The 117,141-nt window shown below is 42.0% G+C and overlaps 5 protein-coding genes and 1 long non-coding RNA gene across 15 annotated transcripts; 4 read left to right on the top strand and 2 right to left on the bottom strand.

The window, feature by feature from the left end:
• Nucleotides 1-21,020: 21,020 nt before the first annotated feature.
• Nucleotides 21,021-27,495, top strand: TEX30 (testis expressed 30). The gene is made up of 5 exons (XM_068395226.1): nucleotides 21,021-21,076; nucleotides 22,957-23,187; nucleotides 24,208-24,259; nucleotides 25,782-25,987; nucleotides 27,164-27,495. Exons 1-5 carry the CDS (start codon nucleotides 21,059-21,061, stop codon nucleotides 27,335-27,337), a joined length of 681 nt encoding a protein of 226 aa, XP_068251327.1. The 5' UTR covers nucleotides 21,021-21,058; the 3' UTR covers nucleotides 27,338-27,495.
• A 1,870-nt stretch (nucleotides 27,496-29,365) lies between these two features.
• Nucleotides 29,366-41,218, bottom strand: POGLUT2 (protein O-glucosyltransferase 2). Its single transcript, XM_068424935.1, has 10 exons — nucleotides 40,827-41,218; nucleotides 38,753-38,958; nucleotides 38,140-38,345; nucleotides 37,302-37,379; nucleotides 33,277-33,449; nucleotides 31,974-32,211; nucleotides 30,926-31,135; nucleotides 30,477-30,566; nucleotides 29,840-29,944; nucleotides 29,366-29,629 (listed from the first exon to the last, which is right to left on the bottom strand). The coding sequence occupies exons 1-10, from the start codon at nucleotides 41,003-41,005 to the stop codon at nucleotides 29,612-29,614; spliced, it is 1,503 nt and encodes a 500-aa protein (XP_068281036.1). The 5' UTR covers nucleotides 41,006-41,218; the 3' UTR covers nucleotides 29,366-29,611.
• Nucleotides 41,219-45,896: 4,678 nt separating this feature from the next.
• BIVM (basic, immunoglobulin-like variable motif containing) lies at nucleotides 45,897-61,535 on the top strand. 9 transcript variants are annotated; one of them, XM_068395413.1, is made up of 12 exons: nucleotides 45,940-45,972; nucleotides 46,751-46,816; nucleotides 47,287-47,889; nucleotides 49,184-49,310; nucleotides 50,219-50,314; nucleotides 50,406-50,510; nucleotides 52,359-52,453; nucleotides 53,727-53,859; nucleotides 56,089-56,160; nucleotides 57,031-57,114; nucleotides 59,066-59,162; nucleotides 60,081-61,535. In XM_068395413.1, the coding sequence occupies exons 3-12, from the start codon at nucleotides 47,400-47,402 to the stop codon at nucleotides 60,369-60,371; spliced, it is 1,590 nt and encodes a 529-aa protein (XP_068251514.1). In that variant the 5' UTR covers nucleotides 45,940-45,972; nucleotides 46,751-46,816; nucleotides 47,287-47,399; the 3' UTR covers nucleotides 60,372-61,535. The 9 variants fall into 9 exon arrangements, with proteins under 9 accessions (XP_068251517.1, XP_068251514.1, XP_068251512.1 ...); XM_068395411.1 differs by lacking the exon at nucleotides 45,940-45,972 and adding an exon at nucleotides 45,980-46,284; XM_068395412.1 differs by lacking the exon at nucleotides 45,940-45,972 and adding an exon at nucleotides 45,980-46,284 and having other exon boundaries at nucleotides 46,746-46,816.
• A 1,155-nt stretch (nucleotides 61,536-62,690) lies between these two features.
• On the top strand, nucleotides 62,691-78,847 carry ERCC5 (ERCC excision repair 5, endonuclease). The gene is made up of 16 exons (XM_068395408.1): nucleotides 62,691-62,788; nucleotides 63,193-63,297; nucleotides 63,917-64,092; nucleotides 64,966-65,081; nucleotides 65,177-65,266; nucleotides 66,097-66,157; nucleotides 67,093-67,236; nucleotides 68,167-68,374; nucleotides 68,650-69,591; nucleotides 70,005-70,237; nucleotides 70,626-70,745; nucleotides 72,358-72,571; nucleotides 74,258-74,402; nucleotides 75,216-75,418; nucleotides 76,333-76,415; nucleotides 78,188-78,847. The coding sequence occupies exons 2-16, from the start codon at nucleotides 63,210-63,212 to the stop codon at nucleotides 78,749-78,751; spliced, it is 3,387 nt and encodes a 1,128-aa protein (XP_068251509.1). The 5' UTR covers nucleotides 62,691-62,788; nucleotides 63,193-63,209; the 3' UTR covers nucleotides 78,752-78,847.
• On the bottom strand, nucleotides 78,463-84,656 carry LOC137660529 (uncharacterized). The gene is made up of 2 exons (XR_011047690.1): nucleotides 84,095-84,656; nucleotides 78,463-78,677 (listed from the first exon to the last, which is right to left on the bottom strand). It is a non-coding gene; the product is annotated as an uncharacterized lncRNA (long non-coding RNA).
• LOC137660528 (protein-lysine methyltransferase METTL21E-like) lies at nucleotides 80,644-110,026 on the top strand. Of its 2 annotated transcripts, XM_068395419.1 has the most exons (6): nucleotides 80,644-80,808; nucleotides 82,499-82,583; nucleotides 101,759-101,916; nucleotides 104,427-104,544; nucleotides 105,442-105,773; nucleotides 106,438-110,026. In XM_068395419.1, the coding sequence occupies exons 2-6, from the start codon at nucleotides 82,514-82,516 to the stop codon at nucleotides 106,483-106,485; spliced, it is 726 nt and encodes a 241-aa protein (XP_068251520.1). In that variant the 5' UTR covers nucleotides 80,644-80,808; nucleotides 82,499-82,513; the 3' UTR covers nucleotides 106,486-110,026. The 2 variants fall into 2 exon arrangements, with proteins under 2 accessions (XP_068251520.1, XP_068251519.1); XM_068395418.1 differs by lacking the exon at nucleotides 106,438-110,026 and having other exon boundaries at nucleotides 80,645-80,808; nucleotides 105,442-106,384.
• The last annotated feature ends 7,115 nt before the right edge of the window (nucleotides 110,027-117,141 follow it).

Raw genomic sequence — 117,141 nt, 5'->3', positions numbered from 1 at the left:
TCCAGACTCGTGCCTGGGGCTCTGGGAGCATCCATACCCTTACGCTGTCCGTGAATAAACTTTTCTGTCCCCGTCCTCTTTCTACCAACTGAAGGGGAAGGGAGTCCTTTACAAGAATCTCACTATAGCTATAGAAGTTTCTGAAACACCAAATGAAGGAAATTTTTTTTTTTTTGTCTAAAGGAGTTTCTAATTCTTTCTTCCCCAACCAGTGACAACTTGTGAATCGGTTCAACTGAGTCAAGCACCAGGGAAAGGCAATTTGCTGTCCTGGAAAGCCTGCACATACGCAGGGTGTTTCTCTGCTTTTAGCCTCTTGGTTTGCTCTAAAACTGCTCTTTTTGAAAAAAATCATGCTTCTGAATTTTGATGCCAAGGAATCCCTTGGATTATACACAGTGAGCTGAGTTTGAAAACTGGTTAAGGGGGAGCAGAATTTATCCCCTCAAGTTAAATGATTATTTTAGTGAGAGAGAAGATAAGTTCGCATTTGTCCGCAAATATAAAAATGCTCTAGATGTTTATTGCCTGTCCCTGTGCAAACTGTTAATTTAAAGCTTCCATTTTTGAAACAGCTGTGATGGGGTTCGGGGATCTCAAATAACAGGTTTACTCAAACCCGTCTGAGTTTAGGTGTCATCTTTGCTCTCCTGTGCTTCTCACGTGGTTGTGTCTGGAGCTGACAATGGAAACCTTTCATCATCTCGGCACCACGGTTTCCTTTTATCCCCACTACTCCTCGCCTGACACGAAACATGCAACATGGCATTAGGTGTTTATTGGAAGGGAGTTTGTTATCCTTACATCACTGAGATAAAATAAGAGATTGGAATGACGTGAATTGCTGTCTCACAATAGAAAGACATGCTCACAAGCAAGAGTATTTAAGAGTACTTAAATGCAAAGACAATTCTGTATATTTGCCAAGTGAATCACTTTGCAAAGTCAGAGAAGACACCGTAAACAATTAAGTAGGGTGAGACATTCAAGATCTCCTCCTTTGCCTGGGGCTGATCCCTGTTAATTTCTTTAATTTAGCCCCTCCTGTCACAGCTCCAGTGCAGGTCAAGATTTCTCTCTCTCTCTGCCCTCTCTACACCTTTACTGCTGTGCACAGCGGCACAGCAAAGTTTGTTCTCACCCAAAAAGGCGGGCAGACAAAGCCTGTGTAAGCCAATGATAAATGTTACCTGAATTATTCAGACAGACGGTGCCTCTCTGCAAAGTCTGTGCTGATACCAAAAAACAATTTCAAACCACTGAATACTGAGGTAAAATTCACAAATCTCTCCTGAGGACTGCAGTAAAAATACAAAAACCCAGCAGCGCAGGTGTTGTGGAGTGTCCTGGTTGGCATCCCGTTGCTGCACCAAAAAGATCATGGGCTTCCTCTGTCTTGCGTCATGTCTGCCAGCCCCGTGCAGATGTCTCATCTGCTCTGGAGTTTCAAATGGCAGGAGGAGCCAACATTAAGGGAACTGAAGACCATCCGTGATGGTAGGGCATCTGAATCATCCTTCAGGCTCCCTTGACTGCACAAACCAGATCTCAGTGTAGCCAGCCGGTCTAGGGAAGTGATCGTCCCTCTCTACTCGGCACTGGTGAGGCCGCACCTTGAATACTGTGTCCAGTTCTGGGCCCCGCACTTCAAGAAAGATGTTGAGGTGTTGGAGCGAGTCCAGAGGAGGGCGACCAAGCTGGTGAAGGGTCTGGAGGGTCTGACCTACGAGGAATGGCTGAGGGAGCTGGGGTTGTTTAGCCTGGAGAAGAGGAGGCTCAGAGGTGACCTTAGTGAGTCAGCCTCTTCTCCCAGGCAACTAGTGATAGGACAAGAGGACATAGCCTCAAGTTTCGTGAGGGGAGGTTCATGTTGGACATTAGGAATAATTTCTTTACAGAAAGGGTTATTAGACATTGGAATGGGCTGCCCAGGGAGGTGGTGGAGTCACCATCTCTGGATGTGTTTAAAAAAAGACTGGACATGGCACTTAGTGTCATGGTCTAGTTGACATGGTGGTGTCAGGGCAATGGTTGGACTCGATGATCCCAGAGGTCTCTTCCAACCTGGTTGATTCTGTGATTCTGTGATTCTGCTGATCATAGTAGGAGCCAAGATACTAAATTTAAAGAGAAGATACAAGCCTGAGTCCCCAAAATAGCTATCTTACTGACAAAATCACAAAATTTGAGACACTGAAAGCCCCTTTTTATCTGCAGTTACATGATTTATGGGTGCAACTGTCTCTGTACCACCCTTCTCTTACCTGCCAAAACAGCAGTCCAGCTTACAGGCTCATGGTTATTTTTAAGTCAGTTTTTCACAGTCCCTCCTGTTGTAACTGTACCCCTGGTATGAAGAGGCTTGAGCATCCCCTATTACCTAGAGAAGGGTGCCACAGACACCTTCAACTAGGCATTCAGCAGCAAAGTATGACATGAGGCAAGGGGTAGACCTCAACTTAGGTCTTCCCCTTGCAAGGTGAAATAGATGGGAAAGCGTCTCTTTGGGAAATCCACCAGGTCTTGTGCTTGGACAAAAGCATTTGGATTTGATTAATTGTAACTATGGCCAGCAGCTGATGAGATAGAGATTCTACCATGGAAACAGAGCTATGGGGTAGATTTCAGCAGAGCCAAGTGGCATGTTTTTTTTTTTTTCCCAAACTGCATCAGTCTGAAGACCGGACATGAATGTACTCACTCCTCAAACCTGGAATGAGATCCTGCAAACCGAGTTATATCCAGCAAAGTTTTATAGACTCAGAATTATCTCCAGCATCTGTGCAGGAAACATGAGAAAGGACATTCTCTCTCCGTGATTTAAGATGTTGCTAATGAGGGTAAGGTTGCCTCCACCACCTCTTGTCAACTCCTCCATTCACATTCAAGCTATTCCATCATTTCAAGCCCTCCCCTTCCAACACTGAACTGCGAAGGGCTCTTTTCTGAGGGCTACCATCTAACGGGTCCCATGTGCTGTCGTACACATGTAAAAGCAAGAAGACTTGTCTAAGAGCATTCCCCGTGGCACCTGCCGCTCTTCTTCTGTAGAAAGCCGTATCACCGGTTTGTGTGTTGTCTGACTAGAAAAACATTTCTCAAACATTTCTCTGCTGCTCGACTGATGGGAGAATTTGGGACCAGTTAGTCATTGCTTTAGTTCTTGGTGATAAAATGCATCTTCAAAGAGCAATGCTGGCATGACTATTTCGAGCATCATAGCACAGCTCTTTTCTGTCAGCTGCTATCCGGGACCAGGATAGCAATTGCCAAAGCCACCAGAGTCAACTGGAAGTAGCCAAAGCAGCGTAAAATCCCTTAAAAAAAATAGTACTTACAATTTTTTTTAAATGACTGACAAAACAAATATAGCCTCAGTTGAATGGGACAATTTCTGCAAACATACTGCTTCACTCAGAGTCTTAAAGGTTTACTTTTGCACTTCTAATTTAACAGCTGGCTATGCTGCTCTGAATAGGAGAAGACCTGCTTCTATGCTCAGATGCTCCTTTAATAAGGAACTTTGATTTGTTGGTTTTAAATTACAGTTCACGAAACGTCAAAATTCTTACCCGCTACTAAGAAATACGTAATAAACAACAGAAGAAAACCATGCACAGAGCTAAGCTTGCTGTGTGTAATATTTATCTTTTCGTTTAAATTCACCAGTGAGTAATAGTGACCTCTTATTTAGGAGAATGCCTTGCCAGTGTTTCCTAATCACTCTTCCTAGCAGTAACAGCTATCCTGTATGGTCCAGCAAACTGTAAGTCAATCCTCAGGTTCAGTGCAAGGCAATATCCTGAAAGAAAAATGACTTTGGCAGTTTGTGATCAGCAACTTGAATTACAGCCTTGGTACTCCAAGCATCACACCGTTTCATTTAAGGAGCATGACCACATGTTTGCAAAGCGAGGACTCGTTTTTTATTTCATTGCAGAAGCCAAATTAGAAATCATAAAGATAGCATGATAGCAACAGCCTGCCCCATCCAGAGGAGGAAGAATCAGAAACTAACTGTTAAGTATAAGAGGGATATAATAATATATATATGTATAGTGTTTTATATGATATCTATAATACCAATTATAACATTGGGCTGATGATTGTTTAATAAAAGACCTTCTGTGCTGGTTCCATTGCTTCGATCCCTGAATACAAATGTGGTATTCATTTTTTTCCATTGTGAGTACCAATTCTTACCAATTTATCAGAAACATTTAAGACTGGTGTCCCCTGTCTCCAGAAAGGTCCCTTTGATATAATATGGGCTCTGCAGCATTGCTGAAAGGTGGGACAGAAGAGCAGCAAATGCCAGGGCCTGCCTCGCTTTGTGTCCCCGTTGGTGTTATGAAGGACGAGGCTATGACCCTGCAGGCTCTGCCCTTGCTGCCAGATCTGACCTTGGCTGAGCATGTGGCATCAACCCGAATGGTGCCCAGCACATCCAGGGAGAACCTGCTCCAGTTATTAATCGAGAGGAACAATGACAGAAGCCAAACACAAAGCAACAGGCCTTTTAGCAGAGTCAAAATAAATAAGGAAAAAGCATTCAGAAAATCCTTTCTCCATCACCCCTCGGCAGACAAGGCAGGGTTGGGCAGGGGGACACCTGGATGAGGTTCAAGCCAGCTAGCACAAACCTCGTGGCATGTGCCAGGTGAGAGCTGCCCAAGCACAGAAGGGGGAGAGATGAGCTTTCCTGGTCCTTGTGTCCCGCCGTGCCACCAAGAGCCAGACAGGATATTTCTGACCTGCTGTCTTTAAGGCCTAATTAGCTCAGGCTTAGTTTCCAATGACCCATGAGACTCTCCTGAGTCAAGCATCACAACACCAATCACTCAATCTTAGATCTGACCTACTCAACTCTCCGTGGGGTGGGAGGGGACAGCCTGCACAGGCACCTGAGCTGGTTCCCAGCAGGTTGAGGGGTTCTCCAGGAGGGGGCCACCATCAAGCCAGGGCTTGGGGAGCTTGGCAGCATAGCACCCACCTGCTCACCCACCTCCACATCAAGAAGTGGACACCCTCTCTGCTTTAAAGACCTGCATTTAGACCTCTGACTAGGTGCCTAATTAGTTGTTGTGGCTATTACAGAATTTCTAGTTCAAGAGGACAGTAACTCAGCCTGCCTTTTCTTCTGGGCTGCTGGACCATGGAGAGAAGCAGTCACTCCACCTCACCCAGCCACCTCTGTCAGGTGGCTTGAGAATCCAAGCACCAGGGGTTATTGTTTCCCTATGGAAAGGGAACTGTGGTTCCCTGATGGAAAGCCATGACCAAGAACTAGTCAAAATGTAATTTAAACACACCTAAGAAGTACCCAAGTGCACTGCTTATGGCATGTACAATGTAACGTGGCCTCAGAAGACCAGAGACTCTGGCCCTTCCAAGACTGCTGAATTGGTACCTAAGCAATTGTGTTATTTTTTTTTCACCTTTCTACTGTCAGTTACTTTCATTGTCTCAAGTAGTGTTGAGTTTTCCACAGTGGGGACCGTGTCTGTTTGCCCGTAAAGCACTCAGCATTGTTAGCTTTCCACAGCCGGGTGTCCTTTCATCCCATGCAGTCGCAGGTGTCCCATCTGGACAGGGGTTTCACCTCCTCCTCTAGACACAGGGAAGGAGAATAGGGAGGCAATGAATTTGAATTACAGACTTTAATATACATGGACTGTAACATCTCTGATTCAAAGCCACCTAGCACAATGGGACACGTTTGTGCTGGAATGGAAACACAGTCCTGTAAGAATGAAGTTCACTATGCAAACTAGTATATTTCACAAACTTTATTTCACTAAGCCAGCACCCCAAATTCTAATTCAACAAAGTTCACGGTGGCACAGATGTGGCCTGTTACTCGGGCATGGGTAGCTCTAAGCATCAAGTAACACATGGCAGGCTCAAGGTATGGATGTGCTTAAGAGCTTATGTTTGACCTTGGTCCCCAGCAGCAAACTCCTTTGGATCTGATGTGGACATGATGTAGTTGTAAGCTATCTCTCCTTCAGTTACATATGGTCTGGAAAGCAGCTGTTTAATAAGCTGCAGGTGGATTTAGGGGTCTTCATATTTAAGATTATTTCTTATTTTAAAAGAGCCTGGGAGTGTTTATTTCGAGGGTGCAACTCTTCACAAGTAATTATTATTGTATCCTGGAGCTTCCCAGCCTCCCTCAGCAACTTTTCCTAAAATCCTTTGACTTTACGGTACAGAAGGATCCTGAAAGTCTTGGGAATAATCTGTTCCCTTACCCCAATGCACTTCAGATATATCACCCTCCTGGAACAGCCTGCCATCCCATTCAATGATCCTGACTATACATACACCTAAGAGAAATTAAGTTGAGGTTGAAATACATATACCCATATGTGTGTATGTGGACTCCACACACATACACGCATACAGACATTTCTTTTAAAAAAGACCTCACGAAGCCTGTGACAACATACACCTATTTAAAAACACACAGTGAGCTTTTTGAACCCAGGTGAACATGTCTCACTTCAAACACCCGTGAACACATCTGGATCTTTAACTCTGCAGCTGGATCCCTGTGGCACCGGGACATACGCTGAAGCTGGACACCTGACATGGGCAAGCACCGTCAGGTCAGCGCTCCCCTGATTCTGCTCCCCGCACCTCCCAGGAAAGAGGAAATACCCTGGCATGGTCCTTCCCAGGGAAAGTGAAACCTGAAGTCAGAGGCACACGTTACAGCCCTGCCGTTGCCCCAACTACCGATTTGCCGGGATGGTGCCAGAGTGTCGCCTCTGGTATCTGTCATAGTGTCAGAGGTGTTAACATCCAATTACAGGAAAAAATGAGCCCCGCGACCAAGAGAAAAACTGATGCTGCCTTTCCATTGTCCTGGGAGATTTTTGTTCCTGGGAGAGAGGGTTTTTTTGTCAGCTATGAAATAAATAAAATTACTGTGAGATGTATTTCCATTAAAATGAACACGAGGGTTTCTTTTAATGTGTAGCTATTCTTGCAAAGTACAAGGGACGTTATACACAGAAAGATTTTGATCAGAGTATCACAGAATCACAGAATGTTAGGGATTGGAAGGGACCTCAAAAGATCATCTAGTCCAATCCCCCTGCCGGAGCAGGATTACCTAGATCATGTCACACAGGAACGCGTCCAGGCGGGTTTTGAATGTCTCCAGAGAAGGAGACTCCACAACCTCTCTGGGCAGCCTGTTCCAGTGTTCGGTCACCCTCACTGTAAAGAAGTTTTTCCTCATATTTATGTGGAACCTCCTGTGTTCCAGCTTGCACCCGTTGCCCCTTGTCCTGTCAAGGGATGTCACTGAGAAGAGCCTGGCTCCATCGTCATGACACTTGCCCTTTCCATATTTATAAACATGAATGAGGTCACCCCTCAGTCTCCTCTTCTCCAAGCTAAAGAGACCCAGCTCAAATACTGTATGCGATACTGTATGCGAGTGGGGAAATTACAGTGTCCAGCACTATCGAAGACTAAAGTTATCTTGATCAACATCTGAGACCTCCCTAAGTTTCAGAAACACAATTTACCTTTCTCCATTTGTATTCTGTTCATTTTACATGTCCATTGGCATGGTTTATTATGCTTGTGGTTTTCTGGGTCCATGGTGAGCTGTTATGTGAGTTAAAAGGGCTGATGCAGAGAATGGCACCAGACGTTACCCTCCACACATGAGTATCTAGGATCCTCACGGCTCTGTGGGGATTAGGTTACTGGTGAGCGAGAAGGCCTTCATGGTCTAAAATACCCTGGGGACAACCCACTTCCCAACTTCCCATAATAAGCAGCAACAAAAGAAAATCTGCCATGTGTACCCACAGGCAGAGCTGCTGTCTTCACTCTCTCACACAGGTTTGGGGTGTTCCTGCCTCAGAGAGCTGCGGTTCCTTCCCTCACCCCAAGAGGAACTGGGAGATGCTCTGTGTCGAGACCACAAGGGTCTGTGCCACCCAAGAGTGATGGAGGCTGTTCTGGCCCTTTGCAGCTACAGCAATGAGACAGCAAAGTGCCACCTGCGAGGCCAGGCAGCTCCCACTGCTCCCTCCCGCTCCTGCCACCCCACACCGAGCTGATGCAGAAAACAGACTGCCCAGGACACTAACCCTACAGGGGCAGAACAGGGAATCATTTTCTCCGGCTTTTTGCCCATTCAGTTCCCTGAATGCAGCAAGACTTTCTATGGGAGCATCATAAAGCAACTCACTGAAGGAATACAGGAGAGAGCGGGAGGAGGGCCGGGCAGACACTGACAGGGGAAGGAGCGAAGTTAAAGGGCATATAACCCCACATGTCCACCTTCCGATGGGACGTGGACATCTTGTCTCATAGCAGGGGCTGAACCACGTGCTTGTGACTTCTGGCAGTCACAAGAAAATGGAAAGATGATGAACCTTTGAAGACTTGCCTCAGCAGTGAGAAGTCCAGCCCTGCTCACAGCCCCTCTGTGAACTCGCTGCCCGGTCCCCAGGAGGATGCAGGCAGAGCATCCTTCCTGTCCAGCGACTGAAACAAAGACAAAACCAGCCATCACCTCTTCCCCCACAGTCCACCCCAGAGACCTCTAGGCACATGGCGGCTGCCTCCAGCTGCCAAGAGATTTGTCACCTCTCCTGACTGACTGGTAATGGTACTTTGGGCTGATGAGTAATGGTACTTTGGGCTGATGAGGACAAGACAGTGGTGCTCACTTGCTCAGGAAAGGAGACTCCAGACAGGGAACGGGAGCTCTGGGGCATGATCTCGTTGGGCTTTTGTGGGTACCTCTCCGCTGCCTGGAGGGACCCCTGGGTATAGCTGTGACGGAGGTCACCTCATCCATTTGGCCCTCTCCTCCACAACCGTTCCCAGTACTGCTTTCCTTGCCTTCCTTGCAGGCACTCAGCAATTTATTGATCATAGGATGAGAGGAAACGGCCTCAAGTTGTGCCAGAGGAGGTCTAGGTTGGATATCAGGAAAAATTTCATCACTGAAAGGGTTGTCAAGCATTGGAACAGGCTGCCCGGAGAAGTGGTGGAGTCACCATCCCTGAAGATATTTAAAAGATGAGTAGATGTGGTGCTTAGGGACATGGTTTAGTGATGGACTAGGCAGGGGTAGATTAACAGTTGGACTTGATGACCTTAAGGGTCTTTTCCAACCTAAACAATTCTGTGATTTCATAAAATGAGCCCAGGGTTCAAATAACTTTATTTAATAAATGCCATATTATACTAAGAAAAAAAAAAAGCCAGGAAGATGTGGTGGTGTAGATGTGGTGCTTAGGGACATGGTCTAGTGGTGGACTTGGCAGTGCTAGGTTAACGGTTGGACTTGATGTTCTTAAAGGTCCTTTCCAACCAAAACGATTCTATGATTCTATGATCATATCCTGGCATCACTTCAAAGTCCACCACTCTGCTAGGCCGGGCAGCCTCAAACTACTGTTTGGGATATGGTGACAGTAGGGTGGGAGGCTCCTCCAGAGCTAGACATTGCAAGCAGTTAGAGAAGCGGGCCCCAAGAAGAGCTTCGTGCTACACCCAGATCACTCCTGTGGCCTCAGACATGGCCTAATATCAGCAGAGCGAACTCCCTGATGTGCCTACCTCCTCCTGTCAGAGCTGCCTCATGGGCCACCTACTAATGCTACATATATCAAGCATGGCCTGAGAAGTAAAGCTCACAAATCATGTTCCCCGCAGGATACGGATCTTGCAGCGTCTGAATGCTGAAAGCGAGGAGGACGCTGCCACGGACACGTGCAGCTCTGCCCAGATGCAGGCGTTTTCTGAGGTTACTCGTAAGCTCTGCAGCGCACACGAGGATGTGCTGCCCTCACCTCCGTGGCATTAGCCATGCACATTCTGCCTAAGCCACCCACCAGATGCCTTTCATAAATGTGGTGTCCCTTGCACAAAGACTTATTTATTTATATATTGTTGACATTGATCTCAAAGGACCGGGATGTCAGGGAGATGATATGTGTTTCTGCCCTGTGGATGCGCCTTCAAGCTCACCACCCTAAGCACTGGTGGCTACCTACCCACAGCAGCATGGGGTTCAGTCTAGGATTCAAACCCTACCCCACAAGTGAATAAAACAGCTCAAGCTGAGCTCCATGATGCAACGTTTTACTGGTTTGATGCTACCAACCTAGAAATGTTTTTGATGGGCTTATCTGAAATGAAAGCACTACAGACAAACCTCAGGCTGTTTTCACAGCACTGCTGCTCCTTCCCTTCTGATGGGCATTTTGATGGGGATTTCTGCCGTCCAGGGAATACCTGGAGCAGAATTTTCTGAAGGGAGCAGCTGATTGATTGGCAAGGGATCCAGCTGCCCTCAAAGCTGTCATGTGAGATTTTTCACAGGATGCCAGAGAGGGCACCGAAATCAGCAAGATCACAGGTTTTCCAGGCACGGATTCCCAGTCACCCTACCTGTAACTATTAACACAAGCATTACTTCACAGTGAATGAACTCTACCCACTCGCCTTGCAGAGATGTGGCATGAGGCTCCTGAAACATTTAATACTATTTAAGCTCTCAAAATAGGGCTTTAACGAGGCTTAAATGCTGAGTTTGTGCTAGACCTTCCAGAGGAAAGTCTATTTCATCCTGCAGGCCTAATATTAATAAACTAGAAACAACTCTGGTATAAGTAGAAAAAAAAAAAAAGGTGCTGTTTCACAGGTGCATAAGCATCTGTATATTTTTGTGGGTATTCCCATGTGCTGGTATTTGAAAATGCACCTCATGAGGTTTCTGGCCAAATGTTAAATGGTATAAATATAAACATGAGAAGAACTGGCTTTTTTTTTTTCTGCTATGTTTTATTGTCTGCCATAAGCACAACATTAGCACTGCAAATGAAGAATGGGAAGCTCCAAGACTGTGAACGTAGCCCACCAATGTGTACATATTGCAAGTGTTCATCTGTACCTACACTGCACAGAGGAGAAAGCGTTACCGATGATCCCTGTGGTCCCTTGAGGTTCAAGATGCTCTAACCAGTCCTTGTGGCATGGAAAATCCTTTTATCCATTGCCTGCAAGTTAGTTAAAAGACCTGCTGTCATATAAATGGTGTAATAAACGTACATGTGTCTTCCAGAGATGTGGTCTTATTTTCACAGCTGCTTTGGGACTGGGAAAAGTAAACTGGGAAATGGAAGACCTTTTTTATTAATATTTCTGTCATTTTCTCCCCTTGCTTTTCTCAGCAGTTTCTCACCATCTCTAAGATGCAGAAGGAGGAAGCTGATGCTCACTATGCTGCTGCAGTTCTGGCTAAGACAGGAACTCAGCAGGCTCCAGAAGGACGATGTACTTCAGGGCGCAGAGCCAGCAACAGGCCATCCATATGGATGAACACCTAACTTACAGCAGGTATTAGCTTTACCAGCACAGCTACCCCCTTGGTGGCTTCAGTGCTCCTGCTGCTGAACCAACATCCCGAGATTTGTGCAGGTACAGCGTAGGCCAAGCTGCCTGCAGTTAGTTTGAGAAACTGTTAGCACAAGTAATGTGACTAAACCTTCCTCAGGTTGATAACAAAAAAAAAAAGCAATTGCCACTGGATGATCTGTTCTTCTCTAAGAAGAACAGAAAGAAAGAAAGAACAAAAAATTGAGGAAAGTGTCCTTGGAAAGGTAAAGAAAGGGCTGTAACTGCTGGAGGAGAAAAGACAACACTTGACATATTTGAGGTATTATCAGCCTCAAACAATAAACTAGAAAACTTGTAAAAGGTGGCTAGAACAAGAACCCATAGGCACAGGAACTTAAAGGAGTCAATGTTCATGAAAACATGAAGTCTCTGTCTTCAGGTTCCCCAGACTATACAGGTGTTTGGCCAGTGGGCTGGTGATGAGACCTCTCAGCAAGGTCTGCAGGTCACCGCTCGGTTTCACAGTTATGCTCGTACCCAGTAGAGCTGGCTGTCACAAGAGACACTTGGCTGCTGACTGTTTGACTACCAGCTATCCAGTTTCACCACCTTGGTAACAGACAACTTTGGCTCATCAGTTTCCTTGGGGTGTATCTGAGGCATGACAATGTGGCATTTCAGACCACTCTGCTACCCTAAAACATGGAGGTGGGTCTCCAAGAGTTGAAGAATGGCAGAGTTGTAGAAAACAAACTCTTCTCTCCAATCCTCCGCTGAACAAAGTCAGAAAGAGGACAGAGAGGACAGACAGAGGTCAGTCCAAGAAGAAGAAGGCTCCACAATGACATGTAACATCCTCCAACTTCACAGAATCATAGAATCATAGAATGGTTTGGGTTGGAAGGGACCTTAAAGATCATCTAGTTCCAACCCCCCTGCCATGGGCGGGACACCTTCCACTAGACCAGGTTGCTCAAAGCCCCATCCAACCTGGCCTTGAACATCACCAGGAAGGGGGCACCCACAACTTCTCTGAGCAACCTGTTCCAGTGTCTCACTACCCTCACAGTATAGAATTTCTTCCTAATATCTAATCTAAATCTCCTCTCTTTCAGTTTAAAACCATTACCCCTCATCCTATCACTACATGCCCTTGTAAAAAGCCCCTCTCCCGCTTTCCTGTAGGCCCCCTTTAGATACTGGAAGGCTGCTAGGTGGTCTCCCCAGAGCCTTCGCTTCCCCAGGCTGAACAACCCCAACTCAGCCTGCCTTCACTGTCTCCCATAACATCCTCATAGGAAAGCTCAAGAAGTGTTGCTTAGATGAGTGCACAGTGAGGTGGATCGAGAACTGGCTGAACGACAGAGCCCAGAGGGTTGTGATCAGCGGTGCTCAGTCTAGTTGGAGGCCTGTGGCTAGTGGTGTTCCCCAGGGGTCAGTACTGGGTCCAGTCCTGTTCAACTTATCCATCAATGACCTGGACGAAGGAACAGAGTGTACACTCAGCAAATTTGCTGAGAACACAAAACTGGGAGGGGTGGCCGATACACCAGAAGGCTGTGCTGCGATTCAGCGAGACCTGGACAGGCTGGAGAGCTGGGTGGAGAGGAACCTCATGAAGTTCAACAAAGGCAAGTGTAGAGACCTGCAACTTGGGAGGAATAACCCCATGCACCAGTACAGGTTGGGAGCTGATCTACTGGAGAGCAGCTCTGCAGAGAAGGACCTGGGTGTTCTGGTGGACAACAAGTTCACCATGAGCCAGCAATGTGTTCTTGTGGCCAGGAAGGCCAATGGTATCCTGGGGTGCATTAGGAAGAGTGTGGCCAACAGGTCAAGGGAGGTTCTGCTCCCCCTCTACATGGCCCTGGTGAGGCCACATCTGGAGTACTGTGTCCAGTTCTGGGCCCCCCGGTTCAAGAAAGATAAGGAATTACTGGAGAGAGTCCAGCGGAGGGCTACAAAGATGATCAGAGGACTGGAGCATCTCTCTTATGAGGAGAGGCTGAGGGAGCTGGGTCTGTTCAGCTTGGAGAAGAGAAGACTGAGAGGGGATCTTATCAACACTTACAAATACCTTAGGGGTGGGTGTCAAGAGGATGGGGCCAGACTCTTCTCAGTGGTGCCCAGTGACAGGACAAGGGGCAATGGGCACAAGCTGAAACATGGGAAGTTCCATCTGAATATTAGGAGGAACTTCTTTACTTTGAGGGTGACAGAGCACTGGAACAGGCTGCCCAGGGAGGTTGTGGAGTCTCCTTCTCTGGAGATATTCAAAACCCGCCTGTACACGACCCTGTGCAACGTGTTCTAGGTGAACCTGCTTTGGCAGGGGGTTGGACTAGATGATCTTTTGAGGTCCCTTCCAACCCTTAACCATTCTGTGATTCACAGGAGAGGTGCTCCAGCCCTCTGATCATCTTTGTGGCCCTCCTCTACACTTGCTCCGAGAAGTCTCTGACATTCCAACTTGCTCCAACAACTTCTTGATGGATTCAGCTGCAGTTACCTGAGAGCCCTGCCTGGTCACAAGTCAGCACAATTTGCTCAGGACAAGCCACTTGGGGTGCCCACAAACTGCCAGTCTGCAGAAAATTTGCCCACCCTGCCAAAAGAAAGGAGAAACATTCTTGGGAGTAGTTGACTAAACACAGTATGAAACTGTAAGTGCAGTTCAGTATTAAACATTACGAGATAGTATTCAGTATTTTACAGGCAAGCCCTGGGACTGGGACTTAAAACACTTTGTTATAAATATGTTCTAAATAGAACATAAATATGTACTAACCTGCACTGTGTGTGCGAATAGAAAACAATCAATCCATTTCAAAAGATACACAGTTGGTGCACACTTCCCCTAGGCAGAGGGGGAGAGGACAAACATATGATGTTAATGACATTCTTTAATATAGGTATAAGCTTACTGGGAGTGAGAAGGCTGAAGGGACTAAGCAGATTATCTAGAGTGTTTGTACTGGCACAGCCCTTTCCTTCCTCTATTCGGGGCCGTGTCACTGCAAACACCATGACTGCTGCCATAATGTGGTTTTAAAAGTTCCCGACAGCTACCACAGTGAACGTCGTAGAACGCTGCATTGGCAGGGATAGGACTAGATGACATAGCTGGCTTCTGATTCTCTCATTTCTATGGTCCTAGGACAATACCCTACCACTTACAAGATACTTAACTGCAATGATGTCAAAGCATCTGCCGAGGTACATTTCTGCTGCTTCTCCTTCCTTCCATGGAATCCCACTAATATATATTCAAAAGAAAGATTTTAAGAATGTTAAGAGATTAATGCACTGATGCAAAATTTATGCAAAACCATTATTTTCCTCCAACTCTTATTTGACAAATCAACTGACCGATCTCATCAATCAACTGAACCGACCTCCTTCTTTGCTGATACAAACTCATACTTGACTTCTGGTTTAGACCAGGTATAGACCACATGAGGGCCTATAATCTCAGCCCAGCATCTAGACAAGGCCAAGAGCTCAAAGCAAACCGAGCATCCAATAGAATGACAAGTTAATAAACAGTTGGCCACCTAAGACTGATTTGGCCACAGCATGACACTGGGCTAAATGCAATCTTGATCCAAACTGAGGGCTGATAGATCTCCCTTAATCTGGAAATGATTTGCTTTCTTAAGGATCAAAATTCTAAACTCACTGCCCAGAAACCCTGCAGTCATTCCCTCTGGGGGAAAAAAAAAGGCCAACACACAAAACTAAACAAAAAAAAACCCCACAGGACGTAAATATTCACTTTGGAGCGTATAAAATTGCTGCTTTCAGTCCTTCCAATTAAACCACAAACAAATAGCACCATGAATTCCATCCTGCAGATGATCTTTCCCTAGGTCCCCTTTTCACCACCCCTTTCATTAGCTCTGCCCTTGTCCATCACGCTATAAAGCAGAAGGCCAAAACCTCGCCAAGTGCACTGGCGCAAGCTGGCACAGGCGCGCTGCAGTTTGCCAAGCCTCCCTCCTTCTGACTTCATCGCCAGCTTGCCTCTTGACTCCAGGGATGGTGTGCCTGATGTCATTGCTCAGACATCCTCGGTCTGATTTGCTGCCATTGCCAAAGACCTACGAACTCCCTATGGAAACTAGTCCTCCAGCTTCTGAGTGTAATGTTACTATCCTTAGGATTTTCCCAGAAAGCTAAAGTGCAAGGAGCTGCTTTTTTTTTGTGGTTATTTTTCAGCTAATGGGATTAATTGCTGAACAGACATGTGAGAGACCTGTGATGTCAGATCCAATCTCCAAAGCAAATGATTGGGCTTTCCTTGCTGAAGTAACCAGCTGATCAAGGCAACGCTGCATGTCCCAAAGTCCAAAGATTAAAACTGGGATAACCAGTCCCACATAAATAAAAGTCATGTGATGCTACAGGATCTTTGAAGTACTCACCATGGATGAAGTCCTGTGCTTCACCTTTCTTCTAAACTTATTTGTGTCATATAATCTATTGAATGACAAGTGCTCAGGAAAAGAAGTGCCAAACACGCCTGGAGCTAAAAGCTGTCATGTGGACTCTGGTAATTCGTTGCCCCCGCAGCATTTCATGGAAGATTTTCCACTTGGCACTAAATGAGTCCTTGTAAAAGGAAGGCAGGTTTTGTGACATGCAACCCATAACTTCAAGCGGAGGTCAGGATACCTGACATGGTTAACTTCACATAGCAGGAAGCTCAGAGAAGAAATAGGTCAGGACACATTTAATGGTGTATCAGAGCAGCTTTTATGAGGCTCAGCTTTATTTAAAATCTGGATTTTAAATGAGCCACATGTACAGTGGGAGTGTTCCTACGTGCACCATTCCCAAACCTTCTCTTCCAGCCTGTCAAAGTCTTTGCAATGGCCTTAAGAGCCATTCCTGGACAATTTTACAACAGCTTTGATCCATTAATTTCAGCTGAGTTCCAGCTGCCTGAGCCCAGCATGAGAAAAAAACCAGGATAGACAGAGCAGGTCTTTCAGCCTTATTCAAAGAACGTTCTTAGTTTGGTTACCATATAATAGTCAATCTTCTATGCACGCCCATCATAAATTCTGCAACCAAAACTACAGAACACAAACGGGTGGGGTAGAGATCACTGACACCATACTTAACTGTTGCTTTTCGGGCAGCTATAAAAGATGTGAAGCACACTTGTAAGAACTGAGGTGACGCTACACCTGGTCAGGATTGGAAGCTCCTGAACAATATTGTTTCTGGCTGACCTTTCCTTGGGAGAGAGATTGAAGAAAAGAAAGGAGGGTGAATGTAGGGCAGCTGAGATGAAAAAAATGTAGCATACAGAAACAGAAAGTGGGGAGCTTCTGCTCAGTTGAGAGGGTATGGATACAAGGACCCAAGAAAAGGGTAAGAGAAAGGCTTTTCTGCTAGGGATGCAGCTGGGAACACAGGAGGGCTGTAAGGCACGACGTCTCTACAGTTGATTTCGCCTGTGCTCAGAAGAGCAGGTCTTGTAAATAAAGAGATTCACGCCAAAGATACTTGACTTGGAGACAAATGTCATCTCTCCAGATATGCTCAGATTGGTTTTAGATATGGCAGCAAATGCAAGACTTCAAGAATGCCCACCTACTTGGATTACCAAGTGCAGCAAGATGCTAACTCCTGAAAGCACCCATGCATGGAGCACATGCACCGAGATGAATTCACTAGTTTGCTGAGCACTGAGTGTAGCTTTGCATGACACCAGTAGGACTTAAAGCAGCTGGCAATAGCCACGTAACCATCCCCCCACCTAAGAATCGTCGAGCACAGTTAGGTGATGTCTGAACTCTAGAGCTAGAAGACATCTCTGAGCAGTACCAGGACTTTTAAAAATTTTGCCTGGGGCCATCCATTGCCACATCTGTCAATCAGTTTTCAGGTATTTACAGGCTTGTTTCCTTGCTTACTAACACTTTCAGTGCGCATGTGTGTATGTATGGGTATGGACATTTATATTCAAAAGTATACAGCTGGTAGCAAATCAGATCCTGTTATATATGTCAATTTATTACAATGTGTACATTAGAAGAAGAAAATAAGAAGCCAATAATTAGACCTTTCAGTTTAACTTCAGTTCCTAGGCACTATTAAAGCAAATACACACTCTTTGTGTACTCTGAAATCTACTTAAATATGAACAGTATCCAGAATGGATTTGCTAAGTTGTGTCAAACCAAATTATTTTTCCTCCTACCCAGTGTAGCAGATTTTGTGAACAGCAGTAGATGCTGACGTTAGTAAACTTTGCCACTGCTTCTTTCTATCAGACTAGAGAATTGTAACACAAATTAAACTTCCCACAGCACATGTGCAAAGCCAGAAAACACTTCTCTGTGATGCGAGTGATATTCTAACAGAACAGAAGAATAAATCAAAGAGAGTTCCACACGCTCCTTTCTGGAACTCACTACATTTAGAAATATCTTGGATTACAGAGTAGATGATAGATAGTGTACTTCTTAAATGTACAGGTAATGTGAGGCTGAGAGGGATTACTGGAATCCTTTGGAGAATGGGGTTAGAAGGCAAACATCTGCATAAATGAAAGAAACGACCTGGAGGAATGATAACTGAGGAAGGTACGAGAGACATCTGCAGAGCCTCAGGGTTACTCTGCAGTTGCCCATGCTCTGACAACTTATGGATAAACAAAGGGCTTCATTTTCCAATTTGTGTGAATCTGTGTGAGTTACAGGTAAAGAGAGGTGCAATGTCATTTTCTGCATCTTAGAATGAATCAATTTATTAATGGAAGTGAAAATGGCCTAGGAACTTGCAACTGTGCAAAATGTACTCAGTTCCCATATTTAGGGGCTGTAACACGGTGTTTATAATTATAAATAGCAATAATCTCCAGATAAGTAACTCACTTGGATGACTGATGACATGACTGCAGAGGGTATCAGTTTTTTGGACTGAGAATTAAATGTTAAAGAGTCTCAGATCTTAACACAACGTTCACGATAAAAGTAATCCTAGCAGCAGCAATAATGTTCTTTACCATCCCTAACCATGCTAATCTTTTGAAGAAGCAACAGAGTGAAACTTCAGCGCAAAAACATACATGGAATTGAGTTCAGCATTCAAAGATTGTACAAACACGCCAAAACTATTAATTCTTCCCTTGCAGCAGTGAAAGCAGACAGGTTTGTTCCACTGGGTCCTGGCCAGGTCAGTTCACCATCAGCCAGGGGGAGAGAATAGCCAGAGCCACCTCCTGCCAGCAGTCCCCAGTGCAGTCCCAGCACACAAATTAATTGTAACAGCTGCCACTGGAAAACAAAGTGTATGCATTTATCAAGAACAATGAGGGAATACAAAATCCTGAACAAAGACCCTGAGAAATGTACAGCATTCAAAAGCTGCCATCCAGAAGCACGCGTTATGATGACACCTTCCTTAATTAAAGTAAGGACCTTGATTTAGTACCACAATTGTAAAGCCAGAAATGTTCCCAAAGAGTCTCGTGCAGTTTGAAAGGGAATGTTTTTATGCACTGCGCATGTTACCTGACGTTATCCTTGCTCCCAGAGTTTGTGACCAATATAATGCTACAAAAGACACCAGTTTTCTGTACATGTCGTAGTTTCATAAAAATCAGTATTTAGCAAATAGACATTACAGTAAGTGTGTTACTGATATATTACAGTATGAATAGGCTAATTAATGATGGATGGACAGAGTGAGAAAGCTGAGATCACAGGAAAAACTAGAATAATAAAACAATGATATTGTTATTGATGTCAAATGAACAAATCGCATAATAAATACATTTTATCAGCCTGAATTACAGAAGTACCACTCATAAAATGGTTTCAGTTTGGTTTGGGTAATTCACCGTCTCACCAGCCTAAGGTCCCATGGGAAGTTAAGCCAAGACGGTTTCTGACCTCACTGGCAGCCGACGTCCACATCTGCAGAATGCAAGCATCTGGCTTGTTCCTTCACCTTTCCTGGAGAAAGTCGTCCAATGCAAATGGCCAAGTTCTCCAACTCGTCATAAAGACACAGGGATTTACACACGCCACGCTAAAATCCTGTATTTTTCTGCACATTATAGTGGTTCTGCTTATCGCCTGCCCATCACTTCCTCTTTCACAGAGGACCTCAAAATCTTTTCAGACCCTCAAGAAGTATGATACAATAGTTAAAAATTAGTGTTATGGATATCACTGCTTTTTAACTCAGGAAACTATACTGTCTAGTCAAATAACAGCTTGCTGATCACTGTCAGAAAATTACTAAAGGTGCTTTTGATACCTGTGCACACAGCACGTGCATGTGTCGCTGCATATACACATCCGCAGGAAAAGAAAAAGTGAAGGGTCTTGGTCAAAAGTCAAGTTTATAATTTAGAGTGAGAGTTGAACTTTTTAAACAAATATGTATGTCTCCAGCCCAAAACCAAAAAAGAATTTTGATGGTCTTTTATTAAGAAGTTTGAGAAAAGAAAAAAATGGTCTGTTTCTGATCTCCACATGCCCTTCAGCCTTTCGTTATTTTGCACTGAAATACAGAAAAAACCCTGTATTATTTTATACTTTTATAATTATTTTTATACATTTTTTGAAACAGATCTATTCTGAAACAAGATTAGTGGGAAAGGTCACTTCTGTTCCTATTGTGTATAAATCTAAGTCTCTGGTATGAAAAGCTGTATTTATAATCCAAGGAAAAGAACAGGGATTGTCTGATGTGCTACTGAAAGTTAACAGGTCCCAAGTTTAGATTGGGGATAATGTCATTCTTTGATAATCAGCCACTGTTTCTCCAAACCCAGCTCTCTCTCCTGTTTGTGAATGCCGTGTAGATCCAGTGTGCCAACAGCTGCCAGAAAAATCGCCTGTTGTTGCTCCGGACACCTAACTCATAGTAAGGATCATATATGTACTCCTTGAAGTCAGTGAAAAGCTGACTCTCTAAGCAATTCCTAAGTAATTGGCTTTATAGCTTCTGAAATATCACCAGCAGTCCGTGTTTTCCATGTATAGGTGAATAAAAAATATTTATGGTGAGTGACATGAACTCTCCAAACTGCATAATAACTCAGGCCTAATTAATTCAGCAACTAAATCGCCATTATTTTTCAAATTCTCTCCAGTTACTATGATTATTACAACATTTTGCTTCTTGATACGCTAACAGTTTTTTAAAGCACACTTACTTGTGCCTGCCTCCCACACGATGGGCACTTCGCCACGTCAGTGGGGAGAAGCCGGTAACTCGGGCCCTGCCGATACCCCCCACCCCGGCACCAAGCGCTGGTCCGACCTGCCCAGGCGCTCCGGCCTCTTTGGAGGCCCAGCCCTGAGGTGCCGCCTATGCCAGGCCCCACCGCCGCCGCCTCCCTACACGGCTCAACCCCATCCCCTATCAAAATTCCCTCCAGCGCGGCTCCCGCCTGCAACCAACACCTGCCGATACCGGTATCGATACCCGCTCCCCCTGGCCGGGCCGGCTGCCACCCCCCTTCCTTCCCCCGCTGCGCAGCCACCGCCATTATCCCGCCCCGAAGCCCCCGCGCAGGCCGTCCGCCTAGCCACGCCCTCCGGGGGAGGGGCCTTGCACACCGGTGAGCCAATCAAGCACCGCGGCAGCCAGGGAGGGGCGGTATTGGAGCGGAGGGCTGTCATTCGCGTGACGTCACGGGGCCGGGAGGGGCATGAGCGGGCAGGCAGAGGTATGGCTGTGCTCGTCGGCGCTGCCCCCGCCCGGGGCGAGCTGAAACCGGCTGTACCTGCGCCGGGGCCACCCGTGGGGGAGGCCGGCCTCTTCTCGGCCGCGGCCTGGCGGGAGGTTCTTGAGTCCCCGAGCCCAGGGGGCGCCCCGCGGGGCCACCGGCACTCGGGGCTGCCCCGGGGAGGCCGCAGTGCTTGGTCTGGCCCAGCAGCTGCGGCTGACGGCGGAGCAGCCGCCCGTGGGGCCCGTGTGGCTGGTTTCCCTTGGGATGTGTAAGGTCCTGCAGGCTGCGGCAGCTGCCGTTCCCCGCTGAGGAGCCCCTCGGGCTGGGGAAGGGGCTGGGGCGGGTGTGCTGCCGCCTCTGCGTTCTCAGGAGAGGTGTAACCGTGGCTGCTGGCCCCCTGAGCCCTGCCGGGCCGGGTGTCCGCGCTGAGCAGCGGGCCGGTAGTCGGGAAGCAGCAGCTCTGGCTGTTCAGCTGCCTGCCCATCTCTGTACACACAGGCGTGGCTGCCGGCTGTCCCGCAGCTCTGACTGCCAGCCCCTCTCTGGCATCGTCCACCCACTCCAGGGGGGCAGAGGCTGTACAGGTAGCAGCTCTGTGAGACCGCTGCCCACCTCCTTCCCTGCGCAGTGTCTCTGTAGGACCACTGACAAGGAAAGCACTTGGAAGGCAGCAGTGGCGTTAGTGTTTCATCCCAGCCCCGGGTGTTTTGCTTTTTGCTTTCAGAAGCTGCAGCGCATACAGGGGCACATGTGCTGTCCATTCCCATTTCATTCAGCTCAACATCAGCTGGTCTTGTGTCTCATTCAGCTCCTCCAGATGTCTGTCATGCCTGGAGCCTCTCCACCAGCCTGAAGCTGGCTTTGTCTGTGCTGTCTCTCTGCTGTCCTTGGGGAAAGTTCAGTCTTTGACTATGTGCAGGCTGCTGCTCCACTGAGTGGTTGCCACTGTGTCATTTGGAAACGGTTGCTGGGCTGTGTCTTAATGTCTTGTATTTCTGTGGTTTAGGCTGCTAGTTAAGAGAGTAAGTGCCTTGCATATCTTAGAATGTCAATTATACAAATACATGAAATATGTATCTTGTGACATCTGCTGTCAGTTATTATGGAACAGTTAATGAAAAAAGTAATTCCTGTGTTTTTTTTCGTGTAGTTGGGTGTAGTATCTAAAACTAGTGTATTCGAATCCAGTTTTCTTAATACTCTTGGGTCTTTTCCCTCTGTAATGAAGCTTGTACGTGGATCCTACAGCTACAGCATTCAATAGTTGCTGCCAGCATGGAGTTCTCTTAATCCTATATACTCCATATGGCTCTACAGGCCCAAAGTAATTTGATTGTAATAAATGTTTAGGGGCTTCCTCAATTCTTTTATTTATCTCTTATTATTTATTTATCTCCCATCTGTGAGAGATGGGAGATAAAAATACTTTTTCCACTATAGGAAACTGTAATTATAGAAGAGTTCATATTTCCTATTAATTTTTAAGTCTTGTAAAAGAGTTAATTTTTCTTATTGTGGAAGACTTAATATTCAAATGAAGTAGGACAGTTAGCTCTTGAATAGCTAGATATAGATACATAGAGCAGATAAGAGGCATTTCAGTTTATGCCTTGAAGCATCCTTTGAAGCTAGGGATGCTTCATTTTCTAATGAAGAAAATAAGGTGTGGAGTGATAAAGTGGCTTGCCCATTATTGCATGGAAAATCTTTGAGCCAAAGGTAGAGTTACTATTCAGTACTCTTTAAACAGAAGAAATAAAAGTGGACTTGCAATTTTGGTTTCTTTCTTAATTGTCCTATTTTTCTTCATCATAATGTGTAGACTGGGAACGTGCTTTTTTTTAAAAAAATTATATTGTTTTTTGTTTCATTTCTAGGTTAAAGTCAAAATACCTTTTGGAAACAAATATCTTGATGCTATCTTTTCTGTCCCGGAGAAGAAATCAACATATGGAGTTATTCTTACCCATGGAGCTGGAGGAGATATGAATTTCCCTCACTTAGTGTCTTTGGCAGCCTGTCTTGCAACCCATGGAGTTCTGTGCCTGCGGTTTACTTGCAAAGGCCTTAACGTTGCTTATAGGACTAAGGCCTTCAAAACAGTTGTGGTAAGAAGCAACCAAATTCTGCCAAAACCTAGATCCATGGGTACCGTCATTTGGGTTTCTTAAATTATGACCAGAGATTAGTCAAGCAACAGTGGGAAGATTAGAAGTGATGGTTAGCTCAATGGAGCCCTGTCTGTGAACAAAAACAGCAGGAGCAGTTTTTATATGGGCAGTAGCTGGAACAGCTGCAGCAAGTATGTGGGTCTGAGTTCAAGGAGAAAAAGAAAAGCTTGAGAAAAAGATGTGAAGAAAGCAAGGGTGTTTTGTGGGAACACTCACAGCTTGAAAAAATTAAAGTATTTAGGATGGAAACAAGGTAGGTGTTCTGGGAGGGCTTGATGAGGGGATGGGAATTAAGGGATACACCTTTGGGAGCGGTTTTGAGAGGAAAGAAGCTGATCTGGGAATTGTGCTCGGTCTCTGAGGGTTGGCAGTTGGGAGAACAAGAATTTAGGAAAGGAGTAAAGGACTCTGGGGCGCAGGGGGAGTTGAAGCAAAAGAGATTGGGAGTAGCATATGGGAGCCCTAGAACCTAAGTAGTCTTTGATTTCAGAATCAGTTTAAACTGCTATATGCGTGTCTATCTCTTGCTGCTGCTGCTATATTATTTAAGATGTTCTTATGGTTTTGTAAAATGAGCAACCTTTTGTTATAGTAGTATCAGCTTAGAGTATCTTCCTATTCTGGAGTGCATAGGAAGGAGTGGAAATTTTCTTCTGATTATCCAGCTACTTTTACTGGGGCATGGGAATGTAGCTTGAGCGCTTTGCATTGGGCATCAGACATTTTTATAGGGGGACTCAGTCCAGTTCTTAAGGAATTAATTTGTATGATGTCATTGTGATTATTTGCACATTAATTTGAAGTTAGACTTTGCTAGCTTTAATGAGGATCTGTTCTCCATTCTTTTTTTAAGAAGAGCTTCCCATTTTGTGTTTAGTAGCTACAAAAAAAAAATACCCAGCCTCTCAGCTGTATTAATTCTGACTTGTAATGTTTCTCTTTATCTTATTTCTTTAGGAATACTTAAAGTTTTCTGATGATTATAAACTTTCGGGTGTCTTCCTTGCAGGTATTGTTTTTATTACCTATAGTTTTCTCTCTCATACTGCCTCTAATGATAGCAATCTGTTATTATTCCATTTTTTAAGACTGTCCCACTTTGGTACAAAGTGAATGAACAGACGTGGATGACAGGTTTCAGTTTGAGGTGGGCACTAAAAGCTTGGTGTCTAACATGGGAACAAGCTGAATAAACTCCTACTAGTCAGTATTACCTAGGGATGGTAATTCAGCTGTCTGCTGGGAGGACCTCCTGTGCAGAGGGTTGAGTGCTCTGTAATCTTCATTAATTGATCAACAGTCCACTGACTACACGGGAAGGTAGGTGCCAGACCCACTTAGAGATCTGCACTCGGGTGCCCTGTAGCCGGTGGCTGCACGGGGCGGGTGTGTAGCTCGGCTCTCTCACAGCTGGCCTGAGCAGCACTGCTTCTTGGGTCACAAATGGGAACATCCAGCCTGCAGCTTGCACTGCATTCTCTTGGGAGCATGGCTCACTGGAGCTGTTCACCCTCCTCATGATGCCACAGATCTCGCTCCAGAAGGAGGAAGGAAAGAGCAATAGACCGTATTTTCCTGGTACTGTGGGAGAAAACGTCTGTGTCGCTTATAAGTGACAGGGCATGAGTTCTCTGATAATGGGTACTTTTTAACTGTGGGTCTTAAAGTGTTCTGGTTACTGGTAAATGGAAAACCATTTTGCCAAAGCAGGTTTTGGTAGATAAAACCTAGTGGCAGATAGAAAATCAGGTATATTATGTGAAAAAGGGAAGTAGATGGGTGTGATTAGGAATAACTTGATATGGGAAACCCTGAATGTTCACTGACTAAGCGAAAGCAAATCTGCGCTGATGCAAGTTAATCCCACTGGAATCGGCCACTTCTAACACTCAATTACAGAGCATTGTCAGCTCATATGCTGCTTCTTTGAGGAGATATTTTGATATCCCCTTGCTGTTACTGACTGACCTCATGCTACAAGTTCACACTTTATTCCCCCCCTCCCCCCCGGCCTTCTACTTTTGCGTTTAGGCTGAGGTTTGAGGTGTGCATAAACACTTGCTGGATTTGTTTTGGGAGTAAGCCACATAAAACTTCATTTTTAATTTGAGCAGTTCAGGTTGCATGAAGAAAATGGTACAAGATAATAGCATTGCTATCTGGAATTTCAAGGGTCTAGAGCATAGGACCTGTACCTCTCTTCCTCCTGCCCTCAGGATGGGCTGTTGTTCCTTCCAGTATTGCAAATAATACCTCTCCATTTATCTTTTCATTCCCCCTCGCCCCCGCCATCTTTTTTAAATGAAGATGTGAAAACATAATATAACTAGCAAATATTTTAGCAGAAAATATTGAAATTAGGATTAATAATTTTCATGGAGTAGATGAATAAAAGCATCCCTAGCATCTTTTACTACTGGTACGCTGAAATACACTCATCTGGATTGTTTTTAGGACTTATTTACTCGAACAGAATGTAGATGAGGTGAGAGCAAATACACTGTTTTCCTTTGTTTTAACATGGGAGAAAGGCCGTTCCATGGGCTCACGAGCTGCTGCCTCTCTGATACGTCATCTTAGCCAGGAGGATGATGACGGCTTCATTCAAGGTCTAGTGTGTTTATCTTACCCATTGCATCGACCAAAACTTCAGTCCAAGCTCCGGGATGAAGATTTATTATTTATCAGGTGTCCAGTGCTGTTTGTCTCAGGATCAGCAGATGAGATGTGTGAAAAAGTGAGTACCCTTGTAAATCTTGCTCTGAAGGGGCAGTATGGGGGAACAGGAATGAGTCTGAGTGACGTCTGTACTGGTATACACAGCTGTGACTTTGATTAACAGCCTTGTCTAAATATAGATATATCTTCTGAAAGAAGCCTTGGGTAGGAAACTTCATCGGACACAGGGAAGCCTGGGGGTGCTTTCTTTTGCAACTTCTGGATTGTGCTTGATCATCGACTTTGGCAAATCCACTAAAATGCTGCCAACTTAAATGTGTTGTCTTTTTTGATAGGATAAGATTGTACAAATTAAAAGTGGCCTATGGAAGGAGAAAGTTAATTGCTCTTCTGTTTTAACCATTTCAGGTTACAACACATAAACGCTCTGCTGTGCTACCAGTCCACATTCATCACATTTTCATGACAAATTCTAGCAAAGCTGTAAAGCTGTTTTACCCACAAGTCAGACTTCTGTGGTAGAAAACGATATTTTTGAGGAGAAGAACAACAGGTGTGCAGAGATCAGAATACGGTGGTTTTCTGCCTTGTTTTCTTGCAAATAGGTATCTGTTGTTCTTGAACAGTGCAGCTGGAATTTGGGACTGTGTGCAATTGGCATTTTCCATGCTTGGACAGTTTCTAAGTAGTCATAATGCTTTTGTGAGGAGTTGTCACCAAAATAAGTCAGGCTAGCAACCAGCAGATCCTCTTAATGGGGAAATCGTTAAGACTTTCTCAGCTGGTTCTTAGATCTGTTTGCTGAGAAAGTTGAACAGAGTCAAAGCCAGTCTCTAGGGAATTGCATTGCTACTCTGCCACTGTAGACAAGTCTGATGTAAGAAGTTCTGTCATTTTATTGCTAGTGCTACCCTCTAGCGGTACAAGTGGATTCCTTCGTCCTTCCCCCTTAGTGGGGAAGGAGCCTGCACAGGGTTGTCATCTTTGCAATTTTTTAAGTTCTGATTTTCTGCTATTCTGTGTTTGAGGGAGGGCGAATCTCTGAGCAAATTCCGTTACTGAACACAGTATCATCGCATCTTTTCTATCAAGGTGTTTTTAATGTGCGTGCAGGTCCGTTTTGTTTTGAAGAGCTGCCTATTATGTGTCACACAAGCAAACCGGGAGACCTGTGTGAGTTGCACAGTTTGTAGCAGCTGATTCTTTAACTTTTTCATTCTTATTTTCTCTGTAGCAATTGCTAGAAGGTGTGGCAAGCAAAATGAAAGCCCCTAAAAAAATCCATTGGATTGATAAAGCAAACCATGGGATGGCAGTCAAAGGACGAACAACAGACGATGTCATGGAAGAAATAAATGCACAAGTTTTTTCTTGGCTTAGAGAGAATATTGAACTGGAGCACAAATGATTTGCAGTGTTTAAGCAGTATCTTCATTTAGCTTTTCCTAAGTGCAGCAAACTAGAGTTTGTTATTTCTGAGAGACATATTTTTTAAAACAGGTATTTTCAGAGGTCTACGTGTAAATACAAATTTTGTGTGAATGAAAAAAATTGTGCAAAACAATAAAGAACTTTTTAAAGGAAGGACCAAAAACTTACCAAATATTTAATACCGTGGCAGCATTGCTTTCTGTGTTTCCATGCAAATAACTGTATGCAGCACTTAGTGCTTTGCATTGACAAGTAAATGCTTTTGACTGATATTTGAAGTAATATACTGGAAAGAATCTATTTTGACAGCAAATCTTTAGGTGCATTTCATTTCTGAGTATATTACTGATGCTGTACTTGTTTGAAATTAAAATCTGATTTGTAGCATCAGCTACAAATGAGAATCAGCGAGCACATCCCCTGAGGCTGGCCAGCATAGGTTGTACTATTCTGCCTTGGTGCCGTATCCTGGCATTCCAGTGTGCTTCAAAACCTGTGATGCAGGGAGAGGAGTCCGCTGCATCTCTCGTCCTTGATAATGTCACTACCCTAAGGAGAGAGATTCTCGGCCTGCGTGGGGAGGAGGAGGAGGAGGTAATGCAGGCACGGTTGTGCATGAGGAGCAAAGAACACAGGTCGGTTTTGAAGCCAGCCTCCAGCAACTTTCCTTGCATAAAGGACGGATCACAGAGGCCCTTTGGAGAGATGGGCATGGAAGAATATTAACAAAAAACTGATAAAAGACAAATCAAGTTTATACTGGTGGAAGAACTCCTGGAGGAGGACGCAGGTATGACATGTGGCACAAGGCTTCTGTCAGGAAGGCTCAGAAGAGGCAGGTGGGGGGCTGGCCCTCATTACCCGTTAGCAGAAAGAACTCAGGTCTTCAGCTGAGCTCTGACGTTACAGCGTGGATGAAATACTTTGTGCGCTTCCAGGTGCAGACCTCCCCATATGGGCAATGAGTAACCTGTTGGTATAACCAAAGGTTATAGCAATATATTAATTGCTTTCAGCCAAGTCATCAGCAAGTATCGGTTGAGATTAAATGACTCGTTGGTCCTGAGAAAAGCATCTTGGTTTTGTCTCCTGAGATGTGATTGCATCTCTACTGCCAAGAGTTCCCTACAACCTCCTCCTGTCATTCTGCATCTTATGGCTTGCAGCTTGCTGCTGTAGTGCGACCAGTTGAAAGAGAGCAGGCAGCTTTAGCCTGTTCGTGGGAGGTTGCTCTTGGGAGGAGCTGTTGTGTGCGACAGCGCAGGGCTGCTTAAACGTGTGCCGTCAGCCCTGGCGAGCTGAGAGGATTGCTGTGATGGTTTGGTCAGGTGCTTAGATCGGATAGCTTTGTTTTGGTGCTGTATTGTATAAAGATTTATTCAAGACTCTAGGCTAGTATAGTTAAATTATAACATATCTTGTTTACCACGTGATTAAAGAAACTATTCCTTAGGCGTGCTTTTACTGTAGTAGAAATAACAGGCAGGTGGAAGTTAAAAATCAGATACAATATTCTTCTGTTGTTTCTCGTGAGATTCCTCAAGAATGCTCATCTCCCAGCAGTAATGCTCAATGAGCATAGCACACATCTAAATGTTTGGAAAGCAGTTTAGTTTCAGTAGTCACTGCTCAATGCTACCTAATTCTTTTCGTATTGCCAAAGAGACTTGAGTTTCACAGACAGAGCATTTGTGAAAAATCGTGTGGAACTTAGAAGTTTTATCTAATATTCCTAAAGTGTCCAACAGCACTGTGTTTTTCCTTCAGGTTGAAAAGATACGTTATAAACCCCACATCATTGTCTTTGAGAATACCGGTTCTCTCAGAAGGAATAAAGTTATGGCCTGAAAAAGACAACTTTGGGTAGCTATATGGGGTGAGGGAAGAGATTTAAAATTTTTATCTGCCCTTTTTTGCAGAACACGCTTGTGAGTAGACTCAGTATAACAAGCATGAGTAAAAGGTATCTGCATTTCCAAGGTATCTCAGGACAGTAACACATGACTGATACAAACATGTTTTTTATTTAAAAAAAGATATTATAAAAATGTTTTTGAAGAAGGCTGTGCAACCACTGCATGATAAAAAGGAAATAGGGGGTGCTTGGTTTTCTTCCCTATGTAGATCATAACACAGTAAACTTCATAATATCCACTGACATTATCCACTGGCATTTTAATCCACATTTTCTTTCCTTCCTTAAGACATTCTGAAGGTAGGTAAATATTCAAAAAAAAATTTTTTTTTTCTCTCAGAGTTCATCTTTGGCCTGTATGAAGAAAGAAGAAACATTTTTCAGTTAATTGGAAACTCAATTTTTAACTGTCTAGTCCTGCAAATACATGAAGAAGTATTTCTAAGTTCGATAGGCATTAACGGTCTCTAAGTGATACTGTGGGCTATCCAGCAATGCCTGCTCCGGTTTGGTTAAGAACTGAAGACATCCAGCGCTTCACATTTAATGCTGTGTGTATTGTACCTTTTTTCTGTGACAAGTACATGGAAAAAGGTCGTCATCAGGCTGCTGCACCTTCTCCATCCCATCTCTGATTTTTGGCTCACTCACTTGCAAGCTGGCATATTCCTAGTTTTAAAAAAGGTATTGTTAATTCATAAACTTGTCAGATTGTACATCTAGTTGTAAATACTGCACCAACTCAGCTGAGTAACTCTGTACAAACTCTGGGCCTACACAATCTGTTCCTCCATACTGCGTCACAGACAGGGTCAGCAGATGATACGTAACTGCAGCCAGGAGCCCCTTCGGGTGCCTCACGGCAGTCTCGCTATCTTGGTGCTAATGCACAGATATTTTCAGCTGTGGTTCACAGGGTGCGTGTCTGATGTGGAATTCTTTGATCATTGAGGGCAACATATTCTTGCAGATTAGATCGAGATTTATGGGATCCGACTGCTGCTCTCAAACCGCCAGGGTAGTCTGAAGGGGTTTCATAGGAAATAACCGCACACAATGTTTGTAAACCAAGTTCTGGACTGCTGCTGCTTGCTTTGTGGCTTCAAGTACCGGACTGGCCAATTTCCAGCAGCTACATTGCCCTGAATTCTTTCTGCGGGATTTATATTTTTGTGGTAGCAGCCATTAAAAATATACTAACCTGGAAAAGTTTGAAATAGTAACAAAAAATGTGATCCCCCATGAGATTGTTTCTTGCAAATTCTTGTCCAGATTTTGCAATATTTTTTGCCTGTCAAAGAAAATAACAGGGTTTTTTGAATTCTCAAAAAATAGTAGTTATTTCAGTATTTATTCTGGAGTTAAGTATAGTGTTGACAGTTTAGGATAACTTATTTATTTTTATTTAAGCATTCTTAATCTTAAAAGTAAAGCATTCTTATGAAAATACTCTTAATTTTTCCAAAGTTCAATTTAATGTCAAATTAAGGGCAGTATTATATATTTTTTTTAAAGTGTTTTTCTTTGTAGAGTTGATGACAATAATTTTTTAAGTCCTTCTAATAGATTTTTTTGTTTTAAAGAAATGCACTTTTTGCTCTCTCTATTTTATCTGGAAACATTGCTGAGTACTTCTAAATGTACATTTACCTCTTCATCATGCTCTTTTGCCCACTGTATTTTTTCTAGTAGATCACTCAGGTCACTTTTAAATGGAATATAATGTTTCCATGGCTGCAGCTCGTTATAAAAATGTTCATAGTAGATGGAGTCTTGCTTTAGCACCACACTGTTTCCTGCTAGTAGATAAGGCAATCTGTACGCTGCCACTGTGCCATCAATATTAATTTGATATTTATACTGGAAAGAAAATGACCGTAAGTTATTAACAAACAGAAGATCCAGGTAGCTTGGTTAGGTTGTATTATTCTGAGGGCACTGGTATTACTGACTTGCCGATACTGAGAAATGTAGGATTGGCTAGGCAAGCATCAATGTTTAAGTAGCTTTTTTTATTTAGTTTGGAATTCATCACAGTGCCGGGTACACAGAGATGCCCTCTTCATCAATTACGTTCTCCGGAAATTCTTAGACGCTCATCCTTGGATGTGAGGGTACATGTGCCACTTCATCCACTGATTTTCCCACTATGTTAGTTATGTTAGTAGTCCTGATCGCTGAATCAGGAAAAAGAAATACAAAGGAACTTGGAGTTATATAGATTACACAAGTGTAAGCAGTGAGGAATTCAGCAGTGACCTTGGTTTCTCTCAAGAATAAGTACAGCAAGAGCCTTTCTGCACAACATCCCTACCGGTGCCTCAGTGATAACTACAAACTTCGAGTGTTATCAGTCCTGGAAGCAGACACTGTCTGCAAAAACATGCAGTTAGTTTCAGAAAGTGCAGTTACTTAGAGGAGACTTAGCTGAAAGTAAAAATCACTGAAAGGAAAATCGGCCTGGTTTAGGCCAAACCAGGACATTTCTACAGAACCTTTAGATGTAAATCAAACATTGTAGCTCTTGTGCTGAGGATAACAGAGCAGTTAATCCCACTGGAGGGATGCCTGTTCATGCTTGTTATTGGTGTTCTGCTGAAAAACTAAAAATCACTTTATTAACAACAATATATACAAAGTTACTAGATAATGGGAAACACTGAGAACCTAGTTCTATGAAAAATGGTCACTGGCTTACCTTAAAAAAATCAAAAAATGAAATGTGCTTAACAATGGGGCCATAGAGGCTTTCATCATGCTTAAAAAAAAAAAAGTTTGTGAAAGCAGCATCTATGATCTCTGGGTATTTTCTGCTCAGTTTTACAAGTTCAAGCCTCTCTTTGCGGCTGTCACGTCCTCTCCAGAATGCTGTGGTATTCTTGTCTTCCCACGATGGGCCAGTATTTGCTTGAACTGACATCATATCCAGACTGACTCTGGAGGAGAAAGAAGTGATTTAATAGCGAAGCCTACTGGAAATTTTTTAAGTGCAATTACTTAAAAAGAGTTTACAGTAACAACAGGCAAATACCAAGGATGAAGATAAGTCATGAGCACGCCCTGATACATGTATTGTATCAGTATTTTTGCAGCGATAAAAATAGATACGGAATGTCAAGTTCACAGGCCTGTGACAAGACAGCATCAGTTCATCATTTCAACGACAACACGGCGTGTGGACAGAGTACCTGTCAGCTGTCAAGAAAAAAAGCGGCTAAAAGTGGATATGGTTGCCAGACAGATGGAGGTGATACAGGGTAATGCAATAGCTGATAATGGTGATGAGGCAGTCATGACAGTCCAAAGCAAGGTTTTCATGTAACTAGCTTAATCCAACATACTTCACCTCCTTTGCTAAATTAAAACACATGAATTGGGGGGGCAGGAGAGAGCAAATTTAGGAAAAGTCCTGATAATAACGACAAGGAACCTGAACTGAATGCAGTGAAATGATAAACAAGTTCGAAGTGGGTAACAAAGATCTCTTAGAAGCTGGCTTTGTAGTGTTTCAAGGCGGTGACAGAGCAGTTACAAAGGCCGGTTATGATCAGCAGTCAAAGTGGGAGATGGTAGGTCCTAGGTCGAGAATTCTGGGTACGTAGGGCTTTAAGAGGTACAGAAAAACGATTCTAGGAAAATCGGGAACAAAGAGACCTGGCTAGCTGTCAACATGTTCGTGGGGGGGAAACAAAGCAAACAAACAAAATACCTACCCTTGAAACATTTCCTCTAAGTGCTGCTTTCAGCGACTTCACCATGTTTAGATTAATTTTGATTTTTGAAATGAAACAGTGAAGTATTTTAATATATGTGATTTACGTTATATAATACGTAACTTGGTTCATGTTAATATATTGATTACACAGTTATTGTCTACCTACATGGTGCCAATGTCTCAATGAGTAAATAAAGAGTAAACCAGTTAATATACTGTTAATACAAATATCTTTTTTGAAGATTATTCACTGTGAATGTTGTGAAAATTTTAAGCAATTTCTTACCGTCCCATAGTCTCCAAAACAGAGTCTGTTAAGTCATATGTTGGCATGACAATGTCTTTTGACTCACTGGACCCACACCATGAGAAGATGGGGTGCAGGTTCTGTGGGGGCTTCTTTTTCTCCAGAGGCCAGTCCCCCAAGTTAACAAAAAATTCTACATCTGGCATTTTCACCTGAACAGAAGCAAAGTAGGCACAAATGCATTTTAATACAAAGCAGTATTCTTCTGCTGGCATCTTGCATTTTGAAAACAACCTCACTAAGAGAAAAAATAGCCAGGTCTCTAATATACTTAATGTACCTCTAATAAATAGTTAAAGTTTAGAAACATGTTAAAAGTACTGAGACCAGAGAGTAAAGCCTACAAGATTCTAATTTTTTTTTTTTTTTTAGATTTGCACAAAGTCACATACATGCTCTCTCCTTTTTTTAACGGATAGGAACACTCCAGTTTAGAGGATGGTTTCTTGTTATGCTTTACATGATTGGCCACGCAATCTTTGTACTGGGCTAGCACTGGGATCTAGTAAGCAAACATATAGTTCTAAGGTAAGCTGAACCACCTTTTTGACAGTATGGAAAATTGCTGTTGGGTGGTAAATTAGTTTTCTGTCACATCAGTGAACTGGTTTGCCCTGTGTCTGCATGGTGGCTAAATCCAACAGAAGTAACAGAAATGAACAGCTATGACAGGAAGACCACATTTAGTCACCACTGGGGTTAATTACTAAGCATAACGTCCTCACTTACTTAAAATAATCTGAAATCACTGTCGCAGCCAAATAGCAAGCAAAATACTGTTGATGGCCAGGAAATGTTGTAACAACAGGACAGAGGGCACAATTTTGCTTCTATATGAAACTTTGATGCACCCTGTCTTGAGCACTGTGTGTGGTTCTGGTATTTGCAAGCGAAGCAAGAGAAGGTACAACAAAAGGCAGCTACTATGATAGGGATGGACCACCTGCCTTGTGAGGAGAAACTGAAAGTGGTGGGATACTTCAATTTGGAGAGCAGAAGGCTGAAGGCAACACATAGTTGAGTTTTACAGAATAATGAAGGCATGGAAATGTGAGTGCAGAACTAATGCCGTATCTGTTCTTAGTTCACCCTCTTCATGACATTGATTTTTTTTAAATATAAATCTCCACTACATCCCCCTCAATTGCTGCTTTCAAAGCAAAAGAATGGTAGTCAAATTAGGTTGTCTTTGCATGCCCGAACAGAACTTCTTCCTGTGTAGTTCTTTTTGAGAAAGTGAAATGAGAACTGCACAGTTTTCACCAGATAGGCATGTCACAGGTTTTATACTGTGACATAACCTTTTCTCCTTTTGTTTTTGCCTCCCTCCTTAATCAGTCTTAATTGGGTATTTGACTACTACGAACATCTGATTATTATACTGGCATTTTTGGAAAACTGTTGGAATAACTCCAAGATCTCTGTCCAGACTACTAACGGATAATTTAGAGATCATGATTGTATGTGTGTGATTAGGATGTTTTGTTCAAGTGTTATCATCAACTATCTTAATATCTACATGAGCAAGTATCTTCTCTGAAGAAAGAACAATTATTAATGTTAATAATTCTCAAATTAAAATATACATATACACATAAAAATAGAGTTTAAACATATTGTTGACACATCATGATATATATGCATCAAAGCACTTCTCCTGTCAAACCCCTTTATTCTTCAGATCAGAATGGCTGGTCACAGGCTAACATTTCAGGATTCTTCTGTGGCCCAAATAGGTTTCATTAAGTTTCTAATTGAATTTATCTTTATGGACAGAGATAGAAATTAATAATTTGCCAAATATCAAACATGCTTCTAAATGGCTGAAGATATTCTTCTCTAACTTGACCACATGGGAAAACTTTTGGCAGAGACATTCAGAAATTCTGAAGACAGAGACCCAAAGAAGTACTTTTTTGTCTTCAGTATACAGACCAACAGAAAAGGTTTTATTGTGTACCTTCATTTCAAAGGGGGTTTGGCTCATCTTCAGCACTAAGCTTTATTACTACAGTGCCATCTAGTGGTTATAATGGACATAGAAAACCTACAAATTATATTTTATCTACATCCTCGATGTTAGAATCATTCAACAGGTTAAATCTTCTTCTACAACCCAAAAGATCTATTGTCTTTCAGTGACATTGTCTTAATAGAAATTCCTACAGTATTTAACAGAGATGAGATGAATTGTGTTTTCTACATCTGTAAATAGTTTGTCTTTGGTGTTAGCAAATCTTTTCCAACATTTAGCCTAAATAACCTTTGATGCAATTTAATTCCATTATTTCTTGCCCAACACTACTGACACCAAGAACAGCTTACTTTCATCTTCCATAGAGCACCTTTCAGATAACTAAAGGCTACATTCACATCTTCCCTTAGACACTGTTAGATGAAACAATCCCCACTTAAATGAATCTTCATTTGTATGTCTAGTCATTCTTACCACTTTCCTGTGCAATTTCAGTGATTGAACAATCTTTCTTGAAGCATGGCACCCAAAGGTAGACACAGTAGCATAACTGATCCACTACTAATCCTGAGTATAGTGGAAAGAAATAAATGTCTTTCATGTGTTTGTTCTGTTAATGCGTGTGTTTAGCTTTTCGCAACAGCATGTCACTGTTAACTCGTGTTAAATTCGTGATACTGTAATCTTCACGTTTCTGCAGAAAACAACCACTTTCTACTTTAAATAGGTGCCATAACTATATAACTTATCCAGCCTTTGTGTAGTATCCTGCCCTTGTCACTTTATTTTATCCATTTTTCCATACAATTTCTCTTACTCGTTCAGAGAATTTTTAGTTACGATACTGTACACGAGGTGGTTGCAAGTTCTTTCATTTTTGTTCTCTGAAAATTCATTAAGCATATTCTCTAGTCCATCATTCAGTCAAAATATAACCAAGTTATTAAATGAGGACTGAACCTAGGACAAATTACTGAAGAATACATTTGTGACACCTTTCACCTCTCTGGAAACATTGGCAACTATTATTTAAGTAAGGCTTTCCAAGCAGGTTACAGTAGTTTTTTCTAGGCAAAGTTTTCATATCTTGTTTATTAAAAACTTGTGAGACTGACCCTCAAAAGCTTAAATAAAATTAAGATACTTGACATCCATACAGAAAGCCTATTATCTTGTTATAGAAAAAATATACAAGTATAACTTGATTTTTTGATGATAAATCCATGTTGTTTCATACCAATTACGTTATTGTTCAGCGGCTTATAAATAATTTTTTTTTTTTTTTTTGATTTTTAAGGAATTTTTTTAGGTGAACAACTCCATACTTCAGTAGCTCCTCTCCCTTCTTTCCCTCCTTTTTAAAAGACAAAGTGCTTTGTCTTTTTACAGTCAAGAATAGATATTAACTCAGATTTCTTCATATTTCTCTTACTACTCTCTTCATGTGATAATCACATATTTGTGTGTGCTGAAACTTCAGCCCTGCTATGTTCTGTTACTATGCACATAATGTCAGGTTTTTTCCAAAGTTTCCCTATGAAGGAGTCTGCGTGGTGCTTCTTCTTGTACATCAAGGGAGTTCCCCACATGCCACCTGTTGGGCTTTTGGTGCTCTTTCTCAACCCTTCCCATCTTGTTTTCAACACATGGAATTTAATGGAGAATGATATACCTTCCCTATTTTTTTCAGTCATCCTGTAAAATGTACTAGCAGAGACAGAATTTTCTGTTAGATGCTACAGGATGATTTATTTAGTTTATAGAAAAAACAAAAACCACACTCCGTCCAAATCTAAGAAACGTTCCTACAAAAGCCTGCTATTTGTGATACTCCACACACTGACCAAGTAGCATTCTAGAACATGCCAACTTCAGACAAGGAAAATCCAGCTGACCTTTCCATTATTAATTGAAGAACAAGTAGGCCTTTTTAACAGAAATAGCAACAAACACACCAAAGTGTATTTGTTAAGCCCAGGCTTCTCTAAATCAGGACATACAGAATAAATGACTATACGGACATACTCACTTTTCTTGTCAAAGAAAGCAGTATGGCATCCATGAAAATTCTGAAGCCAACATGTTCCCCATATGTCTTTATATAAACCTGAAAATAAACACAGGTTTTATTGGTCTGGTGTTTTCATTTCAGAGAACGGCTGGCACAACTTAGAGCTCTTTTAATGACTTGGTAAGGAACTAGTCAGACAGATTGTATGGCTGTATAGATTTATGAATCAGCTGGGAACCTTTAGAAATCTCATCTCTCTAACTCATCACAGAAAAGTGACCAGAAAAAAGGACAAGCTTTGCTTGCTTTTGCAGACATTTTAGGTCTGTCTCATGGAAACAGAAACTGGCTGCCTGTTTTTGTTGTGTTCCATTGTTCTCATTTCCATATGAAACTCTACTGAAGTCAGTACAGTTTTGTTAAAAGAATAGTAGCTCTGATCCTCAGTGGACCTAAGTGGTATTTCTTTACTGCAGAATTATGCACAACATAATTTATTGATGCATGTCAAATTAGATGATGGTGACACTCCACAGCAATATTACTCAGAGAACAGGAAACTGAATTAGCATTTAAGAGACTTGGGTCTGTGCCCAGTACTCATATTGATTGCTTGGAAAGTAATTTGCCTTCACTGTGCTTCAGTTGTAATGTGGACAAAAAGCGCTTTTATAAAGTAGTACAGGTACTATTGAGCTCATATACAAACTGCAAAGTATTCAAGGACAGAGAAGTAAGCAAAGGAAGTTTCTTAAAGAACGGACAAGAAGCCTTTCAACTGGAAAGAGCCGAGCAGCCTAGTTGTATGACTTGCCACCAAATCCCTGTGGGGACTTCAGATCAACCCATTCCATACCTCATTATCTTTGATGGTGTAATGACACAAACTCTGTCTTTGTCCAAACCTCTGTGGAATTTCTTTTGCAATCTTATCCGGATCAACAATGGGAAAATTTGCTAGGTCTCTTTGAATCTGTGGAATGATTTGAGGGCAGTTCATCTCTTCCAGCCATGCACTGCTCTCCTCCTGAGGGCAGTCACAGTTTTCATGGTAAATAGGTCCTATCAGGAACACAATTATTTTATTAAAAATAAGTCACACTATTGAGCTGTTGAGATCAGAAAAGAGGGTCAGGCATTCATTGCTTAGGGTCAAACCTTCAGCAACTCTAAATGGACACATTTAACTTTTTTTGACTCCAGTGGAGTTATGCCTAGCTACATCAGCTTCTGTCTGAGCCCTCTAGGTGTATTTGCTAGGCAACAGCTTCATAGCATTTGTTTCTTTTTACGATTTTGAATACTATGTGTAGTACACACAATGAATCTGTAATACCAATATGGGATTCAATAGTCCAGAGAAGTACTGAGCTCCCACAGAATCCTATACTAATCCTAGAAGACATTCTGGGACACAGTTTGTGAGAAAAAGCCACGACAGGAAATCTGTGTGTAGTGCTGCTTCTTACCTTTTAAAACGTATGGAGACTTTGCGACATGTTTATCTCCGGTTTTGACTTCTATCTTCAGGTTTTTGTAGCTTGCATACATCCTGTATCTCACAAGGAAGGAACCATCTTTCCTGTCTAATACTTGCACACCAACCCGAGTGAACTGTTCATCAGGAGCAGTGATCTTCACCTGGAATGCATTTTCACCCGGTGATGAAGTGAACCTACCAAAAGAATAAGTGGGAGCTTAATAAAAAAGGAAACACAGAACAGCTTTCTTAGTCTGATCCATTCCTTTTCAAGTTAACAGATTTCCAGTGACTTCACTGAGCCGCTCAAGGTCTTTATGAGCACATCCTAATGTTCACAAGCAAGGCATGATTTTTACAAAGAGAATTTTGTTATGCTACCTAAAACATCTCATGCTGTTAGAAGCATTAGGTATCAAGAAGGTTCTGCTCAGATACTCATGAACTCACCTCCAAAATACTTGGTGCCCTACATGTTGAACAGTGTTGGAAATACGGTCTTTGATTATATGGGAACAGAGCACCTTTAAAAATCCAGCATAACTCTTGATTAGTAGTAGCTCAAGTGTAAAATGATGGGAAGGTAGAAAGCATGCAGATAAATGGATCTTGGTGGATATATTTTGGTGTCCTGTCCTGTAGGGACAGGTCAAGGGGCTATGATTTTAAACTGAAAGACGGTAGATGTAGATTGGATATAAGGAAGTTCATAACTATGAGGGTGGTGAGACACTGGAACAGGTTGCCCAGAGAAGATGTGGATGACCCCTCCCTGGAATTGTTCAAGGTCAGGTTGGATGTGGCTTTGAGCAACCTGGTCTAGTGAAAAACCTATGAAAACCTCCATAAAATCATAATTTGAAAAATCGTGAAGATATCACATATCATAGAGGTATTAACGAAGTTGGCACAGTCAAAATGCTGCATCTGCCAATTTTCTTCCACCTCTTTAAACACGGTCTCAAATATATAGGGCGGGCTTGGGATAAAGAGAGAGGTGGTGGGAGTGGCTGGACTAACAGATTACAGCCCAGCAGCCTGGTCACCTTTTGTGAAACTTGCCAGACATACTAGAGAGCTGCCAGTTGAACTAAATGCGGGAAATATTTACTGTCCAAGATAAACTGAATTGGCAGCTTCCAGACTTGCGTGTGCTATGGTGCATCTAATCTGGACAACCTGGATGGAGCACTGTGAGCTCACATCTAGCTTGTATGGTTGAGGTTTCTTTCCTGTAGAAATGGAAAGCCATGAGTGTCCTCTGGAAACTAAGTTTACCTATTTCATTCCTACGAAGTTTACCTAATGGCCTATAGAGTACTTCCTAAATGACTCTACTGACCTTGTGCCTACGCATTTAGGAGAAATACTGATGTTCCTAACAGTAGAAACAAGCAGGACACCTGAGCAGGTATGTAATAAATTAAATATATGTTATTGTTAAGGTTTTGACAAAGCAGAATAAATCATAAACTGTTGGCTGGACCAATACACGTTTTGCTGTTGAACATTTTCATCATCTCATCTCATCTCCTCGTGCAGTTATTTGATACTCCTGAAAAGATTAATTGGCTTTTTCTAAGTGATATACAGAAAAAGTCACGTAGGGAGCCTTCAGCACCAGCAGTTTTCCTTTCTGCAATAAAATCCCACGTAAATTTCTGCCGAAAGGGTGAACGTGGTTCAGCCGGGACACGGCCAGGCGAGGTCAGCCCTGCCGAGGATGGGGCACGCAGCCGTGCTGGCCCTGCTGCCGCTGCAGGCGGGGAGCAGGACGCTTCGCTCCCTCACAAGGAATCCAGCAGTTACGATTCGCGGCCAGAGCCCGCAGATACCCCAGCGCTGCCCAACGCGGGGGAAGCCGCGCACCCCGGCACCCGCGGTGAGGGGGGGCTGATGCTGGGGAAGGGCGCGCAGGAAGCTCTGCCGCTCCCCCACTGCCTCCCTTCACCCTCCTGAGCGGGACGGGGCAGCCGGGCGCGCAGCGACACTGTGATCTCTCGGATTTTTTTTTGCCCACGACCGAAGTCTCTGTGAAAAGCAGCCGCCGCCGCCGCGCTTACCTCTGCCCTTCGGCGTCCACGGCCTGCACGTAAAAATAGCGAGCGGGGAGCGCAGCCTCCGCCCGCAGCCCGGGCCCCCATACCGCGCTGCGCTCGGCGCTCAGCCGCCCGCCCCCGCCCGCGGCGGCGCCGGCCGCAACGGCTCCCAGGGCGACGCAGAGCGGCCACAGGCCACGCATTTACAGCGCTTCCCCCGACGGAGAAACACCGCCGGGGCGCGGGAGGTGGGAGCGCAGCCGGGACCTTCCTCCTTCCCTCACCGCGGCACCGGGGAGTCCCGCCCGCGGCGCGGCTGCATGGGGCGGGGGCGTGGCGGGGGGGGAGATCGCGAGGCCGCCGCCCTGTCCCTGCGCCCGGCCGGCTCCTCAGCGCACGGTCCCCGCGGCGCCTGAGGGGAGCGGGGCGGGCCGCTCGCCCGCCGCTCCCACCTGCTTCCGCGGGGGCGGGGCGGGCGGCGCCGAGCGGCGCTGCTGGGACGTGTAGTGCGGGCGGGCGGCGGTGGGAGGCGGTGGCTGGTGGCCTGTGCCCGGTCAGCTCCGAACTGCCTCAGCCCCGGAGCGGCCTGCGGGCTCCGAGCGGCCCAGGGGCTTTGCTGGGCCTCCCCTCGGAGGAAGGCGACTGAGGAAAGACGTCTCTTCGCGTGTCCGTGACTGACGCCTTCGGACATCTCAGTGTCGCTGTTTTCTCCGTGTCCTGAGCTCAATCCCCTCCCTGTTCGCTCCGTTTTCGTAACGTTGGAGTGAGAAACAAGGAATTTGCAATCGGGAAAACAGGTTTTCAGTATTTTCCCCGGAGCGGCAGAAGCAGGTGTGTGGCCTCCAGAAGCTCAGGCCACCGTCCTGGATTGCCGGGCACCTCACCAGCCCACTGCCACCAGGGCGATCGCCCAGCGCGCACTTTGGGTGACTCAAATAGCCCTTTGTCAGTCAAATGATGCAGCCTCGGGTTTAATGAGCAGATAAAAAGCGTAAAAAAAAAAAAAAGCCACAACGTTTATTGAAGCATTGCGAACCAGAAATGCTTGACTAACCTGGTCTATGACAAGATGACCCGCTTACTGGATGAGGGAAAGGCTGTGGATGTTGTGTACCTGGACTTTAGTAAAGCCTTTGACACCGTCTCCCACAGCATTCTCCTGGAGAAACTGGCTGCTCATGGCTTGGATGGGCATACGCTTTGCTGGGAAAAAACTGGCTGGATGGCCGGGCCCAAAGAGTTGTGGTGAATGGAGTTAAATCCAGTTGGTGACCAGTCACAAATGGTGTTGCCAGGGCTCAGTATTCGGCCCAGTCCTGTTTAATATCTTTATCAATGATCTGGATGAGGGGATCGAGTGACCCTCAGTAAGTTCTCAGCCAACACCAAGCTGTGTGGGAGTGTTGATCTGCTTGAGGGCAGGAAGGTTCTGCAGAGGGATCAGGGCAGGCAGTCATAAAGCCGCCATAGATATATATGCACAAAACCCTCTTTTCTGCAGCACCTTTCATTCTACACCGATTTTCATTCTACACCTATACCTATCATAGTTATACGAATTAGCCAGCAGTGTGCCCAGGTGGCCAAAAAGGCAAACAGCATCCTGGCTTGTATCAGAACTAGTGTGGCCAGCAGGACTAGGGAAGTGATTGTCCCCCTGTACTTGGCACTGGTGAGGCCGCACCTTGAATACTGTGTTCAGTTTTGGGCCCCTCACTACGAGGAAGACATTGAGGTGCTGGAGAGAGCCCAGAGAAGGGCAACGAAGCTGGTGAAGGGTCTAGAGCACAAGTCTTATGAGGATTGGCTGAGGGAACTGGAGTGGTTTAGCCTGGAGAAAAGGAGGCTGAGCGGAAACCTTATCGCTCTCTACAACTACCTGAAAGGAGGTTGTAGCAAGGTGGGTGTTATTCTCTTCTCCCAGGTAACAAGTGATAAGATGAGAGGAAACGGCCTCAAGTTGTGCCAGGGGAGGTTTAGATTGGATATTAGGAAAAATTTTTTCACTGAAAGGGTTGTCAAGCAGTGGAACCTACCCAGGGAAGTGGTGGAGTCACCATCCCTGGAGGTATTTAAAAGACAAGTAGATGTGGTGCTTAGGGACATGGTTTAGTGGTGGACTTGGCAGTGCTAGGTTAATGGTTGGACTCAGTAATCTTAAAGGTCCTTTCCAACTGAAACGATTCTATGATTCTATATGCTGTTTTTAGTCCTCATATATACTCAGTGTCTCCGTATTTCACCATTCACTCCTGAGATTCTAAAATTTCTAGGTTATCATGAAGCAAGCAAGCCCAAGGAGGTTCAAGCTGGACAAATGACTATGCACGTGTGTCTTCCTAAATAGAGCTTTTCTAAAAAGTTAAGAGTTTGGCTATAATGTTCTGCTTTTCTGAATGATTTTACATATATACATAAAATCTTGAAAACTTGAAACTGGTCACAGTTAATAGTGTTGGTCTCTGAAAAGCAGTGCAACTTCTTTTGCACAGAAGAGCAAATGCAGAAAGCAAGCGTGAAATGCTGACACTATTCCTAAGTACGTATGTACACAGACATACCCGAATGCTTTTCTTTGTCACTTAGCTACGGAAATCTCACCAAAATTAAAAGCTGCTTCATGGGGGAACTTCAATCCCAAAAGATACTTTCAATTTTGCTCTTTATTGCTTTTCTCTTTTTAAGGCAAATAATATGGAAAATTGAACCTCATGATCAAGAAGCCATGAATTTCAAAGAAATCTTGTATTTTACGTTTTGAAATACTGCAAGTATGTTTATAGAAAAGCACACCAAAAAATCACTTTTAGAAAACTGCAAGCTGAGAAATGACCACTTGGGTCAGCAAATGTAGTCTTTTCCAACCAGCAACCTCATTACAAAATGCCTTAAAAAATTATCAAGCTCCAACTTCTAAAGCCGTGGGTTTTGCCCGCTGCTGTTCGCATTGACATGATTTTTCAGGATGTTCAGCAGTTAAAAGGCTTGCAATTTCCAGTCTAAAAATTCACGCAGGCCCTATTTTATATCTGTGACCCTTTAGCTCCGCTCCCTTCCCCATCTGTACTCTCTTGGTGTATTTTACAGGCTGAAATCACACTCCTTCTCAGCTTATGTTTTGCTCTATGAGATAACCCAGACTCCTCTAGTGGAAGAGAACTTTAAAGATGTTTTTATTTAAAAAGAAATTTCACAGCTATAGAATTCACGGAACAGCCTTCCTCTTCCTAGCAGGGCAGCATCAGCACGTTAAAAAAAGGACAGCAGCAAAGTTGACACACTTCTAACCCTCCTGCCGTTCTCTCCTCCAGCTCTTCTTCCCCCCACATAAACGCAGCTCGGGGAATCCACGTAGAGATCTGACGCTGTTTGTCAGCACCCAAACAAGTTGTAAAATAAACCATGCAACCTAATTTTAGTCCTGGTTGGCAAAGCCAATGTTGCTGCTACCCTAATGCCTATAATTTGGCTCAGAGAAAAACGCTTTGGAGGCAGAATTGTTTAATTGCTTTAAAGGCTGTTGGCTGACGAAGGCTCAACAGGCTTCCAGCTGGCAGAGGGATAAGGGACACCCTCCATTATGAGAGGCGGGCTGCCTCGGGACAAAGCCACATCCAATTCTGAATCTGATCTAGGTCTTGTCTTGCTGGTGCCCAGGGGATGTCAAACTGGGCGGTGCCCACAATCACCAGAGGACTTTTGCACCCTTGCTCTGCCTAACCACTGGAAACTATCAAATAACTCTCAACATTTGAGGAGAAATGCGATTATTCTTTCCATTATTTGCAGCACCTCTTAAAGAAACTATTGCTGGGAGCAGGGGCTCTGCGGGCTGAGGGCACCAGCACTGAATCCATCCTCTGTCGGCAGGACACCATGTAACTTTTTCATCTTTCTCTGTTTTGTTTCTTTCTTTTTCTTTTACCTTTTAGAACTACTTTTTTATAAAAGCAATCATTTAATATTACAAATCCGAATATTTAAAAATAAGTTTTAAATAATCGTGGCAGTACTGAAAGTGCTCCACTCATGTCTTCAGTGTCCCTCTGTTGTTCACATTGAAAATACGATGACTGCAGCGAAGATGAGACGGGAAATATCGTCAGCAGTTCCAGACACTGTTATCGGAAATAATCATCTGTTCCAGAAGCATTTTTGTTACACGTATTCTTACTACGGGCAGGAGGAAACCAAGAAAAACCTGGTGCAAACCAACAGTCCGGAGGTCTGTCCCTCGCTCCCCAGGAGGAACCCCACGCTCACCGTTATGCTCACACACCTTCCCCACCCTGAGCGGGAAGATTCAGCGCCCAGGCCCGCAGGAGCGCCCGCATCCGAAGGGCGTGCGGTGAGGGCAGGGGGGTGACCCCGAGCCTGCCGAGGTGGGAGCCCCGGGGGTCGGCTGTGCCGGCGCTGGGCAGCTCCGCTCGGCACAGGCAACGTGCCGGATGACCGCCGGCGATGGGCGATTTCTGTCAGCATTTGCTGCAGCCGCGCACCCATCACCCAACGCAGCTTCACTCGCTCAAGCGCCTCCGCTGCCTCCCGCCCCGCGCAGGCACAGACCCGGCGGGCGGAGCCGCGCGTCCGGCCGCTCTCCCTCCCCGCCAGCCGCGCCTCCCGCTCGCTCTCCCATCTACGTCTCGCCTTTCCCGGAGCCTCACCCCGACGGACAGGGGAGAGCCCTTCCCTGCCGCGCTCAGGCCCGGCAGGCGCGCAGCCGCCGCATCGCCTCACACCGCCTGGCGCGAGTGCGAGGCCGCACGGCCTAGGCCACCTCCCCCCGCCGCCATCCCCGAGCTGCGGGGCAGCGGCGGACGAGACCACGAGGGCGCACACGGGGGGGGAGGCATGGCCACAGAGGTGCCTCTCATGGCGCCGAGGCGCAGCCGCCGCCAAGCCCGGGGACGCGCAGCCGATTCCTCTGAGACACCGCGAGGGCCCGCAGGGGGAGCGCGGCCACCGCCGAGCCGCCCCGCTCTTCCCCCCGGCCAGCTGCGGGAGTTGGTGCCGGCCGGCGGCGGCGCGGAGGAGGCGGGGGGCGGTGGCGGCCCAGGTGAGCCCACGGCGCGGCGCCCTCCCCCCGCGCGCCGTGTCTGCTTCCGGCGCGCCGCCGTCCCCGCTCCGCCGCGGCCGGGCGAGGCGAGGCAGGCGGGCGGGCGCCGCGCAGGTAACGGGCCGGGACCGCGGGCCGCGCCGCCCAGCAGCCGCCCTTCCCCTCTCCCCGACCGCTGCTGCGCCGCCGCCCCTCGCAGGCGCTGAGGAAGGGAGCGGGCCCACCCTCCCGGCGGGCTGCGCTGCCGCCGAGACGCGGCCACTTCCCTCAGCCCGGGGCTGTTCACTCTGGAACCGACTGGCGGCAGCGCGGGGGGTGGGGCCGTAGAGCCGCGCCGAGGCCCCGATTGGCGGCGCCCTGGCCCTTCCCGGTGCTGAGGCCGGGTGTGCCGCACCCCGTGGGGAGCTGCGCGGGCCTCCCTGGTGGGTGAGTCCCGGCGGAGCTGGTGAGAGCGGGTCCTGCCGGGGGGGGCTGCCTGGCAGGGTCGGGGCTGGGCTGCGTTCGGTGCAGGCAGCTGCTGAGCACGTGCTTGTGTTTTGGTATTTCCTTGGGATCCTTCAAGTAGAGCCCTGCTTGTCTTTGGGTGCCAGACCCGCCTCTGGCAGAGGAAGACTCGTGCGCTGTTGGTTAAGTTCAGTGACCAGAAGTCGGTGTCGCAGGAGTCTGCTCTCGAGTGAAATCCCTGCCTCCTTCGTGCCAGGTTTCCCATCTGCGGCGTGTGTCTTTGCACCGCAGACGTGCAAACTGCTGAGATGATGGATAACACATACTGTCAATTTGCTTTTTAAAAAAGATGATTAAAAGCGAGCCAGCATTTTAAATTTGTTTTTGGTAGTTCTTAGCTACTATAAACAAAATCTGATGCTTGTCTTTCTCACATCTTGAAGAATAGGAGGTGCATAAAAATAGAAGGGAACCCTTAACAGCCGTACAAGAAAACCAGTGAAACAGATTGAAGGTAGCGTTGTCAATTTACAATCAACAGAGTTAATAGTTACTATAGTTTTCTGTAAGCGTGAACTTCACTTGCAGCAAAAGCATGCAGAATTCTTCAGAATTAAGTGACCTTAAGTTGTTCTCTCTCTGATTTGTTAATTTGAAAAATTATTTTGTGCTCCACGTATGCAAGGTATTGTGACTATAAAGAAATAGAAGTGATCAACCACAACTATGTAAATGTAGGAAGGTGTTTGGTTTTTTTTTTTATTTTTTTACTCCTGCACTGGTTGACAAGTGTAGTTACTCACAAAGTCTTCATAATAAAAAGTACTGTTCGTAGAATTCTAGAGGTGCTTAGGAAAAGAAATGGTGTATGTTGTGGTGTATCTTGAAGGGTGTTTCAGCTTTTATTGGATACGAGTTCAAAAATAAGCTTCATGTGTTTTATGTTGATTGAGACACCTGTACTAACTTCTCATTTTCTTTCAGGTACCTTGTCAATAGCTTGCAGAGGCAATGGAGGCAGTGATGCAAACTTTGTTATAGTTAAAACGTAAAGAAAAAATATTCTTAGCTGTCCCATACTCTTTCAATATCATTCAATGCCTAATATTTCAGAAGAGGAAAAGGAGAATGGTTCTGGAAATAATGGAAACACTGAAAACAAACCTGGGAAAGAATCCCCAGAAGCTTCTATTCACGATCCCGTGAAGCCATGCTGCATGTCAGACGCCTCCACTGCATCCTTGGTGTCTAGGGGAGATGGGCATTATCCATGGGGATGTCCTGTGACTCATACACGAGAGAAATTTTATACCATCTGCTCAGACTATGCTTTTTTAAACAGAGCAACATCTATTTGTAAAAGCCCAAGTGCTTCAGTTAGTGCCTGTCTGTCAGGCAGTGCTGCCTTAAATGTTGGAAATAACACATCTAGCTTACTTGGCATTCAAACTGGTGCTTCAGAGATAATCTACAGTGAAGACTCTAACTTCGAAACCTTGCCTGGTGATCTTGGAAAGCTCCCACTGGCATGGGAAATCGACAAATCGGAGTTCAGTGGCGTAACCACAAATCTGAAGAACAAAGCAGGTGAGGGGGTGAAGATTTGATGTTGTGATACGAAAAGGCTTCATGTTTACAACATGTTTACAACATGTTTGTGGAGGGGGCTGGTCAGCACAGGTATCTCTTGGGGAAGTGCTATAGAAGAGCCTGTATGTCATTTCCAACAATGCTCATTGGGAAAGGAGTGAGCGAGATGGGAGTGAATGTCAAGTGTAGCTGCCTGGGGAAGTGGCTCTAAAACAAGGCTGGCTTCTGCTTAACTGTGTGTAGGGGTTTTTTTGGGTGTTGCTTGGGGTGGCTTCTGGTTTGCGTTTGGTTTTTTTTTTTCCTTGGGTTTTTGGGGTGTCTTTTCTTTTAGTAGGACCTAGTGCATTGTGCAGTGATTACTTTTACAGGTTTGTCACTTGCAGAAATGTTTCAAGGTACTTCAGAAATGTATTTTGAAATTAAAGATGTGGTTTATTTATGACAAGAAGTGAATGAAATCATTACAGCTACCTAGGAAACAGTTGGTTTCTGTAACAGAATTGTATTTATTTTGATTTGCTATATCTATACAGTGCTAGGGAGTCCATTTCTTTAAAACTGGCTGCTTTGCTGCCTCCTGTGTTCTTTCTCTGCCTAGTCACCCATTGCAAGTGTGAATCAAGCACAATTGAGATGTACATGTAGTGTCTTTAAAAATAAGAAGCAAATTATAATACCTTACAGGATGGTAAGTTTTGCTAAAATATATGTGATAGATTTCATTTGGATATGATGGCCTCAAAATAGGACAGAAATACTGCTGCTCTAGCACATGGCCCAGCTCTTTTCATTTTCCACTGTCTCAGTGGCTTACAACAAGGAAAAGACCTTTACGGTACATTCTCACTGGATTTGCATGTAAGTTTTCATCAGAAGGCGTAGCTGGTTACAGAGCTTGGTTGTGAAAAATGTTTCATTTTACTTCCCTGTGCATTTAATGTTAGGAGATGGGAAGTCCCTGTTGGTCTGGGAGTCTATTTCTGGGATGGCTGATTTAACGCATTAGTATAATCAGATTGACTGTTCTCTCGAAACAGTTGGGCAGGTCATCATTAATTCTATTCAGAAAAACACGATGTTGTTTATGGAGCTAATGGCAGCTTTACAAACCTGTTGAGAATCTTGATTAGGCATTTGAGCTTTTTCCTTCAATTAATGTTTAGTTCCGGTTTGCACTTACTGACACAACCAGCATCTCTATCTGAGGTGCATGCTTTTACTAAAAACATTTATGAAGAAAGATGGAAAAGGTAAACCAGGCATTCATTTGTTTCTGAAATGTGTTTTGCAGACAACATGAAGAAACAAGTGACGAAGAAAAAATCCCTGGGTAAAAAAAGTAAACAATACAGGGAGTGTCCTCAGCGTTCTGCTCTTGAAGATGTGAAGGAGAGGAAAGTGTTGGACCTCCGGAGATGGTAGTTTTTGTGAATTGTATTTAAGATTATCCTCATACAGTTTGTTGGTAAACACTGTTGCTGGTGATCCGACTTCAAACTTCTTAATAATGTTTTCATACTTTTTTTAATTAGAGATATGTTAAGCATACATAAACTAAATCTCATACTTTCTACAAGAAGCTACAAGCTTCCCTCCCATCTGTTGAAATTCTAAAAACATTTTTCTTAACATTTTTTTTTCTTTCAATAAGGAAAAAAATTATGTGGGGTTTCATTGCTAAAAAAAAAAAAAAGCAAGTTCATTAGCAGGTTCAGGCAAAAAGTAACCTTAAGCCTAGTACTGATATGTCCTACTCCTGATTTTTCTTCTGACTGGGAAATACTTGATCTGTCAAGTTGTAGACAACTTATGTTATATGAATATAGTTCACTAAATTCACTTAGTTTACTGAGTCTGTCTGGTTCTTACTGTATATCTAAGACATCAGAAAGTTAGAGTTAGCCTAGGGAATCTGCGACCTGGAATGACATTCATTAGTAAATTGGTAGAGATGCAGCTTACTACAAGTTCACATGTTAAAAGAGACTGGATCAAACTGTACATTATATTAGTACCAAACCATTTTTTCCTACAGGATCATTTATACAGAACTCCCATGGGGCTGTTAGAAATTTGACTGATTTGTATGAAATAGGGTAGGTAGTATCTGACAAACTTAAAGAAATTGTAAAGAAATTGGTTAACATATTTGCTCCTTTTTTTTTTTTTTTTAAGGAATGCACTTCTTTTTTTTTTAATAGAAGTGGCATAAAAGCATTTAATGTAACATGGCACTTCAGTGGCATGGCTCACAGAAAAGTAGTTCAGGTTGCTCCTGTAATTAATCAAGAATGCTGACTAATGTGTTTGGGGTTTTGGTTTTTAGGTATTGTGTTAGCCGACCTCAATACAAGACTTCTTGTGGAATTTCATCCTTAGTGTCTTGCTGGAATTTCTTATATAGTATGCTGGGAGCTGGAAGGTAAGTCACATATAGAGCACTTTGCCTCTAGAGAGTCTAAAATATGTTGCTAATTACTTTATTAAACAGTACTTTTTTATTTTCCCCCCAGTTTACCACCTATTACTCAAGAAGAAGCTTTGCATATACTGGGCTTTCAGCCCCCATTTGAGGAGATTAGGTTTGGTCCCTTCACTGGAAATACAACTTTAATGAGGTATGTTTGGTTCTTTTGATGCAGCTAAATTGTTCGTATATGCAAAAATAACATCAAACTAAGAGAGAGGACCTTTAAAAACATAGTAGTAGTTAATTTATTTTTTAAAAAATAAGTGGCTGACACAAGTGTCTTAAGTTTTAGAATAATGAAGCATATCTGGGTACTCTGACAGTGCCCAAAGAAACTTTTCAAAGAGTTTTTTGCACTAGCCATTTTGTACAGTGCAGTGTTGCTACACAGATCAGGTGAACATGAAATTCTATTTGATTTTTTGTTCAGTTTGTTTAATGCTTGTATAATAATACAATGAATCCAGTCTCCTGATTAGGAAATTGATTTCTTTACCTTTGTTTTCCTGTTTTTGAAAATGCATGTTAAATGCTTTTTAATGTCTCTGAAACAGCCTGAAAAGGCAACTGATATACTAGTAGCTTTATGTAAGAAACAATTGAAGAATTGAAAATGAGATAGTGAGTGCTGCACTTTTGCTGCAATGGAGCTGTTCAGGAGGAGGAGGGGAAAAAAATAAAAAAGAAAGTATGGGGCTGGAGTCACAGAACACTTGAACTTTCCAATACTGTTTCAATTCTGCTCTGCTCTTTCCTGATCTTGATGAGCTGGGTCTAAAATCTTTGTCCTTTTTTTTGTTAAACTCATAAGGAATTTCAGGATTAAACAGGGCCAGGAGCATATCGTACCTGAGTGCTGGACATCTCGACAGGGCTTTGGTCTGTTACCCTTCTGTGAGATTTAAAAATTTTGCAGTGTTCTTGCCTGTTTCATGAGTTGCATTTGATCTAGTTAGTATTTTTTGAAGGCAATATATAGGGTTTGGCACAGAATGTGGGTGCTGGATTTGAAAATGTGGCAGCAGTCTATTCTTTAATGGCAGCATACTAGATCGTTGAAGAGTGTCATGAAAACTTCCTTCTCTGCCTTAGGAGACTCGGATCCAGATTTTGTAACTCTTTAGGAGTGTGTCAAGGTATGGCAACCCTTATAGACCAAGCTGATAAAACATTCTGTCTCTTTATGTCAACAGTCTATACAGACAAAAGTTAAACTTGTAATTCTTCTTCCTTTTCCTCTGTGAATGCCTTATGTGCTGCAGAAAAGTTACCCTTACTAGGTTTTTTTTCTGCCTGGTCAAATAATTTTTAAGTACTTGGCAGACTGGAAAACAGGAGGGCTGAGAGTCAACCCCATCACCCAACATAGGTTTATGATTAAGGTATTATCTTCAGAGATGTGAATTTGAATCTTCTAATGTGGAAAAGTGAGTATCTGAGACAAAATCTTGTTTGCAGACCTGTCCTCACTTACTGCTGCTCTGAGGAGTTGCAGCACGGGACTGCTGTAATGCTTGGGCATTGTGAAGCTTATGTGACAGAAGCTCAGCATATGTAGAAAGTCTCACTTGAAGGGTCCTGCCTTCTGGTGTATTAGAAGATTCCCTTTGTGTAGCTTCCAAATCACGGTTGAAGCCTGGCACTTCAGAATTTGAGTGTCTTTCTAAAGGCTGAGTGAAAGTTAGAGGTGACTGGACTGAACACAACAGGACCAATGTTTCAAATCCAGCCCTTTGGTTATTATGGGTCTGTGTCAGCTCTGAAAAAGCAAAATGAAGGAAAAGGCTTTGAGTATTTGTTTATCTCTCTAGCACATGTTAAGTTTTGTTTGTATTAGGGTACCATGGTCATGTACTATCTATATACTAGTGTGGTAGGTACTTAGTAGCACACTGAGACTTTTTTTCTAAACTGTCAAGCAGAGGAAAAGTGGGAGGAGAGACAATTGCGTTTAATAACTTTTGAGTTACTACAATCTTTAAGCTTATTGTTTCAGGTGGTTTAGGCAAATAAATGATCACTTTCATATCAAGGGATGCTCATATGTCCTGTATAAACCTCATGGGAAGAACAAGACAGCTGGAGAAACTGGTATGTAGCTAATCCGAAAGCATTCATCTTACAGTATATAAACTGAAAAATCCTGCAATGTGTAGCATTTGAGAGGACAAATTCTGTAAGTAGTACTTCCAGTTTGAGATAAGCTATCAAATAGCTCCAAATTGCCTGATTTTTCTGGTTTTACTTTGTCTCTTTTTTTGCTAAAACTTTCATTTGTACTTTTATCTTGATAAAATATATTCTGTGCTATATATTCTGCTATCATAGAACTGGAATTTTAAGGCATCTAGGAGGACACTGCACTTCCACTTCTGTGTTGGTATCCTGGAAGATACGTTTGCTGTAATACACTGGGGGAGCAACACATTTTTATTTCAACATTTGAGAAATCTGTGTTGTATAAAAATTTAGAATATACAGCACAAAAGTATTGATGTATTTAATAAATGTTTTATACTTTGAAAAAAAGCAATTTTAACGTTAGTGAACTCATCTGTTCTGCCTGACTTTAGCTAACATCTGTCTCTAAAAGTTAGGTGATTATTCTCAATTAGCTTATGAAGATGCATTTTTATGTCTGCTTTTAAGTGTGCTCCCGAAAGAAAAATCATACTTTCAAACACAGTTTATTAGCCTTTGGTATAGCCTAGGTAATTATCTTCTAACTGGAAGGTTCTTTAAAAAGATAAAACCATGATGAAAAGTTTTGGGGGAGATTACTAAAGTGGAAATAATTTTTTTGTTCTTGGTACCCCATTTGAGAATTCTGTCATGTTTCAGTGCCTTTTCTAGTCTCTTCCTGAAACTGAGCACTGCAGTCACATTACAGACAATTGTATGGCCAGATGTGGAATGTGTTCCTGACGCTAGGAAGCTCCAAGAAGCTCATGATACCAAAACGTGTGAAAGCTTTCAGGGGTTTCAGTAGTATGATTGATGTGCTACAAGAGGGACTGCATTGTGTTGCAGTGTGTATTTCCTAGGTTAAGAGATAACTTTTGGTTCTTTTTTTTTTTGCAGAACAAGTAATTTTTAATATGACTTTGATCTAAATACAATGCATATTTTATGTTGCATTTCTCTAGTACAGACTGTGTGGCAGATGTTATTTTTTTGTACCAGACAGGAAATTAAATGCTAAGGAGTTTGAAATCAAAACTGTATTTTGTGCGTGCCTGTCAGGTCATGTCCTCTAATTTAAAAAGCACTGTAACTATTTTATGTTAACAAGTAGGTCTTTCTTGCTGAATATGTTGTACAGGATCCAAAGCGCTTTGAACGGTAACCTGATCTTTCTTTGTAGCTGCAGGGGCCCTTGCAAAGCTGACGCGTGGACTGAAGGATGAATCAATGGCCTACATCTACCATTGCCAAAACCATTATTTTTGCCCAATTGGATTTGAAGCAACCCCAGTAAAAGCTAGTAAAGCCTATAGGTAAGATACTGTGTTTATGCTTATTTTAGTGGAGGAAACGTACAGAAAAACTTAGCGCAAGTTGAACCCATTTTTCTCCCTAAATAACATGTCAGTGTATGTTGTAGAAGCATTTATGTCTAAACTAGCAAAACACTACTGTGTGATTTGAAAGGATTGACTTCAACACAGTTAAGCAGACTAGATTGAGAGAACTTCAACAGAAAACCATGAATGGTACTAAGAAATTGTTTAAAGAAGTTTTAGCCAGATATAGAGAGGGTAATTATTTACTTGAAGGACAAGTGAAGGTAACTAGTCTGAAAAATAAAACCGTATGGGCTGAAAAAAGCCAGGTGGTTTTTAAGGAAAAACAATAAAAAGCCAGCTAATTACTGGGGAAGTCTGTTCCCAGAGAACCTGGGGGGGAACAAAAGAAGTAAGTGTGTGTGCGTTGGGATTTTTTTTTTATGAACCAGAAGCAAAAAGCCTACAGTGATATTAATTCATTATAAAGTGGACTTGATAAAATCTGCACTTACAGAAACCAGTGTTTGTGTACGGTGAGAACAGGGGATTTGTAGGTATTGCAGGATCGCGGTTTCATACTTTTTTTTGCAGTGTTGACTAATAATGATGATAAACTGCAACTACTGGAGTGTAAGGCTTAGAAAAATAGAGATATCTGAATAATTTGTTACCAAGAATTGGAAGGGGGTGGGGGAGAGAAGCTAGAAAAGATATCATGGACTATCACAGTATGTTTGGCTTTTTTAAACAGCGCTTAGAATGCTGGAGCACTTCTCAAAGACCAGGAGAAACTTAATATGCCAGTTGTTTTGGAATAAAAATACAATTACCTGAATAATTTCAGATTTGTCAGGGTGACATTACTCAGGATAAAATAATGGAATAGTTGATACAGGTTTCAATTAAATACAGGTTTTAAAAGAGGATAATAGCATTGATATTCATACTCAGTTTAGGGAGAGTCTTGCATTAAAACCACAAAATTTTAAGTTTGAAAAATTTCATAATCTTGAGGCAATTTATCTCAGCTTTTGTAAGGCATTTAACTTGCTGCTATATGATATGCTGAGAGTAGTTTGTTTTACCTTATTCACAGAATCATATTAAACTGTTTTTCCTCTCTCAAGGTAGTTGCAAACACAGTACGTATTGGAGGTTTCTGTTGGACTTTCTCAAGGTTCAACTGTTGGTCAGTATTTGTTAGTATTATCATTGAGCATGAGAAGACAATCCCTGACAAAATCAGCAGGTACCAATAGCGGGGAACGCTAAACAATGAAAAGAGTAGGTCACTGGTGTAAGGTGAGCCTCAGTCTTGCTCTTTGCTTACCAAGCAGTCCACCTTTGTCTGTGTTGAAGATGTAGAGTCACATCAAGGAATTGAGAATGCTGGCTCTGCTTTTAGAGTTCAAAATGGTAATTGTTTGTAATAAAGCATGATCATCTGAATCTAATTTGTTCCCAGTGTGAGCCTGACCATAGAGTTAATGAAAGCTTTTAGTATACGAACAAAAGAATACAGAAGTTTTTTATTAAGACTGCATTGACTGACATGCCATGTGAGTGAGAAGAATGTGGAAAATATACCCCAAATAGAAGTCCAACACATCAGTCTGCTTAAGTTTTCCAAAAGGTTAATGGCTTGCTTAGTCAGTTATTAAGAATCTGCACTGGAAGAGCAAAGTGGAAAAAAAAAAATTGTTTATTAGATCAAAAATGCAGTTTGAGATGGTCCAGTGTGTGGAAACTTAACATGCCTTATATCTAGTTTGAATTTCTATTGTTCAGTAATGAGGGAGAACAACAATTTCAATACTTTTCCCATGGTTGAAATGGATTCTTAGTCACTAGTGATGTTATTTCTAAGTCAATATTAGATTTTCTTTCTAACAACAGATCTCTTCTAACAACGTAACATGAAGTAATGAGTTCAAGGAGCTTTTATAGCCTTATTTTAGGCTGGAGGTCATACCAGAAGAGCATCCGGTTCTCTTCATATCTTACTGGGAAAAAATAAGTTTAGGTTCCAGAAGCACTATCAATAGATTCTTCAACAGTTCTTGTTTACCTGTTTCTGCATTGTAGTTGCAAAGGAAAGCTTTTCTTTAAAAATCAAGCTAAGAAACATTTTAAGTTCCAAAAGAAATGGGTAGATAAGTTGGTAGGCTGAGCTTAGGAGACATTTCTTAGGTCACCCACAGACTTCCTGTATGATCTTAGGTTGCTGGATTTGGACTCGGGAGACCTGCGTTCAGTTCCCAGTTCAACCACAGACTTCCAGTGTGACTTTAGGTAAGTCAATTAATCTATCCTGTGTCTTGGTTTCCCATCTGTACAATGATGGCATACATTGTTATTTTACACAGGGAATTTTTTATAAGCAAACAAATTATTGCAAGCAGTAAGTCCATACGCTGTCTAATTCCCTAGGCAGAAAAACTCAGGTTTTGTCACAGTTGACACTGAAGCAGTTTGTCACAGGATAATTACACACAGGAAGTCACAGAACAATCGTCTGTATCTCATCAGTCTGCCCTGATATCTGTCACAAATTTTCCCTGACAAGGTTACTGCAGGCTTTGAGTTTCTTGGAAATTGCTCACAAACTTGAACTAGTATCGGTTGAGGGTTTTGGTTTTTAATATGTGGTATTGGATGCTTAGGAGGAAGCAGTTGAAGGTACCAGTTATTTTCATACAGGTATATTTTCATACCCTATAACTGTCAGCTGGGGTGTAGTTTAAAAAGAGTGGAAGGGGCTCTTCCGTGACTCTGTTAGACATCACAGATAGGGGGGAAGACATTTGTTCCACCTTCATCTGGCTTTCCACAACTCTTATTTCTATTGTAATGTATATATTTATATACAGATCTTATACTCAATTGCCTTTTGTCCAAGTAACGCTATTTTTTATAAAGATCTGTGTTTTCCCCAATTAATAAGCAATAGCTTTTATCTTGCTTCCAGGCCTTGTGAAACAAAAAGTTTCCCTGGATGCAATTGCAAACAGTATTTATAGCATAGGAGCTGGTTTTTAGTTTGGCTGAGGAATCAATTTTAAATGTTAGAAGATCTTAAAAAGAACAATAGAATGTTAATCTCTCTTTTTCTTTTTAGTATGCACAATAAATCTTACTAGGATTGTATCTTCTGTTGAACAGAGGTCGTGTCTTGCAGCAAGAAGTAGAATATTGGATCTTAATTGGAGAGCCGAGCAGGAAACATCCAACAATACACTGTAAAAGGTACGTTATGTGGTAAGAATATAAAACAATGTGTTCTTTCAAAACAATTTGTATTTCTCTACTAAGGGTCACCAAGTGACTTTTTTGTTCTTTTGAATGAATATACTACAGTTCTAACAGAAACAGGTGCTTTAGTGAGAAACTTCATGTTTTGACCTCAAGGCTGGCTCTGCAGTTTTGTGTCACGTGGCAGGACACGTGTGGGCTGGTGAAAGCCCAAGCCTGTTTCTCTTTTTTCAGTGTGACACAGCTCACATTAGTCAGGGAGAAGAGACACCTCAGCTGTCTGTGATCATGCCAGTTACGACTTACAGGCTGTACGAACCTTGGAGGAGTTTACGCTGCAGTTGAGGATGTACACAGGCTGTGTCTGGGGTGTGCACAGGATATTATGCTGCTACCAAGATCTTCTAGCTCAGGTGCAGGTACAGCCTGTACTCTGTTGTGTTATTAGCTTACCTATGCATTAAAACAATACATTTATGATGAGGTCTGGCTCAGACAAAAGGTGGTGTCTAAACTAGACATACAGAATAGGAGAGCTGGAGGGCACTATGTAGAAATGTCATCGATTAGTTACATTTGTCATGATAAATTAGTAGAACGGTTTTCTCAGCTTTACTTTACGTGCTAGTTCATAATGCTTAATATTAATTTCTGAAATGAGGGAACAGTGCAAAAGAACAGTATTTCTTAAGAAACCAATTCTGTGGCCAAAACATAAGTTAGCAGATGGCTTCTTTGCTACCCGCTGAGTTAATTATGGAGTGATTTTTCTTGATCCATCAGAAAAAGAGTTGTGGGGTAAAAAAAAAAAAAAAGATCACACTACTTCTTTGTTTCCTCTTCTTTATTTTCTTAATTATTTTGAAAAATTGTTTGAAAGTGCTTATCTGATGGTTTCATAGCCAGTCACATCTAACCCAGTACCTAAAACCCAGATATCTTTTGTTGTTGTTTTGTCCGTGATGTGACTATGTCAATAACTGTTAAGTAGATGGATATTTTGGATAATGAGATAAAGTGCAACAAAATAAAAATCACATAATGCATGTGGCTGCTGTGCTGACAAATGGTGTACTATACATCCCACTGACGGAATTCTGTCATGGGGTATATGAGCTACAAATGGCACAGGAAAAGGTTTCTGAATATAAAATGCAAACCTTTGTAATATTATTTTTGATTGTGGAGACATTCTTCCTCCTGCTGCAGTCCCAATGAGACCTAGCAGAAAGTTCTGTGCTTAAGGTAGGAGGGCAAAGGCTGGGGTAGAAATGGATTTTCTGAACTTGGAGGGTGGTGTTAGAGAGACGCAGGTAATGAGGCATTGACAGAAATTAAAAGGTGATGTGTCGGAGTAAAGAGGTCTGGAATATGGGGATATTTGTTTCAGTTGGGCTAGAAGGAGCTATGAAACTCTGAAGAGCTGAGTCAATGGGGAATGATTGAATTGACAGTTTATTACAGATGGGAATTAAATAAAATGGAGGAGTGGGTTATGGTGAGAGCTGTCTGGTAAAAACAGATGTAATGGGCGAAAAAAACGGGGGTTTGAACAAAATAATACAAAAGGGTAAGAGAGGATTGAATAAAGTAAAAGCTAATGTTTCTGCTTGCCTAAACGCACTTTGCTTCTTCCTTTGCCAAACTGATGAATTGGTAAGCGTAAGCAGCACAACTAATGACTCATGGTGCTCTTACTCGTTTTGGAAGGTGTTTCCCAAGAACAAGAATAATCACTGTGAATACTTTGATTAAAAGTAATGCTTTTATATCTAGCTTGATGTCTCTAATACTGAGGCTTTTATATCTTTACATGTTTGTATCTTTAAATCACTGGTAAGAGTATTAAAGCTTCAGATCTGTATTTGCATGCATGTGTACCTGAGTCTTAGTGGTGCTGAGGTTTCATAAATGTCAGCTGAGTAGTAATAATCTTATTCTGTAGGTGGGCAGATATTGTCACTGATCTAAACACCCAAAATCCAGAATATCTGGATATTCGACATCTAGAGAGAGGATTGCAGCATCGAAAAACAAAGAAGGTAAGGTGAACTTACTAAGATGGGAGGAAATTCATGGTAGATTTTTCACAAACTTATTGATACTTCAGCAGTGTAAGATAACTTCACTAAAAGAAATTTGTTACGAGGTGTTGCTGAAGACAGAAGTCACGTGTAGGTACATACATACCGGAGTCATTTATATTCACTTGCGGGCCAAGACACAATACAGCAGTAGCCTATCATACGCTAGGATGAACCAGGATATCTGTCTATACAATATATTTGGTCACAATATTTAACTTTGTCAGCTTAAAATGTAGCTGCAGCAAGTATAGAAATACTCTACAAACAAATTACAGACAGATCCTTTTGGTGCATGACCTTCTAGCTACATGTACACGGGAAAGAAAGTGCAGTCAAGTATTAAACATAAAAGAATGCCTGTGCCTCTCTTGTGCGGGCTTATTGCCAATACATACAGCTTGCTTTCCTATAGATAGGGCTCTATGTCCTGGGTTGGGGATGTACTTTTGATTTGCAGACTGAAAGTCTGTGAGAAATAATAGGCTGAAGAGATGATTTCAAATGTGGAAACACTATGGAAGACTGTCAGCAAGATGAGAAAGGGACCAGAAGAGGTAGTTTGTGTGCAAGTGGCTGGAAAGTAAAAAGGACTGGTAGAATATAAGTTACACTAGCCCATGAAAGACAAAAAGGATAACTTAAAAAGATGAGAAAGAAGGCAGTAATTGAATCTGGGAAACAATCAAAATGGATTGTGATGAGTTGTTTGTGGATATGGTTTTGTGGGGGCGTTTTTTTGTTTGTGTGGTGTTGTGGGTTTTTTGTTTTCATTTTTAAAGAATTGTTACCCGCCAAGATGTTAATTTCAAGTATCTATGTATGTTAGAAATGCGCCTGTATGCATTTAACAAAGAACCTTTTTACTTTGATTAGGTTGGAGGAAATCTTCATTGCATCATTGCCTTTCAGAGACTTAACTGGCAAAGATTTGGTCCTTGGAATTTTCCATTTGGAAACGTTAGACAGGATAAACAATCCCAAACACAAGGACAAGGAATTTCCAAATCTGAGAGTGAAGACAATATCTCTAAGAAACAACACGGACGACTGGGTCGATCTTTCAGTGCTGGCTTTCATCAAGAATCTACGTGGAAGAAATCTAATTTTCGTGAGAGGAGGAACAGTGGGTATCAGAGTTATAATGATTATGATGGAAATGATTAAAATTAACTTTAGATAATAGAGTTGATATATTAAAGTTAGTTTTAATCAAGACATATTAGGGAACTTAGTCCTAGAATATATATGATTAGAAATTATGGTATAAGATACAGCTTCATAATTATTAAATAAATCTGATTATATGGTTGCAATGGATGAGATCTGATGTATAAACTGACAGATAAGCACAGATTATTGTACTTTTGCAATCAAAAGTAAATATGACAGCGAAGTCAATCATTTCTTTTGAAATAATTGTACCATGTCCTCATCTGCGAACACAAAAGAGCAGATTGAAATTAGTCAATGTAATAAACAGACTTCATTGAAAATACTTAGTATTCAAAAGCATGAAAATTTATGATATGACTTTATAAAAAGGGTTATTCTGCAGATGGTGTAAGGATAAAAGTAAGCATTGCCTTCCTTTTTAACATTCCATTTTATTAAGGCTGCCCATATCCGGTGAAAAGGAAAAAAATCACACAGGTTTAGAAAACCTTGTCAGATTTACAAAGTGAATGTACATTCTCGAATCACTTAGATCCCAGTAGACTTCTGTCAGTCAGATAATCATAGCGTGTCAAGCAGGTCTCAGTTTCTTCTCCCTTAGCTGGATGCCTGTTTTAGACTGAGAGGAATCGCCTGTGGCAGAGAAAGTTTGGGGACAGACCTTTATTGCTTTTGCTCTCTGGGTACAGCAGCTGAATTCTTACCCTGGAGCCTCTTCAGGGCAAGGACTCGCTTAACAAAAGCTTGTGAAATTGAGTATTAAAAAGCTGCATTTACCGTTAGCCAAATGAGCTAGCTGAGCACTGTGTTCTGTTGGCAGTTCTCTTCCTTGTTCATCTTAAAACCTCTGTCATTTTTCTGCTGCTCTTTTAATTTTGTATGAAGGGGATGCAAGTGCTGCTAACTGTTGGCAGCCCTGATGATATACCTCTCAGCCAGCAAACAATTCAAGCTTTATCAGGTGTCCAGGTGCAGTCTCTTTTTTTTTTTCTTGTAATTTAAAATGTATCCAGTTGTTTGCCCAAACACATCTCAACAGTTGTAACTTTCTGTGTACAAATGTTCATACCTGCTCAAGGATTAATTTTTTGATGTAAAAAGATTTGTCATTGAATGCAGGGGTTTTGTAGGTTGTTGCTGTTGTTAACCAAAATGGGGGACTTTTAGACTTTTGTTCATTCAATAAAATTTGTTTTCTATTTTGTTGTTTGCTTTTCATTTGTCTTGGGAATGGTGACCCTATGTTTAGTGAAGTTTTTCAGGAAAGTAGGTAAGCAAAGTATCAGAATTGAAACCCCTGCTTAGCGAAGTAATCCTGGAGGTAGGATCTCTTTGCTCATAAGCCTATGCAGCCACTGTGGCTTAACATCGCATATTTAACTTCCCAAAGTCTGCAGGGTGATGGTGGAACAAACCCCATAGGTTTTGAAAATTTAAAGGCTGCAAATAGTTCATCTGGAAAATATTTTTACAAGCTGAATTTGGGCTGGGGACTCAAATCTCTTTAGAATACTTGAGCTGTGTTCTTCAGGGTACGTCAGGTTTAAATGAGTTATAAATGTCTATAAGTTTTGCTTCATAATGATAGTTGCACTGAGGAACAGGGAGTCTCCTCTCTCACAGTAGCCTGCTGCTGTTCTTCAGTAGGTATGTTGTGATGGACTTTGTTTTTACGCTTATTTTGCTCTTGGGTTGGAGATTGTCACACTTCATCAACAGAGTAGGTAGTGTATTTGATTCTTGCAGCGTTAGCAGAAGGAAGATGCACGTCCTTGGGGACCTGCTGCTGGCAGCTTTCCCTAGGGATTCCCGTGTGGGAGGCAGGTGCAGTGAGGGGCATCGGGGACGTGGTGGGAGCGGAGTGGGGCAAGCACAGGCTCCGGGGAAAATCATGTTTAGGGGAAAAAATAGGACGCTTTTTCTTTTTGCGACGTGGTGTTTGGTACTTCACTCTCCTGCGGGCAGGCGAGGAGCCCGCGGGTGGCTGCCGGCCTCCCCGCTGGAGCCCGCCCGCCTCAGCCGGCAGCGCGGCGCTGCGGCCCCTCCGCCTGGGGTTCCCCACGGATGGCTGCAGCCGCGGGGGTCCATCGGGAAGGGCGGTGGGAACCGCAGGCCCATGGCAGCTACAGCCACAGGGGAGGATACCGGGGCGAGCGGGGCGCCGCCCCCGCCTCCCGCAGGCCCGTTGGGAATCAGCTCCCCGCCAGGCCTGGACCGGCGCTGGCCATGGCGCCCGGCTCCGCCCCGCGCGCTGCGCTTCCTGCGGGCAGCGGCGCAGGGCGAGGGAGGCGCATGCGCGGGAGGCAGTGGGCGGCAGCGGGGCTGCCGGGGGATTCTCGGCCTGAGGCGGCCGGTCCCCGTCCACGCGCCGGGCTCCGCCCCCCGGGTGCCCCCCGCCCCCGCCGCAGGTGAGCCCCGCCGCGCGCGCCGACGGACACCCCGCCTTCCCCCCCCCTGCCCCGCCACGGCCTGCGGCCTTCCCCGCCCTCCCCGGGGCCGGGAACCCCGGGCCTTCCCCGGAGCGGTTGTCTGGGACCGCGGCGATGTCTGCGGAGTGGGGAGCCGAGGCTCCCCCGGAGCGGTCTGATGGCCGCCGGCGAGCGGCTGTAACGCTGCGTTTGGCCGGATTTTTTGAAGGTTTTCTACATATCGCAACCTGAGGGGATCGTCCGGAACCGGCCCGAGCGGCTGCCAGCGGCGGGGCGCCTTCCCCTGCCTTCCCCAGCCCAACCTGCCTCGTCGTTTAATATGTAGGTCCTATAATATTTGGGTTATTCCTTCTTTTGTTCCTCATAGATTCTTCTCTCTCCAGGTGGCTGAGAAAGGATAATGGGAGTTCAAGGACTTTGGAAACTGCTTGAATGCGCTGGGAGACCTATAAACCCAGAAACGCTGGAAGGAAAAATTCTGGCTGTTGGTATCCTTTAAAAGTAAAGCTGAGGAACCAGATTTGTGAGGGAGATTGTTTTAACTGTTTCACTTATTTCTACATGATCTGTTCTGTTTAGCTCTTCTTTAAATCATGACAATATTTTGATAAGTCGATATTATGTTTTATAATATGTAGAATACTAAGCTCTTTATTATTTTTTTTTTTTTAAAGATACTTTTTTAATAGGTTCATTGCAGAAGAGTTGGGCTACAGGATTTTGTGCTTTATAAATAAATGTGTTGCTCTCAGTATCCCTATAAGAAGAAAAATTTTAAATACTTTTACATCAACTTTCCGATCTTACATACTTGGTTAAATGCTGGAAAGATGTGGAAAGAAGTTGCCCTTCATTTATTTGTAAAAATAACTGGGGAGGTACTACTTGCTGCACAGTTGTTCAACTCTGCTTTTTTGTCCAGGGCGATAGGAGCAAGAATTTATTCTGCTCTGAAGTTCACAAGTATTTGGATAACCTTGGCTTCAATAAGCCAAGCCTGGAACAGTGAACAAAAGCCACTCAGTCAAATATGTGCACTTTATAGAAACTATTAATACGGTATATGTGTAAGATAGCACATTTTTTTCCTCTTAATGGTTCTGTAAGATATTAGTATTTGGTTGAACCAAGCAATAAAGGGAGCCAGAGATCGCAGTGGTAGTTCCATACAAAATGCTCACCTCCTCACTCTGTTTCATCGACTCTGCAAGTTACTGTTCTTCCGAATTCGACCTGTCTTTGTTTTTGATGGAGAGGCACCGCTTCTGAAGAGACAAACCTTGGTAAGTACCTTTGCTGAGTTATTGCAATGCAAAATAAAATGTAGGTCTGCTGATACTAAGTATCCATTTTCAATTTCCTTCTTATTCTGCTTATGCTTCTGAGCCATGAGGTTGGAGGGCTTGAAGTGCAGTGCTGTGCAGGTGTTCTTTGCGGTCACAGAATCACAGAATCAATCAGGTTGAAAGAGACCTCTGGGATCATCGAGTCCAACCATTGCCCTGACACCACCATGTCAACTAGACCATGACACTAAGTGCCATGTCCAGTCTTTTCTTAAACACATCCAGAGATGGTGACTCCACCACCTCCCTGGGCAGCCCATTCCAATGTCTAATGACCCTTTCTGAGAAGAAATTCTTCCTGATGTCCAACCTGAACCTCCCCTGGCGAAACTTGAGGCTATGTCCTATTGTCCTGTCACTAGTTGCCTGGCAGAAGAGGCAGACTCCCACTCCCCTACAACCTCCCTTCAGGTAGTTGTAGACTGCAATACAACTAGTCTTAGCTGTTGGTCCAAGTCTTAGCTGTTGGAGCATGCAGCAGCTCCCTTTTGATATACTCAGGTTTAATTTGTGTAGAAACCAGATTGCAGAGAGGTAGGTGATGGCATAAGCCTGGGTTTTGCTCCAGAATGGTCCTGAACACAACTCTTGTAAGCATTTGTACCCAGAAGCTGAAAACTGTTCCCAAGTCCCACAGAGGAAACCGACATAGAGGGATTTAGAGGCTCTGAAGGCTATGTCCCCATTGATGTAGGATGAGTTATGACGAGTTGCTTATAGACTCGGCATACCGAATTATAACATTAATCCACTGGCTATGTATCTTCAGCATCCGGCAAAATTTCATTGGTGTTAATCTCATTATCACAGGCTAAGCGAAGACAAAGAAAGGACATTGCCATCAGTGATTCGAGGAAAACTACAGAGAAGCTCTTGAAAACGTTTTTGAAGAGACAAGTTATCAAAACTGCTCTTACAGTCAAAAGGCAAGAATAAAAATTATTTTCCCCTTGGTTATAAGTGGCAGTTAAGTTTTCATGTAGCTATTAATCACCGTTGTGTTTTTTTTTCTTTCCCTAAGGAATGAAGCTTTGCCCAGTCTTACACAAGTTCGAAGAGAAGAAATTGATATGTATGTATTGCCTTCTTTAGAGAATGAAGAGAAGAACAGGTAGGTAGAACTAAGAAAAATAGCTTAAATGTCTATAATAAACTCAGATAAAGGTATAAACCACATTTTTTGACACTGCTGAAAGGCCTTTGACCCATAAGACTCCATAATGTATAAAGTATATTTCTTTAATTTATATTTTATTTCAGTTTCCTTTTGGAGTTTGGTTTATAGCTCTGTATACAGAACCCTTCTAGTTATTTATGGGGAAGTAGCAGAAGCAGCTTTCAGCCCACAGATTAAATTTCTATACTGGATTCGTATTTAAGGATGAAAGTGCTACCTCATTCTCCGTGGCCATATCTGTATGACTAAATGGAACTGATTGTTCAAGCCTGGGTAGCTGGTGTGTGGCAGCTTGATTCTGGTTTGCATCCCCTCATTCAGTAGTGTAGACATGTTCAGCAGAAGTAGGCTTTGTACGTGCTTGTCAAACTTGTGACATCTTCTTAAATAACACTAAGTGGGAATGTGGAGCTATCTGTTAGATGACTCTTTGCACATCTTATTTAAAGTACATAAAAGCATATATGATGACCAAAGAAGAACTGGGTAATGATTGTAACAGCAACAGTTGTCTCAGTCTAGTTTTAACTGAGATAGGTCTGCCTTCTTGCTTTCTGTTCAGATCTGTTTGACTTGTGTATGTATTTATATGTGTGTATATGTGTGTTTGTATGTATATGCATATATATATGTGTGTACTTTGATGTTACGTGTGAATTTTTGTACTTACCGGTGAAGGGATAACTGATGTCCATTTGCTTAAAATAGGAATTTTATTTTCCTAGGTAAATATCTACATATTTTTTTCTCTTTGTGATTTTTAGCTCAGAGGAGGAAGATGAAAAAGAATGGGAAGTGAGAATGAGCCAAAAAAAGATGTTGCAGGTAAGTGCATCCTAATTGCCCTGTTACTCTGAACAAGTCTCTTGTTCATGTGCTATGCTTAAAAGACAAACAAAAAGGTTAAAGAAATGTTTGGAGGTATAGGTCTTACTATAGCATTACTTATCAAGTAAACAAATTAATTTTAAGTACTCTTATGAATTCCATCTAATGAGGAAATACAAATGTAATTTTCTCCACTAGAATACATCAGAATAGGAATTTCTTATGGTATGCATTTTTTTTTCCTTTTGACTACTTTCTCTGGACATGTGGAGAAGAAATTGGTTTTTGTAATGATATAAGTGAAATGTATGTATTTGTGCACATCTGTATGCACATATAAGAGCATATTTAACAAAATTCCCATGCTTCTCCAAATATGAATTGATGTTGAAGCACTTCGGTCCTTGAGTTTTCACAGATAAATTCTGTATTCCCTTCTGATGTCCTGATCTCATGGGAAAAGAAGAAAAGAAATTTATAACCGAGGAAGAAGGCATAAGGAATAATAAAATTATCTCTGCTTTCATCAAAATAAAAAAACAACCAACCAAAAAAAAACCCCAAAACCCCAGAACTCTTGAAAATACTGTTTATCTTTGAAGTAGTTCACATTCAGGAGAACATCTTTGGAAGGATAAAATCAGACTAGCTGAGGCTGTAGGATCTGCTTCTATGATTTATGCTAAATATCTTTTTGTAAAAAGAATAAAGCCAAGTTTCTTTGTATAGTGTACATCAATAATTATGTACTGTATATTATTTTATTAGGTAGTAGTTACCTATTTTTTCTTAACTTTTCTTCACAGTGTAGGAAGTAGCAAAGATTTTATGGGGTTTTTTTGTTGTTGTTTGGAATGATGGTCTAAATATTTTATTGTTCTTGCTGTACTGTAATATAAAATACATGTTTATGTTGTTTTCCATTTTTATAGGAAGAGTTATGTGCAAATCCTCATTCTGTAGATATTGAATCAGAAGATTTCAAAAAGCTGCCTCCAGAAATAAAACATGAGATCTTGACTGATATGAAAGAATTTACAAAGCGAAAAAGAACGTTATTTGAAGCAATGCCAGAGGTAATATTTAAAATAGTTTTCAAGCCATCAGAATGGAGCTATTGCCATTAATGCAGATGAAGGCTACGCAAGAGTATCACATCTGGAAAGCTTTACCCCCAGGCCTATTTAATAAGAGATGTTATGTTGAGGGGAAAAAATCCCTGCGAGATAATGACTCTTAACAGAGCCTTCCCATGTGTCTCTTCAGAGCCCTGTCTCTTGATTTCCACTAAAATTGGCAGAGCTAATTCAGTTTGACAAAAATGGAAAAATCATGCCGTGTCTCGCGCCTTATCAGCGTTATGCCCAAGATTTCAACTGCAAGAACATAGTGCTGGTGTGGATAAACCAGGCATAATGAACACAGCTTGCATTCCAAACCCTCAGGTTGTTAGAGGAGCTGACAGCTGGGAAAAGGCTTTTGTAGCTTAGGCAGATGTGTTTTGCAGCCATTCAGAGACACGTGGGGAATCCTGTAGTGCTGCTTCTACAACAGCTTTTCAGAGCACAGATTTTAAAAGTGCAATATACCTCAGATCAAATGATAGCTTGTGCCCAAGCGTAAGCTAAGAACCATCATCTTAAAACCATCCACATGTGGATTCTGTTATAATTGCATTGTTTTTTAAGATGGGGACCAGCTCTGTTAGCCAGCTAAATTTTGTTGGTCCCGTCTTTGCGATCTTGTTGTGTTTAGCCAGTCAGAACTACTTAATGGTGCCTCTTAGAATTGTGTGTTACCGGGTTAGTGTTGCTGTCGCTTGGGAGTGCAGCAGTCAGTAAAAGACAAATGTTACCTGCTTAAAGAAAACTCTTAAAAGGCTCTTTAGAGTGTAGTAAATGAGCTTGCTTAAAAGGTGCAGTTAGTGGCATTTTATTTAAATTGACTTGATTGGTTGTTTTGTGTTTGAGTGTTTTTTTGTTTTTGTTTTTTGTTTTTTTTTTAAGGGGTCCGATGACTTTTCCCAGTACCAGCTTAGGGGTTTGCTTAAGAAAAGCAACCTCAGTCGATGCATAGAAAATGTAGAAAAAGAATTGAATCAACAGCACTCAGGTGAAATCCAAACGCAATATGAAAATGAAGGTGGTTTTGTGAAAGAAGTGGAATCTAGGAGGGTAGTCTCTGAAGATACTTCTCACTATATCCTAATAAAGGGTATGTCGGGTCTTAATTTTGTAAAACCTCGTTTGGTGTGTGCAGTCTGCAGCTGTCAGTTTTAATAAAAACCTGAATATTGTTTACAGGTGCATGTAGCCAATACTTTGTATGAAATGTGCATTACTGTTAGACATAATTAACTGTGATCTGTAAACATGTAGAAAACTAGTTTATTAATCTTTATGTTATGATGTTCATTATGTAAAATGCAATTTTAGTATAAAGCAGTTTTTTACTGAATGGAAAAAAATCAACAAAAAACTTTCTTTCAGGTATTCAAGCAAAAGAAGCTACAAGTAGAGACTTGGAAACTACTGCAGGACCCTCATCAAAAATGCTTGAATTTACTAAGTCAAATAAAATCAATGAATATCCTGCTGATGCAAAGCTGGTTGCATCTGACAAGTTGCAGACAGAGAAAGATAACAATGTGGTGGCAGCACCACCCTCTCCTCGGACTTTGCTTGCTATCCAGGCAGCTATGGTAGAAAGCAGCTCAGAAGAACTGGGGGATGAGGATACAGGGCGATTGAATGTGAACCAGTCTGTTACAGAAGGCGGCAGTGTGTCTCCGAGAACACTACAGGCAATTCAGCAAGCTCTGAGTGATAATGAGAAAAGGGAGGAAGTTGTTACTGTTAGAACTGATACAGTGCTACCAGAAAGATCAGAAGTGAAGGATTTTCTGCTTAGTAGTTCAGATGAGGAAGATGAGATTCCTGAAGTTAAGGAGGGAAAAAAAATACCTACATCTACAATTCATTCGTCAAACCAAGTGATTATGCAAGACGCTGAATTTGAACAAAAGAGTCATGAGTTGGAAAAAAATCATATTACACCCAAGGACACCACTATATCCAGAGCTGAAAATTATTCTTGTATTGACAATACTAGAAAAGGTGAAGAAGATGCAGACAAAGAAGAAAATGGTTCCAAAATGAACTTAAATTCTTTGCGAGAAAAGCATATAAACTTGTGCACGCAGAAGCCAAGTTGTTCCCCTGTACAAACTAGGGCTTTGATTCATGTTGAAACAACAGACCTTCCTAAAAATGAGGAAAGTTTGAAAGTTTCTGAAAATACAGAGGAAGTAATTTCACAAACAGAAGAGAATGTATCTGAGGCACAAAAGGTTATTAGATTTTTTCCAGAAGCAAAAGGTCCTGAGGAGGAAAGAGAAGGGATATCACAGTCTGAAGACAGTGATTCTGATGGTATGTGCTTTTTAATTGTGTAAAAACATAAGAAAATAGGACCTTATTGTATTTCTGGTCAGTTGAAGGTAACCTTTTCTCCTAGTGAAAAATGCTTTAAAATACATCTATTCCTGCCTGTGTAGGAGGTGCGAAGAAAATCTGAGCTATGTTTTTTCCCCTTGGTGTTATGTTTTGTCATTGAAACCTGAGTATGCAATAGGGAGAAACAGGAAACTATGCTGTACTGTACATTGAACTTGCTTAACTGATCTATTAATGGTCAACTACTTGGCTTCTGTAGTTTCACAATTCTTATACCTATTTACTGCATGTAGCAAAAAAAAAAAATCACTGCCCAAATTAAAAACATGTTCAAATACTTCTTTTTAAACAGGCAGCAAGAAGTTGAAATCTTTATTTTCCTTTAATAGGAAGCTTTATTGAAGTGGATACCGAAATCAGTAATGAGGCTGAGTTTCCTAATAAATATGATGAAAAACTAGGTGATGAAACAGCAGTTCCAGAAATGGAGACAGACAGACATCATATTGTCACACAGGACTTGCTGAAGGAGTCTGAGGAAGTGCAGTTGGCAAATGATCAGAACGTTGAAAGAGAAGATGATGGTAAAGATGCAGTGGATGAGTGGCAAGATATCAGTTTGGTAACTAACTCCTTGTTACTTGTTTTGAGCTAGTAATGAAGTGCTCTGTCCCCAGGCAGTTTTTAGGGAAAAACATTAGACAGCTTCTTACTGTTTCATTGCTTTCTTATATATGTATTTAATTCTGTGGGAACTGATTTTTCTTTAAAGATGGCAGTTAACCATAATCTCTCTGAAATTGGAGGGAAACTGTGAGGTTTTAGCACTCTGATGAATAGACCTATCTCTGGTCCTTGTAATTTACTGCATTAAAGAAGCTATGACAACTTCCAAGTGTGCATTAATGGAGCATATATTACTAGAATAATTATAGTTGGAGACTTAGGTATACTTAGTTAAGTAAAGCATTAAATTCTTGAAATTATGACAATCTTGTTTTATTCTTCAGGAAGAACTAGAAGAATTGGAAAATGACCTTTCTGCTGAGCAGAATATGCTTCAGGCTCAAAAACAGCAGCAGGAACGTGTTGCTGCTTCTGTAACAGGACAGATGTTCTTAGAAAGCCAGGTAGTATTTGTTGAATCTTTTTGATTGATATAGCATGATGTGGTACCCCCCCTCCACCCCAGCCAAACATTTTCTCAAAAGCTGTTAGTAATTTTGCTTAATCATAGGTCACTGTTTTTCCTCTCAGGACCTTGTTTTCTTCTGTCTGCTTGATTTAAAATATTGAAAGTATTGAGATAATCTGGAATTCTAACAGTTTTAAATAACTGTTATAACATCATAAAATAATAATAAAACTATAAATAAATTAACATTTTTTTAAGCACTAGCTTTTAAGGTTGGGCCAATTTGATCTTTGCCTGTTACTGTGAAGGTTGCAAGTGGAACAAAAAGATACTAGGAAATGATATTCAGCAGTCTGGAATTGACCTAATGTGGACGTTAGGTAAATTGTGATTTCCCCTAGGGTTTAAAAGATAAAAGCTTACAAGAAACCCGTGTGGTAACCCAGGTTGATGCTCTGGGTAACTGATTTTAAATGATCTCACCAGTAATACCTGCATAAGCCTGTAACTTCTGTTTCAGTATTAGCGTTTAAAGGTTAATGCAGTCTAATGCAAGGACTACTTGCAATACAATGTGTAGGGGTCAACATATCCATAATATAGTAGACTAGTGATGGTTATCTGTGATGTAATAAACTTACACTAAGAAATTCATTCTGAGAAATAATGTAAATGCTTTTATTTTCTTTGCATAAAAGGGATAATTTGGATAGTCTTAAAATTATTGAAATGTTTGTTTCCTTTGTTAAAAATTTGCTCATACTTTTTTCTTCACATGATTTTTTTTTTTTTAAAGGCCAGTAGATTGTGCTCTTATAATGTTACATGCCATACAATGGTAGATGCACCATTATAGTTGTAAGTCTTTTGACCTTGTGCTTTTGCCTTTTACTACAGTAAAAGTTTTAAGTCTTGAGACTGACTTTGTCAGGGCACAAAAGCCAGCTGCAGTGAGGAAAAAGAAGTGTGTGTATATGCATATATATGTATACATACCAAATATATATTAAATAGATTTTACACCTTAACTTTTGCATTGATTATTACATCCAGCTTGGGAGCAGGGGAGTAAATGGAAAGCATAATTTCTGGAGTTTATGTAATCCAGGATTGTGTAACTAACACAAGCCTGTAATCCTAGTGTGTGTGGGATATTTAACTGAGGTTAAATAATGTATTCCATAAAAGTAAATTGTGTAAAATGCATCAAAATACAGGTATATCAAAACACTGTCCAAAGATAACTAGCCTGGCCACTGTTCCCTGCTTGATATGAATGTTTCTCATGTGCTTTCATACTACTTTTTCAGCTAAGGTGATGACTGATATTTATTTAACCTGTATCTTTCTTTCATGGAGCCCACATAGTTGTAATGCACGGACTTTTCTTCATGTTATGGAATGCGCAATACTTAAGTGTGCTTGTGTAATTAAGATAGCAGATTCTCAAACTGTGTAGTAGTAGTGTGATCAAGTAGTGCTTGACTTATGTGGCACTGTCTGCCTGAGATGAGTAAGCATGAATCTGGCAGTTCTGAGTCAAGCAGAATTATAATAGAAGTTCATTTTTCGTATGGAATACAAAGTGATTTCTCTCCATCCTACAGGAGCTTCTTCGTCTGTTTGGCATTCCATACATTGAAGCTCCGATGGAGGCAGAGGCACAGTGTGCTCTATTGGACCTTACTGATCAGACCTCTGGGACAATCACTGATGATAGTGACGTTTGGTTATTTGGCGCACGACATGTTTATAAAAATTTCTTCAGTCAGAACAAATATGTGGAATATTATCAGTATGTTGATTTTCAAAACCAGTTAGGTAAGCTTCAGGTATTGATTTGTTAGATACGTGGCAGCGCCGTCTTATTAAAGGCTGTATCTTCTTAAAGTTGTATTTCCTACAGAATTTTGTGTGTCTGTTACTCCAATGCCTGTTCTTTGGAAAGTCTAAAGACATTCAGTTGGGTTGCTGTTTTACTACCAGATGAACCCCTCTGAATTTGCAGACACCTGCATTTAATACACTGAGTTAGTGTGATGATCATCAAAGCCGGAGGTATGAACTATGGTACCAGTTTCTGGGTAAATGTCAGCATGACTTTTCTGACATCGTGGGAAAATTATATTCTGATGTCATCAGATTTGCAGTCTTCTGCAAATGGGAGTTAATTTTGGACATACTGACACATAATGTATTAGAAGAGGATCCGGCATATGTATATGCTTTGTAAAAGATTTTTCATTTAGTTAATACTGACAGCTTTTTTCTTCTTTCAGATTGCTCTTGTACTAGTCTAATCAAATTGTTACTAATTATGTTGAGCTGCTGAACTTCAGTGTCACGTAGTGTATTAAGGAAAATATGAGCCAATTTTAGCTTTTTCTTATGCCTTGTTTAAGCAGAACTCTGTTAAAATGAGCTTTAACATTTTCAAAGTTGAGAAAAGCTATAGACTTTGAAATAATATTTTAATGTCTTCAGCATGTAAAATTTCACCACATTTTCATGTGGTGAAAAATATGTTTTTAGTTTCTTCTCCCAGAAAATTGAATGAAATATTTTTTTCCTCTACGTATACCTAGTTAGGTATGCTACGGTGGCTTACTTGGAAAGGATTGCTGTAAAAGCATGTGTGTGATTTTTAGGTGTTATTAATGTAATAAACCAGAGATTTTTTTTACTGATTTATCAGGGAAAAATAGTCACCATTGGTCTTCATGTCACATTCCTCTGCAGTCTTGTACTTCTACTCCTTTTCCGTGCATTGCACAATTCTTTCTTGACAGTTGATGGATATCCCAACTAGCATGCCGACGGTCTTGCTTTGTGTGCTCAGACACACATCCCTCCTTTTCTCCACTGATTTTTTTTTTATTATTTTTAAAATCTAGACTTCTGAGGCTAGTCACTGAAAATCAGTCTGGTTGCCTCAGATCTTATCGTGTACCAAGTAGAAGTGGCCAGCTGACTTCTTCCTTCTTTCTGGCTGTTTCACAGGCTCTTCTGGTCTACTTAATAACTGCACTAGCACAGAGCAAGTGACTTCCAGTTTGGGAACACTTTTAAGAAGCAGAGGCATTGATATTATGGACTAGAATCCAAAACTGAGGACTTGAGTGTTTTATTTCTGATTCAGGAGTTATTAAATTCAGGTCAGCATTAGATGACAAATGGCCAATAACTGGAGAAAGATATGTAAAATAATATATCTTAGCTTTTAGAAACCCAGAATTTCCCAATGGTCTTTACCAGGTAAACATTTTAATTTTGTCAAGATGTATTTGCCAGGTTAGCACAACTACTGGTGCTTGAGCTAGCATATTGACACTGCCTCAGAATATAATTTAGCAAATTCTGATATTGAATTAAATGTAATTTTATAGAGTTACTGCCTTGTGTTCCTCTTGTTTTTTGCCTTTCAGATAATGTATTTTTTTTAAAATTTATAAGGGAACAGGTGATGAATCCACTGGTTTTATTTGGTTTATGCACTTTGTTTTACAGGGTTGGATCGAAGCAAGCTAATTAATTTGGCATACTTGCTTGGAAGTGACTACACTGAGGGCATCCCAAATGTTGGCTTTGTAACAGCGATGGAGATTTTAAATGAATTTCCTGGGCATGGATTGGAACCTCTCTTAAAATTCGCGTATGCTTTGTCATATTTTGCTTTTTTGCTTTTCCATAATATGACTATTAGTGAATATACTTTCCTGCTGCTTAAGCATACAACAAAACATATGATCATCATTAAGGAGACTGTTAACTGTAAAATATGTGATTTCATTATATCACTGTTTTCAGTGGCACGTAAATAAGGTGAGATGTTGATACAGCAATTCTAGTGAGACTAATGAAGACAATAGAACAGCTGTAGAACTGTGCGACTGCCTCCGAGTTCATTGCAGAGCTGGATCCCTAGTGGAGTGGAGTTTGTTTCTCCCTGAGTTTGTGAGAAGGTGCTGTAGCTTGCTCGTAGAGAAAAAAAGACTTGATGACTTGATGAGTGAGGAATGGATGACCTGGAAGGAGACAGACAGGTAGGCTGTGGGGAAGAACAAGACTTGAAGAGGGCCAAGTCAGTTGTATTGGCAATAATGGTTATTTCTTTTTGTTTTTTCTTTTTTTTTGTGTGTACCAAAAAACCTCCAAAAATGATCATTATGTGTGGAACATCCTTCCCAAGTGAGGCTGAATTTAGGGCCTTCTGCTTAGCATCTTATGGGTAATCCAGGTGATGTTTGCTACTGTGGCTTACAATGGCTGCATTTACTGTATATGTTTTGTCTTTTCTACTTTCAGATTATGTGTCACTTTGGCCATTTTTGTTTGGAAATTTCCTACCTCATCTCATGTAGTAACTGGAGTAGGGAGACTAAGGCTATTGAAGTTAGCACGGTGGCTCTTGATATTCCAAATCATATTTTATGGAGGCAAATTAATACTTACCTTTGTTTTTCAGTGAGTGGTGGAATGAGGCTCAGAAGAATAAGAAATTGAGACCTAATCCACATGATACCAAAGTCAAGAAAAAGCTGCGGGAGCTGCAGCTTTCTTCAGGTTTCCCAAATCCAGCAGTGGCAGAAGCGTACCTGAAGCCTGTGGTGGATGAAACAAGGGGTTCGTTCACCTGGGGGAAGCCTGATGTGGAGCAGATCAGAGAATATCCTTTTATTGTATGGCAGGACTTGTTAGCTAAAATTTCTCAGATTAAAGTTCATAAGGCTCATTAGTGAGTCAGTAACGGAGTGTCAAATCATTAACATGTCATTGGTGTGAGGGGCCCTCAGCCCTGTCTGCATGCTTTCTCCTACAGTGATAGCAGCTCTGGAATGGAAGGGAATGCAGCTGTGCATGTGTGGCATTCAGGGCTGCTCTGCCCTCCTCTCGAGTGTGCTGCTTCACTTCACATCTAAAGAGAGTCTTGTAGCTGGACTGACTACTTTACTGTGATGTTACGTTTCTGTAACTGTGCTGTGCCTAGTTCTAGACTTAGAGCGGGATTGTTTTCACATTCCTGATGTGTGTTTCCCATCTTTCACAAATAATTTTCAAAACCTAGTCAGAAATGGTGATTCAGTCTGCACTTTATCCCTAGTTATTTACTACATTTCTTGCAATAATGTCTGTTTCTTGCATCCGTTGCAGCTTGAGCTGCAGTGAATTGTTGAAAAGTAGCTGGCAATGCATGCAGAGCTAATAGTGTTTTAAACAGTAAATGAAACTGCCAGTGTGTGCAAGTGTGAAAATAAGGTTTACTTGCAGGTATTCTGTCTTATGGCAGTACTGTGTAGACAAAATGAGTAATATCTTCACTGAGACACGCTTTTGGAAATGTTAAAGAAAACGTTCTGTAACTAATAGAGATGTAACAGCGTGATTAAGATACATAGAGTAACACTGGAACCATCCACATAAGTGAGCTGTAATAACTAAGAGTATTTTCTCTGTTTTTGTAGTAGAAAAAGCTTTGAAGTAAAGTAATTTTCCTCCAGACATTATTTGAGGAATTTTCATTTTATGTGTTTACAAAATACTAGTAATAGCCATTTTGTAAAGTTCCTTAATTTTCTGCACATTCTGTCAGGATCACTTTGGCTGGACTAGGACTAAGATAGATGAAATCCTTTTGCCTGTGATGAAACAGCTGAACTTGCAGCAGGTAAAGTATAAAACTATGTATAGTTTAAGAGTAACTGGAAAATTGCATGAGAAGCATTGTATGAGAAGCATTTTTAAATGAACAGCAAGGCTTTAATCCAAAGTAAATTTCTCAGAAACTAGGATTTGGCGTTTTTTGTTTTTTGTTTTTTTTTTTAATCTTAATATATGTATTTTTAAAAGTCATTAAACTTACTTCTCTAAACTTCATTTCTGTATGATTTGGGTGTGCTGTGAGGCACTCTACATAACTTCAATTGTTGATTTCAAATTTTGTTATCTGTCAAGCACCTATCTCAAGTCCAGGTTGCTGTTTATTCTAGATGTAGCTGAAACTACCTCAAATACATTTAGTACTTTTAAAAGACAGCGTGCTGTCTCTAAAAATGATTTATAAAAATGCCCCATATATTTTGGTGGAGACTGACCTTTGGGTACTATCCATATCCTTTGAGGAGGAGTGCAGACTGAACTGTTGAGCAAGTGCCCATTGATAATATTACTCTAATTTCCAAATAAATGTTCTGTCAACTTTAATGAAACTTGAATAGTGGTGCATGCTGTGATACTGTGAAAGTCAGTTGTAAAACTGATCAGCTCAGGTCAGATTCTTTTCTCCTTTTGCCATAAGCAAGATAGATATGTAGTCTAAACCAGTGTTCTAGGTTCTCTCTGTCACTCAGAGTGAAAGGTACCAAAACCATATACTTTCAGCTTGACTGGAACATCCTTTGGAAGGATCTTTCTCTCTTGAACGATTTTAGGGAGAATGTAGAGGACTCGCTTAGTCTATACAGCAAGCCTAGCTGTGGTTGAATAACACAGACCCATTCTGTCTGACTACTTTTAGTTCTACTCTTAAATCTTTATCCTGTAGCAGCGTGTGTTACAATGAACTTGAGTCGAGCGACCACATTTTGTTGCACTAGCATATGCAAATGTGAAGTGCACTTAACAACATTTGCTCAGTAAACATTCTGTTTTTTTAACAGCTTGAAGCTAAGGATGTGGTTGTAAGGACATACTTAAGAGCACTACAGAGATTCTCTGTATTAGGATTGAAAATGACAACATATGTCTGCGGCGGGCGGCAAGGAAGGCACAGACTCTGAGATCGAGGATGCAAGGGCCTGAAGCCGAAAGGCCTAAGGCTTTTTATTGTTATGCTACTACCCTATTTAACTGCTACAATGCAGGAGCCAGACTAGGCAGTTCAAGATAACATCAACATTCACACACTAAGCACTCATCACCCATTCTGGGAAGAGCCAGTGTTCTGGACTCAAAACATCAACAACCATTCCTTGTTTTCAGCTCTGTGTTCAGAACTGACCTTCCACACATGTTTACTTCTTTCATGCCTCAAAAAGCCCTGTGAACTGGTCTCAGCTCCTTTATCTTAGAAGCAAGCAAAAACTATTCTCAGTGCAGTGTTCCCAAGCAAATCTTATGCTCCCCAAGTAAAGCACAGCTGTTTGCAGACTGAGGGTCTTCCACATATGTCTAATTATCAGCAGCACAATGTTTATAAAATTTCATTGGAGTTTGCTTATTATGTAGTTTCTGTAAAGGTTCTTGTTGCGTAATTTGTAATAAAGTATAGGTATTACTAGAATAATGCAAATGCATCTTATTGTTCACATCTGTTTGCATGCATATTAATTTCATGAGTCCTTTGTCCTGCTTTAATTTGGAATGCTTTATAATATAGCTAACAACTGAATTCCCATCACAAAAACATCCAAAGGTGTTTCTCTGTTTTATTTTTGATAGACTCAGCTTCGAATTGATTCATTTTTCAGACTAGCACAGCACGAAAAACAAGCTATTAAAAGTCAGAGGCTGCGCAGAGCTGTGACTTGTCTGAAGAGAAAGGAAAAAGAAGCAGCTGATGAAATGTGGGAGGCCGCTGCTGTTATGGAGATGGAACTTAAACAGCACGAGGAAAGGAAAGGGGAAGGTACTGCAGGGTGTGCAAATCGTCAAGCTGTGGCAACAGAAGTCCAAAGTGGAAAGAGAAGAAAACATTCAGATTCCAGAAAAGAACATTTATATGGAGGTGGTTTTATTGGGAATTTGCATCTTTCAGAAACTTCTAGTGACTCCTCAGTAGAGGAATTAGAAAGCAGAGATTTAGGCAAGAGCAAAAAGAGGAAAAATGTCTCTGCAGTGGAGACAGCAGACCATAAAGAGAAAAAGGGGGGCAGTAGCTCAAGTGGAGAGGATGAAGAACTGGGAAACATAGTCATGGTGACTGCCAAACCTGTGTTTGAGGGCAGAAAAAAGAAAGCACAGAGTAAGAGAGGAAGAAAAAACATCTTAAAGAAAAAGTCTTAAAAAAAGAGGGTCTTTGCATGTGTGGTTTTTTATGACTTAAGCTTTGTAAATATTCTAATGAACTTTTGATAAATAATAAATTATCCCTATTTGTCATGTATTTGTCATGGATTTTGTATCCAGAACTTAAACAGAAGGTATTTTAAATTATGAAAAAAATTGTTTTAGCACATTTACTCCTCAAGACCTAGATTGGACTTGATAAAAGTTTTCTGTTTTGAGATTTTAAAATTGAGCCAAAACATGATGCACATTCATTTGCATTTTAACTGAGGTGAGAAAGCTGTTAAAAATTACACTCAATCTGTGGCTTCCTTAACTTCAAACCTAAATGAAATTTTGAAAGCAACTTGGATTATTTCTAGGTGCTGAGAAGGAAAATCAACTCAATTAGTGTTGTTTTCCTTATTCCCTTCACAATGCCTGTCTCTATTATAGAGTTTTGTGCTCAAAGTAATGTTGCTTATCGAACCATTCATGAGACAATTTAAACCCTTGTACAATCTCACAGAAAATCAGTACAGTAAGTCCTTATATAATCTGAGGTGCTGTAATCATTGATGTTCTGAATGTAAATGCCGTCTGTCTAGACTCGGAGCTACATGAGCATATCCAAAGACAGAATTCGTCTTCAGAAGTGATGTTCAGAGGTACCCACTGGCTGCAGCACTCAAGTTGGATGAATTTGTGGGAGAAACAATGTGTTGGGCTCAGATTTTCACCCCCACCTCACCTGTCTCTGCATGATTGTAGAATTTATTTATAGCTCCTGTGGATTAAGACAGAAAAGCACTGAATGCTACCACTCGCACATGTGTTCGTACATTACATTTTAGTCCTCCTTCTTGCTGCTTTTGTCTTCTCACTTAGTATTTCTACCTCACTTCTCATTGTTTCATTGTATGAAAGTCAAAGTCCGTGCAATTAAGTTTCGCATAAAACATTAGCCTCTCCTAAAAGGATGAAAGGCTGAAGTGAAACTGGGTAGGATTTGGCCCTTATAGTTGCAGTGAGTCTAATACTTCATGTACAGTGTTTACTGGGCAAAAATTGTCCCTTTTCATACTACTTTTGTGAAAGATTATTGTATTTTAAGCAAATTCTCAGCCTGGACAGCCAGTTTACAGCAGTGTTTTGTAAATCACTCATTAGTATTACTGAATTTTGCTTTGAAAGTGTAGATCAGGTCTCGGTGATTTGCTTGATAGTTTCTAAATGTGGAAGAGCTCCTATTAATTTATTCTGCCAAGCATGGTAAAATACAGAGACCTTCAGTTCTCTGTAGGGCTTGTTTAGTATTCCTGTACACCAATTTATTATTTTTCAATGGCACTTACAAACCCCAGTGGAGGTTGGAGTCTAATTTTGCTAAAAATTGGGTAAAGTAAGAGACAGCTCCTGTCCTGAATTCAGAATAATACAGTCTGAATAAGAGAAGTCTTAAAGATACCTGTATTTGTTCCCGTGGCAGTAAGTGGTTGTGATCTGTTGAGCGAATGTACATCTTGTATATACGAAAGAGGAGTGGTACGTGCATATTTATGCATGGTGACAGGTGTCTCATAGGGTGAAGTGGGGGTTGTGTACCTTGTTACAGTTCTGCATTCCAGCATGACCATGCCATTGTATACCCCTGCCACCAATGCACCCCTGCCCCTTTGGAAATTGCCTTCTGTGCTTGGAAGACCCCTTTGATTCTGAAGAATGATATTTAGCTCTTTGGTTGCTTTTTAGTAACAGTGAGTGGTTACTAACACTGTGCCACTATCTTATTTTTGTAAAAAATATCCCAGAGTTGTTTAGTTGATTGGTTGGAGCTCCCTTGACGGGGTGCCTACTGCTGTTACGAAATCTGCTCCCTTACGTAAGGGACACGGTGTGTGGTGCCCACTTTGTGTTTGTGCTGCAGCTGTTGGGATTTATAATTGCTTCTGGTGTGGGGATGTTGGCAACGTGTGACACGCTTCAGAGCACACTTCTGCCTGGGAGGGGAGCGGCCGGGTAGATAAGGACTTCTCTCTTTGAGTACCATCTTTGGAAAGCTGCAAGAGATTCAGGTAATGTTGAATGAAACGCGGTGGATGCCAGTGGTATTTCACTTGTCTGTATTTTACTCTAAATTACTTTGTATCATTTACTTTAAACAGCATAACTCAGCAACTGAGCTGTTCTGCACTGTTTAGTTCCTTGTAGTACTCCTGAATTCATACACTAAAGTCAGGCAGGTTGCCGTGTAGTTCAGTGTACCTCAAAGGATATTTTTAGAAGGAAAAAAAAAAAACGTAGAGGACCACGAAGTACAAAGGTTTTCCCTTTTAGGGTGATTTTGTAGTGCAACATGCTTGTCCTTCAGAATGCAAAGGGACTGTTTATTAACCTGTTATTTTTATCTTCTAATGGAAAGAAAGTTTGTCTTTTTTATACTTCTGAGGTAGATGACAAGCTAATGGATGTGTGTAACATCTACTGCTTAGTGTCCCAGTAGTTTCTAATGCTACTTGTTATTCTGAAGATGCACACACAAATTTTGAATCCCATTGAAGAATTCAATGAAGAATCCCCTCTTTTCTGTTCCCCACGTAATGATGTTACTATTGCGAAGTTCATAGATAGACGTAAATATAATAGCAGTATTTTTGTTCTACAAGTTACAGTGTAACTGTACTTGTAAGTGTACAAGTAGAAGCCCCCTAAATTATTTTTGACCTTCAAATAGTTTAATGGCTGCTGGCATTGTGATGATAAAAGTTAAACCTTTTTGTTTTGTTAATGCCTTTTGTAGGGTGAAGTCAAGAGAGTACCGGGCATCCTTTCTAACAAGACAGGGCTGTTCTATACTGTCCTCTTTTGTCTGAAGCCTTGAGAAGAAAACCTGCCTAAGGCTTTGCACTGTGAAGATGTTTTCTCGATATTCAGCATATGTTTTTACTTTGATTGCTTTTTCTTTTCCCCCCTAGATAGAGATACTTGTTCACCTACTGCTTTATTTGATTGCATCCTGATTCTGTGTTTAGACATCTGTAGATTATTAACTGCATGCTGCCAGTAACCATTCCTACAAAAATCAGTCAAATTTCCATATAACAGTGCAAGAGCTTTAAAAAATTATCAGATTTTTTTTTTCCTGTGAACTCAGTATTTTCTGATGATTGTAAAATATCAAGAACTGGAGACTATTGGTTGTCTGTCTGCTTTTCTGCAGATATAGCTGAAAATCATATTGCCCTCTGTCATCCTTTTCCTACTGCTTTTTTTCTCCCAAGTCTGCATGTTCTGTGTCTGTTTATATAGGCACAAACGTGTTCTGTTCTGTGTCGTCTATAGATCCTGCTTCCTACTCTCATGTGCAACTTCTACTAATAGACTGTTTCCTTCCCTTCCAAGCCAATTAATTCAAACAAGATTAGATACTTTTGGTGCAATTTTTCTCCTCTTTCAGACATTTGTTGCTACCTTTCCTTTCAATTGTTTATAAGCCTATAGTTTTAAATGTTTATCAAAGCTCTTTCTTTTTAAAAAAACCTACTTGCTTTTCCCCCTCTTTGACAGTAAAACAGTTGAACTAGTTTGCTGCTCCTGATTCTTCTGTGCTTTGAATATTGATATTTATGTGTCTACATGTCTTTATTCTCAATAGAAGTAAATTGTAGCATAATACATGTAAAAATAATTTTAATTTTTTGTGAAATGTCATGTGGGGAAAAAGAAATAGTCATATTCAGGCAGGCTTGTGTTTCTCTGTTGCAGGTTTTGTGGCATAGTATGGATTTGACATCATTACAGCATAACCACCTACAAAATGAACTGATAAGAGAATTGGGCAGACAAGAAGGTAAACTGTTTCTTATTTCACTATATTTTCTTGTTGCACTTAGGAATATTGTTAGGTATAAGGAACAAGGTGTCTTGCTGACAATGAGCTATCTTCTCATTCAATTTTTCTGAAGAATTGTGTTTATGGCACTTGTACAGAAAATACAACAGATAGCGCTGTTGTAGTATTCTAGCTATGCAGTAAGTATCTGCTATGCTGGCATACTCTGGTCCCGGCAGTTTCCTACCAGTTCCTGGCATCTTGCCTGCAGCTGGTTCCAGGGAATGAAGCTGTGACTAGGATCAAGCTATTCAGGAGAGGTTTGTTTGTGGGGTGTCAGTTAGGGAGAACTGGTTATTACAAGCTTAGTTTCTGTCTAGACAGCTTCAAATCTAATCTTCAAATACCTTCAGGGGCTGTTGGCAGCTTTTTCTCTTATGCAAGTTCATGGCTGCACATCTTTCAAGATCCTAAAACATCATGAGTAATCTCTTTTTTAAGGGCCACCAGAAGTAGACAAGGTTTTAGGGTGAGTGTGTGTGTGTTGTTTTGGGATTGGGTCTAGTTATGTTCCACAGCTGAATGTGAGAGAAGGAGCGTTTTTGTTTAAAATCTCAGCTGAGTCTTGGTCCACGTAGAGACAGGCTTTTGGGCTTCTGCTGTTTCAAGAGAGCTCAGCACCCGGTTTTGCTTTGCTACCTGTTCAGCGAGGCAAGGTGGAGCTTTGAACATGACTGCAATACATAAAGCTAATTATTTGCTTACTGAAATGAATGTTTGTTATTTTGCTTTTGAACACTTTTTTCAAAGTACCCCAAACTGATGACCTTCTCTGGAAAGCTGACATTGCACAGGAAGATGGCTGATAGGGATTGGTATGGATTACTGTTCCATAAAGCACTCTTCAAGTGCCTTAATCTGGAGATTTTCTTTAATGCAATTTCCTTTCCTAATGTGTAATTCCAACTTGAATGAAGAGCTCAAGTTGCTCATATGCAATGAAGCATGATTGTTGGGGGAAGAAATAGCTAGAAGTATAAATATTAAAGATAGAACTACTAAAGACTGAAATATTGATGACATTATATATTCTGAAGTACACGAGGGCTGAGGTAAAGTTGCACAGGCATTTCTCTGCTTCTGCAAGCTTGGCTCTCTAATATTGATACTCTCCAAGCAGGATTCAGGGCGAGGATGAGTGAGTCTGCATGCAATTTCTTTAGTTTTTGAATTATGAAAATAAATTGAGTTCTAGGACATTAGGTTAATGTATGCGAAATTAGTCGGTAGGGCAGAATATTTAGATCAAATGCAGAAATATATTCCACTTAACTAAAAGAGTAACTGTGTAGATAGCAATAGCAGGTCATTCTCTTTCATGTCTAGAAACACTAGTTTAAGAGGATGAGGAGAAGTGAATGGAAAATGAGATATCTTTACAGTTTCATCTGACACCAGGCTTTGGCATATTAAATTCCATGCCATGTTCTGAAGGTGAAGGGTGCTGAACCTGCTGCACAGAGACTTACCTGCTGCATCACCCTGAGGCCACTCCTTCTTTGTTCTCGTCCTTTTCCTCTACTGCCTTCCACGTTCCCGTTTCATTAACTTCACCTACCCAGTCTCAGTCTCTGTTTCTCAGGATTCTTATTCCAGTTCAGTTTCTCTGCAAATTCCGGGCCGAGTTCGTTATATTCGGTGCCTTCCCCTTTCCTTTTTAATTGGCTTGTCACAAGTTCTCTAGGTTAAAACTCCTTATTCTTGTTCATGGTTCCCATTGCTACTGGTTCTCAGATTACAGGTAGGTCCTCACCCAGTCTGTCTTTTCTCTGGTGTCTTTATCCAATCAGTTCTTCATCACACCTGCATCGTTAGATGTCTCTTTTTCTTTCCTCTCATGATTTCTCTTGATCATTAGCTTTAACTCTCCTTGGCTAAACTTTTCTGAGATCAGGTTCTGCCACTCCTGTCTTCATTTCCTGGGATACTAAATTACTTTACCAGTTGCATTGTTTAAATTTGCCCCAGAATAATTTTTATCTCTGAGTCAAAAGGAGGAGAGCAAGTTTGCAAGGCGTACTTGTCCTTGACACTCCATCGTCTCACTTCACTTGGCCAGGGCTCAGTTTTTAATCCATAAATATCTGAGAAAATGCTGACCTGGTAACCTTCACATATCTGCCAGCATTTTAGAAGGGACATGCTCCTTCCACTCACCCTGATTGACAGATGTCCTAATTGATGGCTATTCCTGCCATCATTTCAAGTCTCTGGGTGGAGTCCAGAAAGGTGCCTTAAATGGGTCTTAGTGGGAGTGGAGGCAAATGAGAAGCAGCCTAACCCTGTAACTTAGAAGTTAAGATATTCAACTGGGAAGAGGGCATGACTTAGCGTCTCGTTCCTATTTTCTGGGTTACTTCTAAAGTGACTTCTTATCTTTCTCACTCCATGTTCCACTGACACTTTTCCATTGGCATCAAAGACTTTGCTATAAAATGGGGAAAACATCCTGGGACCAGAGTGTGGAGCCCAAGTTTTCCTCTTCACAATTGAGTGTCCAATTCATAGCTGGGCTTTTCCTTGCTTGTTGTCCTTCTAGCATGATTCTTGCAATCCTGGTTTCCTGATGGCCCATGTCTGGTGGTGATGGAGGGGAGGGGAAGCCCCTGGTTCTGTAGGGCACCTGGAACACACTCCTCGGGTGAGTGAGTTGTGAATTTGAATCCTTCTGAGGAAGGTCCAGCACCCAGTTCCTCCATTTTCTGAGTGCTTAAATTGCTGATTCATTCTTTGTATAGTGCACTTTGCAACTAACAGTGCTGGTTAAAAAATTAGCCTATTTATACTATTATATTGGGCATAGTGATCATGAAATGGTAGTTTTCAATTCTTGGAGAAGTAAGGAAGGGGGTCAGCAGAACTGCTACCTTGGACTTCAGGAGGGCAGACTTTGGCCTGTTTAGGAGCCTGGTTGACAGAGTCCCTTGGGAGGCAGTCCTGCAGGGCAAAGGAATACAGGAAGGCTGAACACTCTTCAAGAAACACAGCTTAAAGGCGCACGAGCAGGCTGTCCTCATATGCTGGAAGAAGAGCCGGTGGGGAAGAAGACCAGCCTGGCTGAACAGAGAGCTTTGTCTGGAACTCGTGAAAAAAAGGAGAGTTTATGAGCTTTGGAAGAAGGGTCAGGCCACTCAGGAGGACTATAAGGATGTCGTGAGGCTATGCAGGAAGAAAATTAGAAGGGCCAAGGCCCAGCTAGAACTTAATCTGGCCACTGCTGTAAAAGGCAATAAAAAATGTTTCTACAAACACATTAGCCACAAGAGGAGAGCCAAAGAGAATCTCCATTCTTTACTGGATGCAGGAGGTAACATGGTGACAAAGGATGAGGAAAAGGCTGAGGTGCTTAATGCCTTCTTTGCCTCAGTCTTTAGTAGTAAGGCAAGTTGTTCCTCGGGTACCCAGCCTCATGAGCTGGAGGACAGGGACAGGGAGCAGAGTGAAGCCCCCATAATCCATGGGGAAATGGTTAGCGACCTGCTATGCCACTTAAACATGCAAAAGTCTATGGGACCGGATGGGATCCACCCAAGGGTACTGAGGGAGCTGGCGGAAGTGCTCACCAAGCCACTTTCCATCATTTATCAGCAGCTCTGGCTAACCAGGGAGGTCCCATATGACTGGAAATTAGCGAATGTGACACCCATCTAGAAGAAGGGCCGGAAGGAGGATCCAGGGAACTATAGGCCTGTCAGTCTGACCTTGGTGCCAGGGAATATTATGGAGCAGATCATCTTGAGTGCTATCATGGGGCACGTACAGGACAACCAGGCAATCAGGCCCAGTCAGCATGGGTTTGTGAAAGGCAGGTCCTGCTTCACTAACCTGATCTCCTTCTATGACAAGGTGACCTGCTTACTGGATGAGGGAAAGGCTGTGGATATTGTCTAACTGGACTTAAGTAAAGCCTTTGACACAGTCTCCCACAGCATTCTCCTGGAGAAACTGGCTGCTCATGGTTTGGACGGGCATACGCTTTGCTGGGTAAAAAACTGGCTGGATGGCTGGGCCCAAAGAGTTGTGGTGAATGGAGGTAAATTCAGTTGGCGGCCGGTCACAAGTGGTGTTCCCCAGGGCCCAGTACTGGGGCCAGTTCTCTAATATCTTTATCAATGATCTGAACAAGGGGATTGAGTGCACCCTCAGTAAGTTTGCAGATGACACTAAGCTGGGTGGGAGTGTTGATCTGCTTGAGGGTAGGAAGGCTCTGCAGGGGGATCTGGACAGGCTGGATCGATGGGCCAAGGCCAACTGCATGAGGTTCAACAAGGCTAAATGTCGGGTCCTGCACTTGGGGCACAACAACCCCATGCAATGCTACAGGCTTGGGGATGAGTGTCTGGAAAGCTGCCTGGTGGAAAAGGACGTGGGGGTGTTGATTGATGGCTGGCTGAATATGAGCCAGCAGTGTGCCCAGGTGGACAAGAAGGCCAACAGCATCCTGGCGTGTATCAGAAATATTGGGGCCAGCAGGACAAGGGAAGTGATTGTCCCCCTGTACTCAGCACTGGTGAGGCCACACCTTGAATACTGTGTTCACTTTTGGGCCCCTCACTACAAGAAAGACATTGAGGTGCTGGAGAGAGTCCAGAGAAGGGCAACAAAGCTGGTGAAGGGTCTACAGCACAAGTCTTATGAGGATCGGCTGAGGGAACTGGGGTTGTTTAGTTTGGAGAAAAGGAGGCTCAGGGGAGACTTTATTGCTGTATACAAGTACCTGAAAGGACGTTGTAGTGAGGTGGGTGTTATTCTCTTCTCCCAGGTAGCAAGTGATAGAACGAGAGGAAATGGCCTCAAGTTGTGCCAGGGGAGGTTTCGATTGGATATTAGGAAAAATTTCTTCACGGAAAGGGTTATCAAGCAGTGGAAGAGGCTGCCCAGGGAAGTGGTTGAGTCACCATCCCTGTCGGTATTTAAAAGACGAGTAGATGCAGTGCTTAGGGATATTGTTTAGGGATATTGTTTAGTGGTTGACTTGGTAGTGTTAGGTTAATGGTTGGACTCGATGATCTTAAAGGTCCTTTCCAACCAAGACAACTCTGTGATTCTGTGATATAAATGAATCTTTTGCTATATCTTCCCACCACCTGCCTTCCCTTCTTTCATCTTCCTCTTTTTTGTCTCTTAGCTTTGAATTATGCTTGTATATTAAAAAAAAAAAAAAAAAAAATGACAACTGAACAACCTCTTACATAATTCTCATCTCAAAAGCATTAAACCCTACCCCCCAGCCTCATGGAAGTCATACCTTTAGTTACCTAGATTTTTTTCTTCCCTGCAGGATTGACCTGAAATATTAGAATTCGAATTCTGCTCCTCTTAGGCAACAAGCTGTCTCCAAACAAAAGACGAATAAAAGAGGTAGTGTGGAATAAGACTTAAGTATAACCCAATTAAGGAGTGACTAGAGCTAAACTGCACCTTCACAGCAAATCAAAATAGCCTAAAAATACCTCTTCTCTGAATTTACCTCATGGCTATCTTATAGTAACTTACCTCTCAGCTCTTTTGTTTGAAAGTGACAGCATTCAAATACTTTAGTAAACATCAGGTGTACTAATTTGAATTAACACTTCCCTGTTCCTTTCTCTCCCCTCAACAAGTAGATCCAATTTTGCTGAAGACATTACTAAAATCAAATGGAAACTTCTTGTGTATGGATAGAACAGAAGTTGGAGGCAACACTCAAATCATCAAAGCATGCGTTAACTCTGTAGAGAAGTCTGTAACATATTCTTCCCTCTCAGCCACGTGCCTGTCTTTCCTGTTTTCACATCTTTCCCCTTTGCACTAGCTGCATTTCAACAATAAATTAAATATTTCTCAACTGCCACAAGAGAAAGGTGGTATGTTTACATGGATTGGTGTTGTTAGGTTACTTTCAGGACCTTTCCTCAGAGAAATATTTTAGAAATCCAGAATTAATGATAGGGGAAAATTGGCAGACATTTTATTGAGTCCCTTCTGTTCCGCTGGCTGTGGTATCTGGCATGTTCTAGTATGTCATTACAAGGAAGTAAGAGCTTTCAATGGCACAAAGCCCTGTTGACCAGACAAGGTAAGAGATGTGAAAGATTAGACTAGACAATGGCTCACAGTGTTTAGATTACTCATCCAGAGCCTTCCTATCCATCAGGAAATTGTCTGTCAGCCTTTTGTAATGTACATTGGACCATCTACTTTAAGAACAGAGTCTGCTTTTGTAGTCAAAGGGAAATCATTTAGTTATCTTTAGAGATTAAATAGCTGCTGAGCCTAGACCTGAAGATGTTTTCAATGACAGACAATCATAATGAAGTAACAAGGGAAGTACTTGGCACATTTGAATTCATTATTGTAGTACGGGGAAAACCGGGGGAGGCGCGCTCGCGGGTGCTGGGGGACGGTCCGGAATAAGCTTCACGATCTCAATGTGAGTATGGAAGCTTCTCGTTTATTAACAAAGAAAGCAGTAGTTATATAGGCTATGCATATGTTAATCGCGCGCCCCGATCGCACTTGTGATTGGTCCATAGGTTTACATATTCAGAGCCGTGACCGCCCCCTCCCCTCCCGGATGTAGTTTTGCTTCCCGCGAAGCAGGCACCACGAGGTTCTTTGTTCTGCTCCGTGCAAGGGGAGTGCAGGGTCGCTAGCTCTGGGCTTAACCCTTGCTCAAAGCCTGGGTTGCTCAGACTGCTCAGTGACTGACACAGGATCGTGCCCCTTCTCACTCAACCAAACCTCCACAATTCCCCCTTCTTGTTTGTGAGCAAGCCAGGCCTGATTCACAAGTTTCATTAACGCTTTCTGCAAACAAGAAAATAAACATGGTAACATTAACAATATAACTGCAATCACAAGAACTCCTGTAAGAACCATTTTTACCAGTTCCATCACCCATCCGATTTCTCGGGGAGGTGTGGTTTTACTGATCGGCTCGGCACCCAAAGTGGTCCCTGGTCAGTGGCCACGCACATATATCCCCGGCCACTAAGGATCACTGGCACCGGTCCTTTCCACTCCCCTGTAGCAGGTTCCCGATAAATCACCTGTAACTGAGGTATAATGGTGTTGTTATTAAATTTCAACTGCTGGTGATGTACAACAACCGGTGCTTCTTCTCGGTCCCCTGTTAAACACAGAAAATTCAAAGTAAACAACACTTTATGCAACCGCGATGTTGGATCAGTATCTACCTCCTTCTGTCTCCTTAAATATTCCTTTATGGTTCTATGGGTGCGTTCGATGATCCCTTGACCTGTCGGGGAGTGTGGTATACCAGTAACATGTTTCACTCCCCAGCGTGTTAAAAATACACGAAACTTTTGGCTGGTGTATGCTGGCCCATTATCTGTTTTGATCTGTTCTGGCACCCCCATAACGGCAAAACACGCCAACAAATGTTTACAAACCTGTTGCGCCTTTTCTCCGGACATTGCAGATGCCCAGATTAACCTCGAGAAGGTATCTACTGTGACATGTACATATTTTTGTCTCCCAAACTCTGGAATATGTGTTACATCCATCTGCCATAGCTCAAGTGCTGCCAAGCCCTTCGGGTTTACACCAATACCAATGCCTGGTCCCTGAGCCCCACACCTCGGACATGCCTGAACAATAGATTTTGCTTCATTTTCTGTTATTCCAAATTGTCTCTGTATTCCTTTTGCATTTTGATGGAAATGCTCATGACTTTGTCTAGCTTGTTGAAATTTGTCTAAAGGAGGAATATGGCAAGCAGGGCTAACTAGAGAGTCTGCCACCTGATTGCCCTTCCCCAGACCAAGATCCCATTGATGACTCCGCACATGTATTATGCAACAAGGCGCACTGCGTTGTCGCATAATAGACCGTAATTGCAAGAATAACTGCCCAAGGCGGGGATTTTGTGTGTTTCGGAGCAATGCCTCCTCCAATCGTGGGATGACACCTGCTATGTACATAGAATCTGTGACTATATTTATAGCCCCATCCAGCCAATTTGTCAAGGCCCAGCCTACGGCAGATAGTTCCAGAGTCTGTAAGGTATCATTGGTCTGACCATACAGCATGTGGTGTACCCAATTCCCTTTTTCCTGCCACACACACACCGCTTTGCGCTGTTTCTTTCCCGCATCTGTATAGACCGTTAACCCTTCCACTACTGGTGTTTTCTGTACTTTAGATTTTTCTATCCATTGATTTTTCTGTAATATCTGCCATAATTTACCTTTCGGTTGCTGTGAATGGACTCTTCCTTCGTACCCCAAAAACGCCTCCTGAATGGGTCGAGAATTGCGGAACCACCATTCTAGGTCTACAGCATTAACAGGAATACTAATGTCCGCTGGATCCAGTCCTGTTAATTCTACAGTCCTAGATCTACCCTTTCTCACTAGTTCCCCTATGGCTTCTGGTCTAGTCTGTATGCTTGTCTTTGGTTGTACACTAAGAAATACCCATTCCAACACCCAAAAAGCTTCATCTTTATCATGGCATTTGTAGTGGCATTGGTTGTAGCCCTGGGGGAGTTCCCCCTTTTTGTTTTGCCACTGACAAATGACACCACAAACCATATTTTCACTGTTAATTACAAGCAGAGACACAGGTAGTTCACGAATGCGTCGCGACAACCATGCAGTTTGTAATTTGACGATGATTGACCGCAACGCGCTTTGTTGAGTCTCAGACAGCTGTATGGTGTCAGCAGGGTGTGATCGTCGCAGCAGTTCGGTGAGGGGGGCAATCTCGGTGTTCGAGATACCGACACAGTTACGGACCCACTGAATATCTCCGAGAAGTGTTTGTACATCCTTCAGGTTCTTCAAATCTGTATGTAGCTCCACCTTTTGAGGCCGGATTTGAGCATCCGAAATTGTCCATCCTAAATATTTCCAGGGATCAGTTTTTGAATCTTTTCTGGTGCAATCACGAGACCTTTCTCCGCCAATGTTGTTGTTAGTTTGTGGAGACTTTCTTCTGAAAAAGGATCAGCCTGACATAACAAAATATCATCCATATAATGATAGATGATAGTCTGTGGCCATAGCTGGCGCAATGGTTTCAGTGCCCGTGCCACATAAAGCTGACATAACGTAGGTGAATTTTTCATGCCCTGCGGCAGAACTACCCATTCATACCTTTGAGCTGGTTCCGCTTTGTTGATAACAGGAACAGAAAAGGCAAACCTCATGGTGTCCTGAGGATGTAAAGATATGGTGAAAAAACAGTCCTTCAAGTCTACAATCAATATATGCCATCCTGCTGGTAACATGTTAGGTGATGGAATACCTGGTTGCAATGCTCCCATTGCTTGCATTTGCTCATTAATTTTCCGTAAATCATGTAATAATCTCCACTTTCCACTTTTCTTAGGGATGACAAAAATGGGTGTATTCCAAGGACTAACTGAGGGTTTGATATGTCCTGCTTTTAACTGTTCCTCCACCAGACCCTTAGTAATCTGCAGTCGCTCTTCAGTCATAGGCCACTGGTCAACCCACACAGGCTCATCTGATAACCAAGTCAAGGGTGGATTGGGCGACTGCTCTCCAGCGGCCATTATCAAAAATGGGTGGTTGTAAGAACCGCACCAATCTGACTTAAAACATCTCGCCCTATGAGTGCTTCCAAAACCCCAGGCAAGGACAAGACATAAACTTTCAAAGTTACACGCTGTCCCTCTGGAAAGTGTAAGGTCACAGGGTGATGACTAACAGCTGTCATAGAATTCCCGCCAACGCCAGCAATGTGTGAATCAGGTGTTTCTAGTGTCCAATTACTTGGCCAGACGCGTCGACTGACAATGGTGACGTCGGCACCTGTATCCAACAAGGCCTGTACCTTTATATGAGTGTTGTTCTGAGACATTGTGATTGACATATTTGGTCTGTTGTCCATTCTCGTGGTAAAACATACCGCTGGTCCTGTGGAGCCAAATCCACGATCTCCACGGTACGTAGTCGTATTAGCACCTTGTTGATAGGCAGAAAGGGGGATTATTTGTCCAACTCGACTACCTTTTGGCACAAACATAGGTGGATTAAGCGTATACATCATAATATATACGATCCCGGTATAGTCTGCATCTATGATTCCTGGAAGTATTATAAGTCCTTTTATACCAGCAGAAGATCGTCCTAACAGAAGTCCTCCCATGGGATCGAAATCCCCGCTTAGCGGACCCTGTACATTAGTAGGGACCTTCTGTACTTCTTGACTTCGCAAGGTGACATCTACTGTAATTTCCACGTCGAACCCCAGGCTTCCTCGGGTTGCTGGTTGGTGCTGTTGTAAAAAACCTTTGGTTCGTATGATGGGTTGACTTGTTTCCTCACGCGGCCCCTCTCCGCGCTCCTTTGGAAGTTTCCCTGACACGCCTTAGTTGAATGATTATTCCTCTGGCAGGTATCACACCAGACAGCAGCTCGGCAATCTTTTCTGACATGTCCGTTCTCTCCACATCGATAGCAATTTACTTGAAAGGATTGTCCCACTCGCGTTGGTCGTCGTGTCCCTTTTTGTTGTACCAGCGCTGCCAAAGGTTGAACCACCTCCTTAACAGCACTTTGCACAGCAGCAGCAACGGTATTGTTAGCTCTCTGCATATCAGCACGTTCGACTCGCTTCACCATTTCTTCCACTCCTGCACCTTTAGGTAAGCTAGCGAGCAACTGTTTAGTTTGTCTGTTTGCGTTATCAAAAGCCAGGATCTTTAACATCTGCTGCCTGTTATCCTCATCAAGATCAGGATGATTCATTACGGCTTCCCATAGTCTATTAATAAAGTTCTCATATTTTTCCGTAGCTCCTTGAACCACCGATCCGAATGACGGGATCGCGGAGCCAGGCAAGGCTTGGAATGCTTCAAATGCAAGCTGTGCAGATTTTTGTAGTACTACTGCTGGTAACTGTAACTGTGCTTGCACCGTAGAATAAGCTCCTTGGCCTGTGAGAATATCCATAGTAACTCCATGTAAAGGATCATTTGGATCGTTCATTCTCCGTGCAGCTTCATTGGCTGCTCGTTGTGCCCATTCTGAACCCCACAACAGGAACTGAGTAGGTGTCAGCAACAGTTTCATTAAATTTCGGGAGTCATGCGGGCATAAAAGATCCGCAGAAAAAATCCAGGAGACTATATTCCTTGTAGCATCTGATTTTACTCCATACTGGGTAACTGCAGCTTTTGCTTGTTGGAGAATTTTCCAATCATGTGGTTCCCAAGTAGCTACTCCATTCTGTTGTAGCACTGGAAAAGCTCCTACTCCTCCTAGATTTGCTGCTGTACTCCAGTGTCCTTCTAATATGGCATCACGAATCACCCCACTCCACCTCGGTGCCCTAGGTGCAGGTGGAAGCGGAGCATCCCTGGAGTTGTCTTTGTTTTGTAATCCAGGAGCGGATGCTCTTAATTCGGGTCGCTGTACCTTTAAATCCTGCAATTCCCGCAAAACCTGTTGCAGGAGACTCGTGACATCCGTTTCTAGGTTCCCACGGTCAGGTGGTGTGGATCTTGATTGACAGGGCGAGGGCGGAAGGGGCGGGTACTCCGGCGGCGCAGAGGGGATGAGCCCGCCCGCCTCTCCGCCAGCCAGCGGTGCAGCGTCCAGAGGGGCTGACCACCCCTCCCCCTCCTGTTTCCGCTCGCCTTGCCACGCGGTCCTAGGAGTGCCACGTGGTTCTTTGTTCGCAGCCTCCTCCTCTAAATTCTTACCGCGCCATTTCTCCTGGGAGCTCGCCGCTTCTACCGCCGTACGGACCTCAGCCACGGATGGCTTTATGTTTGCCGACATGCCCTTAACCGCCGGTAACCCGAAGAAACGAGCCAGAACCCCAGGTTTCTCTGTTTTAGCGGGGGGGTTGGGCTCCGGCGGCGCCGGCCGCATCTCAGCAGCCGCGCGGGCGACCTCTCCTTCTGCCCTCATATTTTTTAAAGTCTCTATCACGTTTTGCCAGAGTTCACGCACCTCCTTAATTTCTTCTTCCTCGGGGTCCCTCTCAACAGTCTTTTCCCACATAATGTCTCCCACTTCTTTCCATTCCTCCACAGAAAATACAAGCACTGTGTCTTTAAAATGTCCCCAGCGCTGGCCCAACTTTATCAGCTTAATTAGCTGTTTCTCCACTGTCTTGCTCCCTCTCTTAGAGAGGATATCTGCAAGCAGCATGACTGCAGCCTCTATTTCCATGGCTGCCCTTTTTCCAGTGTCTGCTCTGCCCTTTCTTGAACCTGAACAGCACCTGAACTCTGGGAGCTGGGTGGCCAACCCTTCCAGTGTCTGTTCTGCCCTATTTGACCCGAACATCACCGCTCCCAGCCGTCTTTTTCCCAACACCTCCTTTTCGCTGCTTACCGCAGTCTCGGAGAGAGCACGCCGAAGGGAACCATCCTCTGCTACCAGTTGTAGTACGGGGAAAACCGGGGGAGGCGCGCTCGCGGGTGCTGGGGGACGGTCCGGAATAAGCTTCACGATCTCAATGTGAGTATGGAAGCTTCTCGTTTATTAACAAAGAAAGCAGTAGTTATATAGGCTATGCATATGTTAATCGCGCGCCCCGATCGCACTTGTGATTGGTCCATAGGTTTACATATTCAGAGCCGTGACCGCCCCCTCCCCTCCCGGACGTAGTTTTGCTTCCCGCGAAGCAGGCACCACGAGGTTCTTTGTTCTGCTCCGTGCAAGGGGAGTGCAGGGTCGCTAGCTCTGGGCTTAACCCTTGCTCAAAGCCTGGGTTGCTCAGACTGCTCAGTGACTGACACAGGATCGTGCCCCTTCTCACTCAACCAAACCTCCACACATTATGTGTTCATGAGATAATCTGACTATGGTTCTATTTTCAGCCTTCTAATGGTTTTGAAAGACTTGTGACTTGGATGGGGTTGGGATATCAGTGGTGTGAATCTCAAATTGAAATGCGCATCTCAAGCCTGGGTAAATACATATAGACTGGATACTGTGAGCACACCCCTCTCCTGTTCTTGTCTTCTCATGCTCTGAGCTAAGTGCAACTCTTGGCTGAGAAGAGGCTGCCCGTGGATGGCAGTTTTGTATTTCTGCATTTCAGAGTATAAAGTTTCAAGCATTATATTACCCTGACATATTATCGTGGATTAATCAATATAATATACCTCATCATAGCCATCACTTCAGCAGGTTGAGCTTGTAATAAATGTACTGCAATGCCTACACTCAGTTACATTATCATTTCCCTCTTTGTATGTAGGGATGAAGTAGGGAAAAATTAACTGTGTAGTTTATATAAGTACTGGAACAGTACTTTGCTTTATATTCTTAGAAAGGTGTAGGTTACATCTGACTTCTGGAAAGTCAGGGGCATGATTAGATTTCTCTCCTAGCCCCTTCCTTTAAGGTTCCTTAAGCTGTAATGTAATGGAATGAAATAGAAGTAAGTGGAATGAAATAAAGATACTAATGTGATACCACCTGGAATTTGGGGACTACTCTGTGATTCAGGACTGTGTATGTTTCCATTGAGCCATCTGTAATGCTTGCAAGCCCAGGGCTCTGATCCTAAGGTGTAAGTAACTCAGCAAAAATTGTGAGACTCGAGAGTCCCTTAGAATTGGGACCTAATGCAGATTTGGGGTTAACTTCTGAGCCCTTGGAAATACCCAGGTAGATTCACAGGGCTACCTTCTGATGATTCGTATCAGTGTAGTAACATAACTCTTCTCCAGCCATCTCTTACCGTTACAGAACTGGTTGCAGATCTGTTCCCTTACTGACCTTTCTGCACTTATCTTCTTGACGTTGGGATACATAGATGGCTATTCTTTTAATTACTTAAAAAAAAGTAATGTATGTTATATATATTATGTATATATTATATATATAAAATACATCTTGAATTTTTACTTTTATATTTATAAAAAATACATCTTGAATCTGTACTTTGAATGACTCCAGTTCCATGTGTCCAGAGCGGGGAGATCAGAAGAGTCCTGGCTATCATGAATTCTTGGAACTTTTTCTCATGCATTACTCAATCAGTAATGTCAGCACAGGTAGTCCTCCTGTGTTCATCAAATTCAGAGGGAATTGCTGAGAAGTCTTAGAGGAACCATGTACATCTTCTCAGCTGTTTATACATGGTTCTTAAAATATTTGTAAGTACAAGTCTAAATGGTAAATTTTAAATCTAAACTCTCCAGGTGAAAGTATACTGCTTATGAAGAAGGGAGAATGTGTTGCTGTAGGGCTGAAAGTTGTCAGGTCAAGTTCAGGCTGAAGGCTTGGATTTCATTCCTTTTGCCATTTGGAGAAGATCCATCAAAGCAGGAGAGAAGCAGAAGACGGCTGGGTCTTATTTCCATATCGCCTTGGGCTGTGACACCAGTTGACCTCAAGAGATTAAGTAGGGTCAGGCCAGCACTTGAAAGAGACCAATCTGTATTTTTTCCCTGTAGGTTGTTTTGATGAATCATTGGGTGAAACTGTTGTTTCTGAATTAATGCTGTCCTAATCCATTAGCAAAGTACTTGGAGGATGTTTTGTTACTCTGTGCTATTTGTGAATGGGTCCTAAAATGGAGATGTTGACTGCTAGTATATTCTTCACAGCTTTTATGTAGAAGGCTTATTTTACTTCCTTTTGTAGCCACATTTTAATTCAGGTATCTCAACAGTGGTATCTGGGGTTTGTTTAAATATAAATATAATTTTAATTCAACCCCCTTGCCTTTGCTGCTTTTCCTGCATTTTAAGTGCTGTTTAACAGTGCCTGTCTCTGTTCCCTTTTTATTCAGTGGAGAATGCATTAATGTGGGAGGTATCATTAGTTATGCAGTGAGAGATTTAACATATGCTATTAACTGATGGAAGATACCCAACTGAATTTTAAGGTTACCATTTCCTGATGGAGCTGTATGCTCCCAAGCATGATTTTATATGACAATTAGTGTAAAGGGAACAGCTGATCCTGTAGCACATTTCTAAACAGGTACTATTTCTACTCATTCTAAGCAAAAAGTGTGCAGATAAAGATAGCCTCAGGCCCATTCGTGTGATTTCCTTCATTGTTAAAGAAAATGATACTGCAGTTTGTAACTTGTTCCGTTCTGACCTGGTCTATCTCCTGTTATTTTCCTTCTGCCTTCCTTTCCCCACTTGAAGGACTTCTCCAACTCTGTCTCAGCAGAATTCATGTCCTTTTCTTTCTTTAGATTTTGTTCTAATATAAAACATTTCATTTGACATTTGAATGTGTCAGCAAAATCCTCTGGTTCCCTACACAAGATTTTGCAGCTTGACATGCGTTTCTCTAACTAACCTGTCACTGATTTCACAGCTCCAGTCTTCCACATGATTTAGTATGTCTCTTTGGAAAACTATGTTCGCATTTTGGTTGTAGTAACGATGATTGCTTTGTCTTTGAGAATGGTGTTTATGCTGTTTTCTTGATGATGTGGTTGATATAGTGCAAGATGTGTCAGCAGTATATGACTTTTCTCCTTCAGCCCTGATATTAAGTTAAAATCAAGGGAGTTCAAAGAACATGTTCCAAAGATGTTAAACTTCTATGATAAACAATACTTTACCTGAAATATTTCAAAGAATGCTGTAAGAAATTAACGTATTAGGTAGAAAGTCTTAAGAAAATTAAAGACATTCAGATTCTATTTCAAGAAGAATTTGGGGCATCTAGAGATGGGAACTTCTTTGTGAACACAAGTTCAAGACCAAAGGAGCACTATCTGTTTCACTAACAAAAATTATCTCAGTTTCTATATGTTACCTGAACAGGATCAGACTGTCTCATCTTAATGTAAATAAGGTTCTAGCACTTGAAACTCCAGTGATTTCTATCTATACATGCTCATGCAAAGAGATGAATATGCTGAAGAAAATCATTCTATGTATATACCACTTCCATGCCTCTCCAAATCACAGAAGAGGAGTGAGGGCAAACCTACCTGGTCAAACCCAGGCAAATGAAGAAGGGAGGAACGAGCCCTGGCAGACCTTTAAGTTCTGACAGTTTAGTATGGGTGCTCGAATAGTATTGCTGGAAATGCCCATTATGCACTTCCATTCTTACAAGAAGTGAGAGCCAGGTTAGTCAAGCCTCCTCTTCTCGTCTGACCCTATTCTACTGATGAGTCAGCTCTTGTCATCTTAAAATGTCATTAAAATCCATTCAATGAATCTTAATTCCAAGAATTTTTCTTCCTGAACAAAAGAATATGGACTCACACAGAGATAAACACTTCCAGGAGAATAACTTCCTATCAGCTTTTTACATCTGTTATCAAGAAAATAGTTTGATCAAAGTACCAGCAGAACTTTCTCAATGTTTGCAGGTATTAAAAGACTTTGTCTCACTTGGATTTTTCTTACTCTGATAACAATTTTCTTGTTGCTTGAAAGATTTCCCACTAGTTCATTATTTTTCTGTTCTGACTGCTCTGAAAGCAGTTATGGAAAAATTAACTTCTTTCCTTTTGTGCAGTCCCACAAGAAGTTTAGTTATTCTGAAAGAGAGAAAGTAGAAAATAGAAGAGTGCCTTTTGCAGTATGAAGGAAAACTTGTACGTAGGTAAGCAAATCTGACTAGAAGTCTACATTCCTTTTGTCAGCACTCTTCGTTGGAATCATTAGCATCCTGGTCCTGATAAAATTTCTCACTAGGGTTTTGAGGCCTGTCTACCATATGATGTCTCTGATGAAACATATACTTTTTTGATTCTCAATAATAGTAAGATTCTTCTTAAGGGAAAGACAAAAATATAAAAATTATGTAAACTTCTCCAGATAACCCACCTGGGGGATTACCAATGGAATAAGATGTCCAAAGATTTGAGTGGTGTTATTAATTGGCAGATTTGGGATTCTTATTTCAGGGGCGTGGACAGTTTAGCTCAGGTAGGGAGCAGTGGCCTACAAACTCTTGTTAGTGTGGGTGCTATGCAAGCCTTAAGTAGAAAGATTGCTGATAATGTAGGGAGTAGGTGAGAAATGTTTATTGAGCACTAGAGGGGTAGCTGTAATACTGCTAAAGTTTTATAGATCTTCTGGCAGAAGCTTTATAAGTTAGGGCTTAATAAGTTATGGCTTCTCAACAAAATTGTATCCAAAACAGATGTCAAGGGAGGAAGAATCAAGAAAAACAGTTGTAATTGGGCAGTAATAGAAGGAAGAGCTTTTTATTTCCACATCTAGTACTGATCACAGAACAAGATCAGACTGCTCTAAGCAATCAGAGAAGATTAAAAGCAGGCTATATCTGGTATGCCTGGAAACAGGATGATATATTAAATACACTTACGATATGTGTAATAAGACAGCTTCATATTAATTCTTTCATAAGAAAAGATTAATTTTGTCCTGGAGCAGCATTTCTCTGGCACTTAACTTGTGTTTGTGCAGAGTTCCCTGCTTGCAGGCACAATGACGCATGTGTTTTCTCTCAACTTAGCATTAGAGGCTTGCAGAAGGTGTAATGGGCTGCCACATACTGCTTACTTCCTAACATCTTAAAATATCGTACTTTCAATGGGGACTATTTTATTTAAGTTACCTTTATAAAATTATACTGTTTATATTTTTTCCAGTAGTATTTGCATTACATTATGTTTAATTTTGTTGTATCACATGATTAGAGTTCCCCCCACCCTCAGTAAATTCTTGGAGTACCGTCTGTTGGTTAGTTGTTTTTTGTTGGTGGTGGTTTTTTTGTTTGGTTTTTTTAGTCTTGAGATTATGTCTTGGTGTCAACATACTAAGATTGAACATGAACATTTTTGCTTTTTCTTCCTTGTTTGTTGCTATTCTCTAGTTTCCTCTGATGCTCAGAGTAAATCGAGTTACAAGCTTAAAGCACTGGCTAATGAGCCTGAGCATCTTCCTGATGTGTTTTTGTTTGGTATCATCTCTTTCTTCGTTCAACCCTGCTTTTGTTCCTTGGTCCTTCTATCACAAGGAAGGGAGAGAGACTTTGTTAATAGGTTACAGCAATGAAAATACTGAGGCATATGGCAGAGCAAATGACAACACTTGAGGTCATCACGTCCTGTGACTGCAGTGATTTGAAGGGGAAGAAAACATGAAGAATCTTCAGAAGACCAATGTGTTTTATGCTAATGAAACCAGAAATGTTTTCATTTTTAATAGCCATTGGGCCTGCAGTTTCCGTGCAGATCCCGATCTTGATATCTGTGATTCCAATGGTAACTGCAGGCTTGATACAGAGACTCTGCTTTGGACAAGATGGTAACCCACTTATCTAAATGTCTAGCATGCTTTCTAGGAGGTGTAGCTTGTAAACATGTTTTGCTTTAGCTAATTTGCCAAGAGATCATAGTTGGCTGTGAAAGCAAGTTTCCTGTGAAAACTTGGAATGATTCTAGACTTTGCTGAGAAAATGCTCTGGACAGATTCACTTATGTATTTTTTTTGTAACATTGTGGTGCAGCTTTGTGTGATGATAGCAAAACTGAAACTGGCTTTGGTATTCAGCTAAAAAAGAATAAATCCTCTCCTGTTAGAAGAGTTATCCGGGATTATGTTAGCTATCATAAATATCCTTCGCTTAGCAACAGGGATGGCATTCAGGATATCAAGCCAACTGGAAAGAATCCCTCTGACAGGGTTCTGTTGAGGTGGGTGGATAAGCTTTCCTGACAACACCAGTGCTTTCACTCCTGTCTGTCATAATTTGTGTTGCTAGGATCTGTTTCACAAGTTTTGTGACAGACTTATAAATGATAATGTGGCTGCTTTTGTTTACTGTCAAAAAGAACCATAATGTGGGGAAAGTGAACTATAAAAGGATATAGAAAATAATAAAAAATCCGGGCACGTAAGACCATGAGTGTCTGTACCAGGGCAGCTGTTATTGAGGGAAAAGGAAATTTAAAAATTTCCTTTGGATTGCTGAAATGGAAAGCAATATATGGTAACATTCCACTCTACTTTTTATGAACTTGGCTTCTTCAGCAAAACAAGAAAGAAATAATTTAGTCATAAACTGAAAACTTCAATTAGAATTCAGGAGACTTCCTATGTATCATGCTAACCATTAATGGTGAAATGTATTTTTATTCACAGACGTAATTCACATTCTTGCTTCCAAATCAGCTTTTCAATATAAATTGGTAGTTTCATTATCAGTCTACTCAGCCTATTTGACCTTTTATGCTTTTGCTTCCAGGGGAAAAAGAAGATGAACAAATAGTTGCAGAAATAATGAGAAGGCGTTTTTTTCCTGGTCTTATAACTCATAAGGCCTGGGAAGGCTTTCACTTTGCTGGCCATGAGATAAGAATTACAGAAGCCACTGATTGTTACGGGGCAGTCGTCTGGCCATCGGTACAATATTGATGCAGTATTGTTATTTTTCAGTTTTGGAGTCTTCTAGCACTTTTAATTTGTTTTGCATGATAAATGTTTTGTTGTATGTTATAAACCCAAGGAAAACATTCTGTGCTTCTCTGTCTCCATTCTGCAAATTCCAAACCTGAATTTAGCCTGGTTTTATATGGATTCCTGATTCTCAAAGATTAAATAGTATTTCTTGTTTGTGCCCCTGTCACATAAGATGTATGATTTTGTGTCCCCTCCTCACCTGCCAGTAACTTTTGATCCTATTGGCCAATTACAAGCATATTTTGAAGGAAATATGGCGGTCTTATGATGATTACATTTCTGTACATTTTATAAATATGGATGGCTGTATAGCAGGCAGATTCAGGTTGCGGAAACAGCTGTGATATGAGCTCACAAGGTATTAGCACTCAGAAGCTACTCAACCTACACATGTGAGAGACAAATGTACCTTGTAAATACAGACATGGGAAAAGGTTCAGCTGGAGCTTTCAGTTTCTTAAACAGCCACAAATCTGGTGGGAGAGAACCATTGTCCTTGGCTCTTGATATAAGAACCATCAACATGCCCACCATAGAAAGAGCCTTCTTCAAGGTTTTGAATCTGTACAATGCAGCTACCTGACTGTTTTGAAATAATTAAGAGTGAAAGAAACCATTGCGGTCAGGGAGGTGCCACAATGCACCGTTGACGCTTGCGGCATTCAGAGAACATCCCTGAAACAGAACCATCTCCAGGAGCCCCTATAGGAGGTAGAGGACTAAAACCTGAGAAGTTCCATTTCTGTCACAATGATACCAGCCTCCTAGGACTGTACTATTTTTAAGAAATACAGCCATAGTTCAGCTGAGGAGAGTGAGCATACTTTGCTGTTTTGAACTCCATACAATTTTCCTTGTCTTAGCAGACCTGGACAAGTAATTTATACTATATCTCTTGGTGGCCCCAGTGCATGTCTTCGAGGAAAGGTTGGCTGACTGCCAATTATTCTTATAAAATCATGGGCTGTACTGAAGAGCACATTTTTTTCCTGGAAGGGTTTAGCCAGTTTTACTGTGGAAGGAAGGCAACACTTCCGTCCGTGTCTCTTCATGTTTTCCCTTCCTGTTTCATCCAGCGGTATTTTAACTCTTCCAAAAAATGTCAGCCAAATTTGTCAGGAGGGCAGAAACTTAAAGGAAAATAAAGTCTCTGTGTGTTTCATGGAAAGGAAGCCAGATTTCAGAGTTTCCCTAATTCAACCCATAGAAATTTTGATCCTGCTAGCCAGTTTCTACAACAGAATATGACAAAACTCCAAGGGAAGAAATCATAGGAATATATGGAACTAACCAGAAATTTTAATATAATGTGTTTTTAAATGTCAGTCAAACATCAGATACAATGTTTAGGAACCTGGCTTTAATTAGTCCTGGTACTCACAGACTTATTTCTATATCAAAGCTTTGTTGTTTATGAGATCTGTATAAGTTTACATAAAAAAACCTAGTCTTTTTTCTCTGAATTAAGAGCTAGAGAGCAAAAACTTTGTTTTAATTTCTAGCATGTCAACATTGGGGCAACATTCCTGCTGCTCCTTTCCTTCTACTTCTTAATTGATTGAAAGTAAAACTAAGCATAATTTTGCTGCACCAAACTGAGCAACTAATAATTGCCTTTCCAGACACTCATCTGTATTGCAAGAGGATGTGGCAACCATCATATGTATTTGTCACTGAAGACTATATAATTAACTAAGTCTGGGAAAAAATGTGGGAGACAAGTTGGAAACGATCTTTGTCAGAAAATAAAATTTGCAATTTCTATTTCAACAGTGAACTAAAACTTACTGGTCAGTGTGAGACAGGACAGAAAAGCTGAAGAAGCTTAATCATAGTTTATAAATGCATATATAAGGAGTCTGTTATACAGGGCTCTGTGGCTTTGTTTCCTGTTTGCTATGCTTAACAAGTGAAGCACAAAGAACCTGAAAACAAACTGAACTGAAAGAAAAGGGGTAAATCTATTGGTCCCTTTTGAATCATTACAGTAATTAATTATTGTTAGAAATAATTAACTATTAGAAGAGCTTAACAAGAGTTGCTGTGGATTTTCTCCTACAAGCAGTCCTTATATCAAGATGTCTTTGTGAAGGACATGTTTTAGCTCATCCAGAAGTAAGCGCAGCTGTAAGCAGGAATTGCTGACTGGAATTTCATAGCTTATGTTATGCAGCGTGACAGATTAGATAATTGCAGTTGTTCCTTCTGGCTGTGATGCTTTGCAAGCCTATATTGAGGCATGTTGTGGCATTTATTTTGTCAGCCTGTAGAGCTCAAAGGTCACAGTGAGCTGTGATCCTTTAGGGACAGTGCTTGAATGAATATTGCTCATTTGAACAGGCATGAAATTGCAAAATAATTTTTTTGCATGCTTTTAAATGACAATGCACATTTCGTGAAGGGGTTTGCTTCGTTTATTTGTTCAGTATGTTCATGGATTCCCTCCCCTACAGGCTCTTGTTCTGTGTTATTTTTTGGAAACTAATTCTAAACAATACAATTTGGCTGACAAAAATGTGATTGAAATTGGAGCTGGAACTGGGTTGGTCTCCATAGTAGCCAGTTTACTGGGTGAGTACATGCCATTGCTCTTATGCTCTTGGAAACATCTTTCAGATGAATACTGGAGGACAAAGGAAGTGGATCAGTTCCTCTAAAATGCTGTTGTTTGAAAGCTTCCAAGAGCAAGAAAAAGTAAATTCCAAAAGACTTGTTTGGAAACCTGTTCTTTTATTTTTTTTTTCTGTAAAGCCGTGAATGTATTGATGCAGTAAAGGAGGACCCAGTAGATGATGCTGTCATTAACAGTGTGTGTCCTCACAGGATGTCAGTGGCAACCAGATGAAGCCAGATGTAGGTATGACCAATGCATCACCTTCCATTGACCAAATGGCTCTTGGATGCCAGGTCACTTTCTTTCTATTTATGTTCAGCATTTTCTTTCAGCAATTGATCCTTGATTTTTCTGCTATAGACACTGTTGTGTTTTATCTCATGGTAGCCTATTCTTCCTCAAGAGTAATCCAAATCAGTAACTTCTGCATTTTAGCAGAATCTTAGATTTCTGTAGTCTGAGAAACCTTCTTACTATGTGAAAAGGAAAGTACTTGAGGCAATGCTTAAATCTCATGCTGACTTTTTTTGGAGTCAGTAACTGGTATTCTTCAATCCCTATTTGCTCACTGTACTTTTAACCAGTATGATATCAAGACACAGTAAGTATCTGACTTCTCCCCGCCCATCCCCAGCTGCATTTAGATGGCAATCTATAGAGTAGAGCTACCAGGAATCAAATATTTATTTCAAGCGCAATGGCTAAGAGCTATTAAGAGCATTTACACTGTTCTGTTCTCCTCAGTGAGAGCTACCTGGTAAAATCGGTTCCTTGTGCAGTGGCTTTTGTGAATGGGCTTTTACTCAAGTCTTGAACTGTATTCAAAGATTACATTTGTTTTCTCCCTGTCACAGGTGCCCTTGTGACTGCCACTGATTTGCCAGAACTGCTGGGAAACCTTCAGCACAATGTTCTCCAAAATACAAAGCTGAAATGCAAGCACCAGCCTTGTGTTAAGGAATTGTCTTGGGGAATTGATCTGGAAAAGAACTTTCCTAAGTCTTCCTGTCACTTTGACTACATTATGGCTGCTGATGTAGTTTACCACCATCCCTTCCTGGATGAACTTCTCCTAACTTTTGATCACTTGTGCAAGAATGACACTGTTATTCTGTGGGCTATGAAATTTAGGTTGGACAAAGAGAACCAATTTGTGGGCAGATTTCAGACACTGTTTGACTTAGAGGTGATTTCTGATTTCCCCAGTTTGAACATAACCTTGTATAAGGCAATGAGAAAAGGCAGGATGAAAGTCAGACCTTCCAAAGTGATGGTCTGAAAGAGAGAAACAGGGTGGTGGCAGTTTCAGCTGTTCTGCAGTTTCTTCTCTTTTTGATAATTTCCATGTTAGTGGCTGCTAACACCTGTATGAAAAACAGCTAAAACAAAACATCAGATTCCTAGTGCATCCCTAACGAACTCCTAAATTCAATTTGCTATTAGCTTTATACACAGAAGAAATGTATCTTTGATGTTTTCTTGACTTTTATGTGCTAAGCTGACAACACGAATAACTTTCACAAGTCTCACCATTATTGTTATGGGATGTATAATGAATATTTCCAACAGCTTTCAATTGCAGCTTTGAACAGTGTCTTATAAGATCAACAAATCATTTAAAACTTAAGACTATGATAAATCTCCCTATTTAAAAGTTGTGGTGATAAATCTGATCTTTCCCCATTGTCACTATCACGTAAATCCTTCCTTTGAATAGCCTTTATAGGACATTAAATTAGCTGGAAAAAAACCCCACCTGGGAAATATACTGTCATAATAAAGGAACAGAATATATTAGTTACTCTTTGATTTAACGGTTATGCTTTCTTCCACTTCCATTTTTTATTTAGATTCAGGGGTTCTTCAACAGCCGCAGACATGAGGCAAGAGGGAATTAAATGTTTTGTTGCTTGAACAAATGTCTTGAATAAGAAGAGTACAGCGTATCTCCAACGTCCCTTTGTGAAGACCTTAAATTCTTGGAGGTCCGCCCCTCCAAAAATAGACAGTTATCTGGACCTCAGGGAACAACAATGGAAAAATGACAGTGGCCATCAAGAGAGGAGTTTTGCACTGCCAGCTGGTGGTGACTGGAGGTAGAAAACTAAACCAGCCTGACAAGGTGTGGCTGCAGCATGGGCAGGCTTATATATATATACTTTTTTTTTGTATGGGCAAACAAAATACTTTTCTCCTAGCCACTCAGTACTGCGTGTTCCTGTCTTCAGTGATTCAATTAATGTACTTGAAAGCCTATCAGAGAACTATCTTTTGGGAAGAGTAATAAAATGATTCTTTGGACACCCCAGATTTTCTGATTTTTTTTTTTTTTTTTTTTTTTTTTTTGTAATTGAGTATGAGAGAACTTCAAATCCCTTGTGGGCTAGAAGAGAAGCAAACCCAGCTCATGTGCTAATGACCACACAGAGCTTTACCACCTCTGCTGTAGCAGGCAATTGCTCTAGTAATATTGAGGGCTCAGGAGGCTGTCAGTCTTTATCTTTTTAGCTCCTCTTTGTACTCCCTCCAGGAATTTTTAATGTGTTGTCAAATTTGAGCATTTTTTTTGTGATGACTTCCAGAACATACTAGTGTTTGTACCTCTTCTTGTGGCAGATGCTTGTTACTTATTTACTTTGCTGCCTGGTACAAGTATGGGGCAGAACTATGATAAATGGCTGGTGTAACTGGAATTTACTCTTACTCCCAGCTGAACATTTGATTTTTCCTGGGACAAAGGTTCCTAGCATTAGAGATGAAGTGGTGCACAGAGCTGAGTGCGAGATCCCAAGCTTTTCCAGTGGGAGCTGGGGATTCCGTATGTGAAAGGAGGTGGTGAAGAGAATTTTGGGGGGAGGACAGATGAGGATGTGGCAGGAGGGATCTGGAGGTGGAGGGAAGACTGCAGAGAGAAGATAGCTGTAGGGAGAAGGTGAGATGGAGAAACTGAAAGAGAAGATGGGGCAACCGACTGACTGCAAAAAGGGTTAGGAACCATAGCACAAGGGTAGACCATCTTTCTTGCTACTGACTGTAAGGCGGGTATCCTTGATGAGCCACAGAGAATGACTGTGTGGTAATACTAGAGCAATCAGTACGTCTCAGACCAGGACAGCAAAATGAGAAGAAAGGAAGCCAAGTACATTGACTCTGCTTTCTGTCTGTCCTTCTGGGAAACAACTAGTGAGACTTTGGCTTGGAGGTTATTAATGGAAATCTTCCAATCCTCATCAGTCAGTTTCTTGTGTCAAGGTTTGTAGGTAGAGGTAGCATCTTTTATTGGATCAACCAGTATAGCTAGAAAATTGGACTCTATACCAGCTGGCATAGGGTATTACCTCTGCTTACAGGTGTTATTATGCTTATGTCCTTAGATCATTACAGCTGTAGAAAAACACAACTACAGAATGGAAATATTTTTTTCCACACTTTGTGTAACAAACAGCTCAGTTTAAGTGAATAGAGAAACAAATGTGGATCTCTGCCGTTTCTAGATTTCCCCTCCCCCCTTCCTTCCTTCTAACTCACTTGCAACCATCAAATCCACTGCAGCTGAAACTATAATCCTTGCATCCCAAAGGGCATCTCTGTTTACAAATGTGTAGTAGCTAAATGGATTGGCACTGTAATTAATGGGTAACAGCAAAAATATCTTGTGAACTCTGAAGTGGTGAAGGCTAAAGGAAGACTACAGCAAAGTAGTTAAATGCAATCACTTCTAAATAGCTGTTCTGCCGATTAGCACTCCTATTTGGGCTCCAGGCTGTCCCTGCTGAGCTCCTGCTGAAGTCAACAGGAGATGTGTTTGTGGAATGGATTTGGGATTGGGTCCTTTAGGCCCAACAGCTTGTTAGTATTTACTGTAATGTAACATTAGTCCTCTTTCTCACAAATCTGTCTAGCACCACTGTGTGAAGCTTCCTGGGAAAGCTTTAGGGACTGACTGCTCTATTGTGCAGCCACCTTTTGTCCTCTGGTATGATGGGCAGGTTATTAGCCATGACCAATGGAGGGTGGAAGTTGTATGTGGCATTTGCCTATGGAAATTATTTCAGATCTTTGAGAACAAGTCTCACATGAATGTCAAGTATTACTGACTCCTAAACTCAGTCATAATTTTAATAATCATTTATTCTTTGTTCTAATATTTCAAATAAAGAATCAAGTTGTCATTCAGTGCATTATGTTGCTAATACACATGGCATTTGCATCTGTAGTTTGTGAAAGGCAGAGCGAAAAAAATGTCAGTTAAATTTGTGGGTGAAAGAGCTCCACCTATGAGGAATGTTGGAGAGGCTCTCTAAGCTGGCAGGCTTTTACAGTACCTTGTAGAGTATTACAGGAATGATAATAATTGAAGAGATAAATTGGGATTTATAGTATGGGTTCAATCAATTCCTTGTTTTTTCTGTATTCCAACCCAAGAACAATTTATTGAGCAACAACATATTTAAGCAACTTGACAGTATATGTCAGATTTTCCACAAATAATAAGCTTATCAAATGCTAATGTTTTCAGGAAGAGTTCTTTTTGTGTAGAGTATATGTAAAATCATCACAGTGATTTACTTTGCTGCTTATTGTATAACATCTCCATCAAGGTTGTTTACAAATAATTGCCTTTTCCTTCTCAATGTTAAAGGAACAAACACTTTCAACATTGTATAGTTTCCATGTGGTCATACTGAGTTTTTGGCTCTGTCTTGTTGAATTGTGATGGGGTTCCATTTGCATTATTAAACCCACCAATCTGGGCTTTTGCATTCTACAACAGCTGTAAGAAAAAGCTGTAGCCGCTGCACATTTAGAAAAAGCATTCAAATGCCAGTACAGATATACCGTACAAACCCTGTTTTCATTTAGAAGCATTAATGGAGGCCCAGCCTAAGAAATGCAACTGCCAAGAAATACTCAAGTAACCCATGGCACAAATGGCAGTTGACTGATGAACAACTTATTTTAGCTATTATACAAGCACTAGTCAGTGTTAGTTGAGCAAAGACGACTAGCTGCCACATGTGTCTTCCTTGATGGTGATTGCTGTTAGAGATCCGTTGAGTATGTCATCACATGTGACACAATCATCTGAAGAAATACTGCATTTACCAAACAACAGAGGATCCTGAAACCTGAATGGGTTTAGAAGACCCAGATTCAGCTAACACCCTTTGAACTCTGCAGACCTGAAAGGTATGGGATTTTTCCCACTCATAGCCACTCATACTGCACGGGTAACGATGAGGTGATGTCAAATTCAGTGAGACAGAAAGATAGATAGATGCTGTCAAGAAGTCATTGCTCCATGGATGTACTTCAGAAATTGATATGTCCATTCTTATAATAGCTATGTGATGTCAAGGAAATATTGTTACACAGGTGTAAAGCAAAGAGGAAACTGAGCTAAATATCAAGTGAGTTAACCTCAGTCACAGTGGAGAGTCCAGTACAGAAGTTCTTTCACAGTGAATATAACATTTCCTGTGCTCTACTTTGTTCGAATTTGCTCATATTAAAGATAAATTAAAATAAATTTTATTATTTCATTAAAAAATATTTTTCTATGCCACTCTATAAATAAATTATAAAACCTCTAAGAGTATAAGCACTCAGCAACAGGCAAGAATAAAATCTCAAATTTCCCTTTTGCATAGTTGTGCCAACCAACCACACAATATACAAGACTATATTGGCTACTGTGGAATTTCAGAATCATTCAGGCTGGAAAACACCTCTGAAGGTTACCTAGTCCTACCTCCTGCTCAAATCTGGGCCAGATTCAAAGTCTGAACAGGTTGCTCAGGTTCCCCAGTTGGTATATGAAGGTCTCCAAGGAAGGAGCTTCCACAACGTCTCTGAGCCACCTGTTAATGTCAGGTTTTTTTTCCCTCACATACCCAACTGGAATTTCTCTTACTGCAACTGGGTATTTGTCTTCTGTCGTTTTTGCAGTGCACCTCTGGCTTCATCTTCTTTATGACCATCTCATTAGTTAGTAGAAGATAGCCATTAGATCCACCCCTAATCTTGCCTTCAGGATGAACAAACCCGGTACTCTCAGCCTCTTCTTCCTCCAGCCCATTAACCATTTTCTTCCTCCTCCCCTGGATTCTCTCTAATTTATTACGATCTCTTTCACTAGGGGGTGCACAACTGGACACGGTACTGCAGGTGGGGCATCATGATGCCATGTAGAGGGGTAATAATCACTTTGAATAATCTGCTGGCTGAACTCTTGCCAATGCAGTCAGCTTGCATCAACTGCAAAGTCACACCCCTGCCGTTGTTCCTGTTCCATCAAAACCTCCCAAGTTCTCTTCTGCAGAGGTGCTCTTTAGCCAGTCAGCTCGTGGTTTGTGCTGTTGTATAGTGTTATTCTGTTGGACTTTATGTGGATTTTGTCAGCCTATTCCTTCAGCCTGTCAAAGTCCCTCTGAGCAGCAGCTCTGCCCTTACCTCAGTCTGGTGCCTTAACAGCATTTCATTTCAATGTATTTTATCCATTGGCCAGTTCATTGATGGAAATGCTTAATGATATCAGTCCCTGCCCTGCCCTCACCTGCATCACTCAAAAAGGCTGCTTGCTGGGCTTTGAACTTTTGCTCACTACCTTTTGAGTCTAATGGTCCACTCAGTTTTTTAACCACTTTGTAGTCCATTCATCCAGTATGCATCTCTACAATTGAGCTACAAAGCCTCTATAGGAAAAGAGGTGATAAACTTTATCAAAGAAAAAGCAAATTATATCCATTGTGCTCTGCTTATCCACAGGATAAGTCATAGACAGCAGTTAGGTTGTTCAGGTCCTTAGCAAATTTGTTTAAGTTTTTTGCAAACACATGTGCTTGGAAATGTCTTCCCAGAGGGTTTATTGCATAGTCTTCCTGGAGACTGGGATGAAACAGGCTGGCCTGTAGTCCTCTTGAGCATCTTTATAGTTCTTTTTGAATATGAGCTAATGTTTGCCTTTTTCCAGCCATTGGGAGCTGTCTGATTTCCACCTTTCAGAGTTGATAGACTGCAACCTTACAGTGGCATCAGCCAGCAACCTTGGCATCCTCAAAAGCATTCTGCCATGTCCCATGGACTTCTGTATGCTCAGTTTACTTAAGTGGGCCCTAACTTGATTGTCCTACTCTACTACTACCTCTTCCACCAATATCTGTCACTAAGCACAGAGATACAGAAATTCTGAGAGCTGACCTTTCCAGTAAAGACCAAGGCAAAGAAGGAAGGGATTAGCTCAGCCTTTTTCATGTCCTTTGTCATTCACTTCCCTACCTGATTCAGCAGCGGAGTCACATTTTTAATTGTCTTCCTTTTGCTGTTGATGTACCTATAAAACTCTTCACATCCATATCTCCTAATCCAGCTGAGCCTTGGCTTTTCTAACTCCACCACTGCATGTTTGAGCAATGGCTCTGTATTCCTCCTGGGCAGCCCACCCCTGCTTCCACTTTTTGGGTACTTTTTTTTTTCCATTTGAGCTCAGTCAGGATATATCCCTTTTCATACATGCTAGTTTTCTGCAGAGCTTGCTCAACTTTCTACATGATGGGATAGAACAATCTTTGAGGAGGTTGTTCCTGAAGATCAGCCTCTCGGCCCCTTTGCTCTTCAGGGCAGTTCACAATGAGATCCCATCTACTGGTTCCTTGAGCAGACTGAAGTCTCTTCTCCTGAAATCTAATGTCTTTATCCTGCCACTTGTCTTCCTCACTTTTGTCAGAATCTTCAGCCACCATCTCAGGGTCGCTGCAGTCAATGCAGCTACAGGCTATCATATCCCTGACCATTATTTACAAGCAGCAGATTCATCAGAGCACTTTCCCTATCTGGCCAGTCCAGCACCTGCATCAAAAAAATGACCCCAAAGCACTCCAGAAACCTCTTGAATTGCTTGCAGTGTTGCAAGTTGCCTTTCCAACATACATCAGGGCTGGTAAAAGTCCTTCATGAGAACCAGGGACCATGATCCTGATGCTTCCTCAGACTGTTTAAAGTCTTTCTCCACTACCTTGTCTCTACCAGATGGTCTGCAGCAGATGTTCCTGTTGGTCTCCCCTCTGATCTTCCCCTTAAGCTCTTGGCTAGCCCATTGCCTCGTCGATAGCAGGGTGCCATTCATTTGAACCTCTTCCTCAGATAGAGTGCAAATCCCCCTCCATCTTTGTTCTCTCTTCCTGTCCTTCTTAAAGACCTGTGGACCACAGCACTGCTGTTGTGCTATTTATCTGAAAGACAAGGCTCTAAAATATACCAGTGTGACTTTATGACTATCTCTAAGGAAGAAAGGTAATGGGAAATCAAGAGACAAGTAAATCAGGATTACTTAAGAAATGCTGTAGACTCTTAGGAGCTATCCAGACATAAAGTCTGAATGCACTGAAATCCTGAGCACTCATGTTCTGGGAGGTCCATAATTACATGAGTTTTTTACAGAACGTTATTAATGGATTGTTAGATATGATTAATCTCTTGTATCAGATTATTGCATTATTGGATTACCCAGATTGTATATTATCAGATTATAATTATTACAAATTAGCTATAGGCCATCTGTCCTCTGTGTCATTGACTCTGCTCACATCCCTTTCAGGCTTGAAAGCAGTTCATGAAAACAGAAAGTGTTGTTGCTCTCATGATGCCTGTGATTATTACACCCATGTGTGCAGCAATGACTGTTGCACTTCGAGGTGCTCAGCCTTGGCAGCAGAGTAAAAGTGTCATTAGATATTGGCTGCGTTCCTGCCAGGAGTCAATCAACTTATAGTAGCATTAGCACTCCTGTATTAATTGGTAGAAGTGGACAGGCACTCTGGGTAACTGAACAGATTTCTCGACGGTGGAGACCATCTTTGTTTGGAACACATGATCTCTTGTGACTTCTTCTACTGAACTCTCAAAAGAAAATTGTTAGCAATGTTCCCCAAGTGGCCTGAACAATTGCAAAAAGATGGTTCTGATGCCCTGACTGCAACCCTGTAAGGCTCTGCTGTCATGCTGCTGTAAAAGGTAAGAAGGACACGTGGCTCCATTCCAGTTTAGTGAAGTTGAGCATGTAAATTAGGAAAACTTATTTTCACGTTTTTTTTATTTGTTAGATTTCTCTTAGTCCTTAGAAGAATTTATTCAACCAGTTCATTTGCTAATTAGTCTTTTCTTCCCAGAGGATCTTCTCTCCAGGTAACACAGCACTTCAGAGATAAGACCCTTATATTAGAGAGAGTTCAGTCTGCTGTGGTCCAGAAGCCCAGCACCACATCATCATAGGAGATGCGGATTCCTAATTCATGTAGAATAGATCATCATCCCTTGAAGTTGCAGCTCTTCCAAGTAGATGCGGATACCAACAATTCTGTTGTTAAAGCATCTTTGAAACCTGACGTGCGTTTGGCAGTTGATATTTCTGATATCAACACGGTTCTGCTTTTTTCACAGCTTACAGACAAGTACTTAGTGATGTTTGTGAGGCTTTCACTGCATTACATATAGGCTTTGGATATATGACAACTGCTGATTAACTAGTATCCTACGCAGCGCTGCAAGTCCCATTGGATGCAGCTAACGCCTTCAGTCTACATATTTACTCCTACTGTGATACTTGAATTTTCTTGACTGGATCCTTCCAGTCTTCCAAACAGTGTGAAGCTAGCCACTCGTTTTTCAGGAAGCAACCCATTTAATTTTCACATGATGGAGGCTTGTGCTGCACTGAAAACTTCCACTCAACATTTCTATCTCCAGACATCCTTATTTTCCTTCAGCTGACCTGATCCCTAGACCATCTCAGGTCTTTTATGCCTCCTGTCTTCCCAGAGCCATGAAGTTCCTTCCCATGCAGATTCAAAATGGTGTGTTGTCTGAGCAACAGGTAATCTGGGTCAAAGTAAGCACTTTAATGCTGAACCCTAACACTTCTCTTCCCGACACCATAATCTTCTGTGATATACTTTTCTGGAGCACAAGCATCTAGGTATTCCTATGCCTGAGAACTAATTATCACAGAGAAACGCTACACTTGGTGTAGTACCCCAAGGTTGCACAATGCTATTTGTGTCTCTGCTGAACACCAAACCCTGTTCTCCAGTCTCTTTTTACAGGCATTCTTCTTATGAGGGATCTCTGCAACAGGAAGGCAATACTTCCCTTGGCATGCAAGAATTCTCACTTGATCTTGTCCTAGTATTTGGAGTTCATGTCACCCTTCTGCTGTTCCTTGCCATCCAGGTTGACAGTGGCAGGTGTCTCTTCCTTCAGCCAGAAAGCACTTTCCAGCCACCTAACAGCCTGTGCTCTCCTCTGAAATGTGATCCCCATATAAATATGCTGAAGCTCTGGGAAGTAAGAAACAGGAATTGCACTATCTTTTTGCGTGTTCAGGGCCACCTTGTGTCAATAGAGATGCACAGCACCACCATGGTCAGCCTTCCCTGCCAGTGGTCAGGGATCCATCCATACAGGGGACCAATATATTGAACAGTGGGTACATCTGTTGGCAGTATATTTTCCCAAAGCCAAGAGCATAGTAGTGAGTGGGCTGAATGATGAACGGAAAGATTGTGATAACATCTTACAAGCATTGGATGTAAGGTGGGCTTATAACAATGGGAGAACAAGACTGTTCAGGAAGACCCTGGTTGTACCTGTCTACAGCTGAAAGATCTAGAGGACTTGCCATTTTGATGTAAAGGTGGGACAATATCCTTGGAAAACCAATTGTGAGAATTAGAAGTAGACTCTGTCACTGTTTAAGGAAATTTACTGCCTCCCTTTTGGGCATTTATGGGCTGCTACTTGGAGCCTTGTGATGTTACCGCAATGTCTCAGTTTGATGCTGCCTCTGTTGCATTTGTCCTTCAGTCCTTCATTCAACCAAGAACTCCCTCGTCTCTCAGGGGTGTGTGCTCCTGGGCGTCACCTGCATGGTGAATTAACCTGTAGGCAGGCACTTGAAGCAGAAAGAAGTAATATCTATCCCCTCTAAAGATGTAGTCTCTGTAAGTACTCTGATACTTGTCCTGTCAAGGCCTAGAAAGTTTTCCTGGAAATCTGGTGTTGAGATGGAGGGATACGAAACAACACTTTTATGGCTGCAGGTGCTTCTGTGGAGGGGTGTGGGAGCCTGTGTATGCCCCTACAGATAAGAAAAAATTTGTGCTACCACTGCTTGTGACTATGTACGTGAATTCAGCAGCACCACATTTAAAAGGATCACTTGAAGCTGCTTTTCCATTACTTGATCTCATCTTAAAACCACACTTTTTTTCACTTATGCCTATGAACAATCAGACTACTGGCTGTACCAGTATATGTCCTTGAAAACTGTTAGCCCGATGATAGTATTTTAGTGGCTTGGAAACCACAACAAAGAGTGCCACCTACAAAAATTAGTGCTGGGTAAGATGGTAGCTCCCATCTCAAGCCAAGTCTGAGGAGGTTGAGCTTGCTGGCCTGGCAATGTGTGAGCACATACGTGGCAGTACATGGCAAGGGTTGTTAACAGAATAGGATTTGTCATACTGTGGACTATGTAAGGGACTACACCATTACATCCCTTCTCCCATGAAAGTTCATCAGTCCAGCATGGGAAAGATTTATCACCTGAACAAAGCTGTTGCACTCATCAGAAGCTGAAATACACAAAATTTTTGAACTGTAGTATCAGAAAGTATTTAGCTGCTTAGTGTACGCATTTCTGCATTCTTCTTCTGCCACACATTAGCTGTTCATTCTCCTAACTTGAATTTTGCTTTTCCTTATTTTACAATATTTGAAGGGTTTTTTTTAATAACTTGTGTTGTTTTTCATGTTTGATAAGGAGACATGACATTTGTCCCACTAAACTCTAAATGCAGAGATGCTGCTAGAAGGATTTATAGATAGATAAACAAGCCTTGTTTAGTTAAAGGCATACCAGCTAAAGAAATGGCTAGATAACAAATACTTTAAATTTCTCTCTTGTTACTTAATTCGAGATAACGTAGTTAGCCTTCAGCTTTGATCCAGAAGTACACAGATTCAATTTCTGCTCCATTTCCAGACCCACCTGTCACCCATAGATAATAATGAGGGATAGTTTTACCCCCTCCTAAAATGTTTACAAACGTGAAAGGCTCATGTTGGCCACTGGAGGTCACTGTAGCTCTACAGAAAAAAGGCGACACATTAATTAACAACTGACAAGGGAAAGGTTTAAAGATTGGACTTTCTGTGTTTACGGTGTGAAAACCGTGGGATAAACCCAATAAAATTCTATTGCAAAATGTGACATATTTTGGCACATATTTTTACAAATTGTGCATGTTTAGGATTTATTTTGAGCAAATAGTGTAGGAGTCCACTTCTCACGTGCTTCTTCTCTATGTGCTGTGTAGATTTCAAGTGCTGTGTGAGAGAGGAGGCACTAGGCCAGTGCCCATCCTCTCATCTTTACACAGGGAAGGGATTTTCTTATCAAGAAGTATTTCCAGCCTCATGTGACTGTTATCTGAAGCCTCTGCTTCCCTTAGCTGGCCACCTCTTCGTGAGACCTAAATCATGAGGATATAGGAAAT

This window comes from Nyctibius grandis, chromosome 2, assembly GCF_013368605.1.
Source record: "Nyctibius grandis isolate bNycGra1 chromosome 2, bNycGra1.pri, whole genome shotgun sequence".
NCBI classification, from domain to species: Eukaryota; Metazoa; Chordata; class Aves; order Nyctibiiformes; family Nyctibiidae; genus Nyctibius; species Nyctibius grandis.
This window is presented reverse-complemented; position numbering and strand designations above follow the sequence as displayed.

Coding starts and splice junctions, on each gene's coding strand:
- TEX30 (XM_068395226.1), top strand. Junction 24,260..25,781: donor TTCGGGTGTCTTCCTTGCAG/GTATTGTTTTTA, acceptor CATGGGAGAAAG/GCCGTTCCATGGGCTCACGA. Junction 25,988..27,163: donor CAGATGAGATGTGTGAAAAA/GTGAGTACCCTT, acceptor TTTTCTCTGTAG/CAATTGCTAGAAGGTGTGGC.
- POGLUT2 (XM_068424935.1), bottom strand. CDS start 41,005: ATGCGTGGCCTGTGGCCGCTCTGCGTCGCCCTGGGAGCCGTTGCGGCC. Junction 38,346..38,752: donor GTCTCCATACGTTTTAAAAG/GTAAGAAGCAGC, acceptor TGTTCCTGATAG/GACCTATTTACCATGAAAAC. Junction 37,380..38,139: donor ACACCATCAAAGATAATGAG/GTATGGAATGGG, acceptor GTTTATTTTCAG/GTTTATATAAAGACATATGG.
- BIVM (XM_068395416.1), top strand. CDS start 47,400: ATGCCTAATATTTCAGAAGAGGAAAAGGAGAATGGTTCTGGAAATAAT. Junction 53,860..56,088: donor AAAGCTAGTAAAGCCTATAG/GTAAGATACTGT, acceptor GTATGATCTTAG/GTTGCTGGATTTGGACTCGG. Junction 56,161..57,030: donor GACTTCCAGTGTGACTTTAG/GTAAGTCAATTA, acceptor TCTGTTGAACAG/AGGTCGTGTCTTGCAGCAAG.
- ERCC5 (XM_068395408.1), top strand. CDS start 63,210: ATGGGAGTTCAAGGACTTTGGAAACTGCTTGAATGCGCTGGGAGACCT. Junction 72,572..74,257: donor TGATTTTCAAAACCAGTTAG/GTAAGCTTCAGG, acceptor TTTGTTTTACAG/GGTTGGATCGAAGCAAGCTA. Junction 74,403..75,215: donor GAACCTCTCTTAAAATTCGC/GTATGCTTTGTC, acceptor TTTGTTTTTCAG/TGAGTGGTGGAATGAGGCTC.
- LOC137660528 (XM_068395418.1), top strand. CDS start 82,514: ATGGATTTGACATCATTACAGCATAACCACCTACAAAATGAACTGATA. Junction 82,584..101,758: donor AGAATTGGGCAGACAAGAAG/GTAAACTGTTTC, acceptor TTTTGCTTCCAG/GGGAAAAAGAAGATGAACAA. Junction 101,917..104,426: donor GGGCAGTCGTCTGGCCATCG/GTACAATATTGA, acceptor CCTCCCCTACAG/GCTCTTGTTCTGTGTTATTT.